At 33.6% G+C, this 144,179-nt stretch overlaps 2 protein-coding genes and 1 long non-coding RNA gene across 8 annotated transcripts; 1 reads left to right on the top strand and 2 right to left on the bottom strand.

The window, feature by feature from the left end:
* Positions 1 to 37,190: 37,190 nt before the first annotated feature.
* Positions 37,191 to 47,640, bottom strand: LOC128223102 (uncharacterized). 3 transcript variants are annotated; one of them, XR_008259289.1, is made up of 6 exons: positions 47,573 to 47,640; positions 44,878 to 45,021; positions 42,667 to 42,777; positions 41,565 to 41,642; positions 40,461 to 40,563; positions 37,191 to 39,565 (listed from the first exon to the last, which is right to left on the bottom strand). It is a non-coding gene; the product is annotated as an uncharacterized LOC128223102 (long non-coding RNA). The 3 variants fall into 3 exon arrangements; XR_008259287.1 differs by lacking the exon at positions 47,573 to 47,640 and adding an exon at positions 47,338 to 47,553; XR_008259288.1 differs by lacking the exon at positions 47,573 to 47,640 and adding an exon at positions 45,749 to 45,873.
* Positions 47,641 to 74,614: 26,974 nt separating this feature from the next.
* LOC128223082 (lim and transglutaminase domain protein ltd-1-like) lies at positions 74,615 to 90,291 on the top strand. 4 transcript variants are annotated; one of them, XM_052932319.1, is made up of 10 exons: positions 74,615 to 74,670; positions 82,606 to 82,786; positions 83,605 to 83,718; positions 84,346 to 84,572; positions 85,207 to 85,415; positions 85,752 to 86,656; positions 86,831 to 87,005; positions 87,237 to 87,517; positions 88,034 to 88,219; positions 89,474 to 90,291. In XM_052932319.1, the coding sequence occupies exons 2-10, from the start codon at positions 82,622 to 82,624 to the stop codon at positions 89,546 to 89,548; spliced, it is 2,337 nt and encodes a 778-aa protein (XP_052788279.1). In that variant the 5' UTR covers positions 74,615 to 74,670; positions 82,606 to 82,621; the 3' UTR covers positions 89,549 to 90,291. The 4 variants fall into 4 exon arrangements, with proteins under 4 accessions (XP_052788279.1, XP_052788278.1, XP_052788280.1 ...); XM_052932318.1 differs by lacking the exon at positions 74,615 to 74,670 and adding an exon at positions 74,714 to 74,842; XM_052932320.1 differs by lacking the exon at positions 74,615 to 74,670 and adding an exon at positions 80,446 to 80,567.
* Positions 90,292 to 95,778: 5,487 nt separating this feature from the next.
* Positions 95,779 to 103,671, bottom strand: LOC128224399 (uncharacterized). The gene is made up of 8 exons (XM_052934223.1): positions 103,558 to 103,671; positions 100,965 to 101,044; positions 99,504 to 99,608; positions 99,130 to 99,210; positions 98,613 to 98,628; positions 97,794 to 97,979; positions 96,906 to 97,199; positions 95,779 to 96,495 (listed from the first exon to the last, which is right to left on the bottom strand). Exons 1-8 carry the CDS (start codon positions 103,586 to 103,588, stop codon positions 96,299 to 96,301), a joined length of 990 nt encoding a protein of 329 aa, XP_052790183.1. The 5' UTR covers positions 103,589 to 103,671; the 3' UTR covers positions 95,779 to 96,298.
* Between the last annotated feature and the right edge of the window lie 40,508 nt (positions 103,672 to 144,179).

The raw sequence follows: 144,179 nt of genomic DNA, 5'->3' as shown, positions 1-144,179 counted from the left end.
ATTAAGTATAACACTGATATCCTCACAATTCGTTCAGCTCAATAAAACCACTGATATCCTACAAGTTTGTTTTCATTAATAATTCCACCTTAAAAGTTTTTTTTTGACCACTAATACCACTGCTCTCCTCAAAGTTCATTTTGACTAATAATACAACCGGTCTACTGAATGTTTTTATTCGTGCAACAACTGACCATCCATCCTGCTTTTCGTTTTGATGAATTTAAGATGTTCAAAATATGACTTTAGAGTTTGGAATTGTCATTTTGTCACCCACGTTGAACATTCAACCTTAAACTTTAAAGATTGCAGACAAAATGACCTCCGATAGGAAGGCTAAGTGTAAATATTGTCTACTTCATAATCCACCATCATATTAAAAACAGACAAAATGTCATTTTTCAAATACTCAAGTGAGTTTATTGTCACTCAGACAACACGTTATAGACTGTTTTGGTCAATAAAAGTCTCAAAGGGGCAGGAGTAGCCCTTTACAAACACACTTGGTTAAGTTTTAGACATATTCAACAATAACAGTCAGCTACTCTCATGTGTATGGGTTTTGAGGTGTTGTTTATTTTCTGAAGCTGAGAACATATCTTCATGATTAATTCATTAATCACATTGCCCTTTTGTCATGTTATCGGGATGATCTCTTGTTCTGTAAAAACCCATTATGATTCATCTGTGAAAAATCTAGATTATGCAGACAAGATGTTTTATTTTTTTCTCGGAAAACTCGTTAATAATTTAATCCATCCTTTTATTTCTCGAAACAATACATTTGAAAACAAATTTGCGTCTACAATGTGCCTGAAAAAGATCTTACAAAAAAACTGAAAGATATAATAAGATGATGCAAATTCACAAGTGTAATCTGAATTGTATTCCTTTGTCTGCAGATATAGTATGGATCCCTTATAATAAAAGTACCTGGGGTTTACCTATAAGTTTATTATCATTTGTTTTACTCTTACGTTTTTCTCAAGCGAACGTTTGAAAAGATTTACCATTTACGAGTATACTGTATTTGGCATCGGCGGGATAAAAGTGAGGTTGTGCACACAAACTTTTCTAAACCCAAAGTAAATTTAAATTTTACTGACCGCTTCAAGGCAGGCGGTATCTAACTATTCTTGATAAACATACATTGTTTTATATATTATATATGTAGTGTGTTGTTTGTAGCGCTTGGTGTTGCTTTTCCATGTTTTTGGTTTGTGATTGTTTGTTTTTGTGTTCTATGTCATTGGCGTTGAACCTCTGCTATTAAACGGTGTTTATGTTTAAACTTACGACTACTGGACTGTAGTTTTTCATATAAATATTTGGTTATTTAATTGAAGCATAGTTACGTTTAAACTTATAAGCATAATGCAACCTTTACTCTCTTGTGAACCATGAACAAACATATTACAATTACAGACTAGAATCTATACAGACAAGCCCAGGTGGGTGCAAAATGAAACAATGATGTTAAATTATAATTAATTCAATTGGTAATAACTACTTCATTGACAAATTAATTATGCCAGTTTAGATACATTTAAACCAACAAAGTCGTATAACTTTTAAGGTTCGTTTAGCTGGAATTATCTTTCTTAAAATAAAAATGCTGCATTTATTCCTTGCATGTACAAAAATGTTAAGGACAATCCATATCACCTGGTCACATTTGAGCCATTTAAACCACAAAACGCACAAACATGGAAATGTTGATTTTGATTTCGCGCGTTCGCCCTTTGGCAACGAAAAGGAAAAAAAAAAACACGACCGGCAGAAATAAGCAACCATAAGTAAATCTTCCAAATATGTTTCACTTACATTTTTGCAAGTGACCGCAGCATAATGCACTTTAATGTGACACTGCGCATTTATACGCAAATTACGTATTTTGAGAGCCTATCATTTCTTGAAAAAGAATGCTTACGTCAAAGAGAAAGTGCTATGGAAAGGAAAAGTGGCCACGAATAGTTACGTGCCGACGGGTACACGCGACTTGTTCAGCATATTGGCAACGGAAGACGGCGAAATACATACTCAACTTTTATTTATTTCTGGCGGCGAATACACAAGCTTATATCATAAACGTTTTTTGGAAAATCCTCTGTCAGCTAATTAGATATTAATATCTGAACAATTAAGTACAATCTGTCCTCATCAATGATAAATAACCATTCATGAACAATTTCATTCAGAATTATCTTTGTTTCAGCTTATTACATAAACGTTAAATTCTCTTTGATCCAATGATATTTTACAGAATTAAGAAGAGGCCTTAAGGAATATTCTATGTCACTCTTCTGTAACTCTTTAAATTAGTTTTGGTGAAGATAATGTATTTTTGTTTCTGGTATTTTCACTTAAGATAACATTACCGGATTCGATGTTATATTTCTGTGAACACATTGACATACAAAACACAATTGCTAGAACATTACCATATATATAGTTATTTGTTGTGGGACTTCATTTAAGCCTTACAATTGTCGTCTGTGTGGATTAAGATAACATGCAAATAGTAACCAGTAAATGAAAGTTGCCTAGAAGATGTTGTATAATCTGCCTTTACGTGGAGATATAACAAAATTGTCATACAAATTGATGCAAAAAACACATTGTGTCAAATCCATACACTTTCGGATTATAGCGGTTTTAGTTTCTAAGAATTTAACAGTATCTAATTTGAGTTGTCAATTTATCTAATCTTTGGATATGAAAAAAAAAACTGTTTTGTATTGTTTAACTATTTATTTTACCTCGAACTCTGTCTTTATAATCAGACACTTTAAACAAATCTGTCCGCATCAATACTAGATAACTCTATATGAATGCATTTGTTAATACCCATTACAATTGCTTATATCTTCCTTGCTAGGCGTTCGGAAAACGAGGGTTGTTCTAGAACTTTTGAGTAGTCAATACTGGTGAAACTGACCTTTGTCTCCCATGTGGCTTTGCTATAAATATGGTCTCTTCCAGTTTGCTGTGTCTATTTTGCAAAAAATATAGTATTTGAAAGTACAAAAGTGTACATTCTATGGTTTATATTGTTTACATGCAGCGAAAGTGGTGTCGTACAATGGCTGACTGTGAAGCATTATATTTGTGAAGGTGGATCAGTGAAATTTGAAGGGAATTATCGAATTATCTTGGAAATATTTCATTGTACTATATTGATGTTCTTAGGTCTGAAACCAAGTTTATTACCCTGTACTTTTATTGACAAAAGTTTCTTAGGCAATTGTTTCGTTTTCAAGATAGTATGAGCATCCTGGTAAGTTTTCTGTCTTAAGATTCCCAAAAGGGTGATCTGTAAGACAGATCTGTTAAAAAAAGAGATTTAAAGATATTCAGGTCATATGTTGAAATCATCTTATTATCAAATTTGAATATCCACATATCTGTTACAAACAATGACATGTCTTCAAAATACTGTCATGGAATATAACACATCCCGCATAACAGTTACAGCTCGATAACATTTTATCAGTTTTTATGAGGGAGAACGGAATTCGGCTTAATGAAAATAATACGAATCATCCCGAGAGTCAAATGTTAAAATATCCGTCAGCCTATACATGTATAAATCCTTGTGGGCGAATTGATATAGGACTAGTTTGTATTCTTGACTATACCGGCGTGAGTTTTTTCCGATGCATAAGGAAAACTGTTTTTGGTGGCAAAACAGTAATAAGTACCGTTAAGGCATTGCAAATATCTTTATGGACGAATGTATTTGATTATACAATGCGCTATCTTAAAGGTACTCGCGCATGCTTTTGTGAAATGCAAGAAACTTCAATCTGGAACCCTTCAGCAAATGTTGATTTTTGCTCAGATATTGTTTTTGAAGACAACAATTTTCAATAGCGTAAACAACGCTTATTATCACTTTATCACAGCTGTGTTATTGCGTGGTTGGTTGACTTTAATGACGCGATGTTATCAATACATTGTTGGCTTTGTGGTATAGACGTATTTTTTTCTTGACTTGACCGGCTTGGGTTGCACCCCACTAAATACAAAATAGTTTTTAAACTATAACTGTATTTTTTCTGCAAATTCGATATCATAGAGTAAAGTAAAGGAAAAAAGCGTTTTCAGATGCATAACCGGGAAAACTATTTTGGTCCCAAAACATGAGCGAGTTCCTTTAAAGGTAATTGACACTTGATCTTCAGAAAATGTTCAGAATATCTCAGCTCGGATTTTGAAAATTGTGAAAACGATGTCTTTATTTAAATTTCCCTAAAAATTGACTGTGCATGTAGTAATATAACTGATGTTCCGCCCATAAATTTTGTTTTTCGTCCTTTTTGGATTTTTTGCAAGATCATAAAACACTCAATCCCTCTCATTTAACGATTATTTCACATTTTCATTAAGATCGGATACTCGTTAATATCCCATAAAGCATTTAAATTTAGGTCGATATTAAATCCCTTGTTCTTTGTTATAAATCAGAATTTGGGCTTAAAAAAATATCACTGATTTCATCAAAGTATGTTTTTACCTTTTTGACGCAACCACGGACCTTTAAATAATATTGATCATTTTTTTAGTTACAACTTTCGTTTCGAACTAAATCCATAATTAATTGATGCTTGTTTTCACTGGCAAGATTATAATCAAAGAAGTATTATAAGGAATTCAATATAAATGCAAAAATACTTTGTTTGATTTGTACAGAGCATTACGGAATTCCGTTATGGCCATTGTCTGTGAATGTGTTGATCTGAAACGCGTTACTCGACAGAACGATGATGATAACTCGACGGTGCGATAAAGATTATGCGATTATACGATAGTACGAGGATGGTAATGCGATATTTTTTCCTGTTTTCACAATCGCATGGTCCCATTTTCACCATTGTAATACCGCAATATCGCGTATTCGATATCGTAGTATCGTATTGTCGCGTTACCATCATCGTACTGTCGCGTTTTCATCATCGTGCTGTCGCGGTTTCATCATCGTACTATCGCTTTTAAATCACCATGCTTATCGCATCATCGTTTTCCGATGCGCATGTGCATGCTCAAAAATGACACATCTTTAAGTTCAGCAGTACCAATGAAAGAGTGTATACAAACTCATTTTGTAAGGGACCATGCGTACAAGGTAATTGTTGTTTGTTTGTTTAAATCGGATAGGGTGGGGTGGATTTAAGTTGAGTTTATTTCGCCTTTTCGTTATCGTAGTTTCGTGATTTCGCGTTTTCGTTATCGAAGTTTCGTGATTTCGGGTTTTCGTTATCGAAGTTTCGTATTTTCGCGTTTTCGTTATCGAAGTTTCGTGATTTCGCGTTTTCATTATCAAAATTTCATGATTTCGCGTTTTTTATTGTAGTTTCGTAATTTCGCGTTTTCGTTATCGTAGTTTCGTGATTTTGCGTTTTCATCATCGTGCTATCGAGTATCGTGTGTCACATCAACACATTCACAGGCAATAGCCCAAACTGCATTCCGTAGTTGATTGCTCATGTAATTTGCTAAATTTATACGAGTTTTGAATTTCCACTGTATTCACTACGTTGAACATATTACCTTAGTTGTATAAGAAAATAGCCAAAGGAAAAAATTCGCGTCTTCACCATGTTTACTTTACACCGTCATATATAGCACATTCAGAATGGCATTTTCAAATAGTCTGTCGAGTTTATTGTCATGCAAACAGCACATTAGTGTGTGCATCGGTCCATATATGTCTCGAATGAGCATAAATAGTCTTTTGTGACGTATATGGTCTTTTAGCGGTACATTTGGATCATTCTTTGATTTATTCAACACTCATAGTTGGCTACTCAAGTATATCTAGAATAGAAACAAATACAAACAGATAGTAGTACCGATTAAACACTAAACATACTTGGGTGAATCAAACAAGAAAACAAAGCAATTATCCATGTGTGCAATTGTTTCAGGAAGCATACATGATTACCTATGTTGCCACGGTAGTTGTTTCAATACAATATCGATACAAACATTATTACTTTGACTTAATTTTTGATGAAACAATGCAAATGTAACTGATCGAGACGAAGCGTATCTAGGATTTTGCAATTTGTGTATCAAGTTGGAAAATAGCTGATTCAGCTAATGTTTCTTTTTATCATATATACACGACTTTAAATAAAGATTCTTGTATTTTGTATATTGTTTCTGGTTTGCGGTCTGTCTGTACCTCTCAAGCAAAGGATATTTCTTTGAAAATTGATTGCTGTTTACGGAACATAACTCATATTATTCAAAATTGAATCGGCTGCTTATGAAGATATCATGATGAATTAAATGAATGTTTACAATCAAGTGTCAAAGCCATTTATCACAAGGCCTGTTTTTATCGAAATCAATACTACGAACGTTGGCTGATCTCTTGTATTGCAGTTCCTAATACGATTTATGTGTGGATTTTTTAAAATCAAATTATGCAGACAAAATGTTGAAACATTGTTCTCAGACAACTGGATATTATTGTTATCCATATGTTTTCTCGAAACAAGCAAATGAAGACATCTAAGTACAAATTTACGACTACAAACATCATGCATTTGCAAGGTCGGTATTTTTTTTTTTAAATAAGATGATGCAAATGAATGCAAATGAATAAGTTTGAGGGATATTTAAAATAGAAACATTTAACAATGATTAGCTAATGGCCATAGCAATATTTGGTATATTTCGCGAATGATAAGATACGTTTAAATAAATGAGTTGAATCTACAGGAACGAACCATGTAGCGAATGAATTATAAATAACCTTGTTGACTTGTCGACGGTATAAACTGATGATCTAGGATACACAACCTGGCTGCCAAGAACAAATTTTAACAAGGATATCAACTAATAAATTAAAACGGTACGACGGAATGCAAGATTATCATCAATTTTATACTAGTCAATGACCTTGACAAAACAAATCATGAAAACAGTCATATACACAAGAGTTTAAACGCCACAGTTGATAAAATAAAATACATTTGGCCATTAAGGAATGAGAAAGACGTACATTGATACGATTTAGGGGTTTATGACATTCGTATTTTGACGATGGCTGCATAACAAAACTACCTTGGCAATTTCACTAAAGGCAATTTCCAAAGAAACATAACATGTTCAATGACAGTATATAAAACATGACGCTGACAATATCGAACAATTGTTCATAGTTAAGACATCATTTGTAACACGTTCATCAAAATAGCTATACAAAGAAATAGAGAGAGAGAGAGAGAGAGAGAGAGAGAGAGAGAGAGAGAGAGAGAGAGAGAGAGAGAGAGAGTAAAATCGACAGTGCACGTCTACGGAACTGAATCGTTAAATTAAGTTGTGTTTGCAGTAATTAAATTGTGTTTGCAGTGTGCGCTAATCAAAGATCGTTTGCGGTTCGTGGCGGGGGTTGTGATGACAGCGTTGCACATACCATTGATGTCATTGACTAGTTCAAGATTTATTAAAAATGAGAGAGATATTTTAATGCTTTGAGCTAACGTAGTATTGCTTTTCAAGAGTGTACGAGAAGGGTTTAAAATTTGACAAGAATAAAATATAAGCATTACTGAACACGAATTTACATTTTATGATTAAAAAAAACAACAACAAATTATTGCATTGTGGTGTTTGCAGGCATTGTTGTTGTGTTTTAGAATTTATTTAGTACATGCACATTTGATATTATCATATTTTATTATCTTAAATGTGGGTCCATTTATAATTCACATCGTCATGTGGACGAGGTATTACGTTGCGATACTAATGACATGCATTTTTCTTAATTCCTAAGAGCGTTTGTCTGGAATGGTTGACGTTGCAATCAATTACCTTGGCAGAGCAGCATCGTTTACTATAGTTACGTCATGTTTCGGCGTAAGTGTCCGTTAACTGAAGGCATCGCAAGTTACGATGCCTGTCAGTTACGATGCCTGTCAGTTACGATGCCTATAAATCAGAATATACGCTATACTACTAAAAACTTACGTAGAATGCAAATTATAACACATATACTCATTTAAAGCATTTTAAACAATTCAAAGTATTGAGATGGATACTTCATGTAAGCGATTTCAATTAATTGAATGGTATCCCTTATACATAAATTTGGTATGAAAATTACAAGAACAAGTTGTAATAAATATAGTTTGTACTTTCTGTGTCTCTTATAGTGTCTTATAGACCTTAGAAGTGTTTCTTGAACAGGGTTTTCATTAACGTTTTCGTAATAATGATGTCATTAAGAATCGATTGCATGTTTACCATCAAATGTCAAAGACATTAAACACATTGCCTGCTCGTAATGACTTCAATAACACGAATACGGGATGATCTCTGTTAAATAGTAATTCCCAATTCGATTAATATGTGAACACAAAATGTTGAAATCTTCCTCACAGAGGAACTATTTAATGCCTCAAATAAAATAAAAAAAAATCTTGAAATAGAAATACTCAAAGCAACTGAGGACATCTAAGAAGAAATTTACGCCTTCAAAACTCATGTCAAATAATTCGAACTGACATCAAAGGATTTAATGAGATGATACAAATGAGCAAGTGTATTTATGTTAAACTATTGGGTATAAGGCACCATTTTGAAACTACAGACATACATCAACAAAATATATAATTAGACTATCATGTGGCTTGTTAAGTTAACCCTAATACATCTGAATCAATGGTTATATCTAGGAACATCAACGAGCCTGTGTACATGTTTGACACTGATATCTCGTTTGTTGAATCTAACAAACGCCTTGGTATTTTTCTCTCTGATGATGGCAATAGGCATACTTATATTAACTATAATTAAGAAAACGATTCGTCGAGAGTTCAACTTATGAAACGTCTAGGCTTTTAACTTGATAAGAGTTCTCTGGAAGGTTTCATCTTTATTTCATTAGGCCAATCTTGGAGTATGTGGACGTCATCTCGAATAACTGTACACAGTGGGGAAAAAAATGATCTTGACAATTTTCAAAACGAATGCGATAGTATTATAACTGGTTTAACACAATTGTTTCCTCTTTTACAAAATTGAAAATTAATCTCTTGATAATCTTTCAAGCTTTGTTCATCAGAGAGTAGAAATAGCCTCAACAAAATTACTAAGAATCTCATCCAACACTTTTAGTCTTCGTACACGCGCGTCACTATATATGAATTCAGGCGTTTCATCAACAATCGCAGCATGGAAAAGTCTTCTAGTTGACGCGCATATTAGTGACACTGTTTTTGATTTTAAAGCTAACTTTAAGTCGGCTTATCCTAAACCAAATAGTTTATTATGGTAACGCAGATTACAAGTCTCACACTCGCTTACGGAATGAATGCAGTTCATTGAACTATCACATTTTTCTTAAAAATAGTGTTCCCTTATCCCTTTGCTTGTGTGGAATTTTGGAAACAACGTATCATTTTCATCATCAACTGTCTTATTTTTACAGATCAAAAGAGACTTATTCTGAACTCTGTTGAAGCTTTGACTGATGTAACGATTCGAAATTTACTATACGGTGATAAAGCCCTGGCAGAAGAGCAAATAAAATAAGAGATTGTTCCTATTTATCCAATGACTTTTGTTTTCGATTGATGAACATTGTTAATAACACAAAATTGTTCCTCTTTTAACTACTGCCTTGTCAATGTACGTGGTCTCTGCATATTTTCCCTTAAAATAATTCATAATATAAAATAAAGCAAAAGCATATTTCACTGTTAACTAAAATACCACTACTTTAATAAATTTAACAATAGTAATCTCATTGTTTCATCTGCATTGTTTTTCTTTATGAAATGTGTGTATGCGCTGATGAGTAAAAAATGTTTAAAGGCAACATTCAGTATCTTAAGTGAATTATTTAAAGTGATCTTAAGACGATGGTTGAGATTCACAAAATTATGTATAAAGAACAAACTTTAAAATGGATGATGCATTTATAATGAACTATTTTTTATTTGAATTTATTTAAAACTCTCAGTTTTTAAGCTGTAAAATCATCTTTAAGGGACGAAATCAAAGTAATATTAACAATGCTTTTGGCACAACCATTCAATTTGTTATACCTGTTAAAATCTAATAGTTACTATACATTACTATTAATTAAGTAACATAAATATTCATAGTTAAGGCGCAATTTACAGCACTTTGTAAACAGCATTATCAGCAGCTGCTGAACAATGACTAACATGGCTTCTTATTGTGACAGTGTGTCCATGCATTGCGTTGTATAAAGCTTAAGCACTATGCTATAGACAATAGTTTAAAAACACTCTCTGCTAAAAATTTGAAAAGGTTTCTGACCCATCAGATTTTTCTGTAAACTGTTGTGCCAACATACTACTCCCAACATATGTTGTTCTAATTGCAAAGCGCCCTTAACATAGAGTTGACCTCCGCAAAACGATTCCATAGTTGCCATCCATAGATGAAATTAAATTACCGGATGTGATATGTTACGTCAGTGAACACATTGACATTTAAAAACACCATTCGTTACAGCATGAAAACAAATATAGTTATTTGCTGCGGTAAATTGAACACGCATGGGTAATGCCGTCTGAAATCACATGAAAACAATATACAACTGGGTTTCAGGAAATGACGAATGGCTGTTAAATTATTTTATAATCTGCCTTTAAGTCAAACTTTTTGAAAAATGTACAGAGAGCACATTTTGTCAAAATCTTGTATTATCGGATTGTAGCAATTTTAGTGTCTGAGAATTTGACAGTGTGTGATTTTAGTTCTGAGAGAAAAAACTGAAGCATTGTCATTACTCTTTTTTATTACGACACTTCAATAAAATGCAGTTACGCATGTCTTTGGTAGAGTCTTGTAATTCATGTTATTTATCAACAACTCAAAAACATTTGTGGTACTAAAAACTTGATAAACTGATGTGCTTTATACTTGGTTCTTTTGAAAAAGGAGTCTTTATTCGATACGACAAGTGTACTTTCAAGGGCTAAAATAGTTAAAATGAAATGTAAGATGTGTCGTACAATAAGTGATAGAGCAAGGACTGGTCAGTGGTACATTCACGATATGATATTATTGATAGAAATGTAAACAGAAAATGGTCAAATTATCGCGGTTTTATTTTACCAACTATCTTTATTCTTAGGTGTGATATAATGACTTCTTTTCAGTATTCATCTCAAATATTTCTTTCTGGACTTTTTCCAAGATATTGCTAGCATCCTGGTTCACTGTCAACGGAATCCCAAAATGAGGATATGGTAGTCAGATATGGTTAAAAGTATATAAAAAAATATATTCTTGTTGGATCCTTCAACTAATCATATTTGAAATTCCATCGATCTGTCGAAAAAGTAGCCTGTCACTAATATCAGGAAAACAGCATCCTGCCTTTTCTGAGAGTTTTACCCAACTGTCAAGGCCACAGTTTCAGATAGATTGATATCAATTTCGCTTTTGGTGAGTAAGGAATTTGTAATTACACCAAAGAAAAGAGCTAAATGTCAGGAGTTGATGTGGTAGCTTGATTAAAAAGCTAGTGGATGAAACTTAAAATATTTTAAAAGACAACAGATGAACATACGAAAAATATAATTTATAGTAAAGATATAATATTACGAAAACAATGTTGAATGTAAACTACTAAAATAATACAAAAGTACCAATTCTCTCTGGTATACCTTTACCATGAGTGTGTTTGCCGTTATTCATTTTGCATATAAATTTATCAGTTAGAAATACCATTTCAAGTGATACAACATATTTATGGAAGCCACAGGCATATAATTTAACGTTATCCCAAATAACTCAATCAAAGGACAAGTTTGTTTTGTACATCTGATACCTGAAACACATTTGATGCGAATATGAACCTGTTTTGAAATGGTATTCTCTGATATGTTGGGAGCTCCCCGTGAACTCGTGTCCATCATTTATTAACTTAGTTCAATGACAGCGTGGTTTGTTTGTGTGTTAATGTATCTCGTTGTCGTTTCGGTCCTAACTTTGGGTCTCTAAACAGGGTTAATATTTAAAATGTTGACTGCTCTGCTTATCCCTGTAGTTTTATTATATTATCAATGGAAACAATGGTGAGCGAGCGAGCGAAAAAGGTAAAAAGAAAGTGTGTTTTTTTAGAAAAAAAAACGAAGTGAAAATTAGTTTTTCTTGTTTTTGATATTAAGAGCGAACAATCTAATTTAAAGAATAACGATTTAAGCAATTTAGCATGATCTTAAACTTAACCTCTATTGAACAGTGGAGATGGTTCTAATAAGTAATACATGTATTTACTTTATTGTTATCACTTGAATGAATAACGCAATTTCTAAGATAAAAACAACATATTTTAAATATGATGCTCATTGATTGAGGAAAAGGTGTGGAACAAAACGTTTTCTACCTGAATCTCTTCAACATCATTTACAACTGTGTTTAATCATTTATTTTGATTGCTTTTGTGTGTTAAAACATGAAAGGTTAGCAGCTTTTTACAGTCAGGCGGCATGAAAAATATTCCGTAGTCTATATTATTTTAAATTTCTGAATTTGATTCCATTCTAGTTACCACTGTAAATGCAATGGCATATGCTTATCAAATGAACAGTACCAATGTATATTCAGAGTACAATTTATGTAAAGAAGTTGTATTTTCCGTCCAGGATCATTTTGTTAAGAAAACAGGTATCAAAGAAGGCTTATCTATTTTTGGTCGGTCCAAACCAGTGTTCCTTTCTATATTCATCGCTATTTGGGACCAGACATTTGTTTAAATGTGTTGCCTGTAAAGCGGCGACATGTGTTCAAATCATCATGGCGAACCATTAACAGTAAACTGAATGCATATTTTGAGACAAAAGTTGCCTTTCAAAAACATTTCTTCTAAGTTAATACTTTCATTTTTTGTTAGCAATCAACATTTCAGCACAGACATGTTTACCTGAAGCCACACTTTCAATTAAAATGATTGGCATACATGTAAATTTTAATATATAGGTGCGCACGCGCAAACAATACAATGCTGTTCTTTAACATTTTCATACAAATATGTGCTGTAACACCATGGAACGAAACATCATTTTGTAGTCTTATCAATTATATGGCATCATTGCCAAGTCCTTGTTTCTTTGAAGCTATCAGAAAACTTTTTGTTTGCCATCATTTAATACATTTAAATAATCTTAAGTACATAAAAGCACGACGAATACACTCTTGTTAACGAGTGTATTGCGTTATTCAGCATATGGCATCTTAATTATTGATCGTGGTATGAACAATCTACTTCTATTCTGTCAAATAAATCAAATGGACTCTATATGACTCAGAGAACCTTCGTGAGATGTCACTCAAACAGCACAATATGGTGTACATCGGTCCAAATACATGTCTGGTATGGTCTGGTACATATTATTTTGCTACACATTCTATCTTTTCGCTACACCTTAAATAACTCTTTGAAATAATTAACAAAGGCGGTGAGCTCTTCACACACGTTTTAAGAAAAAAGCACCGATTATAAACAAAAAGTATTATCAAATAACTGGAACAAACATTTTTCTATATATGACGATCAGAAGACGTGTTTGCTATTATTTTCAGGAAGAAATTATGATTACATCTGTTATCACGATAGGTATAGTAATACCATATTACTATTTTCATTTAAATTCATTTGAAATAAATTGTACATCTTATCGCTCGCATGTGCGCAGTTGAATCGTTCTGATTAGTTCGCTTCAAACTTGGAATGGAAATTGCTTTCAATGCATTGAGTGATTTCACACTTGACGTTTAATTACTCAGAACTGAATCAATCTATTCAATCAATATGCAATAAACTGTGTACATGCATCCTGAAGAAAACGTTTTACGTTTCAACTACATTTAATTACAATAGTTGAATGTTATGGCTCGATGTACGCCAGAATGGTGTCATTGCTAGTGAAATATTGGATGATGCGTCAACCCAGGATGTTCGCCCTATATTAGATGTTGCATGGATGTCGTAGGCTCAAATGTATTTAACATGTTTAAATGATGGCGTGAAGAAAACGGATCAGTTGAGGACAATGTCACAATAGTGTAAAAATATTTGACAGCCACATGAACGTAAATCAGTGATTATATTTCTGATTATTTACAACAAAAGTGCGGGGCTGATGTATGAACTATTGACAGATTTGAAAAATAAATATTTCATAAGCCCAGACATTCCGCTCTATCATTTTAAACTATTTTCTTGCTACAGCTTTGTGTATTAAGTATGACAAATATTATGTTATACATATATTAAGTACACTATATAAATGTCTCAATGATATGTATTTATATATTTGCAACGTGCTGTGTTGTATAATATTTGTTAATATTGAATAAAAAGAAAAAAAAGAGAAAAAAGTATGACCTTGATTCTGTAATTTTTCAAAGGAGCAAAGTTGCATTTGAAAATATATATGGGCATGTTTTTTTTTGTGGTGTTAGTATTTGTGTATGAGGTGATAGTTTGTTATTGGTGTTTCTGATTGTGTATGCGGTGTTAATATGTTTGTGTCTCTAATTCATTGTCGTTTGAGCCCTTGCACTGTGCCCTTAAACAGATTGTTTTAATTTTCGACTACTGAGCTTGTCCCTGTATTTTTAATGAATTATTATGAAAGATATCAGGTAAACTTAAGGAGAAAAATGAGTTTTCGACATTTGTCGTTTTTTTCTAAAAGGAACTGCAGATATTTTAAGGGACAAACAATGTTGCGCTTGTCTAATGAGGGAAATAACAGCACCGTCATAACGCAAACCATTTCATGCAAATTGAACACTAATATTTCTGTGAAGGACAATGCAAATGTTTTTATATGTATGCCGTAATATTAGCCGTGTACTGCAATGCACTAGCATTCCGTAGTTGCCATTGGGCCATCCCACTTTCAAAGGAATAAAACGCATATATGTAAATCACCATTTCTGAACACTTTCTTCTGTTTTATAAGTTTGCCCTATATCATGATTGTATATGTTCATCACTTCCAGCTTGATTGATTTTGAATTCAAATTCATGTAGTCTTTGTTCTTCTAGATGTGTATTTTACTTTCCTATAGAGCCTGTAGCTCACCTCTTCTACATCGTTGTAAACTTACAAAGACAATGGTGCAATAACATAACACTTGATTACGAGGATTGTTGCATATATAAAAAGGATATGGACAGTTTTATTAGTGACACAAGGTTTTACACTTTTTGAAAGCTTGATTTATACAGCATTCACTAATGTTTTAACATAATTTATATAAATTAATATTCAAGAACAAAACGCATGACATTTGGTCGGTTCAAGATTGCAAACTATATCACTAATTTGATATAAATGTTTTTGCTTTAAAACTTCTGGAAACCAGGTAAAAGGTCGAGGAGATGTTATCACCTGTCTTTCTTCCCTAAAATTTGATTTCAGGGAAGATCGCATATATTACTTATACTATCTAGTACGTAACTAAATGGAAATGCATATTATCAAAATGCCTCATCGCGTTTGAAGAATTGTCCTAAAAATGCTTGTGGTCAAACATAACTGAATGTGTCGATTTAGATCTATGAAAATCCCACACAAAAATGCTTGAGTGCATGTGATTCACAACTACATTGTTCCCTTAGATTCGGCTATAAGGGCATCTTTTGAGTTTGACATGACTTCGATTCTATATTTTTACTCACCACTTGCACTCGTAGCTCATTTCCGGTTCCAACGTTAGGTTTCTTTGAAGTTGCAAATTCAATCAGGAATATCATAAGCCGACTTCTACAGAATAGTTTGCTGTTCGCATTGCAGATAAAATAATTAAAAACTTTGTCTATGCAAACGCCGTAGCAGATCAAGTGAATCCAGTAATATGTGTATGATACGATGAGATTAAATGAGCATTGAATAAAAAAATGATCATGAAACAATGGTCCACGTTACGGCTGCGGTGTGGTTGATTTACATTAATACGTGATGTTATCAATGTATCCTTAACAGGTCAACATATTCGCCACTATTGTTAAAGTCTCGATGGCCGTCTTGACTTTACCGGCGTGGGTCCGAACCTCACTAAAACCAAAATACTTTTTGATGCTTTATCTGTATTTTTTCTGCAATTTCGATATCATAAAGTAAAACAATTATGAAATAAGTGTTTTTAGATGCATTACCTGGGAAACCTTTTTGGTCGAAAAGCATGAGGAGTCACTTTAATTATACGGCATCATTGCTAAGGCCAAAATTATTCCAACCTGCTGGAAAACGTCATGTTCTACTTTAGTATAAGCAATAACTTTGTCGATGCGAACGCGATACTTTTATGATACGAAGAGATTAAATGAGCATTGAATCCAGGAATGATATCATGAAACAATGGTTCATGTTAAGAACAAGAGAAACTCAAACCAGAGTTACATCCTATCGGTACACTGTGGCCCACAACCTTCTTGAAGGGTTCACTGTATTTGTTATTTATGTCAGAGTCATAGTTATATAAATGTGTAGCGAAAAAACAAAATGTATCGCAGGTCTTTAAATGCCCCATTCAAAACATTTATTTAGACCGATGTACACCATATTGTGCTGTTTGAGTGACATCTAAAGAAGAGTTTCTGTGTCATATTAAATCCGTTTGTTTATTTGACAGAGTAGGAATAGAAAGTTCATATCATGATCAATAATTAAAATCTCATATTCTGAATAACGCAATACAATCGTCAACAAGAGTGTATTCGTCGTGCTTTTAAATGCTTAAAATTATTTACATAAATGAAGACAAAAACGACGTTTTCTGATAGCTTCAATTTAACAAGGACATGGCGATAATACCATACAATTGATAAGGCTACAAATTGATATTCCATGGTTGTACAGCATCTATTTGTATGACAATTTTAAAACAACACTTCATTGTTTGTGGGAGCGCATCTAATTTTTCAAATTTGCATGGATGACAATCATTTTAATAAAGAGGGCGGTTTCTGGTAAACATGTCTGTGGTAAAATGTTGTGTGCTTACTAAAAATTAAAGTATAAAGTATACTCATGACAAGAATTTGACTTGGTGTCACCGATGATGTAAAAGATTGTTTGTTCTGAAATGATGTTTGCAAGACATATTTGACTAAAAACTGACTAAAGCAACAAATTTGAACAAATATCTCGCCCCAAATAACGATGAATAAAGAGAGGAACGCTGGTTTGGACCGACCAAAATATAGGTAAGCCTACTTTGATACCTGTTTTCTTAACAACATGATCCTGGATGTAAAATACAACTTCTTTACCTTAATCGTATATATATACCTTGGTACCTTTCATTTGGTAAGCACATGCCATTGCATTTACTACGATATTTAAAATGGAATCAAATTCAGAAATTGAAATTGATATAGACTGCGGAATAATTTTCATGTTGCCTGACTGTAAAAAGTAGCTAACCTTTTATGTTTTAACACCCAAAATCAATCATAATAAATGTTTAAACAGAGTATAAATTATGTTGACGTGATTCGGTTGGAAAAAATTGTTCCACACCTTTTCCTAAACCAATGAGCATCATACTTAAAATCTGTTGTTTTTATCGTAGAAATATGCATTATTCATTCATGTGATAACGATATATAAATATTACTTTAATAAATCATCTACTATTCAACAGCAATTATGTTTAAGATGGTGTTCAATTGTTTCAAAAGGGCCCTTTTTCGTATTTCTTAACATGACATTTACTCTTTTAATATCAGCTATAAGAAAAAAACTTATTTCCACTTTCACGTTCTTTATGAAAAAACAACAACAATCTCATATGTTTTTCGCTCGCTCATTTTTGTTCCCATTGATACAATGAATTTACAGGGAGCCCAGCAGTCAAAATTACAAGCATAAACCCTTTTTAGAGACACAAAGTAAGGAGCGAAGCGACAACGAGAAACAATAACACACACACACACACAAACCACGCTCACAGTTTAAGAAATGATGGACACTGGGTGTTCCCGAAAATATCACACAAAACACAACAGTTCTAAACAGGTCTATATTTGCATAAGAGGACATTTCAGGTATCCGATGTAAAAATTAAGCTCGGCCTTGGATTAAGTTATTTGGGGTAACGCTAAATTTGAATGCCTGTGGATCCCATTAAGATCTTGTATCATTTTGAAATGGTATTTCAGACTAATAATGATTTTCAAAATTAATAACCGAAAAACACACTATTGGTAATGATATACCAGAGGGAATCGGTACTAATGAAGAACAGTTGACTTTCAACAGTTCCACACATTTTTTTCGTAATATTATATCTTAACTATAAATTATATTGTTCTTGTGTTCATATTGTTTTGAACTAGAGCTGGGTATCGTCAGACCAGATGGAATGGGTTTGATTTGGCGTGTAGTACAATTAGTGTATGTGGTAAAAAATGTAAGCTTTCTGTTGGTTTTTCAATTATGTTCAGTTTCATCCAACAGCTTTTTAACCAAGCTATAAGATCAACTCTTGTCATTTAGCTCTTTTCTTTGGTGTATAGAAAATATCCTTACTCTTACAAAAGCGATACAAATTGATCTATCTGAAACTGTGACCATGAAAGTTGGGTAAAACTCTCTGAAAAAGGAGAATGTTGTTTTCCTGAGCATGACAAGCTATTGTTTTTGACAGATTGATGGAATTTCAAATTTTTTTTTTTTTACTTTTAACCATATCTGACTACCATATCCTCATTTTGGGATTCCGTTGACAGTAAACCAGGATGCTTGCAATATCTTGGAAAAAATCCTGAAAGAAATAGGTGAGATGAATACTGAAAAGAAGTCATTATATCACACCTAAGAATAAAGATAGTTGGTAAAATAAAACCGCGATAATTTGACCATTTTCTGCTTACATTTCCATCAAAAATAGCATATCGTGAATGTACCACTGTCCAGAGCTTGTTCTGTCACTAATTGTCTGTCACAACTTACGTTCTATTTTAGAACTATTTTAAACCTTGAAAGTACGCTTATTTAATCGTGAAAAACTCCTTCATTTTGAAAGGATCATGTTTGAAGCACATCAGTTTATCCAGTATTGAGTACCACAAATGTTTTTGAACTATCCTCCCTTGCCGTCTCATTTGTCTCAATATTCAGATTACTTTTGGCAAAAAGTTTTATTGTTTTTGTTTCCTTGTTTTTTTGTTTTTTTGTCTTGCGTCTCTTGGATACTGTTTTAACATAACTAACCATAGCAGAATATTGTTAGAATCAAAGGTACACAGTTTAATCTAAGATAGAATAATTTTATTTATTTATTTTTGTGCAAATAAGTACTGCTTCTTATGTTGTTGATCAATAGCAAAAAGTACATATCTTTTATATTCGAGTTTTGAATTTCCACTTCGTTAACTAAGTTGAATATTTTCCCTTAGTTGTTTTAAAAAATACAGCCAATGGCAAGAACTCGCGTCTTCACCATGTTCACTATACATCGTTTTATTTAGCACATTCAGAATGGCATTTTCAAATACTCTGGTGCGTTTATTGTCACGCAAACAACACATTATTGCGAGCATCGGTCGAAATAAATGTCTCAAATGGGCATACATAGCCTTTTGTGACGTATTTGGTCCTTTAGTGATAGATTTGGTTCATTCTTTGACATATTCAACAATTATAGTTCGCTACTCACTTACGTCTTCAGATCAGAAACAAATATAGAAAGATACTAGTGTCGATTAAACATTAAACATACTTTGATGAATCAAGAAAACAAAGAAATTATCCATGTGTGCAATTGTTTCAGGAAGCATACATGATTACTTATGTTGCCACGGTAATTGTTTTAATAAAATATCGATAAAAACATATATTACTTTGACTTGATTAGTGATGAAACAATGCAAATGTAACTGATCGAGACGAAGCGTATCTAGAATTTTGAAACTTTCATGTCGGAAAATAGCTGATTCGGCTAATATCTTTTTTATCATACATACACGACTTAAAATAAAGATTCTTGTTTTTTGTATATTGTATCTTGTTTGCTGTGCTGTCTGTACCTCTCAAACAAGGGATATTTCTTTGAAAATTTATTGTTGTTTACGGAACATAACTCATAACTATTCAAAATAGAATCGGCTGATCATGATATTATGATGAATTAAAGGAATGTTTACAATCAAGTGTCAAAGCCATAAATCACAAAGCCTGTTTTTACCGAAATCAATACTACGAACGTTGGCTGATCGCTTGTTTTGCAGTTCTTAATACGATTTATGTGTGGATTTTTTTAAATCAAATAATGCAGACAAGATGTTGAAACATTGTTCTCAGACAACTGGTTATCATTGTTATCCATATGTTTTCTCGAAACAAGCAAATGAAGACATCTAAGTACAAATTTAAGACTACAAACATCATACATTTGCAAGGTCGGTAGTTGTTTTAATAAGATGATGCAATGAATGCAAATGAATACGTTTGAGGGGGTATTTAACAATGATTAGCTAATGGCCATATCAATATTTAGTATATTTCACGAATGATTAGATACGTTTAAATAAATGAGTTGAATCTAAAGGAACGAACCAAGTAGCGAATCAATTATCAATAACCTTGTCGACGGTATAAACTGATGATCTAGGGTACACAACCTGGCTGCCAAAAAAACGGAACGACAAAATGCAAGATTATTATCAATTTTATGCTGGTCAATGACCGTAACAAAAAATCATGAAAACAGTCATATACACAAGAGTTTAAACGCCACTGTTGATAAAATGAAATACATTTGGCCATTAAAGAATAGGAAAGACGTACAATGATACGATTCAGGGGTTTATAGCATACTTTGACGATGGCTGCATAACAAAACTACCTTAGCAATCACACAAAAGACAAAGAAACTGTAACCCGCTCTTCGTCAAAATAGCCATACAACGAGCGAGAGAGAGAGAGAGAGAGAGAGAGAAGAAAACTGACAGTGCACGTCTACGGAACTGAATCGTTAAATTAAGTTGTCTTTGCAGTGTGCGCAATTCAAAGATCGTTTGCGGTTTGTGGCGGGGGTGTGGTGACAGCGCTGCACATACCATTGATGTCACTGACTAGTTTGAGATTTATTAAAAATGAGATAGATATTATAATGCTTTGAGCTACCGTAGTATTGCTTTCCAAGAGTGTACGAGACGGGTTTAAAATTTGACAAGAATAAAACATAAGCATTACTGAGCACGGATTCACATTTTATGATTTAAAAACAACAAAATCATTGCATTGTGGTGTTTGCAGGCATTATTGTTGTGTATTGGAATTTATTAACTGCATGCACGTTCGATATTATTATAATTTATTATATTAATGTGTGTTCATTTCTGATTCACATCGTCATGTGTATGAGGTATTACGTGGCGATACTAATGACATACATTTTTATTCCTAAGAGCGTTTGCTTGGGATGGTTGACGTTGCAATCAATTTCTTTGTGATGAGCAACATTGTTTACTGTAGTTATGTCATGTTTCAACGTAAGTTTCCGTTTACTGAAGGCATCGCAAGTTACGATGCCTGTCAGTTACGATGCCTGTAAATAATGATATACTCTATACTACTAAAAACGTACGTAGCATGAAAAATATAACACATACACATTTAAGGCATTTAAAACAATTCAAAGTATTGAGATTGATACTTCGTGTAAGCGATTTAATTGAATGCAGGGTATTCCTTATACATACATTTGGTATACAAATAACAAGAACAAATTGTGAAGTATAGTTTGTGGTTCTGTGTCTCATTTAATGTCTTATAGACCTTAGAATTGTTTCTTGAACAGGGCTTTTATCATCGTTTTGGAAACTAGGCGTGTCCCTATAGTTACCACTGAATTTTAATAAACATTTTGTCTAAGTCGTTCGTAGGTAATATGTATAGGAACGCAAACTTTGCTTTATAGGCCCAGTTACAAGTTGAAGCAACGTTAGTGCCCGTTGTCTAGACAAAAGTTATTGAAATGTTTTATAAAGGTTGATTTCAGAAATTGATTATTCATATCAGATCGAGTTGTCTGTGAGTATTCGATTTGGAGGTTGCGGGATGTATAAAATGTCTGAAGACTTTCCCCTTTGTAGTTTTTTAACTTAAATAAACTTATTGTTCAATTGTTAAGTATTTGTTTTTGTTGTTGTTATGCAAAGCAAGGGAGCCAGCGTATGTATACTAGTTAGATGAAACAGTAATTATCCATTATTTATCTATTATGGTCCAAACATTCACCACTTACCGAGGGTCTCTTATGAAGGTAATTTGTGAAACAAGTACATCTTCATTTGTCTGCCTTGGAAATTGAATCAAACTTAAACTCGCAAAGACTTAAGAGGTCATTGTTCGCCCCATTGATGTATATTCCAGGATACTAATAAGATGGAGTACTGGACAATATATTTAATTCCGAGTTATAGTCTTCTTTTGGTGTCACTAGAAACAAAATTAAATATCGTCATTTTAAGTAGGCTGTACATTATGATATAATTATATAATTCACATAAGAACATCTTTTTTTTAATTTGACCTCCTGAAAAATAAATACATATGTTTAACAAAGATAAATGAACAACTCACACATACAAATAATAACTCATTTAAATAACACATATCCACAATGATAATCTCTTATCACGAACCAATCACTGAATATAAGGATATACTACGATGTCCTTTTTAATTTGTTTGAATCATTTAAATCATGTAACATATTTTGACCAAACATTTTAATCACATTCTAAGAACTCACGGACATACAAAAATATGTTTACTTCAAGTGACACGTACGGTGTCTGTTAAATATGAAAATATGCAGTGAACTTAGTGTTTAGTTATAGTTTACTTGCATATTTTATTCATTGACAAGAGTAAAAAATTATACCTTGTTTGAATGATATTTACTTATTGACAGTATCGATGCTTACATGTTTTTTTTCAAGACCGTCAACACATCTGTTTAATAATTTAATAGAAACTTCACTGACGTGTCTTTGATCATGAGCAAATTAAATGGCAAAATTCGCAAGCCGCTAAACTCTAAGCAGTAGTTACTTTTCGTTTCTTTACAGTAATTACTGTCGTCATGAATATCACGTTTTAATATTTATTCTATTATCTTTAACGCTTTGTGCCGCTTTCAAAATCTTCGATTATAATTTTAGTTTGTTTCAAAAACATTTTAACTTTTTGATATGAAACATTCATCTGTAAGATAAAAATACGGCATGGTATTAAATGAGAAGTTAAAAGCTGTAATTTGCTTCTGTTAATTTTTCGTTACGTAGGCGACATTAATACTTTCAACGCGCAATTTAAACTTCGCTTAATCGACTGTATGACTCAGGGATGGCACGATACCGTTAATTCATCTTCAAGATGCGATCTCTATAAACATGTTAAATCCTTACTAAATCCGGAAAAATATCTTTCCATAAACTTGTCACATAAATTTGTCCGTGCGCTCGCGCGATTTAGGTGTTCAAGTCACCGGTTAAATATCGAAGTTGGCCGACATCTTAACATAGACAGAAACGACAGAATATGTGCGTCCTGCTTAATCAACGAGAACAGGCTTTTATTAGAGGATGAATTTCATGTGTTTTTCATATGCCCAAGGTTCTCTACTATAAGAAATCAGTTTTTATTTAGCTGGTACACGGGTCGATCTGACCTACATGCCTTTTACAGACTCCTAAAGTCAGATAATAGTTTTGTTATTCGACAAGTGGCAATATTTATTTTTTACTTGTTAAAAATAGCAGATTGAAGTTTGTAAACAATTTGTATTAAGCAATGACACCACTGTATTGTAATTAATGATGTATATATTATAGTATGTATTTTGGGCCGGAGGCCTTTATGTACTGAATAAAGTTGAGTTGAGTTGAGTTGAGTTGAGTTTAATGAATGATTATAGCATTATGCTTTGCATTGTATAAAAGTATCGCCATTTTCCCCTAAATAAACACATGCTAAGTTCATGTTTTGTCATTGTATTTATTTGTATTTTGAACTTATTGTATGAAAGTATTTTGTTTTTCATAAGAAGTAAACGGATTGTTAGTTTTGTCAATTACGAAAGAAAAAATACAGAAATCTTGCAATATTTCGTACAATGTTCTCTGCACGTCTAGAGGGATTTCTACGTTAGGGATTGCAAAGCAGGGTGTGAGGTGTTGCTGCGCCAAACTGCCAACGCCTATTGACTGCATCATCGCTTGACATCCCGCATCCCCCATTCCAATAAAGGAATTTAGTCTCAAAGGGGATTTTCACCCTTATCATTGAGTGTGGTAGAAAGCCGGTGAGAACAAATTTGTCCCAATAAAGTGGTTGTTTAACAAACGAAGAATGGCGTCTATGTAAAAAGTCACCGAGAGATGAGAAGAAAGTGGGATCACTCCTGATAAAAATGAGTGTAGAGGCCTTTAATGCTCGGTGACTTGACATTTTTTAATTGCGGAGAATTGCTGAAAGGGAGGTTGAGGCTTAGACTAGCATTCAATCTGGCGATGAACAAATCCGGTCTGCTTAGCAGCATAACCTCGAAATGGCATAATTTATATCAGCAAGTGAGTAAACAATATTGCTGATAACGCCAATGTTTTTATTTCTACATTTAACGTTTTGTTACTGCACTTGGCACATTACAAAACGGATTATTGAGTTGGTGTCATTTTAATAGATTCAAATTACCTAAGCATATTGGATAGAGTAAATATTAACTTTTAAATGGTGATCTTTCTTCAGTATGCATTTTATTATATTTTACTTTCCTGTCTTCTTCTTCCTGACCTGTAGCCACCGTCGAGTAGAAAAAAAGTATGACTGAGCTGACGTGTGCTGTGGAAATGGACGAGGATGAACCGCAAGAAGTTAGGATGTCTTAGGTTACATCAGAATCGAGCTTCGATATGATTAGCGCGTATTTATTTCACTTGTATATCGCGTGACATATATCGACCTTTTTATTAACGCTGCACTCCCACAAATTGACAATTTGTAACATTGCTTTTAGTTTTTGTCTCAGAATTAGCTTATTTTGATATCCGTGCCATCAATTCAGTCATTTAAGATAGAACATATTTCAATTCATAAATAAGCCTTAAAGCTTTAGTAACGTTTTTAGTTATTGATCATTGCTTTACGAACGTAAATGTAAGACACTGCAATTTGATTTTTTGTCAGAAGTCTTGTAGCACTAGTTTTCAGACCTTTATTCATTCCAATACAATACTAAAATGCCCAAAACGGTCATTCTGTGAGAGTGCAGCTTTAACAAATTTATATCATAGTTATCTATATTAGATTCTTAATAAAAAACTACAGAAGATTGGTCGCTCGTAGTTTGTGTGCCCATAATTGTACGTACGTCAAGAAAGCGTTCCTTCGGTAAACTTAAGTTGGCATCTAATGTAAATAATTTATTTAACAATGCAGATCTACAAATATCTGAAACAACTTTAACAAAGTACATTTGAAACATTTTCATCAAACATGTATACACAAGTTGACAGACCAGTTCAAACAAGTATGGTTTAACTCTCTTGAGTACGCCCTATTTAATGTATGCATAAACAACTTAAGTATGTATCGTTTTATTGTTTTTGGACACAACCCTTACACATTGTAAATAGCCGGTACGACAATGATAGAATAAGACGATTAACACAGATTATGTCTTATGTGGATTTAAAAGATGAGTACCACTTTGTATGTATTTGTAAAACTTTCGAAACTGTTCGAAAACAAATATTAAAAACAAAACATTTATGTTAGACGAAGTGTTTTACAAACAACGAACCTGAAGTGTTCTTGTGCGGTTATGTACAAATATTTTGTGTGCGTTTGTGTGTTTTTTTATGCGTTTCAATATCGTTTACACTATACTTTAACTCAATGAATACAAACATCTTGTCTTTGTATTTGTTATTTTAATACATTCGGTATGTGTTAAATACAAAAATATAATGTGCATTAAAGGCGATAACCTACTCAGTTTGTCAGTTTTCTTAATTAGCTATATACTTAAACTATTTGTCTAATTTTCTTCAGAACTGATTCTCATGTCACGTGATCACTTTTGTGAATTGATATAACATTTAACATGAAGCATTTATATATTTAGATAACTTAATAAATAGATTTGGTTGGGTCTTCGAATCTATTAATGCAATCATATTGATATATGATCTAGAGAGACAATATCACTGACGCTTGGATATAACTTAACCATTCCTCTTGTGCACACTTAAGGTCACGTTACACCGATTTGGAGGTGTAACATGTTTTGTCTTTGTTTATATCGTTTGTTTTTTAAACACATAACAGTAAATGAAAGCACAGCTATACCAGATCAGGAAGTTGGCTACTTTTCAGGTTTATAGGTTTAAAATATAAACATTTTACAAACGAAATATGCTAAAACTACTTAATTTACTTTTATTTGTTCAAACATTCACCGCATTGTTTATACTCCTAGGCCGGATTGTGTTATGTCGAATGCATAGTGGTTACATTCAATCAAATTTTATTTTTCAATGAATATAACCTTGTTTAAATGATTAATGTTTAGTAAATAAGTGAGACTTAAATCCAATAGATTCGGTGGAAAAAACACTTGCGATCAGTGTTTCTTCGCATGCAACTCGGTCTATTCACTTCAGAATCTATAGAAAATGTCTTTAGAGATATGTAACCTTAAGGAACTATTGATGCAAAGATCACTCTGTATTCAACTCGGTATTATCGTGGGCGTCAAATAACACTCATATACATTGTCTTTGGTAAGGTTTGATTTACTTTTTTTCATTCTACGGCATCATTTTCAAGGCTTGGTTTGTTTGAAGCTACCGGAAAACGTCATTGTCTACTTCATTAGAAAATAACTTTTCATCAGAAGCAATTTAAAGCATTTCTAATACACCTTTATGGGCGTGTGTATTTAATTATTCAGTATATGGGATCCTAATTATGACTCACGGGATGTACAATGTCCTCCTACACTGTTTGTTTGATTAGATTAAGAAATCCAATAGATTAAATTATCATAGAAACAATTGCTTTCTCCGAATTTAGACCACAGCACGAACGAACCTTGTATAATGTCAAATCATTGTTTAAGCGTTATTTCATTTTATTAAAACTATAACAAACACCCCGATTTGCATGTATAATTGAAACCACCTCTTCGCTTAATGATCTATGTATTGTAATGTTTATGTAAATACGTACACTTTTAGTTGCGAGATCCAAATGCATACATTTTCTCTAAAATGATAGAACTAAGTAAAGATGCACATACAGTATATATATGTTTTGTAAAGTGAGCTGCTCGTATTGTTTAGTTTCTTAATACGGTCAAGATTCAATGTTTCACTAAATTGAACATTCAACCTTATTCGGTTATTTCATTAAAATAGACTCACCTTCAATGTGAAGGAATCGCGTAAAAACTTGTATTCAGCGTTTTTATAAACCATTGTCAATTTGAAAACACTGTCAGGCAAATACTTTTGTGATGTGGTGATGGTTCTAGATACATGTCTTGAAGGAGCAAACTGTTCGACATAAATTGGCCTTTTGCAACACATTTGGTGAACTCTTAGACACATTTTTAAAAACTGACTACAGTAGGCCATGCACGTATGTATAAAAGGGATCGACTCAAATGACAGTTTTGTTCTCAATAATATCAAAAGAAACATGAAACAATAACACAAAATCATTCCAAATATTGACGACCTCCGTTTCAATGTTTACCAATGTAGTTGCATTTACATATTATGTGTTTATATGTTTCATAGCACATTGTGAAAATATTTATCTTTTGACTCTGATCTTGATCTCTGTTTTTGGAAATATTCTGAAGTATTTAATGTATACGATTATTATATACGTGTTGAGGTATATTTACAATTATATTTTCTTTAAATATTTCCACTGATTTTTCTCTTATTTATATATTGTGATTTCCTGTCCACTTTTGAATGTATAAATGTTGATATAATTATACTCATGGACATAATGTCTATATTTCGTGCATGCTTTTCGATGAAATATGGAGTTTAATCAGTGCAATAACAACAGAGAAAATATCTTCTAATAATTTTCTTTATGAAGTGTTAATAAATTGTCTATGATTGCATTTAAACTGCAGTTAAATTAGTTTTGAAACAAGCGCGTTTGTTTTCGGGATAACCCCCTCCCCTCTCCCAAAAAATACAATCATTTATTTCGAATATCACGAATTAACAATTAAACAACCAGTCTTGTTGTACGTTGTTTTCAGGAACCCTTTATGTTTACCGCTGTTGAAATCTATTTTGATACACTATCGATGTTTGGTTATGACGTAGTCGATAAATTTTCTGCAATCTGAATGATTAACATAAATTAATTTTAACACAGTTGTATTCATTCGCATAAACTAATGTTAGCTATAGATAACACTTAACTTTGTTAACAAAGAGACACAACTCTTATTTATTTAGGTATATGTATTTTGTTATATTTGATTTGCATTGTAGACTGTATTATGGGTTGGAGGCCTTTTATTGATTAAAATTTCGTTCGTTCGTTCGCAAACCTTCGTTTTAAATTTGAAACCGTTTTAGACGTTTACAGAATCAACACTTATCTATAAACACAATCTGTATAAAACTATTAAATCGTTTTAACGTACTATTTTTTAATACGTGAAGTATTTCTGTTTATCAAAATATATCATAAAATGGACATATGTAAGTTTTCGTATAGATATTGTATCAAGATCAGAATATTCCTTTAAACTAAGATTTACTGGCAATTTATGTTTTCAACACTGTCGTTGAGTGTTAATCATTTAAATGGACACACCAGTTGTTTTTTAACTTTCAGTTTTACACGTATTGTATTGTTAACTTTTCAGTTCAAACCGTCTGACAGATTAGGAGATGTCGATGTAGTACGTTCAAGGACGTTGTTCAAATTGTACTTATTGCAAAAAATCCTACAAAAAGTCAAGTTCATGCGTAAGAACTGGATTAAGCGAATGCAATTTTGAAATTAACGAAGGTTTTGTTGATTGATTGTTTCTGGTCTAAAATAGTTTCAACTGTTCACGCTAATTTTAAACAGTTTAAATCTCGCGACAATTACATACCGTAGTTACCGTTATAAAATAAAAATAAAAATATATCAACACAGTTATTCCTTTATAGAGTTTAATTGAAAATATATATTGATACTGTACATACCATTTGAGTCTATGTCACATGTAAATATAATTTTGATGGGACACGTTTTAACAGGACATGAGTGGTTTTAGTCTATCAAATTAAGTTGAACACTGCTACAAAAACAAGTAATAGCTAGAACATAAGATATTTAATATGAATTGTACAGAAAGCGGAGCGAACAAAGAGGGGTTTTAACGTGCCTGCAACAGGCACTTCATTAATGTTCACAGCCATTCAACTGAAAGCAGAAGGGAAAACGTAAACCGTATAAGCACCATAAACTAAGGGATATTTGTTTTGAAACAGAAATTAAATGTTAATACAATTAAATATTTAATATATTTTTTTCGATCTGATCTCAGTCGGCCTTAAGTCAACTTGAATATAATAAGATGCAAACGTTTAAAATCTAAAACAAAATATTAATCGATTAGTACACCCACATTTTTTTTATTTATTCTTAAAACTTTCTTAACTTTAATTCTGTATCACCAAATTACATGTCTTGTCTCAGATCACAAAACTAATAGAACATACTTCTTTCACATATTGATTAGAGCTAATGAAACCATTTCTTGCTTAAAGAGTAATTTCAACATCAACATGAGGTTTGAATGCTTAGTAAACGTAATGAAACTTAACATCACTTATTGCAAGGCGCCGATTGGCAGATGGTCCTTTTTGTTGGCGAGCAAGGTCTTCTTAAGGTGACACTCGTATTTAAAATCAATACAAACACATGCGTAACAAACATAAATTTTGAGTGAAAAACCTTTAGCTACTTACTTAATAATGCATTTATGGAAAATATCAATAACTGATAACAAGATTGTAATCGTGTAAGCTGAATACGAACATATATTGACTGGCGAATGCTAAAATATTTACAGTGATCAACTATGGACTTATGAGGTCGAAATACCGTGTTTACTGCACCTTTCTTTCAAATTCAACAAGGCATCCTTCATAAGAACCATTGTGTTCGATATTTCATCATCCTTTTCGATAAATTAAAACAATTAAAAATTCAATTTTTCATCAAAGTATATTTACAACAGCTACAAAGCAAATCGCACCACAGTCATTGTTTATCTTTATAGAGTTAAACACCTTAAAAGTGGCAATACATTTATTGTTTCAAATGGACTTCAATCAGGTGTTGAAATAACATGTATTGTTTTAAATGGACTTCAATCAGGTTTCGCAGTGGTATTTATGGTTTCAAATGGAATTCAATCAGGTTTGACAGTAGTATTCATGTATGAGTTTTGTTTTGTATATTGAGCTCGAAGAATTCACCAAATACAGGTGATCATCCCATGTAATTTTGAGAAACAACTAAAAAACGTTTAGGTCGAAATTAGATTTTGTTCAATAGGTAAGACCTGCCGCACATTTATCATGGTAAATAAGCAGTCAGCCGTTTTCGATTTTAATCAGATTTTGTTAAACGAAGCCATGTGTCTGTAGGCAAAATATTATCTTAAACACAAAGCTTGTAAAATGATTTAGGGTATGCATTTACCAAAATAAATTGGGCGTGTGTCTGCGATATTCCAGGCATCTTTATTTTGGTCAATAAATACTAATAACGTTTAACCATCATATATAACAGCTGTTTATTCGTCGCAAACCTAATTTCAAAAAGACATATTGGTTTATTTTCATGTTCGTCTGAGATGGAATACTGGAATACTGGTTCGATCCCAAACTAAGTAAAGTCCACTGTTTTTGGTGTTGTGGACCCTAGAATAGTAACCTTGTCAGAACACAGATATAACAACAAGAATCCACGTTAATGGAGCAAGGCATCAAATTTGAGATATACTTGCTATTTATAACATAGGACAAGGAACGCAACGAGAGCAGAATTACTTGCGACTGAAATATGTGTCTAGTGGGCTTGTCCCTGTAGTTGTAATTGTTTAATAAAGCTATTGTATAATAGTGATACAAATAAATAAGAGAATGGATTGTAACATAAATAACCTGTATCATTTACCGTATCTGAATAATTTACCACTAAACATGAATAATAGTGCATGCCAAGCGATAGGAGGAAATTCTAGCGATATTTTTTCATCCGTGTAGCTGTACTGTATTCATTTCGATTTAAAAACGCCTAGGGGACTGTCTGTTATGAATTTTGGTAACCTTCCGACAACTACATATTTTTTGTCTCTTCTTCTCTAGTATGTCCCTTTGTATTCAATTGTACTCTAGGGGCATCATAGTTCGTACGCTCTGTCGTACAATTGTGACAAAAGAGTCTTGGATAGATTTATATTGTTTAGACAGTTGTCGAATTACCACGGGAATATTGTACACCACAATTGATGTTGTAGAGTCTGATGTAACGACTTGGTATTTTTATTCTTGTCAAAGATTTCTTAGACGATCGTTTATATTTGAAGATATTACAAACATTCTGAAATTTTCAATTTCTATGGATCCCCAAATGATTATCTGAAAGACAGAAACGTTTTAATGGAGATTTAAAGATGTTCCGATAATATATTGAAATATTCACGTAATCAAATTTGGATCCCCATAAGTGACCTGTGTTTGAAAGTATAGTTCTGAAAAACACTGTTCCCGTATTTCGGAGAATTTTATCCAACTCTTTATCCGTACCCAAGCGAGATCAATTCTAAGGCATATACAAGGTTATTTTTTTTATCTCGCTGACACGACCTAAATGTTCTGCTGGTAACCCTAATCGGCAGTAAAAACTGTTTGGTGATAAGAACTTTTTCAGTTTTGTGTGTCCGTTCTTCGCTTACACATACATATACAAATATAAAAATGACAAGTAGGTTACTGGAGCATTTTTTTATTGAAATGGGGATATACTGGTACAAATAAATGTACAGGAAAGGGAGATAAAATAATTTGCCAACTTCTTATCTACCTCCCTATCTAGCTACCCTATAGTTTGGAGACACTATCGCAACAAATTTTAAAGCCTAACCACAGGGAGCCTGAATTGATTAAATTTGCTAGAGGACACCTTCATGCTAAATAGAATTACATGGCCTGAGCAATTTGTTTTTTATCCGACTGACACTATAAAACAAAACGTTAAGACGTAACTAAGTTGTCCGAGGGGCATATGTTGAACAAACTTGGAAGAGGACTTTAAAAGGGTACACGCAAAATATCTAAGTTTTAGGGCTATCACATTTGAACAATATATTATTATGGATTTTAATGTGTTGAATTATTATTAATCATTAATTTATTTTCATCTCGATGACAATTATGAACTGAAGCAGAAATTACTGGAATAAACTTGAGCGATAACAATTTGAGAATCTTTAGACAAAGTTCAAGAATATTGACCAAGCTCTAAGGGAGAGGAGGTTATTTGACACATACACAAGTACATGTACTTCAATATTGTGGCCATCTATAAAAAAATATTAAGTTTTCAAAAGGATGCGCAAATCATATATTTGTTTTGTTTCGTAATGATCTTGAACGCCCAGCAAAGTTGAAGGTTGCAATTCATCAATGGCTGCAAAGACAGGCAGATAAATGTACGCGAAGTTAGCAGCCTAGCGGCATGACGTAAGCGGCCTAGCGGCGTGAAGTTGGCGGACTAGCGGCCTAAATTTGTTCTCTATTTCAAGGTTATTGTTCATGCGTTTAATTGGGAAATATGATAAATCAATGTTTTTTATATGTACATTAACATAGCGGCCTTAAATTGTTTTCTACTTCAAAGCATTTTTATATGAGTTTTTTCTTAAACAATGCTAAAATAATTGTTTTCCTATGCAAAATTCATCACGCTGGAGCATCTGTTTTAAAGAGTTGATCAAGCAGTCCAGCGGCCCAACGGCGTAAAGTTAGCGGCCTGGTGGCCTAGCGGCTTAAAAATCCCCAAAACTCAATACAGCAGCCCTGAAAAGGGGGGAAATGCTAATATTCGCTAAAGCATGTCGATTTATGAATAGAAACATTTAATTTATCATTATCATCAGGCCGCTAACTTTACGCCTTTATGCCTATTTAGAGCATAGTCAGGGAATTGATATGTATTTTCCAGCATACATTCAGTTGGATTATTATTATCAACATTAGTAACATTATTATTATTATTATTATTATTATTATTATTATTGTTATTATTATTATTATTATTATTATTATTATTATTATTATTATTATTATTATTATTATTATCAACATTATTATTATCATTATCATCATTATTATTATCAACATTATTATTATCAACATTATCAACATTATTATTATTATTATTATTATTATTATTATTATTATTATTATTATTATTCAAACGCCCAAGACCGCTTTATGCAGAATACAAAAGCAAGATTGTATATGATATTTAAATCAGGTGAAACAATGGAAAACGGCTATATATTTAAAACAACAACAACAACAAACCACAACATGCATTTAAACGCATTTTGCAAAAGTTATTTACAATCCAAAACGTTCATTTTTATTAACCAAATGTTTTAAAATGTAAATTTCAGTTTCAGAATAACTATGATTGTCATTTTTTGTCGCCATATCTAACAATAAGGTACTCAAATCTCCAATAAACATATGTTTACAATGTTTAACACCACCATAGTCAAACAGATAATCCGATATGATCATGTAAACATACATGTATATAAACTATAATGGTCACTTGATAAAGTGGAGTGTTAGCGAGGCGTGTGAATACATACAGATCACTTGAGTGTCACTCCCCTTATTCCACTCAAGTGATCACTTGAGTGTCTCTTACGGGAATGTGGTTGGAGTGTGAGTGAGAGTGGATGTTCTGAATTCGACCCTAAGAGTACAACAGAACAGAATCATGGGGAAATTGTTGTAGTTTTATTTTCTGTCGTTGCCGTTGCAAGAGTAAGTTTAATGAGTAATGAGGTTTACAAAAACAGATGTAGTGCTCTAAGTCCATGTGAAATTTATTATATTTTTAGAGTCATCCGTGGATCAATTTGTCTAACCTTCAAAATGAACACATTTACAAGTATTCAAATTAAGCAAAGAGTTTAAAAATTTGTAGAGCTTAATGATACAAAAACAACTGATCAGAGCAAAATATATATATATATATATATATATATATATATATCTACTTAGGGCATTAAGGAGACCGTATGTATTTTACGGCATTAAGGAGACAATTTGTATATTTTTTCTTTTATACTTTTTTTTGCTTTTTTGTTGATAATTTAGTATTAAAATGATCATTTATTATGTGTACAAAATTTAGGCTTCTTAAATTAATTAACAAAAAATATACGTAATTTGCGGTCTCCTTAATAATTTGTAAGTATGTTGCAGGTTTTAAGGGGACAGGTATATATGTCGAAGGGTTTATGGAGACCAGTGTATATATTATATTATTTTTGAGGCATTAAGGGGACCATCCATATTTTATGGCATTAGGGGGACAAATTATATATATCTTACTTTTGACAGTGAAGGCTCCCGTAACCTTAAGAGACAACTTTGTAATAGTATTTTTATATAATTGTGTGTAATAAATCCACAAACAATGACCGGTCGAAACGGGAGGACTGCAAATTTCATAGGATATTCATCGGAAATCTTTTACAGACCATCTCATTCATTAAATGAAATTCATCTTCAGTCACTTGGTATGTGTACCGTTTGATAAACAAAAAATATAATGACCAGGGGCGCATCCAGGAATTGTCGTTAGAAGGGGGCGTTACTAAGGGGCGTTTGCAGGAGGATTGAGGGTTACTCAATCAAGAAATTTTTAACAATTTGTAGTCGGAAATGATGCATTATGTGCGTATTTATTTTCTTCTCATATATTGACACAAAAAGTAAACTTGGACGATTTTAAAGACGATTGCGCCCCCTTCTCAATCCGCTAGTGAATGGTGACTTAATATTTGATATATTATGGTTAAATAGAACTTTCAGTTGAATTATATAGAAACTGTAAATGCTAAATACAAGTTCTGTGCTTGTAAAACAATAAAAGTTTCGTCTGCACAGGAATGTGTCTGTTAACGCTTGAACAGTTAGCTCATGATAAAAGAACATTGTTCATTGGGTTCATTGTGACCCATGGAAGTTTTATTTATTAAATTCCAACTTCCCCTTAAATTATACTTGCCTAAAACTTTAACCGAAGTCAATCAGGGGCCATAACTTGTATTATGGAGTTATGTAACCTCATTGGCTGATGGTCCTGAACAATTGTGTGAAGTGTTAAGTCAATTGAATGAAGGGTATAGAACGCCTTAACCAATAGGCTACGGAGACGGTTTTAATGCATGTAATCAATTGCAGATTCAGGGGGGGGGGATCGGTCCCAGCGCGCGCGCCGTCCCCCACCCCTTTGAATCGTCCGTTTATAATACGTTCTCAATCAATATCGGGAAAAAATACAATATTAAGATAAAAATGCACTATTTCGGACTATAAATTAGGGGAGTCTAACCCCCACCCCGGTCCAACATTTTAAGCCATTCAATTTCTGTTCTGAGGGAGGGGCGGATGTGGAAAGATTAAGCCCATGAGTTTCACGTACCCCTTCTTAAGTCAATTCCTGGATCTGCCACTGATATCTGTAATCAGATTTGTTGTTTCATAATGTTATAGTTCCTTTAAACAGTTTAAACCTTTTATGGCATCAAAATAAACAGACGCATGTTCAGTAAAAACATACTCTGTATACAACGTTCTCGTACTCCAGAGCGATGATGCTATGCATTACATTTATCACCATCTGACTGCCAAAACTTTTCCGTTTAAAGAGACTCTCTCATGTTTTGGCATCAAACATATTTTTGCTCGTAATGCATCTGAAAACACTTACATGTATATTTATTTTACTCCTTGGTACTGAAATTGCAGAAATAATAGTAACCAGGTTGATTTTCTTTTATACTTAAATTGCATTTTACAGTAAAGTATTAAAAATTAATCTTGTTCAAGTTGGAAGCAAGCACATGGGGGTGCAGATAACACATAGAATAAAAAACGGATCGCTTATCCACTCGCCCACAGGGACTCATACTAAGGTGTTGAATATTTTAACCTTAATGGAAGTTATTGATTTATCACGTGATTATGTCAATCAACTGATTGTGCAACAGCCTTTTGTTGAATCGGGTTAGTAACGCATTTCAAAATTTTGGACTTCAAAGACTATATTTTAGCACATATCAACATTTATTGAAGGGTTTCAGCCATCAATAGCTTGGCTTTAACACTTCGTTTGATTCGCCATACTTTATTTCGTAATAACAATCTATAAAATCCAAGTAAAAGATGCATTTTCGAAACATTCGCTTATATTCACTCAAAAACTCATGTTCGAAAGATTTAAAAAAAGTATGTCATAATCATATCCTCTTTAGCGGCTTAGTTTCTTAATATTTAAATCTCTTATAAATTTGCCAAATAAAATTCAACATAGGTAAACAATTATAACAAATAACGTATTTTATGTATTGCAACATATTTATAAAAAGATAAAGTCAATTGAATCAAATGAACATTTTCAATGTACTTTCTTTCTCGCGGAAAGTGGACATTTCATCTTACTCCAACAAGTGTGGGGTATGGTTGATTCTCTTCGTGACTGAAACCAACTTTTTAAACACTTGGTGCATTTCAAATCTAGTCCATATAAACAGCCCCTTCAGATTCTTTGACGATTGCATTTCCATGGGAGATCACTGCGTATGATAAACATATAGTGTTGTTTAGCCACACTGTGGTTTCAATTATGTCAGGGGCGTAGCTACCCCTCTATTCATGTGAATTCATAAATGTGCTGGGGGGTTCAGGGGCGTGCCCCCTCAGAAAATTTTGAAAACCATGGTGCAATCTAGTGCATTCTGGGCGTTCCGCTGTGCATTATTTAGTACTGGAAAATAACCTATTTTAGATTCATATAGTCAAGTTCGCATACTGCAACTTTGGTTGATTTTTTTGTCAGAATCATGTGGATTCAGCCGCGTATTCACGTATAGGCGGCTACACGCCTGTATGATGTGCATATGAATGTATAATTTGGTTTAAATGATGCATCCTTAATGTAACACCTCCTTGCTGCTACACCAATAGAAACTTCATGGGATGTTAATAGTAAAAGAACTAGCACTGACGTTCCCATTTTTGTCTGAGTCATTTAAATAATAGATAACAAATTACAAGATAAACAAATTTGTTTTGACTTCTTTAATGAATTATATAAAAACATTGTACAAAGATATCATGACACTTTTAAACAATAAGTATGGTTGTCAATTAAACAGTATGCTAGCTTTAAAGATTTAGGCAAACCATTGGAATTTTACAGCGGTCTTAAAAGGTGTATTTAAAGCTGCAATCTCACCGATTGATCGTTTTGACTACTGGTACTCTTTTATTGTTTGTCTATAAATGGAGTATTTTTTGCAGAAATGTCTAGACCCAATTTGAAGTGATATAAGACTGCTGAAAAAAGATCATATTGCAGTTCATCATATTTATGTTAAAAAAAATGATGTTTTATGACTAAAAGCATTACGAACAATGACTAAAAGCATTACAAACAATTTAATGTAAATGAACTTTTCGGCAGTTTTACCAAACATTTTTGATTGGTTCTATCGTGAATTATCTAATATGACTGAATCAAAGGAATGATAACCAAATCAGCCGATTTTGAGACAAGTTTGTGTCTAAACTGACAATCTGTAAGAGTGCAGCTTTAAGTGTTGATCTAAAGCTTCATATACACATTGTTATATTGTCAATAACTGTTTAAAAGGTCTCATGTACTAAATAAGATAATAATTTTCTTAATATCTAAAATTGATTAAAATAAATAAAGTACCATTATACCTATTGCTTAATAGTGCCGTTTCTCATCTGACAATACCATTCAAAGCCATCATTTCAACTATGAATTTATTTTTAACTTTCAACTTTTCTATAGCATATGCAACAAAATATACCAAAAATACAAGCCATGAACAATATGATTGTTCAACTTGCATTATCTTTGACCTTTTGATATGACCATTTTCCAGTTTTGTCTATTTGTAAGTTGTGCCCTGAAGAATAAAGTATGACTGTATGAATCAAAACCAAGCAATAAAAACACTAAAAATATGCCCCAATCCCTGTAATTTCTAATACAGTAGTAATCAAGCAATTAAACATTTAGAGCTGCACTCTCACAGATATACCGTTTCCACAACTTTTTTTGTCTTGGAATGAGCAAGTTTTGGCGTAATTATCTGCAAACCAATGATAAAAGATTGCTGACAAAAGATCAGATCGCAGATTTCATATTTCCGTTCGAAAATTAATGTTACTAACGGTTTAAGAAAAGTGCATAAAAACATCAATGTTTTAACTTAAATAGAAAAATCTGGGATTTAATTTTTCACAAAAATTGGATGGTTCCAATCCAAGACATAAAATGAAAAAGGTTGTCAAAACATCCAAAGTGTGAGAGTGCAGCTTTAACGTTTGAAAGTAACTCTGTTTGCCTCATGCCCCTAAACAGGGTTTAATTATATTATATGCCTAGTGGGCTTGTCCCTGTATATTTGATTGTATGATTGCAGTAATGGATACTGGTCTAATTATCTTCTGACAATTTTTCACCAATTTTAAAGAATGAGAAAACACATATTAAGCTCATATAACACTGTACAATTTAATCTCATTCATTAGGTTGAGAAAAATTCCCTAAAAATATTAATTGTGGAGACATATCTTATTTAAATACATACAGGAAATGGCAACATCATTTACCCTTTAGTATGAAAAAGGCAGTTTCCTGATAATTGAATAGCGGTTTTTTATTTAAGCATCTCAATTCATAGTATGTATCAAGTTTCAAAGGAAACCAAATCATTGTAACAATTGTTTTCAAAATAGATTCACACTCTTGATAAACTTCTTTTCCTAGTTTCAACTTTTGAGACTTTTTGATGAACCTGCACCTTCCCCCTCTTATGCTGTGGCTTCAAGCAATAAAGCTACCAGCTCAAGTTGCACAGCTGGTGAACAAGACTGCTGATAGTCGGCAAACTGCACACTTGATGCCATGATAAATCATGTCCATCGACTTCCAGAATGAAGAAATGACAGTAGCACAGAATTGATTTCAATTGGATCTCTCTGTACTTTCATCACCTTGTTGTAGTCAAAGACTATGTCTTAGTGTGCAGTGTGGGATCTTGAGAAGCTTTCTGCTCGTCTGATGAAGTAAGTTTGGCAGAGTGTGACACTCCTATCTACTCATATGGCTAGACACCTGTGATCTATGTCTTCTTGTGTGTGCCCAACCATCACCTGAAGAGAATTTAGAGGAAGTTAGTGCTTGATTACAAGACAATGTGACAAAACAAGGTCTTTCATTTATGCCACCAAGAACTAGTATTCCAAGTTTCATAACTCGTATGTTAACTCAAAGCAATTGAGCAGAAACTGTTTGGTAATTAATTTGAAGTCACTGCTTCCACTTATACTGCAAGTAATATCGAACGTGAACCGCCTGACCCAAATGCAATTCTAAATAATTTTTATGTGCAGAAACCTAAATCCTATTGACACAAAAGTAATCCAATTGTATGTCTTCACAAAACATTCTACAACAATATTTGTCAATTTAACTCAAAGATTGATTATTGTTTTTTAGTCAGACAAACACAGAGATGGCCCTATATCGCTCACTTGAATTGAGAAAGGATTCTAACTTAGTTATTGTTTGGACACTTACTGAATACTTTTGGTCTGACTTTATAATGCAGCTGGTGAAAATATTAAAAGTCCCTTAATAATGGGCTTACAAAAACATAAAAAAATGTATTTGTTTAAAAATTACAAAGGGCCATAACTCTTACAATATTTAAGTTTGTATTGAGCAGAATAAAAGGCTTTGCCTAAAATACAACCTTAAAACTATATTTACAAGTAAAACAAAAAAATCTACAAATATGTTTTTAGTATCTGGTTTTTGAGAGTGAATGATCAGAAGAAAACATCACACATTCACAATCATATTAAATAATAATTTAGTTTTTTAAAAATTCTATTATATTATATTTCAAAAACACTGCAAAAGACAAGACACTTACGTTTCAATTTCTTGATTTAATACAGTGATGATTATCAATTCTTATGAAGGGAGATGGGTCTTACACTCTAACCAGTGCAACTTGCATGTTCTTAGTTGCTCAGTTATTACCTTTCTTAAAATTCTCCTCTTGATCTGAGCCACGCCAAAATGATGGGAGATGCTTTTGTTTTTCCATCAGAATGTATAGCACCTCTATGTTTCTGTTTGTCTCCTGAAATAGTAAAAGTTTATTAATAATAATAACAATAATAATAATCAGTGACTTTTATTGAAATTATTTTCACCGATTGTGCCTTGCACATTGGGGAACAAAGTTGACTTCTGAGGAGAAGATTTTTCCATTTAGACATATAGCAAAAAAATAGCTCCGCACCCTGGAGCAATGTTTTTTATGAATCAATATCCAGTGAAGAAAATTCATACAGGGTATTGAAACATATTTTGCTTCAAATGAAGACTTTTAACAAAGATAATTTAACTAGCTCTTCATCATATTAAATAAAAATTAACACAGTCTATGCCGCACACGGAGCCCCGCATTTGATCTTTTACCAAAGTTTGATTGAGAGTTTAGTTTCACATCGACAAGTCTTTACAGGTCTATTAAAGCTGCACTCTCACAGATTGAACATTTTGAAAAAGGTTATATTTTTTATCTTGGAATGAACCAATGTATGCGAAAATGATGACAAAAAAATGTCTTTGAATTCCCGTCAAACATGTCCGAACCAAATTCAAACTACGGATAATCACTGTCATTCACAATGAAATTCAGCACTTCTTGCCCAGTATATATACCCTTACTTTAAGCAGAAGGCAAATTAAAACAAACACATTTGTCCGAAATTTAATCAAACTTTAAATGGTAGTAGGATTGTCATTTGTTCACGTAATTTTCAAGAATCAGGAAGTGGGGAACATTATAAAGCCATTTAACGATACAAACAAGACGATTTTCTATTGAATGTACAATAGTAGTACCGGGGTAATATGCAAATAGTTATTATCTCAAGAAAAGGACATCAAGACCTGTTCATTTACCAGTAGCATCTGACAGTCAATAATGGTTCTGAGTTTAAAGAGCATAATTTCCATTTTATTGTTTGTTTAATCATTATATATTTAACACCAGTTGTGAAGAAGGAGTTATCATTATATAAGATTATATTATCTGGCAGTGGTTGAAAATGTAAAGTGAGACCAGTTTTTTACCTGTTATTGAACAAACTGTTATGTTGGCATGACTGTCCTCCTCAGCAATGCAAAGAACAGCAATGACTGGCTGGCACTCTGTAAAATGGCGATTAAAACATTTTGTCCAATTAAAACTGTCCCTTTCTAAACAATCCATCAGCAATATATATAAATGAGCTGCGCCATGTGGAAATGTATCTTGGGAAGTTTCCATTCCATGTAATGATGTCATGAAGATGAGCAGAAGACATTACTTACTATGCAGTAAAAGTTCTTACTTTAACAGTAAAGATATCTTTTTTTGAGAAAATTTATCAAAGTGAGCTCTTTTATGTCATGTTTCTAAGTCTTGTACACATCTATGTTACATATGTAAATAATAAACAGGAATAAAATGAGGAGTTGTGTACACACTTATTCCTCCTTATGTACTGTGTAACTCAAGAAAAACAATCCATAATTCTAGTAAATCTCTAGAATTCCCTTACTTTTCTCGCTGTACAAAAATGAATGAGGAGTTGCAAACAAGCAGGGCCATAAAACTTTTGCTATTTAAACTGTACCGCAACAGCAATTTAAAGACAGTGACACTCATTGATGGAATAGACACTTAGACAGCTACATTTTCTGAGAAATGGAGATCAGACTAAATTCTCCAGAGATAATTTATAGATTTATTTGAAATAAAGAACATGTTACAGTGTTTGTGTTAAACTTGTTACTTATCCCTGATTTAACAAAATCAGTACCTTCAAAATGGTGAAAAAATAAAAACAAATATACCTTATTTAACACTGTTTACTATCACATCTGTACCCCCCCCCCCACCCCGTTCTTACATACTTAAGCGGCTGTTACCAAAGTAAAGAATGAAAGGTCCACAAGGCCAATTATAAACCATGAACCATGAGAATCCTGTTTACTAATTTGATTTTAAATCACCCAAAAGGCTTTCTACACATAATGGTTCTTTAATTTAAATCTAGTCTCCAAAGGTGTCACAGTTGTGATTTCATTGAAAGACTTGAGATACGTTATTTAAAAAAATGACGAAAGGAAAGCTTAAACGCAGAAGTCTGGCCGGGTATATGAGCCTGGAAATAACTAAGCAAAAGCTCACCATGCTGCTAAGGAGTCTTATATAATTCCCGGCCCCAGTTCAGCTGGAGATGTTGATTCCACAAGGCTGGAAAACCGGCCCGGTGCACCCAAGCTTCACCATCAGCAGTATCTGCAAGAGGAGGGTGTAAATCTGGGAAAACGCATTTATAATCAATTTGCAAAAGTTCTTATCCGTCATAAGTAGTGAACATGTATGTGGCTTATAGAACATCTGAAATTAAGTTTAATGAAGGAGACAAAGTTTGGTCTGGGATCTAAACCTGGATTTTGATGCTGAAATTGTAAGGGCCGAATTCAGAACATCCACTCTCACTCACACTCCAACCACATTCCCGTAAGGGACACTCAAATGATCACTTGAGTGGAATATGGGGAGTGACACTCAAGTGATCTGTTTGTATTCACACGCCTCGCTAACACTCCACTTCATCAAGCGAGCAATACAGTATATAATTATACACGTATGTTAACATGATCATATCGGATTATCTGTTTGACTATGGTGATGTTTACATTATACATTGTAAACATATGTTTATTTGAGATTTGAGTACCTTATTGTTAGTTATGGCAACAAACAAATGATAATAAGTGTTATTCTGAAACTGAAATTTACATTTTAAAACAATTGGTTAATAAAAATAAACGTTTTGTGTTGTAAATAACTGTTGCAAAATACGTTTAAATGCATGTTTTTTGTTGTCGTTGTTGTTGCTGTTTTAAATATATAGCCGTTTTCCATTGTATCACGTAATTCAAATATGTATTCATATATAATCTTGCTTATGTATTCTACATAAAGAGGTCTTGGGCGTTTGAAAATAATATATGGAAGTTGAAAAAATGGAAGTTGAAAAAATAGCAGATGGATAGAATTAGCGAATGAATCTACTTCTTATGGGGAAATAACACCTCGGAGTGAAAAACAACTCAAGAAATGTAGGGGAAAATGGATGAAGATGACGATAATAATAATAATAATAATAATAATAATAATAATGATGATGTTGATGATGATATGGTGGTGTTGGTGTTGGTGGTGCTGCTGCTGGTGGTGGTGCTGCTGCTGATGATGAAAATGATAATAATAATAATAATAATAATAATAGTAATAATAATCCAGCTGAAAGTAGGCTGGAAAATACATATCAATTCCCTTACCACGCTATGAAATGGCCTAGCGGCGTCAAGTTAGCGGCCTGGCAGCCTAGCCGCCTCATGTGACTAGCGGCCTAAAATTGTTTCCTATTCCAAAGCATTTTATATGCGTTCTTTTCTAAAACAATGATAAATTAAATGTCCTTTTCATAAATCGACATCCTTTAGCGAATATCAGCATTTCCCCCTTTTCATGGGCTGCTGGATTGAGTCTTGGGGATTTTTAGGGGCTAGACCACCAGGCCGCCAAGTTCACGCCCCAAGACCGCTCAAGCGTGATGTATTTTGCATAGGAAAACAATTATTTTAGCATTGTTTTAGAAGAAAACTCATATAAAAATGCTCTGAAGTAGAAAACAATTTAAGGCCGCTAATGTACGACTAAAAACATTGATTTATCTTATTTTCCATTTAAACCATTGAACCTTGAAATAGATAACAAATTTAGGCCGCTAGTCCGCCAACCTCACGCCGCTAGGCCGCTAACTTCATGCCGCTAGGATGCTAACTTCACGTACCTTTAGCTGCCTGTCTTTGCAGCCATTGATGAATTGCAAACATCAACATTGCTGGGGGTTCAAGATCATTGCGAAACAAAACAAATATATGATAGGCGCATCCTTTTGAATTTGTTTTGTTTATAGATGGCCACGTTATTGAATGAACATGTACTTCAATGGATTATCCCGGTCTCTTAAATATTGTCTGGGAACGAGCATGTCCCTTATTTGTTCCAAATATTTGATATATTTCATCTTTTCTACTTGCCATGTACTTTTTTCACATACACTCATTCAATTCCTATTCACAACCAATCCTCGAGGGCGGTTCAAGTGGCCTAGCCGAGCACTCACAAATGTCCCACTCACACCTGTGAATTCGGATATACCTTTCACTCGAAAATATTTCGACCGTTATGTGATTACAGAGGATTAACTCATTGAGTGTGAGTGAGAGTGATTGTTCTGAATTCGGCCCTATGTTTTGTTCAAATGAAGTATAAACTTACATTGAGAACAGAGATATCTTGAAGTCCAGATTTATTGCTTACCTGAAGTTCGTAGGGCTACAATTGAGAGCTTTTCTGTAAATTGCAGGAACTGTCCCCATGAGCCTATTGTCTGTTAGGGGAATGGTGGCTTAGGTGATTGGTGGTACCACTCTGCATTTCTTATCCACACAAAACACAGTGTATCTGAAAATGACAGAGAATGGCCATGCACTTGTGAAAGCTATGCTAGAAATACGCCGTTATGAGTGTATCAGATGACATTTCCACACAGAAATTGTGAGGCCTCCAATACAGCAGTACTGACATCAATGACGAAAACATATATATCTGTCATGGAGCTATGCTGGTTCTGTGGCGTCAAAACCACTGCAACAGGGCAATTCACTAGAAACATCTTTTCAGAAAAAAGAAACAACCAATACTGGGTAGCCTTTGTCACCCAGTGAACACCCAGAGCATCTATTTACTTTGAGCATCTATTTACTTAGAAGTAGCCACATTAAGATCTCAAATTAACAAAAAAGTGTATCCGTAAGCTTTCAAATATTGAATGAAGTGCAACTTTAAGGGGGGCTGCGAGCAAATATTGTCAAGGGCAGAAATCTCACAGAAGTTTGAAAAAGATTATGCAAAGCTCTAGCTTGATGATTTTGGCCCAATTTCAAATTGTTACTCAGTAACACGGCGGCGTCAATTTAATCTAACATCAATATAGTTACACAGGAAAATAAGAAATAGCTTTAAACTCTCTAACATTCATGGCAGAGTGTCTGATGATGGTCCAGTATGCCAAAAGGACGGAGAATATGTGAAGCATGCACATCCACACCTTTACAACCCAACATTTGGTTATGGTTTCACAGTTATTCATTTACACAAACTCACAATCAATCAATCAATGCACACCCACCTGGAAAGGTACGACATCCTTTGGAAGAGATGAATCTCTCGTAATTTAATGCTTGTTTAGTATGTTTGATAGTTTAATTAAAGCACCGCTCTAATTTGATTCAATCATAGAAGTCTTTAGATAAAACAACCCTTCAAAATGATCACTAAAAAAACGTTTCTAGTTCTTTATTTTCTGCAACAAACAAATAAATGTTTAAATCAATTTTCTTTTTACAAGTTTGATTATCGTTTGATTATCGCGCAACAGTCAATCCACAGCAAAATCATCATTATCGATTATCATGTTAACATAACATCACAGGTGTAATATTTAAAGACGTACCGGCTGTCAAAACAAAGTGACACGTGATTCGCGAATTCCTAATACACATAATTATTTTGACATGTTTGAACAAAACGTCCGGTTTTGTAAGGTAAAATTACGTTGACAACTAACAAATTTTCTCGATTTTTTGTCCGGTATCCGGAATTCCGGTTTTGTAGGGATTTTTTTACATTGATAATAGAAGGGGAAACCGGGACTCTGATAAAATTCCAGTATCCCGAGCATTCCGGTTTTGTGGAGATCCAGTTTAGTGAGTTTCCACTGTACCATAACTAATAATTTTAGGCTGTTTTTTGTTGGTTTCGGATATAAAGTATGCAGAATATGGATCAATTGAGAAAAGAACAGAACACAATTTTGTTCGTTTTAAACAATTCAAACAAATAAAGTCAATGAAATAGGTCATGAATGATCATTTATGTAAACGTAATTTTACTCAAAAATACATCGCTATCAGTCTTAAATTATTGTTTATAAGTAAGCAAAATGTAAGAAAATAATTAACATATTTTGGTAGTATAACAAATCATTTCTAATTTAGCATGATATATATATATCTAATAACTATTGAGTAACATAAATTATTGGCTTGTTACTAGTGAGAATTTGAGTAATGTCTCCCAATTGGTGTCTTGGTTGCTGTGCCATATACATCCAGGTTCGAACAATACACTTAACGAGGTGCTATGTGTACTATTTATCACCTTGTTAAATGGTGGTTACCATATGAGCAATTGATTTCTTGACGGTTACGAATTGACTAACAAAATGGTTACGAAATAACCAAGATTCAGCAGTTACGAAATGGTAAGGTTACGAAATGACCAGATCCCAGTCAAATGCCCCTGGGGACATCCTAGGTTAGGCCCATTCCCCGTTTTCAGCGCAAAAAAAATAACACCGCATTCACTCAGCACTGCCGGTCCACCTGGAACGTAAAAACATGGCCTATTTCCCCTGCTATCCCCGGTATAAACAAGACCTGCCTGGGGGCCATGGTTGACTGGTGCATAACTGTGGCAGAATAAGGGAAATATTTTATTGTTGCATTTATTATCAAATATGAGAATTTAAGACACATGCAAAAAGCCACAATACGAATTGGTGATAGTGTTCGTTCTGTTCTGCTATTCAACGGTGATGAGAATGACTAATGACATGACATTGACAAACAAAATGTAAGGCATTTGTATCATTTCGTCTTTTATTTATTAAAATCTGAGATGTTAAGGGAGCAAATCCCTTTTTAGATTGAAACATACCAAATAATAATAAGCGACGATGTAGTGGTAAACCAAGTTTGCTAGAAATCAATCGAGTTTCTCCAAAATACAAGCAAAAATTACACCGGATGTTGATACTAGTGATTTAGTTTCGGATGAACAAAATCCGGATAAATCATTTGCTTTCCATCCAAAGGGTAGACGATTTATACTACTGTACAAAAGTCATAAAAATAAACGAAAAAAACGTTGAATATGTATTTTAAACACTTACCAAGTTACCATTCTCTTTCCGTAAGAGATGAACGCCATACTGCATAATTGCACGGAGATGGTACCACGGAGATACCCGGAAAATTTCCGTTATATTCCGGAAAGTTAAATTTCTGTATACTTGAAAATTTGGATGCTGGTGGTACACGAAATATCGAATTTCCTTATTTCTGTTTTTTATGGATTGAAACTTCGGGATAATATACAATAGGCTTTAAATAAAGTAAAACAAATAAAAAATGCTGAGTATATAGCTATTTTTGACCAAAATTATGATTTTTTCCCTGGTCGCCTTAATAGCTATTTTTATGGATACACAAATATACACACACAAAAGTTTAAGAATATTTTTTTTGATATTAAAAGATAATAAGATTTAAAACAATGAAATGATCTCGTAAATAAACATTCAAGCTTATCAACTTACTGTCAATGGACATTTTTATTGACATTTGATACATCAAATCTGGACTGAAAATATTAAGGAGACCAATTTTTGTCGCCTTAATCCAGCGGTCCCCATAATGCCTAGATTAATATATATATGGTCACCTTAATATCTGTAGTAGATATATATATATATATATATATATATATATATATATATATATATATATATATATATATATATATATATATATATATATATATATATATATATAAAAGGAGGAGTTCCTAAAAAAACATAAATTCAGTTTATGCTTGCTCGGGTTAAGTAGGATTAAGAATGTGATATGATGAATTCAAGCAAATGTGATCTGAATACGTTATTGGTTTAGGTTTCTATGAATCTGTTTAAAGCTTCAGGGGATGAAAACACGTGTCGAGACTTAATTTCTCTTAAATTAGATTTCAGGAAATATCCCAAGCCTTGCGTAAATTTTAATATGATTATTACACTTAATATTATTCTGTATAATCAAATTGTCCCCTATCATTCAGGATATACTTCTTATAAGACAACATTGAATCTAGAGAACTGAAAATAAAGCAAAACTGTTTGAGATTGGACCTATCCATCTCAAGAAATGGGCATCCCCGCATATATTTATGTTCAGCAGGAATTAATTCGAACTCAAATTTCATGTTTGAAGCCCTTCATTTGCAATGACGCTGATTCCCTACGCTTGTTCAGCAATTGTATTCCTGTTGTACATTTTCAGAATTAACACAATCTTTCTTTGATGTAGCAATTCTACCATGGATGTCTCCATCTGACTTTAACTGAAAGGAATCCTTCTTTATTCGAGCATTTAAGAGATAAAATAACTTCTAATAGGTTGTTTATATGTCTAAAAGCTACTGAAATCTTCTGTTCAGTACTTAGACAAAGTAGTTGAACTGCCATTTAGCAAATGATTTTTTAAGAATTGTATTCATGTAAACGCTTGAACAAAAATACATTATATCGTGATATTTGTTATATGGTTATATACAAATTAAATACTTTGTGATCCCCATACGATTACAAAAGGTGTATTGCCACCACATGAACACCAGGCGTTCAATTTCTATTTCAATGAAATAGCGAAGCAAATGAAATGTTGGATCTAAAGTTGAAAATTAGGTGATAATAATTTAGCAAGAAATCGGTAAATCGATTTAAAATTTATTCGTTGAATCTAACTAATATCCTGTTGAATCCTATGGAAAGTGTCGCACTTCCAACGCATGAAGTGATTTTATTTAGATAATTTCATCATTCAGATCGCATTATTTCATAAATATCTATGTACAGTAAACCCTACACGTTTATCATAGACAAATACCTTGTTGTTTCAGCAACGTCTTATTACAATAAAAGCGGGTTATGCCTCGATGATTGAGGATAGATAGACAGTGTCATTTCTTCGATTTTTCAGAAGTTACGTCAACCTTAGAAACATTTTGTCCTGTATAAGGTTGTGCAGATATCGTACGCCCAGACTCTCTTCATGCGTTAACGATGACATATAAAATAAGGATCGGCCCAAGATCATATTTATGATTTATAATTGTGTAAAACTATTTCCCGTAATTCGGAGTATTTTATCCAACTCCACTTATCCTTTCCCAAGCGAGGTCATGTTTAAGGCATAGATAAGGTTAGGTTTTTATCTCGACCTGTACCTTCTGCTATTAGTCTTTATCGGCAGTAAACACTCTGTTTGGTGAAAAGAATTGATCTCATGACCAGTTATAGTTTTGGGTGCCCGTTCTTCGCTTACACCTATTTATGCAAACATAATAAATGATAAATAGGTTACTGGTGCAATCATTACCAATCTACAGGAAAGAGAGATAAAATGGTATGGCTATTTACTTACATACCTCCCTACCCTATGTTTTAAAGACACTAGCGGGACACATTTCAAAGCGTAACGACAAGGAGCCTGAACTGATTTAATGTGCTAGAGGACACCTTCATGTTCAATAAGATAACATTGCCTAAGCAATTGGATTTTATCCGACTGAGACTATATAACACAACGTAAAGACGTAACTAAGTTGTCCTAAGGGCATATGTTGAACAAACTTGGAAGATGACCTTAGAAGGGTACGCGCAAAATATCTAAGCTCTAGGCCTGGCATAATTGAACAATATTTTTTATGGATTTTAATGTTTTGAATTATTTATAATCATTAATTTACTTTTATCTCGATTGCAATTATGAACTGAACCAGAAATTACTGGAAAAAATTTGAGCAATAACAATTTGAGAATCTTTAGACAAAGTTCAAGAATATTGACCAAGATCTAAGGGAGAGGAAGTTATTTGGCACATAACGTCCACATGGCGGTCAAGATGTACACTTTTAATACAGTGGCTTTGTAAAGATAAACAGGCAGCCGCATAGTTATTGCAACGATCAATGCACTGATACTAAGAGTACAACAGAACAGAATCATTGGGAAATTGATTGTTGTTTTATTTTCTGTCGTTGCCGTTGCAAGAGTAAGTTTAATGAGTAATGAGGTTTACAAAAACAGATGTAGTGCTCTAAGTCCATGTGAAATGTATTACATTTTTAGAGTCATCCGTGGATCGATTTGTCTAACCTTCAAAATAAACACATTTACAAATATCCAAATAAAGCAAAGAGTTTAAGAATTTGTAGAGCTTAATGATACAAAACCAACTGATCAGAGCAAAAAAATATATATAAGGAGGAGTTCCTAAAAACATAAATTCAGTTTACGCTTGCTCGGGTTAAGTAGGATTAAGAATGTGATATGATGAATTCCAGCAAATGTGATCTGAATACGTTAGGTGTCTAGGAATCTGATTAATGCTTCAGAGGATGAAAACACGTGTCGAGACTTAATTTCTCTTATATTAGATTTCCGGAAATATCTCAAGCCTTGCGTAAATTTTAATATGATTATTACACTTAATATTATTCTGAATAATCAAATTGTCGCCTATCATTCAGGATATACTTCTTATAAGACAACATTGAATCTAGGAAACTAAAAATAAAGCAAAACTGTTTGAGATTGGACCTATCCATCTCAAGAAATGGGCATCCCCGCATATATGTATGTTCAGCAGGAATTAATTCGAACTCAAATTTCATGTTTGAAGCCCTTCATTTGCAATGACGCTGATTCCCTACGTTTATTCAGCAATTGTATTCCTGTTGTACATTTCAAGAATTAACACAATCTTTCTTTGGTGTAGCAATTCTACAATAGATGTCTCCATCTGACTTTAACTGAAAGGAATTCTTCTTTATTCGAGCATTTAAGAAATAAAATAACTTCTAATAGTTTGTTTATATGTCTAAAAGCTACTGAAATCTTCTGTTCAGTACTTAGACAAAGTAGTTGAACTGCCATTTAGCAAATGATTTTTTTAAGAATTGTATTCATGTAAACGCTTGAACAAATACATTATATCGTGATATTTGTTATATGGTTATATACAAATTAAATACTTTGTGATCCCCATACGATTACAAAAGGTGTATTGCCACCACATGAACACCAGGCGTTCCATTTCTATTTCAATGAAATAGCGAAGCAAATGAAATGTTGGATCTAAAGTTGAAAATTAGGTGATGCTACTTAGAAATGAGATACCAGAAAAGACAGTTATATATTGAATACGTGTTGTCAATTTTGAAATTACTTCTTACGCATTCCGGACGTTGATATTTTAGCAAGAAATCGGTAAATCGATTATAAATTTATTTGTTGAATCTAACTAATGTCCTATTGAATCCTATGTAAAGTGTCGCACTTCAAACGCATAAAGTGATTTTATTTAAATAATTTCATCATTCAGATCGCATTATTTCATAAATATCTATGTACAGTAAACCCTACACGTTTATCATAGACAAATACCTTATTGTTTCAGCAACGTCTAATTACAATAAAAGCGGGTTATGCCTCGATGATTGAGAATAGATAGACAGTGTCATTTCTCCGATTTATTAGAAGTTACGTCAACCTTAGAAACATTTTGTCCTTTATAAGGTTGTACAGATATCGTACGCCCAGACTCTCTTCATGCGTTAACGATGACATAAAAAATAAGGGTCGGTCCAAGATCATATTTATGATTTATAATTGTGCAAGAATTTATCCTAGACATTCAATGTATAAGAACGTCCATCTATCAGTTTATTTATAAGAAAGGCATCTCAACAAAGAACAATATATTAATATAATTTTTCTACAGTGATCCATATATGTCAGTCAGTATTACGCTTTTTCCTCCTAAACATGCGTTTTACTGTCATATGACTTATGTTATTAAATTTGTTCTGTATAAATAAATTGTTCAAAACGAGAATCTGTCAAAACTCAGTGGGATGGTTACACGTATCTAGACGTAATATCTGCAAAATTGAATCTCGGGAAAATCTCACCCGTACGTTAACAATTATTACATTAACTCAATAGATATCAACGTCAGTATATTGTCAAACTATCAGGATGCGTTGAGAATTTGACATTATAATTTAAAAACACCATTTAATTTTTTGTTCTAAATATATATCTCATAAAAAGAAACACTTTTCAATATTACGCTTTGCGAGTAAAAGTAAGGATCGCACCCCTGTATACTAGAATTATGTTCTCAAGGCATATTTCAGTTTCTGTACTATTAAATAGGACTCGAATTTCATTATTTATTGTAGACTCCATTGACTTTGTTATAACTCCGATTCGATACATGATTGACCGTATTCGGAATTCCATTTCCGGAACCAGGGAACAGTTCCTTTGAAGTAGAAATTTAATCAGTTATGTCACCAGGCGACTTCAACAGAAACAAACAATTGCCTTATACAAGTCTTGTTTTCGCTAACGTGTATTCTGAACTTAACGCTTTTCATTTCAGCTACATTTAATTATAAAATGATGATATGATTATGTGTCATGTATGGTGGAACAGTGTCATCGCTCTGGTTCAATTTGTGGTACGTCAACCAAATAGACAATTTGTCAATCTCATAGTCTCATAAGTATTTTGAGGTTTAAGTGCTATTGACGGTACACTGCATAAGGATTAGTTTATTTAAGACAATGTCCATAATTATGAAAGAATAAATGACAAGCATTTGAGCGTATTAGAACGTTTATGCAACTGTTTATTTACAGAAAAGAGCAGCTCAACAAAGAATACTAGATGTGAATTTATTTACAGGGATCAATATACGTCAGTCGGTATAACGCTTTTTCCTCATAAAAACATCAGACAGTCTTGTGACGTAAGCAAATCTGTAATTTGTTAAGAACGTCTTGGAATCGTTTTTTACTCAAAAGGATGGCCACACGTATCTAGACGTTATATCTGCATAATCAGATTTATGATAATATTTTAGCCTTACGTAAACACTGACATAATCATTTTAACAGATACAAAGGAATATCATCAAATTATCACATCGCGTTTAGAATTCATTGTTTTATTTATAAAAAAACGTCATTAAACGTTTTGATTTGATTATTACTTATATAATTCGGCCTCTTAATATCGTGTTATTTTTAAACGTTATAACGGAGTAAGTATGAATAAAAAAGATGGGTCGATTGTCTTAGATATAGCTTAACTGAGAAATATGCCAACGGCCATGCCTGTTCATGCTAAATGGGAGAAAACCTTCAAAAAGTAGATTGTGAACCACTTATGATTCGTTCCAAAATGAAAGTCGGTTATTTTATTAGTATAATCTTTTTCAGCTTAGGTTGCATTGTACTTCACTTAACTAGAATTATTGAACAACTTGCGAGATGTCAATGCAAAGAATCTTCTCACTAAGTTTTTTAGAAATCACCAAAGCTGTTCCTGTTTAAATATCATTTGAAGCAAAGTGCATTTTAGACAGACCGACCAGAATACTTTTATAATACAGATTCTCGAATAGTAATAGCAATGTAAGGGCACGCAGATCGCTTTAAGTGTATTATCCAAATAGATACACTGAATCTGAGAGTATGTAGGACATACTCCCAGGGAAATTGAAAGTATACGTCTAGACCGTGTTTGTCCATAATCTTATTTCCCTGTCGTTGACGTTGCAAGAGAAAGATTCCAATAAGATTAACCAAAACAAGAATCCCCAAATGAAAAGATAGCAGCTATGTCAGAAAGAGTCTTCGGTCAGAGAGAATACTATATAAAACAGACATACATGTAGAAGCAAGCAGACAAAGACAACAATATGTTTAAACGTTCACTAGTTGTTGCCAAATACGTACTGTAAAGCACCTTTAATTTCAATCTTCAGATACATGTACTCCTTGTTATACTTACCATAGAAAAAAGGAACAGACCACAAGTACGTTTTTTTGTTCTGTACAAATTCTGGCTAATGCACAATCATATGGATATTTAAGCAACCCGTATTAAGAAATCGGTTTTAACTTTTGGAATCTATTTCAGCTCAAGGGGATGGACTTAATTTCTGAAAGAAATGGGTTTCAGAAAATATCTTATCGTTTACGTAAGGACTAATATCACGAGTACAATAACACTTTATTTATGAAACAGAATCGCGCATTTGTAAACAGTTATAGAGTAGTCCTGAAACAGAAGAACATCGGAAGGGAAACAAAAGCTGTTCAAGTTGATTTACAAAAAGGAGTTAAAATGAGTTTGATCTATTCAGTTCAAGGGAATGCACAGCTGCCATGAAACAAATTATGTATCAGGAGTATATCCGTATGCTCACAAAGGGGATCTTAAATATAAAATGAACTGCTTCTTTGTCATGACTCTGATATGATAATTGCATTTCCGGAATCAACACAAACACACATTCAAGTAGCAATTACACCATTACCTTCACTGAAAAGAACAGTTGTATCTAACATTTAACACATTCTAACATAGCACAAGTCAACTGTGAAATAAAAGAGGACAACTGAATCCAGTATAATCACATTAACACGTATGCAATTATAAATTTAAAAATAAAGTCTTATTTATTTGAAAGGAAGACTGTGTGATTTTGTTTGAAATTAAACAGACCAACTGATAACGTCTTGCTGCGGGTCATGTTAAAAAATATTTGGTACCTAACAATTCTTGATAAACATACCTATTTTGTATATATATATATAGTATGTATGTACTGTGCTGTTTGTGGAGTTTTGTGCTGTTCTTCTATGTTTCTTGTTTGTGATTTTGTGTTCTATGTCTTTGGCGTTTGCCCAGTGCCATTAAACCGGGTCTTTGTTTAAACTTTTTGCTACTGAGCTTGTTTCTGTAGCTTTTTGCATAAATATTAAACAAACGTTTTAAGAAAACAATCACACCTTTTTGTCAACATAAGAAAACAGCAATATTACAACAAAGCATTGTACAAACAATAATTATTTTTTAATCGTTTCTAAAAATGACCGAGTAGTCAACTATTGGCTTGCATTAAACTTGTTTGAAAACTAAATTATCTTATTGAAAGAATAATATTTTATTAAAATGAGATATTTCATAACTCAAAATAATGACAAAGAATGAAAATGAAAAAAAAAAACAAAAAAAAAAAAACAAAAAAAAAAAAAACTATGGACTACATTCACTCAGTAATAATACGTATATTACGATAGTCAAAAAAAGCAAACAATGAACACCTAATCAGCTCATTGTCAGAATAGTGGTTATATATAGTAAGGCTGTCAGCTTTATACGTCTTGTAACGAAACAGATTCATAGGTTACACTTTGAAGTATAGCCATGAATATTGATAATGTCCCCAAACATTCTTTGTCCATAATCTTATTTTCCTGTCGCAGACGCTGCATTGGTCAAATAAGGTTGACCAAAAGGCATTTATGGAATCCTCATGTGAAAAGAAAACTGCAGTTTAAGTAGTAGCTGACTTCGCCTATATGCTCACGCGTACGATAGTAATATGAAGTATATAACAAAGTTTGATCTAAATTAGTAATCGGTTTAATACTATGGGACGCTTTTCAGCTCTTTAGAACTGAAACACTCGTCTGGACCTGATTTCTGCAAAATATGATTTAAGGAAATACCTCCACCTTTCGTATATACAATATACGTATACCATTATTACAATATACTTGCAATTTGCATGGCCTTTATGAAATAGTCCTTATAAAGCAATATGTATTCTTTTTACGACATTGGATATAGAACTATGAAAAGTAAAAAGCTGATTTACAAATAAATTAAAAATAATCTAAAATGAAGTATTTAAATCGAATTTTAAACTTAAGTAAAATAAGAACGGCTTTTCTGTTTTAAATTGTTGGCAACATATTTTGTGTTAATTGCAACACATCTGCATAATGTGTCAGAGTGAAATATAACAAATCATTGCAGTCGCAATAAAAAGAGACAATGTGCTATTTTTCCATTCTACAGTTAACGATATATGATACTTTTACGTGTGTCTGTGCTGGAGAACATGCGAACAAATTTTATTCTGGCACTTACTTGAAACAAATGCGAACTTGCTATTCTTCGTTCTGATAGAGACGATGCGATCAATAAATAAGAAATCATCACGATAAGAAAAGAGTATACATTTTGTATATGAGTATTTATTGTTAAAAATTTGTTTCAGATAATCGTTGATAAAGCAAATCGTTGTATAAGATTATAGTCGGGATTACCTTAAGGAGAATGACAAGGCGCTAGTCCATTTAGAGTGTTACACCGATCAAATGATATGAACTTATCTATACTTTAAACTACTGTAATGCAAATATATGATAAAAATGACAAAATATGTTACAGGGAGCATTACACCAATGCTTAATTTACGGAAAAAATAAACATCCGAGAATAAAGGTTCGGAAAGGAAATATAGAGCCCTTCCTAAGAATGAAATTAGCACTCCCGTTCTGGTTGACATTTCCATTGACATTTCCATTGACAGTGTGAGTGCAACACACTTAAAACTGCTAACACAAATATAAATTTGAATGCCAGCGGAACATTGAACTTCAATGTTTACATTGATAAACATCATTGGCTAATGACTACCTTTTATTGCACTTATGTCTGTTTATCGATGTCTGCAATTATGTAATACCGTCATCGTTTCGTATAGGTTTCAATTTATTAACGGAATCTTTATACAGTACTCCGTCGTTTCGTAGACGATCAGATGCATCTCTGATTCACTTTGATAATGCTTGCGGGATAGAAATTACATTGAACGTCATGCGCGATTTGTCTATGGACGTCTCACTGTTATGAAACCAACATCATTATTCAACCAAAATGCAATGTACTGTCGACGTTTTACGTTACTCATCCACCAAAGGCTTGATGAACGCCGGCAACGTATCATTGCCTTGATATATTGAATGCTACTATTGATCAACTTAGGAGACAATGTGCTGAAGAATACGCAGCTTATACCGCATATACTCGTTTTTTTGAATGCTTTGTTAATGTGTACGATTGCATTAAGAGTAAGGATATGTTAATAAACAATAAAAAAACAGGGCTGCTATTAAAAAAACTCTTCGGTGATTTTCTTACTAAACTCAAACTATTTCCCTTATTTTTTGTTAGTATTGTTATGAAATAACTTGAGGAATATTGACCAAACGACAAACATATGCTGCATTATACGTTGCTTATATACAATAGACTAATAGCTATTATGATTTGTATAAGGAAGCGATTGCGTAGGGACGATTAGAAGACAATGCTCATAATTATGTAAGACTATTTACAGTCGTTTGAATGTAAAAAAGTGTTCATGTAAATGTTTATTTGAAAACAAAAACACCAGCAGGACTGATAAAAATACAAAGTCTTTTTAAAAGTTCTTCCCGAACCTAAATTATCTTACGAATTTAAATTCTCATTCGAAGTGTTATAAAATTAGTTTAATTTAGAATTGAAATACTTATTTATTTCCTATTTTATTTGAAATACACCCATTTAAGTTCAATCTTAGTAAGATATAAATGAATATATCGATGTCAGTTGGGTTCTCGCTTTATTCCGGAAAAAAAAGTGTAAGAGAAGCATTTAACCAAATTAATTCTGAATAAGTAATTGGTTTAAAACTTCTGGGATCGTATTGAAACCTCTATGGAATGAAAACACGTGTCTTGATTTAATTTTTCCTTAATTGTGTTTGAGGAATAAACAATAAAGTATAAACTCGTACAATCAGAATGTCTGGCATTTCTGAAACTGTGCGTATGATATTGGTTACACGACTTAATATATTGCTCAAGACATATTACAAAATACAAATATGAAAAGCGATTTAAGATGAGTTTCAACTCATGAAATTTAAGAAATGGCGTACCCCTCATAAAAGTAAACCTGTAAATTTTTATTGTCTAGCAAATGACTAGAACCCGAAGGTCATCCTTAAATATGGCCTAATAGATGTTGGTACAAGGGAGAGAGGGGTACACCGAAACTAGCTTAACCATTAAAGATATCTGCGCTGGCAGTTCTAATGCGGTGATTTGTTAACATATGTATTTTCGTTTTGTATTAACGATGTGTGTCCCTTTGTCACAAATGCATTTAAACAGGGTGCTTGGTCAGATACTGGGGATGTCTTTCTTTCAAGTTGCTTCTTTTGATATTGTCCTGACTATATTTATATGTTGTTGAAATATTTTTTTTTAGACAATTATCATTTGGCCGTTTGTTAGAATTTTGTGAAAGTTAACAACGTTGTAAATATAATCCTTGCTAACCTTAACCCTGCTGCTCGGCGAGTTTGATGCATACAATTCTGATTTGCAGTATTTCTAACAAGATTTGAAGCAACAGTTTCAATTGTACTTTTTATTCCAATAAGTGAGCATACCATAGTATAGTTCATCTTTAAAAGATAACATCGATGGCGTTTAAACTGTTGTTAACTTTGACAATTTTCTAATTGATCCTAGCTTTGTCAACAATGATGAATGCTTCACTGCAAACTTCCCATACCGCCGGATAGCTGTTTCCCTATATTGGTTGTAGTTGAAACGTTGTAAAATGATTTCAAATATGTAACCTCATAAAAAAGTAAATACTACACCTCATTGTAAAATATAACTTTGCTTATCATTCGTTGTAATATTCTGCAAGCGATCACTTTACAATGTTTTTCTTTAATGGTTATAAACCGTGTTACAAGCTTACTTGACACTGAAAATATTTTGTTTAACAGCTTAATTGCCAATATCTGTTTCCATTTGACGTACGAAATTCACGAGTTGCAAAAGGGAACTACTGAAAAGGCTTCATAAAATTTAACATTGGTATATAATTTAGTATTTGCGCATTTGAATTACTTCTTATTTCAACTTCTTTCTGATAAATTAACTGATAATATCAATCCTTAGCACCATTGACAGTAGATCGATGTGTTCTAGTTATAATCCACTAAATCTAGATACGGTAGGTGTACTGTTTAATCATTTGGAAAGTTTCTCTTCGATATGGCTGGAGAATGGATATGTCTCTAGAGCAAGACGTCTCATTACTCCAAACTCAAGCCTATTATATAATCAATATGAACTACAATCTTGGCGTGCACCTTGGAGACAACTATTTACATTGAAGATACATTTAATTATTGTGATTGCGATTTATGGCTCGGTGTGTTTCAGGATAGTGCAATTGGTCAAATTCATTGAACGACACGTCAACTGAGAGTAGACAAGTTGCCCTGCATAAGATACCTGACGAATATCATATTCATTCTTTAGTATTAATTGTGGCTGCTTACAAAGCATTATCCAGGTCAACTGATTTTGATGTTAATCAGATTGTCGAACTATGATTTGTGACCCGGTCAACCAATTATAATGTTAAACAGATTGTTGATCTACGAGCTAGGTCGACTATGCATTGTCGATCTACGATCTACGATTCACGTGTCTACGAGTTACGATGTTCAATCTACGGTCTAGGTCGACCATGCATTGTTGATTTACGATCTATGACCTAGGTGTCTACTAGCCACGATGTTCGATCTACGAGCTAGGTCTACCATGCATTTTTGATATACGATCCACGTGTCTACTAGCTACGGTGTTCGATCTACGAGGTAGGTCGACCATGCATTGTTGATCTACGATCCACGTGTCTACGAGCTACGATGTTCGATCTACGAGGTAGGTCGACCATGCATTGTTGATTTACGATCTACGATCCAGGTGTCTACGAGCTACGATGTTCGATCTACGAGCTAGGTCGATCATGCATTGTCGACCTACGATCCAGGTGTCTACGAGCTACGATGTTTGATCTATGACTTAGGTCGACCATGTATTGTCGATCTACGATCTACGATCCAGGAGTCTACGAGCTTCGATGTTCGATATAAGAGCTAGGTCGACCAATTCATTTATTGTAAGGTCGATGTACGATCTACGAGGTACGCACCAACTTCACACAACTCATTGGTGGACAATGTCAAAATACGTTAAAACGAGTCCGTATGGTGTTATTGATTTGTTTACTTTTATAAATATTCTTTTTTATAATAAGAAAAAACATAATAATATAACACTTTTTTACATGAAATAAAACGATATTTTGATCTTTTGGTTACATTTAAGAAATAAATATATGGATTAAATATGATTTGGGGAATAAGGATAGTTCGGATTTCATAGATATTTTATGAAGGGAAAGTACTACGACAAAAGCTTGCATCAATCAGAACGGTGGCTGACCTTATAACAGCCGTATTCCTCATATTTGAGAGCTTAATGAGCATATTGTTGTGTTTTATTTCTCCATTGGTATTATTGTCCAAATGAAAATGCTATTTGTTAAGTGTATGATTTTTTTATAAGTTCTGTGAGTTTAAACCATTTATAAACTTCTGAATGCGCACCCCCAAATTAAACTATTTCAGAAGTTCATGTTTGATTCAGTTTTGAGAAACAATTTTTTATAAGTAAAACATATATTCTTCGCAACATCTTTCAATGAAACAAGGGGGCGAGAAAATTTTACGAAAACCAATTATTTAGCCGAATATAGCTCAAAGGGCATTTTAATTTGTTTCGATGTCTTTCGTTATCAAATACCGCCATCATTTTCGTGTAGGTGTTAAATATGTTGGCAAGTTCCTTCACAAGCTTGATCTGACGTTAATATGTTTGCGTTGGAGTCGGCATATCTGTCTTTATTCAATTTATAAAATGTTTCTAACTCGGTAAATCGTTTTGTAGGAGATCAGATAAATCTCTGATAGTTTCACTTTGTTATTGCTTGCGGGATATAAATTACTTCGAAACCCATGCTCGATTTGTGTTTAGACGTCTGACTGTTTAAAAATCAACCCTTTTATTCAATCAATATGCAATAGGCTGAGGAAGCTGTACTTTCCACCTACATTAAAAGCGATTTATGACTCGTATTTTTCATTGAATTATCCAAGTACGGAGGATTGTCATAACCCTGATTTATTAAATGATTATATTGATCAACCTAGGAGACAATGTAATTCATTATAAGCTACTTATACCTCATAGACTCGTACTTCTTTTGGTTTGTAAATGCTAGTGATCTTATTACGAGTTGTTTGAAGACAGTGCTCATAATAATTTGAGACTATATTTCAGACGGTTAAATGTAAAAGGGTGTTTATATCCCTTTTTATTTACAAACAAGAGCAGGGCTGATATAAATACAGTCTTAAATGATTTCCTAACCAAATTTATTTTCAAATATTTATGGTGTTTTTTGAAGAATTATATAATCAGATGAATATAGTCAGTTTCTTACTGACTCCATTTGAAATACACCTATTTATGTTAAAGTAAGGAAGCTGCTCTTTATTAATTATGTTTTCTACAAATCGTTCTCTGTCAGTAGGTTATATAAGAACGCGTAAGACAGTCATATGATGTAAGCACATTTTTACTAAATAAGTAATTGCTTTAAACGCAAGACGCGTCTAGACTTATTTACTTCCATAATTGGATATCAGGAATCAAATCGGCCGCACGAAAATGCTAACATCAGTAATTCAATGAATACAAGCTTGCATGATCTGAATGTCTCACGTTTGGCAAGCTGTCTTTATATTTGTGTTAACAGTTAATATAATTCTGTCTACGATATAGTGCTACGATTACGAAAAGCGAGTTCAGATGAGTTTCGACTCATGCAGTTTTAGAAATGGCGTACTGTTTTAAAAATATTACTGATATTAACTATAATAACTAATAGGTAATACCTGGGACACGAAACTCATCCTTAAATATGGCCCAGTAAATGTTGGTAAAAGGGGAGGTTTGGCAAATAGAAACTAGTTTAACTTCACAAGATATTTGCGCTGACAGTTACAATGCGGTGATCCAAACATTCGTTAATAATATGTCTGGTCTTACCGTGGTGAGTCTACGTGTTGTGTTTTTTCCCCAAAAGAATGTTTGGCATCAGCCGAATGCCTTTAAACAAGCTACTGGGATTGTCCTTGTAGTGTCCATTGTATTATAACAGTACTCATTGCCAGGATTCAATAGTTTGTTTTAAAACTTCGCTAAAGTAAACGTATCAAAGATTCGATTATCATATATCAATCTTGGTTATTATTTAGTTTGACTTGAAATGTACAAGTTATCACAATAATGTTTTACAATAACCGTATTAAAAATACAAAGGTAGTAACACAATTCATAAAAGTTAATTAGGAATCCTGTAGAAACTCTATAAATATACGAAGTACGGAAAAAGAAGTTGCGACTTGTTAGAGATTTCGGCTTATTATTCAGAATTTCATTAAAATTAACAACGCTGCCAAAACAATCGGCCCCTTAGTCAGCAATGATAAGTACTCCTCTGGCAACCACCATAGCATCAACTTCTGTATTCTTTTAAGGTTTAAAAGAGTATTCAACAATCTCAAATATTACACTTCAATTCGTTGTCCCCAATCTTAAAATATTCCTCGGTGAAATATATTGCAATCATACACTGAAACAAACGACCATTTTTATAATCTGTGTTATGCAGCACATTTAACGTTCCCCGTGCCACATAAACAAAATGAAACAATGTAACATGATATTGTACTTGTATATTTGTATTACGTTTTGTTTCAACTGCATTAACTGATGATATCAATATTTGGCGCCAATGACAGTAGAAGTTCAATGTTTTCTGATTTTAAATTATTTAGTATTTTTTGGTAAAGTTCTGTACTGTAAAATCATTTCTAAAGTTAACAGTAGTACTTCTGGAGAATGGATTTGATTGCAGACCTAAAGATATTATTACTGACGCCTTTTGTTTAATGAATATGCACTACAATCTTTACGTGCATCTTTGAGACAACTATTTACATTGCAGCTTTATTCGATTGTTGTGATTGCAACCCAGGAGACAGGCTGACCTGAATAAGATACTTTTTATACATACATCATATATATTATTATAATTATTTGTGGCTGCTTTCGAAGCATAAAGCATTAGGAAAATGTGTAAGCAATGTCTGTTTGTTGGAACAGTTATTGGTGTAGAAATGCTCTTGCAAGTAGTTGTTTATGAAGAGTTCTCCTGAGAGGACTTAAAAGAGGCAGGGTTATTTAGCAAAATAATAAAAATTAATATACCCTTCTTGAAATGTTCAATGTCATGAATTGTTCAATACGATGTGTGTATGTATTTTTCCTTATTCATGTATCAAAATGATAAATGTATTGATCAAATAATTATGATTTTGGGAATAAGGACAGGGGAGGGTACTACTGCCAAAGCTAACGATAACCAGACAAGTGACTTGTCCTATTGCAACAGCTGTCCTTAAATAAAATTATGTCCTATGGAAGCTATGCATCTGCCTTAAACAAGTCGTATTAACAGCCTTATAATTTTTATGATTTTACTAACGAGGTTGTAGATACCTATAATTGTATTAAAATAAGACTAAATTGCACACATTATCGTTCACAGCGGTTTTGCACAATAATATATATTTCAATTGTTTTGCAAATATTATGAAAATAGTTTGATTTAGGAGAATGGTTTGTAACTCATTAGGACATAAAGTTTAGATGAGTGAAAATAAACACATTGTTGGCAATTAAATAAGCATTTCTTTTTTTATTGTTTCCATCGGTTTTATGATCAACCAGTTTTTGACTGAGCTATTTCTTAAGTCTATGATTTTCTGAGTTCCGTGACTTTAGACCGATAATGAACTCTAATGTGCGCCCTAAAGATAAACTGTTTCAAATGTTCATGCTTTATTTAGTTTTGAGAAAGAATGTTTTTAAGTGTAAAACATACATACTTGCAACATGTTTAAAAGTGCTTAGAATTTTTTCTTCCGATTTGACTCAAAAAGCATTTTAATTGTTTTCGTAAATGTATGTTGACAACATAGTTACGTGTTTCTCAAAATGCTTCAGATTTCGAATAGCCCTGATTCAAACGCAAAGAATAAACAAACACAATACTTCTTTTCAACATATCGGCATACCGTTACGTTTACACAAGTATATTATAAAGCGAAATAGAGTACCATTCCTCAATATCAAAAGAAGTGCTTTGGTAAGAGGCAACAGTTAGCGAGTGTGGTAAAATTAAACTTTGATAATTTTTGTCGGCAAATATTAAACTTCTTGAACGGTTGTCTGCTGCTGTCGGTTTTATTTTTTTCACCTTTTGAATTGTCTGTGGCCACGGAACAAAAACCAGACATGCGTGCTTTGACATTATTTGCAATTAATTTGGTGATTTGGTTAAAAGGTAAAGCAAACTTGATTTTGTGTGAATGATTTTTCACGCTATATTCTATTTCGTTCCTTTTAACACAGCCACTGCATGTATCTATTTTCAGAGTTTTTGTAATATTACAGTCTGATGAATGTTGAAAATGTGACTTATTCAAATTGATTGCAGCTTAAGGTGACGTTTCTTGTCGAGTGCAGATAACACACAATTATTTGACGAAACGAACTTAACTGATGTCTGTCGCCTTAAGATAATTCTTAACTTGAATATCAACTCATTTCAGCACCAAACCGCAAAGCACGATTATCTGCTCGTATGTTTTACTTTTGAGCGCGTTTTCTCTTGGATTATGTTGATATATAAATAGCAGATGCCATAGAGGGTGATGGCATATAATGTGAACCCGAGAACGTTAATGTCATCCGATGCGTTAATGTGTCGTGGGTTTATTACATCAACTATTGTTTACACTGGTTCATCTGCAATTGTGTAATATAATTATATACTTAACAATTATATTAATAATGGTGATTGCGATATATGGCTCGATATATTTCAGTGCAATTTGTCAGATTTTTTTGGTGATTCGTCACCTGACAAGTTAACATGAATAAGATATTTTACTTATATCATATACATATTTAAGGAAGGCATAATGACGCCATGTCAACAATTTCCGTTTCTTAGAAACAGTATTCCTATCCGACTAAATACGACTTGGCTATCGGTGTCTCAATGTACGAACTCAGTAGTATACCCTATTATGGCCCTTTAACTTTCTTCCAAACACAAAGAGTATAAACATACATTACTCAACATCAACATATTTGGCATTCCGTTACCTTTACACATCTATTTAATAGGTGTAATCGAGTACTAGGCCCAAATATGACAAGAAAGAGTAAGGTTGCAGCATGATAATAATGACATATTCGCTCAGAAATCATCTAACCAATGTCTTCAAATCAAAAAACTATACATTCCAGAATGAATGTCTGTCATAAACACAAAGTCCATCCAAAGTTTGAAAATAGCCCTTCCGTTCTTTTTGAGATTATTGATTGTTTACGTCAGTACTTCTTTTGTACATAATCTAAGTCAACCAGATATTTATGGAGGATTCTAATAGAAAGCAAACAACACTGCATTGTCAGAATACATATTCCATAACTAAACTTAATACGACAGATACATGTAGAAACGTTTGTGAAATATGAACACCTTAGGCTATCTTGATTAGTGACTAGGTCTTCATAACATGATGCATATTTTCGAAACATATGTTAAATAAAGTATATTTTGCAATGAATATTTAATTAAATCTGCACATATGTACCTTTTGCAAAAACTTAACCAAACCAAACAACATTGGACACTTTATTAGAAAAGCAAAGAAAAATTGACATTATGATTTTGTTTTTCATACAATAATGGGTGTTAACCGATTTCGCGATGCTCGAGATTAGCTAGTGAGAGACAATCACATGATGTTTGTAACCAAATTTGGTCTTAGTATGTAATTGGTTTATACTACTCGGACCCCGTTCACAGCACTAGAGGGTGAAAATACGTGTCAAGACTAAATTTCTGAAAAAAATAGATTTCTGCAAATATCTCCGCCGTACGTATATACTAATATAATTATTACAGTAAATAATAAATGTGTATCACAAAAATGTCGCATACCCTTTGTGGACAAATCCTTTTACAGCAAAAAAATTAAATCGCTTTTGGGTATAGAATCAGGAAACAGCAGCTGATAGAGCTTATCAACGAACTTAGGTATAAAGATAGTTTTGATCTATACATTTTAAGAAAATGCTCTCAACTATATAAAAGTACATATGCTTCTTTTGAAGTAGCAAATGTACCATAAATTTCACCAACAACGTTTAACTGGCTTTGCTTGTCAAATCATTTAACAGATTATAAAGCTGTACTCAGGAGAATATAACTGTGCAACTACGGATGACGTCGCAATGAGACGAGACAAAAATAATAATATTAAAGGTAACAGGGGATTACACTTTTGCAGGTGTTTGTGCTAAATCCAGAAGAACGCACGAGCAAAATCATTTTTCTATTGTTTGTTATAACTGCAAACATACAGCATTAATGCATGAAATGATGAATTCAATTAATGATTATTTATCACGATTGAAATTAAGTAAAAAGCAGGTGAGAATTAATGGTTAAGGAATTTATACTGAAAAAATCATACTGTTGAAAAAATTACGATACATGAAAAAACTTTCACCATGACCTAAACGACGACGAGCTTATCAAATCAGAGCGCAATACCGATCAAATAGTATGAAAGTTCTCAACAGAAGATATTGGCAACATATCTGCACAGGAATTATATCATCAATGTCTAAGTTTTTAAAACATTCATTCAAGAATAAAGGCTATTTCGAAGCACAGTGGTCGTCCTAAGGAAAACGTTAGCACTCCCGTTCCAATTGACATTCTTATTCATAGCAATGGTGAGTGAAGTTCACACTTAAATTCCCTTACACAAATACGAATATGAATGCAAGCGGAAGATTGGACTTGAATGTTTAAATTGTTTTTGAAAGTTATTGATCATATGACAATGATTTTCTTTTATTTCGCTTATGTCAGTATATTGATGATTTCAATTATCATTTCATTTAGGTGTTAATATGAATATCATTCTTTTCAATTTGAACTTTTAAACGGTATTGCGCTTCGTAGGCGGTCAGTTTAATCTCTGAGTTTCACTTGGATAATGCTTGCTGGATAGAAATTACATTTAACGCCATGCGCGACTTGTCTAAGGACGTCACACTGTTATTTAATCAACCCTTTTATTCAATCAATACGCAATAAAATGTAGACGTTTTACCTCCACCTACACCAAAGGCGGTTTACGGCCCGATGTTCGACGGAAAAGTGTTATTCTACTGATTTATTGAATGCTACTATTGATCAACTGAGAGACAATGTGCTGCATTATACGCTGCTTGTACCGCATAGACTCGTTTTTGAATGCTTAGTTAATGTGTACGATTTCATTAAGAGTAGAGATATGTTAATAAGCAAGACAAAAGCAGGACTGCTTTTCAAAACCTCTTAAGTGATTTTCTTACCAAACTAAAACTATTTTCCAAGTTTGTTTTTCGATAAGTATTGTTATGACATCACTTGAAGAAGGGTTTTAAAATACCTTTTTACTGACTTTATCTTAAATGCGTCATATGTTGAAAGTAAGGGGAAAAAAGGCGCTGCTCTTTACATATTTTTTTCTTCAGAGCCATCGATGTCTGTCGATTTAACGCTTTGTGCGGATGAGCAAGTGTAAGATAGCTATATGATGAATGTAAGCAAATTTGTTCTAAATAAGTTATTGGTTTAAACCTTCCGGGAATTTATTGAAACCTCAATTGGATGACAACAGGTGTCTACACCTAGTTTCTCCGAAATTGGTTTTCAGGACATCTGCCTTACGAAAATAGCAATAACATTAGATCAATAAATATAAACTGGTATGATCTGAATTTCTCGAGTTTTGGGCGCTGTCCTTATAATAACGATACAAACATAAAATATTTTGTAGTATAGAACTACGATTACGAAAAGCGAGTTCATGCATTCCAGAAAATTGCAAGCCCCGCATAATGATAATCGTTTTCGTCATAATGATTTACATTTCCTTGCTAATAACGAAGACTCATCCTAAATTAGAGCTTTAAAACAGTGGTGCAAGGGTGAGGTTTTGTTTACAGAAACTATTCTTTAAAACAGCGATAGCATGTTTCGTTGACAAATTCAAGACGGTGACCCCAACATTTTGATACATGTCCGGTATTTCCGTAATGTGTGTCCATTGCTTTTAAACAATGTCCTAATGTCAATCTACTGGATGTGTCTGTATCCTTGTAATTTACGTTGTGCTATAACCAAGAGCTTCTTTTGAGTTTATCGTGGCGTGCTTAAATTATTTGCCCAACCGAACGTTAGAAAATATCGAATATCATTTACAATTCTTGCTTTCCATTTAGTTCGTTTGAATGTACGAGTACTCATTTTCTGTTTTGCGTTAGATACTCTTTTTGATACCAAATATGGGAATTTGTCAGGTTGTTGTTTTAGTTAACAAGTTATTAATTAACGTCATCGTCGTTAACTTTAGCATATATGCTGCTCTGTAAGTTTTATTGATGAACTTGTGGTACGCAGAATTTCTAATAAGACTAACGGTTTCATTCATACATTTTATATTGAAATATATGAGCACATCACAAACGAGTTCATCCTTAAATGTTTACAATGACACCGTAAAAAAACTTGTTAACTGACACAATAACAATCAGCACTTTGTCTGCAATGATGAGTACTAAACTGCCAACTCCCAGGTATATAACGATTTAAATATTTAACCTCGTAAAAAGCAAAAATAAACACTTCACTCTACGTATGGTTAAATATAACACCGGTAATTACTCGTTCAAATATTGTACAATCGTAATAAACATCTATTCCCATATCGGTAAACCGTGATTCAAGCCTACTTGACAATGGGTCTTTGCAAGAAATAAATAAATGTTTAAAATATTAATTGCCAAATAACTGATTTCATGTTAAAGATAATCGCGATTGCAAAGAGGGACTGCTGAAAAGGCTGGCGTTTACAAAGTTGACACCTTCAAATTTTACAATTGAACATCGTTTTGAAGTTGCATAGTTGAACTACTTCTTATTTCAACTTCTTGCTTCTAAATGAACTGAGAATATCAATCCTTTGCAATCCTTTGTGCCATTTTCAGATCGATATTTTCTGTCACTTAATCTTAAGGCGGTAGGTGTACTGTTAAACTATTTGGAACGTTTTACTTTGATATGCTTGTAAGTGTGGATATGAATCTGAATCTAGACATCTTAACACTCGACATTTAAGCCTTTTATTTGATCAATATGCACTACAATCTTGACGTGCATCCTGGAGACAACTATTTACATTGGAGCTACACTTAATTATTGTGATTGCGATTTATGGTTTAATGTGTTTCAGGATAGTGCAATTGGTTAGATTTATTGGGTTACACGTGAACCGAGTAGACAAGTTGTCCTGGATTAGATACAACACGTATATCATATTCATACTTTAGTATTGTTTGTGGGTTACGAGGCAGAAGGCTTCATGACGCAATGTAAACGAAGTCCCTTCCTTAGAACATAGGCCGGTTATGTGTATAGGAATGCATGTGCAATGAAGTTTCTTGTGACAGAGAGGATTTAACGGGATAAAAGGCAACAATAATCAATAAATAAATAACGCTTCTTGAAATTATTTTATAGATATTATAGAGATATAGAAAGTACATTTCTATCCGCCTTTAAATTTCGATGTCTATGTTATAACGTCCATGTGCCCGTGGTCGTTTTAAATGCTCCCGATAGGATCGATTACCATTTGTCCCAGATATATACTGTTTTGGTTATTGTGACAATGTCATATCGTCTACGATATTTAAACTTATTTACAACATTCGTACTGGTACGAATGACGTTAGTGGACACAATGTCTCAATACCTTTATACGAGAATCTATAGTGTTATAGATGTCTTTGCTTTTACAAATATACTGCTTTAAAAAATAAATAACACCATAATACAAAACTTTTTCACATGATATATTACGATATTTGTATCTGTTTGGCAGTATGTATGTATCGAATGAATGAATGTAGGATCAAATATGATTTTGAGAATAAGGATATTATGGTTTTCATAACTATTTTCATAAGGGGAAAGTACTACTGCGAAAGCTAAAATCAACCAGAACGGTGACTGGCCCTGTTAAAGAAGGATTCCTTATATGTCAAACTGTTCTGTATCTGCTTTTAAAAATCGTATTTAACAGCCCTATAAAATTCATTTTTTACATACGAGAATATAGATACCTATAAATGGATTTGAATTAGACTGCAATGCACCTATTATCATTGAATGCGGTTTTTGGCAATAAAATAATATTCTTCAAATGTTATGCAAACAGTAGAATGAATAATGTCTGCGTAAGTGTTTACATAACTTATGACATAAAGTTTAGAAGTTCTTTTCAAATAAACAAGTTTTTTTGGCAAACGAATAAGCAATATTGTGTTTTATGTTTATGTTTAGGTCACTCCTATCGATCTAATTACCGTACTAAGTTTGACTGAACTATTTGTTAATTTATGCCTTTTTAACTTTAATGACTTTAAATGGGACTGTATATTGTCCATTATTATAATTGTATATTTAAATAAATATTCTTCTTCATAATAATTTATAACATACAGATATAACACCGTTGCATATGATATGATACGATATTTTGATCTTCTATGCCGTATGTATGTATCAGATGAATAAAGGTATAGATCAAAAATGATTTCCCGAATAAGGATATTTTGAATTGCACAACTATTTTCATAAAGGGTACTGCGAGAGCGAACTTCAACCAGACCGGTGACTGGCCCTATTAAAGCAAAAAAGCTTAAATGTCAAACTGTTCTGTGGAAGCTAGTTATCTGCTTTAAAAATCGTATTAACAGTCTTATTATAATCATAACTTACGAAGTTACAGATACCCATAAGTGTATTTGAATTAGACTGCAATGCATCAATTACCATACAACGCAGTTTTAGAGCATTTAAAGATAATGTTTAAAATGTTTCGCAAATCGGATGAATAATTTCTGTCTGATCTACGAGTCTGTACATCTATAATGACATTAAGTCGACATGCTCTTCATGAATAAACAAGTTGGCAGCTGAATGAACAATGGTTTACTGCATAATCGTGTTGGCGTCACTTCCATCGCTCTAATGGCCAAACACAATTTTACTGAACTATTTGATTAGTCTGCGCATTCTTAAGTGTTATGACTTAAAAGTTAAAACCAAGAATGAACCAGCAGATAATTGATTGTCGACTGGTGTGAAAATTTAACTGCTCTCCAAGTGCTGTCTGGTGATCCTGAATGTTCAGGTAAATCTTGTAAATAACTCCTTTGTTTGTTTAAGGGCCTTACACAGTGCAAAAATCGGATGTACACAAAAACAAATGTTCATAAATTCATGTTTCATTTAAATTTGTGGAAATGATTGTCAATGTAAAACATACATTATTTTACAATATGTTTTGAAGTTAAGCAGATCTTACTTAATTCGAGATGTTTTTAGATTTAACCTAATCAATGATTTCATTTTGATTTCGTTTTTGCCTGGCAATATAGAAAACTATTGTCAAAATGCTCCAGACTTTAGACTTCATATTTCAGACGTTTATGTTATAATTTAGGATGGCCAATGAAAGCCCAGGATGTCATTCGCAAGCAGGAAGAGTAGAGGCCAATAAATACACTAATGTTTAATAACATCAACGCCATTCCGTAAACATCACACAAGTATATCATAAACTAAAAGAGTACCAGGCCCCAATATAACTAAGGTACTTAGGTAGCAGGCAATAGTTACAGTGTAGTAGATTCGAAGTAGGATGAAAATATAATAAATATAATACATGAAGATTATATTGACCAAATGAAGACATTTCTCTCATAAACAAACCATTGAGAACACAACCGGATTGTTTTAATACTAAAACTCACGCAAAAAAGTAGCCATAAAAGTTATATAATGCTAGCAGACAATAGGTAGATTCGAAGCGGGATCTCATGTTTTCATGTTTTTATCTAAAAGACACTGGAGATTCATTGGGTATTTGTTGGGTCTCTAAAAATGTCATTATGCTTATCCTTCAATTGAAATCACCACCTTTCTATAACATTTTGAATAGTTTTGACTGGTTTTATTAAAAAAAATATATGATAGATACAGCAGATACAATTATTTTTGTTTCTTATCTCATAAAAGCCAAATAAGAAAGCACCATTACAAATAAGCGTGCTTCAGGGTCACGTCAGGTTATAATAACAAATCCTGCAGGCGATGGGACACTTGCGGTCGGTAATCATTTCTGAAACATAATGGGCTAATCTTAGAGTGAATATCAATATGTTATTTTCCTACCAGAGCCTCCATTATCTTGACCCTCATTAATCGGATAAATATAACGATCTAAAAATAGTTATATTCTGCTAAAAATAAAACGCCGGGATACATAATTACAGCGCGGAAAAAGCCGAACAAGCATAAACTCATACTCGGACTGCAACACAACCAATCTATTTTTATGGTTTCGACGTCATTCCGCTAAAATTAGAGCGCATTGAGACAAAAAAAATGGGTTAAAACGACATGAATAGAAGTAGTTCTTTGGAGTTCGTGGTCTTAAGACTATCTGCGCGCAGATAGTCTAAAAATGCAAGAATTATACTCGAGATTTATATTTAAGTTCAAAAACTGATGTTTTATGCGTTTTTCTTAAACGGTTAGTAACGGTTTAAACCATATAACATTATTTTTCGAACAGAATTATGAAAATCTACGAATCTACGAATCTGTATTTTTGTCAGCAATCCTATATCATTGGTTTTCAGATATTACGAAAAAGTTTGCTATTTCCAGGACAAAAAAATAAAAAGTTGTTAAAATGGCCAGTCTGTGAGAGTGCAGCTTTAAGAGCATGGTATGATTCAAATACTGTCTGTTTTTACTCTTTTCAAAGGCTTATGTTTCTGATAAAATGGGTTGATAAAGGCATTTTGTCAATATTTCAAAAAAACATATTGTAGAGCAATAAATGTACATGAGTAATTGCTAGAAATCAATCATCGTCGGAAACTCCCCGATACACACTGCGCTATGCTTCGTTGTGTATGAAGTGTAACGAAAAAAAGTACCGTGGTTGCCGACGATGCCCAAAACCTATCCGTCCGCGGACTTTAAACATAGAAACGATTTGGTATGGCCTTATATCAAAACGGTCAGACTGTTCCACGGTATGTATGAAGTGTAACGGAAGAAAGTACCGTGGTTGCCGACGATGGAAATCAATGAGTCGTTCTCAATTACTTTTGTCTTTAATTTTATTTTTATTTTGTATCTTGGAAGTCGTTATAAATCTACATTTTCAAAAAAGGTTTTCATTTACAATTGATGTGAAGATTTAAAATGACTTGAGATTGATGCGTTTTTGAAACATTGTAACCATGGGTATCCGGCGTTGAATTGTCAATCATGTTAATAAGGGACCAATTCAATAATGCTTATAGAAATTGATATTGATTTCACTTTGTTTGCTTTCTTAAAGATATAGAAAATATGATGATTAAACAGAGCAATTTTATGAACTGCGATAATAACGTGATTATTTCTCCTTTTGCTTTCATAGAATAATTATGTTTGACAAATATGTAATCAATCGATACATGATTTAAAGGCACATACTCTATTTTGACCTGCGTATTTGGTTTAACAAACGAATTCAGAAATAAATTACAAGATGCATGATTCCTTTTAAACACTTTTTGTTATCCTCTTGTCTTACGGCCAAACATGTCGACAAAGTGTAGAACTTTGCTAAAAAGCATGTTTAAGCGGCCTTCAAACAAACTTAAACCTAATATACCAATAGATGAACATTTTATTTTGGCTCGAATGTTTTTGAATGCATCAAAGCATACACATTGTGTGCATGTGTTTTGATATAAAAAAACATACCACCATGGTTTAGTGGATACGGTCTCGTCTGCTGATCGAGAGGTTTCCGGTTCTATCCCTGCTGCGGGTACATCTATTTTCGATTTGGTGAATATTTTTATAAAACTAATTTTATGATACAACTGATATTGTTCATATCGCTTAAAATTCAGATATATTTGATATTTGATTACATCAACGTTACAGCTAATGTGCCTTTAATGAAACGAGTAGACATCCGATAACGCACTATTGTGGCAGACGCTTCGTTAAAAGATATTTTACGACAAAACTATCGGGTAGGCCTTCCATGAATAGGATGGTTATTGTCAAATGAGTCAATATCCTTTGTGTGAGTATTCTGTCTGTCTGAATGCAGAGAATTTGAGATATCAAAGATAATATTTTAAACTTTAGATAAATTTGAATCGGTATACTTTTATGTGCTTCATGTGAATGGGATATACCATCGTTTTTAATGCAAAATTTTGAATTTCATTTAAGTGTGGCTTGCTTTAATTCACGTAAGTATAAAAATGCAACTTCTATACTTTTACATTTAAAATTTTGAAATACATAAGCGCTGTAAACTCGGCTCAACATTGTTTGATAATTAGTTGATTAATAATTTTATTGAGATAGAATACTACTTCTGTAAAATAGTGCGCATATCATGTGGTTGGTAATCTCCTGATATAAACCTGATTTCGTGTTAATAAAATAACAGTTTTTTTCCAGAAAAGCATTTACAATTTAGGTTAAAAATGATTTGTTTGAACGCAATGGCGACTACAGTTTTCTCTTAGAATCAAGTTTTATCAACTTATTTCATGATAGAATGCGCCTTTTTAAAGGTGAACAACATATACAGTCGAACTCCGTTCGCTTGAACTCCAAGAGACCGCTGAAAATACCTCGAGCCTCGGAAAATTTGGTCCTTTCATCTACTTCGAGCCAACGATGAATTCGAGCCAAGCGAGTTCGAGCGAACGGGTTTCGGCTGTATGGTTTAAATAACTTTTGATGCTATGTGGTAAAATGAGTTGAGACTGAGCTTGAGATTTGTTTGAAGTATTTTCGTGATATTGGGACCAGGGCATATATTTAATAATAATCAATTGCAACCACGCCCCCCCCCAGGTCCGGGGGTATACAGGGGATAGCCGGGAAAATGGGCCGTGTTTTTACCTTCCAGGTGGCCCCGCCGTGCCGGTTGCATGCGTAGGTTTTGTCTCCGCGTTCAGAATAGCGGGGAATTGGGCTTATCTAGGTCCGGGAGCATTTGGCGGGGATTTTACTAGTAGTTCGTCTACGCAGGGCGGGGATTTTACCCGGGCTAATCTGGATCGAAAGTCAAAGTCCCCGCTATTCCCCGGACCTGGGGGCGTGGTTACAATTGACTGGTGCATAACATCTTGAGATTGAGACTCAGACTCAGGAAAGCAAATTCTTAATTTTGCTGAAATATGCTACTTCAACAGCAAGTTTAGTAAAAATTACTGTATCTGTGACAAATTATATGTTTTACAATCAGGCTTACAACAATAGCTACATTAAAGATATGTTGAGGCATTCAAGAATTCAGTTTCTGAGCCTGAGTCTGCAATTCGGACCTCGTAGCCAGAACAATTTACAAAGATCTTGGATTAGTGCATAATGATCAAGACCTTGCAGGCATCAAACAAGACACACTGAACGTCTAACTTACAGAGAAGTTCCAAAACATAAAATAACAAATTGCAGGGAATTAATTTTTCAAATTTATCAATTTATCTTGACATGCGCTTATTTGTAATCAACACAAAGCCTAAATAAGCAACTCCACTGCTCAATTGCAAATGTATTTCACGTTACAATGTTGATACAGCAAATCTTGTGTTTATCACATGGATTTAGTAATAAATCCAGAATATTTGATAGGGAATATCATTCACATTACAATGTCTGTAAAGTGTTTCATAGCTCTCTGTCTAATCTTATTTTATGAACGAGTGGATATCTTTTAGAGTAGATATAAACTAGTTCGTTTCGTATTTAGTTCGTGTTTAGTTGTGTTTAATTTTGCGTGTTATCACCATATGTGCTTCATTAGACTATACATCACAAGCTGAGAGCCAAACGAAATACAGAACAATCTTAAATAACACATTTTCAGCTTAAACAAGAAACCGATTTAAGTTTGACCTTGATAAACCATTTGTTCCATTTAGAATAAGTTTCTTAATGTTCACTGAAAGATTACAATGAACTTTCATGCTAATTTTAATAATTATTTAAAAATCATGTGTCATTCTCTAAAAACGTGATGTATATTATCTCAATTGAATTTAAAACGTAAAATATTTGATAGTTCGATATCAAAGGCAGGTACTTGTAAACATTTACTTTAAAAGATCAATATCAACTTAATAAACATGATAAAATGCATGTACTAAACTCATTACAATCAATCTATACATGACAATGTTAAAGAGATGCCGACATCGATGCATTATCTTTTCACATTTCGTGTGATCAATACGGCCGGTTTCCGGAAACCGTGCTAGATTATCCGCCTGTCAATAGCTACGGTTTGTGTTGTTAGCAACCGACAATATTTTCCTGTGAAGTTTATTATACCGGCGTGATTATTTGACGCATCGTTGTGAACATTCCACTTTTCTACTTTGTTACAATAGAAATGTATTTGATAAGATACGGTTTTGATCAAGTTGATATTGAAATGTTTAAATTGGAGTTCGTGGGTGGTCGATATTACATATTTGCTATATCGAGATGAATTCAATGTTTTTTATCAAAACATGCGTGTATTTGTGTGTTTTATGTTGTTACATCGTCCCAAGATTTTGGTGGTAGATTTCTGAAATTTCTTCGTGAAACAGTATTGAAATGCGAAAACCCGCCATACGCCGCATATTAGAACTGTCGCCAAATTCCATTTGGAATTCCTCGGTGATTTTCCATCCTTTAATGTGTATGGACGGTTTACAGTGTCAGATATCTTACTACGCTGCAAGTAGATCGCGAAGTAATTTCAGTTTAACAGTAAAATGGCGTTACTCTTGGAAGTTCTTAATTATTTATGCAATAATACACTTCAATGGAAATCATTTAAAACTCAAATAAATTAAAATAAAATAAAACATCTTAAACACTTAAAATTATAAGTAATGTTATTCATTTTTTACAAACTACTTCTACTAATGTGCCGGCATACATCCGAGGCTGTTTTCGATGGAAAATGGTCGAGGAATTCCGCATAAGTGAAAACACACAAACAGCAGATTCACTATCTAGATACGTATTTTCATATCGAACTAAAATCAAAAGTTAATTTTCAGTACGGTAAAGTTAAGTTTTAAATCAACAGTATCAAAATAGCCATTCAAAACATTGCCATTTAATAGAATATATGTTTATGGTTACGGCACTAGCGTATCCTCATATATTTGTTAAGTGAAATTTAATCTTAAAGATGCTTGAGGAAATCTGTTTAGAATTCCAGAATCTGTCACTTAAGACCAAAAGAGTAATTTCTTTAAGGGAGGTCTCAAACTTTAGCCCTACCCCTACGGCACTGTTGGGTTAGAGCTCATATGTTTTGGTTTCTGACTACGAAGCCACACGTCAAATGTCACGTATATTCTGGATATACCCGAGAGAGCCATCACCAAGGGTAAAAGGTTACTCAACAAACACCGGTGGCTTTTATTGAAGTTACCCCTTGCTCTTTAAACTGTGCTTTTCAGCAGAAATCCACTTTAAAGTATTCAGTAGAATTTATACTTAAATTAAACTTTTATCAAGTTATTCAACATCGCATGAAATTCACACAGAATTTAGTATTTAAAGATGCATTCTCACAGATTGGCCGTATAGACTTTTTTTTATTGGCTCATTAAATGAGCCAATTTGTGCGTAAATGTCTGAGTACTAGTTATATAAGACTGCTGACAAAGGATCAGATCGCAGTTTTTCATATTTACGTTCGAAAATTCATGTTTTATGCCGGAACGCACATTTTCATTAATGCTTTTTGCCACAAAACTTCAATTTTTGAACGTTTATGTTAAAAACTGCGATCTGATTTTTTTGTCACCAGTCTTTTTTTCAGTCTTTCCAGATATTTACGTAAAGTTTGGTTCATTCCAAGACAAAAAAATGTTGTCGAACCGGACAATCTGTGAGAGTGCAGCTTTAATATTTAGATAGAATACTGAAACAAAAATAATGACCAAGCTGTTGCAAACATGGAAAATGTTTAACGAACACAGTTTTTGGCATGAATTACGTATTGAAATTTATTAAACCTCTTTCACAATCTTTAGCTGACAATATTAATGTATTTGAAGTTTTCATTTGTTTGCCGTGCCGTTTAAAACTGTTAAATTGCATATTTAAAGGCATACACTGTTACCGCCTTAGAGATAGTCTAATATTTTGACATTGATAGGGTTAAATGATATACAACCATCGAGTAGTAAACAGTCAACAAATGGTTTATCATTTCATAAGTGCTCGATTTACAGCCAAGTTTTTATGAACATTTGGGCAAGCAGTGGCTTAGCTACATATAGGCCATGTAGGCTGGGCCTACAACTTTTTAAAAACAAATGGCAAAATTTAAATTTAAATAACCATAAAAAATGCAATAAAAACTAATAACTACTCAAGAAATCTAGAGGGGGTTCCCATAACTCAACTGGAAACATCGGGCCTACAAGTTGTTTTATGTCTAGCTACGCCTCTGGCATCGTTTAGGTTGATGCATTTTTCTAATTTAATAAATTATTAACTCATTTGACGTTAATGATAAACACACTAACAAACGATGTGTGTACAGATAAAAGGGTGTAATTTATAGCTACGTGGCCACAAAATTCTGAAAAAAGGCACCAAAATATAGTTTACATTATTTTATCTATTCACGTATCATTTGCTTTCTTGTTTTAATCATTTAAGTCAGATGAGTTAAAGTGACTATATTATTTAAAATCAATACAAACACATGTATAATGCACCAGTCAATTGTAACCACGCCCCCCCCCCTCCCAGGTCCGGGGGCATACCGGGGATAGCCGGGGAAAAGGGCCGTGTTTTTACTTTCCAGGTGGCCCCGCAGGGCCGGGTGACCGCGGTGGTTTTGTCATAGCGCCAAATTTAGCGGAGATTGGGCCTTGATTTTACCCGGGGTTGGCTGGACCGAAAGTCAAAGTCCCGGCTAATCCCCGGACCTGGGGGGCCGTGGTTACAATTGACTGGTGCATAACAAACATAAATTTTCAGAGATAAACCTTTAACTACTTACTAAATAATGCCTTAATGAAAAATATCAATAAGTGATAACAAGTTTATAACCATTTATTTAGTTGTTAAAAACGCACATGTATTAAATGATTGGTGAGTGCTAAAAGATTTACAGTGATCAACTATGTCTCATTAGATAGAAATAGCCATGTTTACTGCACCATTCCTTCAAATTAAACACGATATCCTTCATAAGAACCACTTTTTGTGATATGTTTTAACCCATTTCGGTAAATTAAAACACTTTGTATTAATTGTGGTACATCTTATTTGGGAGTAAGGGTGCATCTTTAAAATTATTACTGCATTTAAATAAAAACAAATGTGTTTTCATCAACATGCATTTATCGTGTCCCTTTTAGAGAAAAACAATAGTAGTTGAAACTTTAAGTCAATGTTGCGCTTTCACTTGATCGATTTACAGAATAGGAAGACAAGTTATTTAAGCACGATTGCAGGTACAGTTCATTTTCTAAAAGTTGTTTATTCTAAATTTTCCATAGATGTTATGCACCAATCAATTGTAACCACGCCCCCCCCCCCCCCCCCCCCCAGGTCCGGGTGTATGCCAGGGATAGCCGGGAAAATGGGCCGTGTCTTTACCTTTCAGGTGGCCCCACAGTGCCGGGTGAATGCGGTGGTTTTGTCTTTGCGCCAAAAATAGCGGGGTATGGGCCTTACCTAGGCTCCCGGAGGTGCGGGGGGATTTGGCGGGGATTTTATCAGCGGTTCGTTCCCGCAGGGCGGGAATTTTACCCAGGCTTTGCTGGACCGAAAGTCAAAGTCCCCGCTATTCCCCGGACCTGGGAGGGCCGCGGTTACAATTGACTGGTGCATTAAGGCTTAAGAAAACACTTGGTTCGGGTAACCCGACCCTAATTACGAAATAGGTGCAGTCAGTTTTGCGGGGGCGAGGCGAGGAGAGTAACACCCTCTTTAATGGTAGTTTTATCTATTGTCTATATTTGTAAAGTTGGATCGGAAAAACTGCATAGTTTACATGTAATAAATTCTGTTTTGTTCTGTTCTGTTCTGTAAAGTGGGATCGGATCATCGTGCTACGATACAGTATTATATAAGGTTCTGTGAGCTTGGCTCTGTAAGATATTTTGCCTTATGTTTATAGTTTTCCGAATGATAAATGACGTATCGTATTGGTTTGAAGTGGTCCTTTACCGTAACAAAGCTAATACAGATAAAGGCCAACTGTCAAACACACCCTACAGGTAACTCGCTGTCAAGTTGTTTTGAAATAAAAGAAGATAAACTTACTTTAAAATAGATGAATCAACTTTGATATATTTCTTTTTGAGATAAGGAATATTGTGAGAAAAATTTGTAGGCAGTCATTGTGTTAAGTATTAATGTTAAAGGTTTATTTCTTTTTCCGGTAAAGTACGTTTGTTTATTTCGTAGTACAATATGCTCGTCCCTCATCGATTTTTGAAATATTTGTATTTTTTATACATGGTTGGTGTGCAATATTTGTACGAGTAAGCTTGTGGATATTCTTTAGACATTAGTGGGTTTGTTACTGAAAATTATAAAACGACATTAAGTTTTTCTTAAATGTTTTCATATTCAAAATGAAGATGCAATTCATAATGTTCTTAAATAGATTAAATGGATTTTTCGAGACTATCCACAATGTAAGCAGGTGCGTAGCAAATACGCAGTTGTGTAATGAAACTTTGAAAAGTCGAAGGTTTTTACATACATAAAGCCCCGAACTAATAAAAACCGAAGGGGGTATGGGGTGAAGGGGTTGATATGTTGTCCGTCATTCATCTGCGTAGTCCAAAAATTGGCCCTTGCTACGCGCCTGATAAGACTCCTTATTCAGACTTAAAATCAGAATATTGGAACATAGGCCTCCTTTTTTCTTCTGTTTAAATTTTGATATATGTTTTAATTGTAAAATAAACAAAATAAAAAAGACATTTGTTAACTTTACATTCTTTTACTGATCGATTGGTTAACGTTAGAAATCTGAGTAAACAGAATAACATTTTGTCATTATGAATGATTGCTTCTTGTGAGCACTGAACAATTTCATCGATCGAGGTTGACAAATGTATTACCAATATTTTAAGTGAATTTCGCCTCCGTTTGAAAGGAATGCAAGATGATATTTTAAACAGGGCTGTTATTAGGAAAATTAACAGAAAGACGCAATTTGTATCCTAAAGAACTCAACAATAGTTGAATTTTTATGAATGATAAAGAAATAGTATGACATTTTGACGGTTTACACATAGAGAAAGTAGCGTGGACTTTTACTTACGATAAAAAAAAATGAAATTGGACTTACATTCGGTCTTCTTGAATAAAATTATAAGCAAGAATTAAGGTAAATAGGTATATGCCATTATTTGTAAAACGTATTTCATTTACAATATATACACGGAGTAAATTTAAATGTTCGTATTTACATGTGAAAATATGTGAAATAGCATTAAGGTTAACATTGCATGTTAGATAATTAATGTTGATTCACGCTAACTCAAATTCACTGGGGTTTTTGTAATTTTGTTCCCGATACTCCCGAATTTCACCACTAACTCATATGAATATGTTTTGTTTAAACAAATGTTGTTTTTAACCGCAGTCATATTTATCGTTAGTGATGAATTAAGGTTTTTTTTGTCCTGCATGCGTGTTATTAGTTTATTTGTTTTTCTCTTGACTTTTGATTTTTAAACAGTATCCTTGTCGGATATTGGCTTATCACCGTAGAACAATGTCTTTATTTATTCCTATACCGCTCAACACATTGCCGAATTGATCCAGATAACAACAAATCATCGTATTATGTGTCTCTAGTTGATTATTAACATTTCATCATTGACATTTAATCCTTAAGGTCATTAGATAGGATTGTAGTAGTAATTTTGTTACTTAAATCACGGCGTTGGCCCTATGGATCAATTGAATTTTCTTTAATAACTCTACCTGATATTCACCTCACTATCAATTTCAGGTACAAATAGGTAACAATGGGTTGTAGCTCCTCCTCTCCTGACACCAATAACAATCAACCAGTTGCAAAGAAATCTCCAAAAGCCAAATCTTCGGGAAGTAATGTAGGGGCTGAAAACGAGACTAACCGGAAACGAGAAAACAACCATCCGGAACTGAAACAGGAACCGGAAATAGAAGATGTAAGCGTCTTTATTGAATTTGCTTAAAGTGTAATATGATATTATGTTTAAAAACTATTATCCATACAATTATTAACAAATAATGCAATCTATCATATTAGCGTCGTATTCTACGTTTGTATTATTGGTAATGGTCGTAATATGTCAAGAAATTAATACCTCCGGATTGAGAAATTGAATGTAGGAATGCATTATAAATGAAGACTTTCTCTTTATGAAATGTATCTCGGAGTCGATCCCCATTTCTTTGTCCGTATATTTGGAATGTGGTTTAATTAAATTGTTATTGATTGATCGTAGTAATACTTCATTGACGCATTGGAAAAACATGAAAACTGTAATAAGGATTACAAATGTATAAATTGCGAACAACCTCTTTCAGTGGTTTTTCTTTTTATTTCAAATCATGTTTTAATTTCAAAAAAACTATGCGCACCTACCGTGCTGCTAATCCTGCTGTGAAGCCGACATAATTAACCCCAAAATAATCTGTTAGTATTGCAATTTGATATTGGCGATGCCTATAAAAAGAGGCAGAAATATTGACATACTTAATATCAATAATTATTGATATTGCAAATCAAAACTGATGATTCAAACGTATTGCCTAGCCACCTTCTTTAAAATGTGCTTATCATATTTGATGTTCAAAAATCGTTGCCTTGAAACATTTTTGCAACATTTATGGCAGATTGTTATACATATTGAGTCACCTAATTTATTAAAATAAACTAAAAATACACTCCAAGTCAAGGTTTATGTTACTACGCGATTCCTGGTTACGATGTTAATGTGAACAAAATATATTTTAAATCCAGGTGGATGTTCCGAAAACTGAGCATGGCTATCCTGTTGCCAAGGAACCGCCTGACAGGAAAGCTGACATATTTAATCCACAGAAGTTAAAGGGAGTTGAAGCGAGGGCGAGAGCGGTAAGATTATTCGTATAAGAAGGTCCTTAATCCATGCGTCTTTTTACGGTATTTAAACTGACTCATAGATAATGAGCCGATATTTTTGAGCTTAGGAGTAAATAATTGTATGCGTTATATATTTGGGTAGTGGTATTGTATGTATAAATAATTTGATTATGGGGGAGCACTCCTTTTGAATTAACATGCGTTTATCATGCAGGCAGTAAACTGAATACATTTCTGCCTATAAAATATCTGTAGTTAATTGTTATCAGTCCAATAGCAATCCACTGGTCATCACAGTTCGGCAACTACAATCAAACGTTTTTTTTTATAATTGGCATATTATTTTCTGCGTCTATGCGAAAATTAACTGCTTGATAATATCATGTATTCAAATGTTTAGTAATAGTAGCTTTACCTTTTTTCTGATTTTATTTTTCGATATAATTTGGGTGGTAAATACTTTATCGTGCTTAAAACATATTAGTCTATGTTAATCAGGTAAGCTTAAGAAAAGACAGTGTGTGATCATTTAAAATCTAAGCAAATAATGATAAAACCTAAATCAAATTTGCTCAGTGAGGATAGGAAAGTGGAAGAAATAATTTGTCAATATATTTCTTTTTAATTATATTTGAATAGGCGCCCGACAACTTGGCAGACAGCTATGAAGAACTCATTGCGTACCTAACATCAGAATGTAAAAATGACGTAGAGAAAGTACGCGCACTGTTTATTTGGATGGCCAATCAGGAAATAGATGATGGTAACTATAGCAACGTGACCGGAAGTGACACACCACGTGGAATTATGAAGCTGATGAAAGACAACAGAGCTTCCTATTCTTCATTCTTTGCTCTTTTATGCAGGTCAGCAAGCTTGTTGGAATTATACAAATGCACTTAACATTAAACCAATCATGAGCACAGCACTTTACCTATGTTCTTATTATAATCAGGCCCCAGTTTCACACGAAGGTAACTTATTTACTACTTAAAAGACAAACATAGTCTAAATATTATCTTTCTGTGTTTTTACAATAAAGAATAATCATACTATCTCACAAATAATGTCAATATAATTGTGTTTGTTAATATTGATACTATTTGGTTGTCATAGATCAAGACAAGAAATGCTCTTGAGTTACTACTCAACATCTATTTTTTTAGGAATATTCAAATACCATATTTGGTTAAAAAATTAACAATTAAATATATACACCAACATTTGAAATTTGAAATGATTCCGTTCCGTTAACATTCAATACAAAATTGAACTAATGTACGCAGGAAGTGTTCTTGAGAACAGTTGCGTAGTTTAAGCAATGTTCTTAAAATATTCATAACTGGGAACAGAGCTTCACAAATCATAAAACTATAGGATAAAATAAGTTTAGTTATAAAATGCATATATGCAATTTTATTTCGATAATCATACGTTTTTAAGATATGTTTGACTATGTAAATGCATGAACAATGTAGCTCAGGTTCGTGTAAATTTTAGGAAGGCGGGTATACAATGCGTTATCATCGACGGGTATGCAAAGAGTGCCGGATATAAGGTTGGCGATTCTGACGATGATGTGAAAAAACTAAACAATAGTTGGAATGCCGTATATGTAGCCGGGGGATGGCGTATCGTTTTCCCTTTGTGGGCATGTTCTGCAGTGGTTGGACATTCAACTGGAGTGTACACAAAAGTTGAAGTCAAAGGTAAACTACATTTAGTTTGCGTTCGTGATGAGGTGGGGTGTAAGCGAAATCCATGAACTCGTTTCTTTATTAAATATCATTTAAACTATTTGTGCTTTCACACCTCTGTTTTCATTGTTACACCGTGTATTTCATTTTTATGACTTTCATAAATGCTGCAACCATTAGGAAGTAGGTCGTGTGGTAAATTTGTACATACTTTGACACGGCATTCATTGATCGGAAGCAAGTGTTTGCAACAGGAAGCAGTTTATATTATTATGTTTATGGACATATTTAGACGGTAAGCAACAGATGAGTGTGTACTTACAGTGATTCTACGTTTTTGTAATTCAGGAAAGGCTGTAAGGGAAAAGGAAGTTGAGTCATCTGGAAAAACCATAAAACACTTCAACGACTATTACTTCTTTACCGACCCTGAAATGTTCATTTTTGATGCGTTTGCAAAAGATAAACGTTGGCAACTTTTAAACCGGCCCTGGGACTTTGCCAAATATTGTGATATTCCTTACGTCCGCCGTTATTACTTCGATGAAAAAGTAGACATACGCAGTAAGTTCAGTGGCCGCTTAGTTGCAAAAGATGGAGAGTGCCATATTGAAATATCTTGTGGAGACCCAAGAGGCATTACCCTTGACTATGAACTGTACTATAATCATGTTGAATCAGGAAGAGAGATTTCGTCTTCATTGCAACTAAACAATTTTGTGTTCTTGAACAGAACTGGTTCAAGATGGGACTTTGGCATTCGCTTTCCCGAAACTGGAGTATATAAGCTACAGATAGTAGGAGGGAAAGGTTATGAAGGTGACATGTGCGCATTTAAAATCAGAGCTGATGAGGTAAAAGATGATGTCAAACCACTTCCATTCAATCCAGGGAAGGTTGGTTACGGGCCTACTATGGACACCGAACTTGCCGGGATAAAGGCCATCTCACACAAAAGTGGTTTGGTGAAGATGAACATCAAGAAACATATGGAATTTAACTTCAAGTTGACGAAGGACATTGTTGTGAGGACCGAACTACTTCATTCTACGATTTCGAAAGAAGAGTTACAGCAATATTGCGTGACTACACAACGTAACAGGAATGTACATGTGGCTGTGAACGTTCCCGAAGAAGGAGAGTATGCATTGGCGCTCCACGCGCAACAAAAGAACCACAGTGACTATGACAATGTTTGTAACTACTTATTGACGTCGGAAACAGGGAAAAAGAAACGTCAGCGGAAATGGGAGGTTAAATACTTTCAATTGAATTGCTTTTGGTTCAGCACGTTTAAATTAACTCATTGAATTTATGTGATAAAAGAAATTTTTAATGCAGATGTTTATTTTACCCAGTTTAACTGTGATTTCCATTACTTATGGTATGAATCAGACAACCATACTGTCAATTTAACACCATTTCAGACACCGCAGGAAAAGAAAACAAGACGAAATGTTACGGACCTGTCTAAGACCCGTGGCACAAAGAACCTATCGGAACTAGAGAGCGAAATTGAACGTTTCCACAAGCTTGATATGGAAGATAAGGGCGAACTTGCTAAAGCAGAAGATGCGCTAGAATACAAGAAAGACCGAAAAGGTATTACAGTTTTGAGTTTAATATAGATCATTACTTATCGTTTGCTAGTTTGATATTTTAACTTTTTCTTCAATCTTTATCTTTAAAACAGAAAATCTTTGTTTTCTTTGTAGAGCCAAGTATCTTAGATAATTATTTGAATTAATGAAATATTCATTGATTGTAGTTAATATAAATTAATGATATTGATGGAGAGAAAAACATATGATTTTTCTGAAATATCTTATTTAGAACTCGAAGACGCCATGAACAGGCGCCATCTTGAAACTCTTGAAAAGGCAATCGCCAGGGGAGAGAAAAGTCGTTTCAGGGACAAACTTACAAAACAGCTGGATGAGGCTAAAGATATCAGAGAACATCTGTTGCATCTCAACAAAATTGCACATGATATCCTTGAGATGAAACAGCCGACAATATCTGAGTTGCGAAGTTATAAAATACCACAGCCAATCATTCAAGACATCATGCGAGCGACCTTCCTAATGTTGGGAGAAAGGCGTGCAGATCTTGAAGTAGGTTATACTCTGTTTACATATATTTCATAAACTACTTCATCATCCAATTTTTCTTGTTATGTCCTTCCATGTCAAGCTCCTCTAAATACTATCACGATAAAACTGCAATTTGCTAGATATATATTTGCTAACAAAGCTAAAGGTAAACTAACAGACTGATCATTCAATTGACAATGTAAAGGAATGTACAGGGACAAGTGTTATAGCCAAAATATAAACTAATACCTTATTAAGAAGCACAGGGTAAAGGCCTAAATTTAACGAGAAACCCTCGTTTAAAGGACCAAAAAAAACATCGACAGATAAATCATGTAACCGAAAAATGTTCGTGTTCGTTTTATATCATATGTATATATATCGACGCCAATAGAGACACGCGTTCAAAAAAGTAACACACACAATTATTTTCAGCGATTTGCACAAATCTATTATTCAACAAATGTTTGCTTTACCTACTTGTACCGACGACAATTAGCAATATAAGCGAGTGTTTTCTGAATATTTTCATTTAAGGACTGGGAGGATCTTCAAGTATTGATGGGCAGACTTGGTAAAGACAGCATGATAAGACGTGTAAAGCAATTTGATACTGTAAGCGTACAATCATCAGTCCAGAAAGAAGTGGAAAAGATGCTTGATGAACATTCTGAAATAGATGCTAGAAAAGCCAGTGCCGGAGCAGGGACATTTTATGTCTGGGTAACTTGTTTGTTATTATTTAAAAGAAATGTATGTTTTATACTACTTTTATCGCGCTAGATTGTGAAGACAACTATAAGCTGATATAAATTAGTTTAGGATACGTTTCTTGAGTAGAAGCCAGTACTGTTATCATTACGGAGTTGGAAATAGACCTAACAACTGGTGGGGTTCGAACCGACGACCTCTTTGGTGAGAGATCGACACTTTAACCACTATTACACCAAATGTACCTCCGTAGTATTTTTATTATATATTATAAAAGACAAAAAACAAACAAACTCGTTTGAAAAACACCTTAAACCAGTGCTAATGAAACTATTGAATAATTGATATAGCCCGGTTTCACATAATAATACGATGAAGAATATCGGGGCACGATAAAACCAAGGTTACAATTAAGTGTCAATTTAAGCTATTCTGATGTTACCTGTGTTCAACGTGAAAGTAGACACAAAAATATTAAATACTAGTATTTTTCAGAGTTTGGTTAGACAATCTAGAAGAATATGGCTAAAAGTTAAGTCTAAACATTTACATTATATTTGGAAACAAGTCAATGAGAGAAACAAAGAAACTCCAAAATCAAAATGTCAACAAACGTTTGATCATCAGAACATTATCATTAAAAAAAAATCAGAAAATCGTACTAGTTATGTTTATAGAATCATATACCGTTTCACAGAATAGGAAGCAAAAAATCATTGTAGTGTTTCTGGATATGTTTCACTAATACAACTCTATAAAACACCGGAAAGCATATAATAAATACACGTATTTTTTTCTTTTGTCGTAGAGTATTCAAACAGGTAAAGCAAAAGGCTCTGCATGGGCATTGAGTCAAGAAAACATGTTAAAATACTTATTTTTTATCATTTTTGAATACACGTACATGTTAAGAAAATTCAAGTAGCCAACATTGTAACAAGAAGCTTTTTCAAAGCAAACGCAAAATGGCCAACACACACTCAACGATAGACGCCAGACGACGACCTACACAACTATCATTAATATTTAAATATCGCTAGATATCAACACGTTTAGTATACGCCTTTTTACGTTCAGTAAAGAAGGGTCCAGTGTAGATAAAATAAGTTGAACCAATGGAGGGACATTCTTTAAAACATTGGCAAAGATGTCGATTTAAAATGGTAATCTGACCTTAGTTAAACCGACTGGTTTCAGTTATAAACGGATCGTAAGCTAAATCTTCTTACTAACTGTACATGCATATACAAACATGTTGCATTTCAGTTGCGTGATGTTTGCATAGCACTTGGCCAGCAAGATCAACACAATGGAACGCAAGTTACAGAAGAGGGCGCCTAGATGAACATGTGTACTTACTTAACATTATTGTGATAATAGGATAGTTATTTGGTATTTTGAATCATTGGTATTGAACTGGGTCTTAAATATGCGACGAGTTACCACATCACCATGTTTGCATCGCGCTTGACGACCAACAAGCACAGCGAAATGAAACTGAAGTATGTGTTCATACGTCCAATTCACGATGTTGTTCTTGCTGACAAAACGCCTACATACAACACACAAGTTACCTTCTTACCAAACCTAACACTTAACGAGAAGTTCCAGTGCCACAGTATCATAATTTGAAGATATACTATCTCGTTATTAGGATATATCTTATTCTTATAAGCATCTCCAAATAACGAATCTAATAACCTCGTAATTAGGAGATCTTCTGATAAGGACATTACTTCTTCTAATTAGGACTTCTTAGTTTATTAAGATTAGGACTTATTTTATCCTAATAATGTGATTGTATCTCCTTATTAGGCGGTAACAAATCAAAAAAAATATTAAAGACTGCAGCACTTTCGCCAAATTAGGATCTAATTTGTTAAAATTAGGACTTATAATCTCGTTACAAGGTCATAATATCTCTTTCTTATATTCTTGACTGTGACACTAGGAACTTTGCAGCACATGCACTCGTGTATTTTGAGTTTCCTTCCTGTGATAAAAAACATTCATGTGATATATATGTATTTATAATTTATAGCGTTATGAAATAAAGTAAACAGAATAAATATATTAAAAATAGATTTATTATCTCTACTCAGAAAAAAATATATGTATATACAGTACCTCGTTCATAATTGTTTAGTTCATTTTGTACACAACGAATTTCTAATATGGCACCTGTAAAATATAATTTATTTTTATTTTTATATTTAATCAAAAATGTTAAGTTTGGTTATTTTTGTATTGAACCAGCCAATGTATCGAAGTACAGAAAGAAAAGTATTCATTTTCGAAATCATTAATGAGGAAAGGGTTAGTGCAACATTAGCTTAAGCACTCGCGTTCCTCGTGCACAACATGGTAGTTGTTGTATAAGGTAAGAATGTATTTTTGCAAAACGCGCTCAAGCTGTTGAAATGATTCGTGCCGGCACCGGCAACCCCTCCCCCCCCCCCCCCCCCCTTACCATCATAAGACAGATATGTTACGTGTCGTTTTAACAGTTGCAAAAAAATTAGCAGAAACATATTTTCCTATCAACCTAAAGGTGAGTCTTACTAAGGCAAAAACGGTTGTGAACAATATCATGGTTGGTCACACATACGATACCTATGAACTATCCGACTGACCTGGCATATAATGAAATGCATCCATTTTTAAGCAATCATTAGTGATTTTTTTTTAAGTTAGTCTGCTTTTCAATGGGCGATATTTCAGTTTTTGGACTCTATGATCGAAATTCGTACAAAGCGGAATTGTTGCAAATCTCCGATGATGCCATAAAAGGAAAGTGAAGACTCCCCTACAGGACTTTCCAATTGTCAATGACCACCTTCAGGATCTTTATATCACGGCAGTGACGATAGAACGTAATACATGTGTCGGACGAAACCGCGCAATCCACCCACAAATCTTCTGAGGGCCATCGGCTTGCGGTGTTTTGATTCTGTAAAGGCACAGGCAGGCAATGTCAATGTGGACCAGGCGACATTTTTGATTTACAAGCGCGGACTGGGCCAATGTTATTTGATGACGAGACATGCATAACACTACGCGGGAATGTTAGACGTGATCGCGTACATCGTAGTCGGGGTAAGCGGAACAATGAGAACTGTCTGGTATAATGGGGATGGCTCAATAATTATGTGGGCCGGAATTTCCATGGACACGAAAACCCCAACTGTACCTATTCAAGAAAACATGAACGCGATGAGGTATTAAAATGACGGTTCTTCTACCTCATGCCCGTGCTAATCGCGGTATTATGTTGGCACAGGATAACGTACCATGTCACGCGGCTGGAAGCACACATGTGATTTAAGTCTTTCAGCAAACAACATGCGAACACTCCAATGCCCTGCAAAAAGTCTGGATTTAAGTCCGATCGTGCACGTGTGGGACCTTTTGAAGCGCAAGATGCGTGTCCAACTGCTGCAACCGAATCTCGTGGGTTTCACGCGTGCTTTTCATCAGATGTGGGCGGGCATTTCATAATATTATCTTCACAGATACATTATACGACATGATTTGACCTTGCAGTTTTTGTGTTAAGGGTGTCACTGTTAACCCTCTCTGTTAAATTATTTCCCGTGATCAAATTTCATGAACTATAATTTTACATATTAGTAATAATTTGTTTAAAACTTTTATTTGGTTATTTGTCTTTTCCCCCGAATCCTTTTTCTAAAATGTGATAAAAAGTAGGTGGCGTGGTCAATCAGAAATTCGTTTTAAATTGTTTAAAATGAAATCCTTATCATACATTTAGTGAAGCCATACGGAAAAGACAATTTTACACATTGGATAAGACCCATACGACCAAGTGCGGGTAGACCGGGAAGAACAGGAGAAATATTGAGGTGACAACAAAATAACACAATTTAGTTAAAAAGTTTTATTTGAGCTCGACCTTACGCTGATATTGAGCTTTTTTCGCAGATAAAAATTATTCTCACTAGAAATGGTATTAGTATAAGTTACCATCGGTAGAGCTCGAACTAACGACATAACAGATACAAACAAAGACAGACACATATTTATGCAGTCGAAATATTTATGCACAAAGCTACAGAAACAAGCTCAGTAGCAAAAAGTTTAAACATAAACCCGGTTTAGTGGCACTGGGCAAACGCCTAAGACATAGAACACAAAATCACAGACAAGAAACATAGAGGAACAGCACAAAACTCCACAAACAGCACAGTCCATACATACTATATATAAAAAAATAGGTATGTTTATCAAGAATTGTTAGGTACCGCCTTGGAACGGTCAGTAAAATGTAAATTTACTGGGGGTTTAAACCAGTTTATGTGCACAAACCTCACTCTTATCCCAACAATCCTTAATAAAGATAAAACGCAAAAGGTAAATCTTATAAAAGTATGCATTAACTCATTAGGTCCAAGTCGTTGGGACCTCGGGAAATACTGAAAATTCTTCTTATTATTATTTTGACGTAAATTGTTGTCAAAATCAAAGGATTTTTTGAGTAAATGCATTTCTTTGATTCTTCTAACATACGAAAAAGCATTTGTTGTCATATTTTTGGTGTTACATTTGTTTGCAATATGGGTTTGTATTCTTAACTTAGGTATGGCTATACAAAATATGAACGTCGTTTTTTATGAAACTTGCAACACCATTTTCTTTTAATGATAAGACATACACCAACCTGCATCATTGTTGCTTAGTTAAATACGATTACTATTTTCTGTTACGCTTTATCTGAAACACGGTCTTTATAAGTCAAAACTAGGAATGAGAATTACAACTTTCATAACTTCTTCAAACCACTTCTAGTTACTTCCCTTGCATCAACACTATGTAACTCACTTTTGAAAACAGAAAGGTTTGTCGAAAATAAAAGTTTGATATGAAAAATATATAACATGTTTTTTAAATAAAGAAGTATTTTAGAAATAAACTTATCGTTTATTGCGGAATGGTAATTCTCTTTTTCAAACATATTTTTGAAGCTTAATGCCCGCAGTTTGCTTTTGTATCAACTCATTACAAACGGAAAAGTGCTCGAACATAAATTCGATGGTATATCATCAGTTTTATATCTTTTAAAAAATTCTGACTTTATACATCGAACTTTCCGGGATATTCAAACAACAATTTCTTGATAATAAACTAAAATACTTACTATTAGTACTCCCAGACCCGTCAAACTTCAACAACGAAGCATGGTATTCACATTTCATTTGGAAAACGACCCGTCTACATGCGAATCAGACTGATATATTGATCTCAGAATTTGTTTAAATATTCATGTATCATTAACGAATTTAAAAACCATTTATTTGTTTCACGTTTGAACTTTCAAATATTTATTCAGTAAATGGCGACCAGTGCAATTTGATTTTTATTCATGCGCTGTTCAAATTAATTTGGTTTATGCGTTGACTGTTATAATTTGGAACATAAATGCATAAGTTAATTGATGAATGTTTCTAAATTGTTTGCACTGACACACGATTAAAAATAAACTTTAAAAAAGACTTGGAGAACTATTTATCAACAAGCCGTCGGAGGAATGACATTCTTCGACATCGGCGATCGAAACAATGACTTAGGGAGTCCCACGGTACCAAAGGGGTATGCAAAGGATGGTATTTAGAGAAGAATAAACTAAAATACAAATCAATATCCAAAAATAAGGCATTACAGTTAAAGATCTTATCTTTAGATTTCGATGACACTCGTAAAATAAATTCGATCTTACACTGATATTAGCAAATATCCTGGGCTCACAGGTGAAACCTCATGGTATTTGCATTGATTTTATTTTAACTGCCGACAAATAAGTAGAGTAGCGTTAATTATGTCGGGTTGAAATAAATACAAATGAAGTCACTTATTTGACGTTACAATCAAAATTATGTTTGTAACGTGATTTTCCATTAAATGCCGATTAAATTGACATTTTCCTCAAACTAAAGCATAAACAATGCTGTTAATTCTCGGTGTGAGATCACAATTAATTACACTCGTAATCACAGAAGAATGCATTTCCTCTCGTGACTGCCAAATGAAAACATATCGTTTTCTGTCATCACTCGATGATTTTAATGTTGATCTTACACCGAAATTCAACAAATATCATCTATTCGTTGTCTCATATTGCTTCCAATAGACAGTCACAATAAAATGTGACGGAGAGAGCGATTACAGTTTTGCATATACATCATTACTGTAAATCGACCGTCACAGTCAAACCGAGACTGAGAGAGGATTACCGGTATTGCATCTACGTGTACCATTTCTGTCAATCGAGTCATAATGAAACCGAGACTGAGAGAGAGCGTTAAAAGTGTTGCATCTACATGTTTCATGGCTGTCAATCCACAATCGCAATTACACCGAGAAAGAGCGCTGATGGTGTTGCATCTACATGTACCATTTCTGTCAAACGACAGTCGTGATCAAACCGAGTCCAAAAAAGAGAGCTTTGAAGGTGTAGCGCTTACATGCACATTGCTGTGAATAAACCGTCATAATATAACCGAGACTTTTAGAGCGTTGAACGTGTTGCATCTACATGTACCGTACACCATCACAGTTAAACCGAGACTAAGATAGAACATTGACATTGTTGGATATATATATGTACCATGGCTGTTTATAGACGAACTCAATAAAACCGAGACTGAGAGAGAACGTTTACGGTGTTGCATCTTCATGTACAATTGCTGTCTAAAACAGTCTCAGTCAACCCGAGTCTGATAAATAGTGTTAAGAGTGTTGCGTCTACATGTACCATTGGTGCCAATCGACAGTCATAATAAGCCGAGAGAGAGTGTTGACGGTGTTACATCTACATGTACCATTGCTGTCAACCTATATTCGCATTCAAATCAAGTTTTATAGAGAGCGATGTTCCATTTCGTTCAATCGAAAGTCTCAAACAAACCGAGACTGACAGAGAGAGAGAGAGAGAGTTCATTGTGTTGCATCTTAATGTTCCATATATGTCAAAGTACAGTCTTAATTAAACCAAAACATGGATGATTGTACTTTAAATATAATTGTGTTTTTTTTTTTGCAAAAACCTGTCATTCAATAATCGATATATAAAAACATCGAACGGGATTAGTCTATGAGACCTCTGCTTCTAAATGAATCGTCTTTCAGCTCGTTTATGGAAACTAAGCGTTTCAACATTTGGAAAATGTTACAGTTGCCATGTTACCTACGCCCCATTCACTAAAACTAAGGTCAAATCAAGTGCAGAAGATTATTGGATTGTCTAATATGTTCGTTGCATCACATCAACCACATTTTATACATACTGCCATAATTATTGTATTCAAAACTGAGAATGAGTATGCAGAATGAGTAGTCTCCCTTGTTGGTCACTAATAAGAAAATTGCAGGTCATTACAATTGAAGTAGAGTAATATTAAGGTAATAGTTTCTTAGATGCAGTTTCAAAGTAGCATTAGGATCTAATGTTTATAAAGTTGAAAGCATATTTAGCAAACACAACTATTCAATAATATTTGTAGACCATGGAACAAAGCATAAACCGAACGTATGCCGGGAATATTTAAAACACATGATTAGAAATAATATTTATTTTGGCAGAAGAAAGGTTGTATACATATGATACACAATAATAACACCCAAATCACCAATACATAAAATAAACACAATACGATCATATAGCCTACGATATTAATACAGTGAAACAAGTGCTTGATATATATAATAATAATAATAATTAAGATATTTATAGTAAACATTGCACACTACGAATATGATATGAGCATCACTACAATGAAATTTTCAAAAGAATAATGATTTTTTGTTTGTTTGTTTTTTTTTATCATTTTATGATACATATTATATGAAAAAATTATATTTACATATTAAGTCTTATAAAAGTGTCTACAGTTTCCAATATATACGTTAACGCATACAATCTAATATATTTGTAAGTGTTGACACGACATTTATTTAGAATTGTCATATATTAATTTAAACTTATAGTCCATTCGTCGACAATGATGTTTAGAATTGATATGTCGAATATTACGTCTTGTAGAAACGTTTGCTTTGCTGTTCAAGTGCATTCATGATTTATTCGTGTTTTATCTTTTTAACCTCAGTCGGTGCGTCCCCATCTTCGGAGCATCTCTTTAGAGCTCCACTGTCGCGTTCAAGTGAGGCTAACTTTTCCTTCAGTTCCTGGTTTTCAGTCTTCAGTTCCTCGTTTTCTGCTTGCAAGGCCAATATTTTGTTCTCTTGTTCTGTCAGTTGATTTTGACGAATTGCTCCTGCAGGTTAAAAAAGAGAGCATTTAACAAGTATTTAGACTGATGTTTGATTATGATAAATCGGATAACCCGGGGATGAGCAACTTTTCCGGCGAATTGACCACCAGCCCGACTCACATGCGCCCAGGCCGGAACGCCTCAGTGAAAAGCGAGTGCGTTAGCCACTGCGCTTATCGGACAACCTTGTTGTAACGTTTATAGATCAAAGCCTGGAAATCCACATCTATCTTTAGGTAACAAGCATAAGTAAAGTAGTATTAATAATAATTACAAATAACAACACATATACTCGTATGATCATTTTGAAAATTGTATAAAGTGAATTATGTTTTATTCATTCAATCTTATATAGTACATTTACTGTTTTCACGTTTTTTATGATACACAAAAACACTAAACAAAATATGTACTGAATCGAAGTGAAAGCTCGCTCCATTCAACCGTGATACTGAATTCAGCTTCAATGACATCGAGCGTTTCCAGAATGTCTTTCAGGCTTGCTTCCAACGGCGGAGCTTTCACCTTCAACAGCATGTGGAAAATTTGGTCCCTCATGCCTTCCCGCTGGAAGTCGTGCTCAATGTGATCCAATCTTGCAGGACCTAGTCCAAGCTTTCTTCCAAGATGTCGCCATCCTTTTCCAATATAGTTGGACAAGTAAGCAAGATCATCGTCTGTTGCGGGCATTTCAGGCGGTATTTCGGCTAGAAAAAACAACAGTCATTGTGTTTTGCACGAATATGTACGTATTTCCTAAAGAATGTCTCTCTCAATATTTATACGAAAACGACAGAAACATGCTCAGTAGCAAAATGTTTAAACATAAACCCCGTGTAATGACACAAGCTAAAAGCCGAAGACATATAACACAAAAACAAAAAAATCACAAACAAGAAACATGGAAAAACAGCACAAAACTCCACAAACAACACAGTAAATATGATATATATATATATATATATATCATATCTTTAAAGTGTTGAACACTTGATAAACACACCTAGTTTATATATATAGTATCTCATGCCTCCCTGCTGGAAGTCGTGCTCACTGTGATCCAATCTTGCAGGACCTAGTCCAATCTTTCTTGGGCATTAAATATAATGCAGGCACATTCATACTGTATTATTCCTTAGGTAAAGATTTTGACCAATGTGGAGTTTACAATTATATGTCTGGGTTTAGCACTTCACTAGGGACCAAGCATTATTGGTTGAGCTTAGAGATTGTGCAAGTAAGAAAGTGGTTGGCCTTTCGGTATCTAACATAATTGTATTTACATGTATGCAATGACTCACCGATCCAATCCCTAGGGCCAGGGTTTGACTCTAAGCCTGAACGAATTAATTGAATCTCGAAAATCAGATCTTCTCCACTACGTCGTCTTAGTAGTTGTGCAGAAACAATGCTCAAAATCATTGAAAGCAGCCTGGTCATGATTATCAACAGTTTATAAAGCATCCATGACATATTTTGGTCATAAGCTGAAATAGAATGAATGTGTAAAATAACAAATGTTTTCCATTTGTTGCAATTTAACTACGTTAGTTAACATTAGTCATACAGGATGAATTTGAACATTTTTAAACAACAAATCATCATGTATAGTCTAACAATAGCAGCATTATGACGGAGGCATTATGTGCTGTCTTCTGGACATGTTGATTTTAAAGTAAGAAAGGGGCGAAAGTTTTTGTCTGCAAAATATTTAAAAATATACATTACTATTCATTTGTGTTCTACAAGATATAGCACTAAGGTTTTTGTTGATTTAAAAATACAACATATTAAATGAAATATGCTTACCTTGTCCCGACCCAAGACCTGCCATTTTCGACTTTTATTTTATCTTTTTACCTATATCTAGGTGATTGACTTTCTACATTCAGGATATTTATTTGTATGTTTGGCACCCAGTTTATCCATTGATGTTCATTTTATTTTTTGATATATATATTTTTTTAATCACAAAACATTATTTTTTTAAATGAATCAGTTCTGTGTTTCAAATGTGAATTCAATTGTAATTAAATTTGTTTGACTTTATGATGCACACACAACATAATACGACAAAGGTACAAATCTGCAAAATTTTGAAAGTATTAATACAATCTTACCGGCTACTCTCGCAATCTGAAATAGATATAATTCCATTACAGATAATGAGAAATGATAAAGTAACCATTTAAAGTTTGTATGTTCTCTATGTGTAATGCTTCTATATTTGAACCGCTTTGGGAGTACGGTCCTGGCGAGTTTTAAGGAATCATAAACTCAAAAATCGAAGGGATTAAGATTGCATTTTAGAGTTTGAGGACAGATGTCAATTGAACAATTGAACAATATTAATTTAACTGCCCAAGAAAGACTGTTTGCTGAGAAGTATGGACCATTTTTTATGATAATTTAAAAATAGTTTTGTTATCAACATATTTCTATTGATTTATTGCTCCAGTCCACCTTCCAAATTACTAGAGAAACCAGATATTTAAACCGAATATTCAATCTCAAAATAAAGCGTCAAGTTCATTCTATGATAAGTTTATTTCCATGAGTATTGGCGTCCAATTCTATATTTTGATATATAATTATTATAAAACTGATTTTACCAGGGTTAAATCAATGGGTACTTACAACTGTAAAAAGAATTTCATTAAAACTGCTGCCCCATGAAAGCCGACCGCATTTGTCGTCCGTACAATTGTGCCTCTCAACCTAAACAAAACTAATTAATGTTGGAAAATAATGCACGTAGTATCATGCCTATATATTTTTGCGTTTTCGGAAATTATAAAAGGTATTAAGATATTAATGTAATAATCTGCAGTAACCTTACTCTGATTTTATGGTAACCATGCGGGAAACTAGATATTTAAACCTATTTAGCCTATAACAATATATTGCGCAAACTTGATTCTATTTTTGCCCACGGGTACTTGCGTCAAATGTTATAAGTTATAATTTCAATTAAATGGTTTATATCAGGGTCAAACCAGTGGCTAACTTACGTCACAATGCAAGAACGGGTCTGGCACAAACACGTTTTCCGACATCGGTGTTGAATTTGAGACGTCTTGACTGCATTCTTCTTTTTTGAAATACGGCCATATTTCCTGAAACAATTAACTATTTGAAAACGAAGCACTTGAAAAATGTGCTGTGTCTGCTTTTGATATCGGAGAAAATCCACGGTATAACAATAGTGAGTTACATGACGTCAGTATCATTACCACATTATTATGATACACATAAGTGAAACAAAATAGTTAAACCGATTTCATCTTACATACTATCCATGAGTTTTGGTGTGGCGTCCAATGATACACTTTAAGATAAAATTGAATAAAAATAAATAAATATCAATGACAATGTTACATCGCTCTGCGTGGACAGTACTGACATTATAATGTTTCCCGACATCGGCCAATATCATAATACATCACAAAATACTTCCATGAAAAGCTTTCGGGTGCTCTGAGCTTTATCCGATTGCACGGGTATTCTTTTAGCGTAAAATAATTTTGACGGTTTCGATGATAATCCCCTTCTGATTAATTTGCCTATTAGCATTCCACCATATTGAAATAAACATCTTTAATGCTGCTGTTGAACTCAAATTCAAAATGTTATAGCACTTGCCAATTGTTTGCTGTGCAATAAGAACACAACAAGAACGTCACCGAAAATATATTATAATGTTATGAACGTACATCCATTCAATCACGAAATATAGTTAAACCAAAAATCCCTTCAAAATGACTATTTTTAGTTAGCCAATCGATGTATACGTAAACATGTGATTGATTGCGTATACTTCACCAACCGGTCTTTATTTTTTTATATGAGCACATAATCAAATAGTTAACATTAAAAGCTAACAACGATCTGCTTAATCAGTGTGTGTATACCACGTGATAAATTGCGCCATAAATGCTACGTCGGAAGGCAATAAAACAAAGATAACTTCACTATTTCTTCACCATTTAAAATGAAATATAGCGCAGTCTACGCCGCTTGCAGAGCTCCGCCTTCGGTCTTTTACCAGAGTTTGATTGAGAGTTTAGTTTTTTAAAACACTTCGACAAACCTTTTCACAATACGGCCGTCTGGCGGAGCACTGTCAAAACATTTTTTCTGGAAACAGGTTTGTCGAAGTGTTTCATGAAACTAATCACCTTATCAAACTTCTGTAATAACACGAAGGCGGGGCTCTGTAAACGGCATAAACTGCCCTTTGTTTTATTTAAAATGGTGTAGTAAAAGAAAAGTTATCTTTGAGTTTAGTCTCTATTTTAGGAAATATGTTGCCTTTCGACGTAGCATTTATGACGTAATTTATCACGTGGTATACACACACTGTAAATATGGGATTGAAATTGGCACACAAACAATGCCAACGCCAATCGTTGACAAGCGTAAGATGTCAAACGTTTTGAGTTTTATTATAATTTAAGTAACTATTATCTTACCAGAGGTTTAACGGGCTCAAAGGCATTAGGCAATAGTTTCATATCATTGCTGCCTTCTTCAGTATTCTGCATACACTGACCTGTGAATGCAAATCAAACGTTGAATAGACCAGGCCCCAATATCACAAAAATACTTACCCCAAATCTCAATCTCAACTCATTTTTCCACATTACAGTAAACATCTCGTACTCATGCATAATTAATAAGGTAAAATCCAACCGCTTTATTCGTCGCATGAGACACACCATATACGATGCAGAAATGGCCGAGAATTACGGATGTAATCTCGGTTCAAAACAATCCAATGAGATTACGGCTTACAAATCGTTTTAGGCAGGATATTATTAAATATGCTGATAGCTCTTCACAAAGGACATTAAATCATTTTTGTTATCAGCTATTTCATTGGTCGGAAAATGCTTATGATTTACGAAGTATCCCTAGCCAATTTGCCCAGGGTGTGATATAGGTTATGGTACGCTGGGGTGCCGAGGATTGCTACGCCCCTGATAACATATAATTTATTCATTCGGAACTCCTCGGCCATTTTATCGAAAGTAACCTCGGATGTATTTAAACGGTAACAAACTCAGAACATTGCCAACTTTGGAGAAATCCAATGTAGCGAAAGTGCCTATAGATTTATATAGGGAAAATATGGTTAAACAGTTCTCATGAACTAGTCTTTCAACAGATCAACCTACTTCCTACATTATATGTTAGGATAATTCTTGCCCTTTTAGATAATATTTCTATTATCCAGAATGAATACTCATTTTTTTGCAAGTTATCACTAGTAACAGTTCCCCCATAATGATAAATTGGCCTAGGATTATTTTTTTAAAAAAACTGGGGGGAGGGGCGTGGTCAAAAGTCTGTGTCAATACAACGCACCCTGCCCCTGTGCTCAAGAACTGTGTATTCAACTGTACGATAAAGCTTTTATGACCCTTCCTTTGGCGTGAGCATTGTTGATCTCAGCGGGGTAGGAATAATCCATCGGCAAGGTTATGACACTTCGGGTATGGTAACGAAGTTTTTCATTTAAAATAATAAATTATATATTTTATAACTGTTCCGCTACTTTGTTCGATCTGAAAATAATTTGTGATTTATGGTTGCTGTTGCAGTCGCATTTTCCCCTGATATCAAATAATGATACTCGATGTGAGACAGTTAAAATGATTTTTTTGGTTAATCAGGTGTCAATTTATTGTGTTAGATGTTCATAAGTTTAAAAGTACCGAAATAGATAGTTTATGTAAAGTTTTGAAAAAGAAAATCTTTTAAAATGTTAATGTTTCAATTTTAATTGACAATACATATGGGCTGGGAGAAGGATTTTCCTTTTTCACCCAACCCAACATTGGTTAATGTCGGCTGGATAGATATTCTCCTTTGTGTATGCTTTGTGGTTAACGTTTCAACAATACAACATTAATGACATTAAACTGTTGTCCTAAAAGACCGGTACTAAATGATAGCAACAGCAGATTAAATTCCCTTTTATCTGTCTCTTTTCCGAAATATCACACCCTACTTTGTTTTACACTGCTTAAAAAGTATCAAACTCTCATAAAAATAGTGTGAAAAATGACTTTAATTAAATGTCTTTGTAAATGATCATTTATAGACTTCAACGAGACACGGTTTATAAGATGTAAAACGTGTAAGTTAATTAGAGGTGATAAGAGATTGCTCTACTGTTTAGCAAGTCAAAATCAAGTCATTCAACATACGTTTCCTCTGCATAACAGGTCTCTCAATAATGGCTTATTCTAAAATCGCCCAAAAATATAGTTACCATCGAAACGTATGTATTATAAAGACTGGTCAACTTCATGACCCCCATAAATTCTGTTTTCTAATACCATGCGTCAAACAGATGAATAATTTATGGCTAAACTAGCTTTTGTCTACCCTACTATTGCACTGAGAGGAGAAATCGATAGAGATCGCCGATAGCCGGATAAGCTCCTAAGTTGGCAAAGATTGTTATGTTTAAGTCCACTGCAAGTAGATCGTGTACTATTTTCAATTTATCACTTAAACTTAATGACTTAACTCTTCGGAATCTTAATTATGTTTGCAATAATACACTTCACTTGCAGTCAATCTAAACTTAGATCAATAAATACAAGCTAAAACACCATTTAAATAATGATATAATTCAAAAAATTACGAACTACTACAACTGATGTACCGGCATACACCCGAGGTTGTTTTTGATAACAATGGCTGAGGAGTTTCGTATGATAATTTTTGAATTAATCAATACATGATAAATTAAAGAGCTATACATCAAACGGTTACGGTCATATCAATAACTAAGCAAATTTAAACAGCTACTTTATAGTCTTTTGACAACCATTTGGTTGACAATAATGAACATCCAAACAGTATGAAAACAATCCTTACCCCGCATTAATATTGCGGCTTATGAATAACATTATGTTAATATTATCCATTCTCGTTCACCAGAGTGATGATCCCATGCGTACCACATATTTATCATGATCGAAAATCTGATGAATGAGAATGAGATTATCATGATCCCCATTTTGAAATTCGTTTTTAAAATCTTAAACTTACTTTCTTCCATCGACATATCCATGATTACCATGAGCTAGTAACTATCAATGGTAGCTATATTCGTACAATGTCAATATGTCAAAATACAGAACATCAATGGGTCATCGATTTGCGCAAACAATATCATGGGATCCCATGTTTCTTTATTTAGACAGAAGTAATAGGCTAATAGCTATAATAGGAGTTTGTTCTAAATTTGTAACGATGAAAGACCACGGTTCGCTTATTTGCACATCATTGATTTTAAGCTTTTCTCTGTTTTATTTTCCATGGTATTATTATTCACACCTCTTGCGTAAATGTTGTGTGGAGGCTGTAACAAGACATACGTCTCGATGTGACTTTGAACAGAGTCGTAGTTCAAGGAATGTTGTTAAGTTTAATATGCAAGTATGCTTGTCTTTGTAGTTCGCTTTGTCGTTGTTTTTAAAATATTTAGACACCCGTTGTCTATGATTTAGACGAAATAAAAGTTTATTAATCTAATCTATTCAGCATATAACCTTAGACTAATAACCATACCCAACTTATAAGAAACGGCTTCCGAAATAGGGCAAATCAATACCTGTGGTAAAAGTAAGATCAATAAACAATGGGATCCCATACTCTACAAAAACCCACAGCTCTAAAATAGCATGAGACGGAAATCCTAAATTTCAGGTTGTTTTTTTTTGTTAGCAAACAGGTGCAATATTATTATTTTATGCGACTATTCTAGTTGTACAGTCGCGTAGTTTGTATCAAGTTTTGTTACCTGAGCATGAACGCACTTAAAGCAAAATAGAGGCAATGAGTATGTTTAAGCTGACACTATTTGCTGATATATGTATTAAGAGTAATTGAACGGAATGATGCTCACTTTAATTGGCCCTAAGAAAAGTTCATGACAACTTTTTTTCTAATTTTATTATAAGTACGTGCATGTTTGGTAGTGGTGTTTAAAATTAGTAGCTGAAGATAGTTAGAATTAATAACAATAAATTGAATTGACCATAGATCAATGGATGCATATTTATCATATATTGCTAAACTTATCATTATAACTCTTTTGAAACTCTCTTTTAATTCTTAAACTTAAATTTTAAGTTGATCAAGGAAAACTGACTTGCTTCCATCATCGTATCCATGATCAACTATAAAACATGGGATCCCATTTGTTTAAAGTGACACTCTTATTCAAAATCAATACATACACATGTATCGGGAACTTGGTTTAATTTAAGGCTTATGAACTCCTCGGAGTTATTAGCTCTGGAGATAATACCTACATTGTACTAATTGTAAGCTGGTGGTATTTAAGGTCAAGTATACTTATACGTTACAGACAGGTGAACATCCCAGCCCAAAGACTCTTGATATATTTTACTATTGTTTAAAAAAATACGATAGTAGTGTAATTGTAAACATGATACAGACAGAAACCTCAGGGTAATTGATTTTTTTGTCAGAGTAATTGGATGAATGGGCCGCGCATGCTGTGATTTTGCAAAACCAACTATAACGATAAATGGGCCACGCATGCTCTGATTTTGCAAAACCAACTATAGCTTCAACGTGTTTGGACAATGGTGAGGTTGATAGCTTGCAAACTGGTTTACAGCCCCAGTGAGTTTTATTTTCTCCACCAATGACGATATTTTCATAGCTGTGTAGTGCGTGTAATATTCAAGCGTTCTCTCTCTTTGTTTGACCATATACTTTGTCATATGATTGGAACTTTGTTAAAGCTGCATTCTCACAGATTGACAGTTTTGTTTAAGTCAACAGCTTATTTTAGTATGAATACCTTCAATTCAGTCATATAAATTAGCTTACTAAAGAACATATCTCAATTATTCGGACATCTGTCGAAAAACCTTTTTCTTGAAACGTTAGTAACGCATGATATGTAGAACAAACAAGAGAATATTCACTCAATTTTATTTATATTATTTCTTATGTCACAACATATTAGATGACGTCTTTATTAAGTAACATACACAAGACTTAATGCACCAGTCATTTGTAACCACGCCCCCCCCTCCCCCAGGTACGGGGGGTATACCGGGGATAGTCGGGGAAATGGGCCGTGTTTTTACCTTCCAGATGGCCCCGCAGGGCAGGGTAAATGCGGTGGTTTTGTGTTCACTTAAATATATCGGGGACTGGGCCTAACCTATGGTCCCTAGGTTGTGGGGGCATTTGGCGGGCATTTTACCAACTGTTCGTTCCCGCAGGGCGAGGATTTTACTCGGGGTTGGCTGGACTATTCCAAAGTCTCCGCTATTCCCCTGACCTGGGGGGGGCGTGGTTAGAAATGACTGGTGCATAAGTTCATAAACAAACTGAACGTCGTTAACATGTTTTTTTCATGAAGTCAAGAGGAAAATTAGCGTTTTTCTCTTATGATTTAAGTATAAGATAAACTATTATATTCCAATAAGTCTTTGTAATAACAGTTTTTAGAAATGAACGTATAACTTGATGGAATATTAGTAAGCAATATTTTTTTCTCAGTTGATATTTCAAGTGTTTACAGAAATGTGGATAAACATGATTCCCGATTTATATATTTGTGTAGATGTATAGTAGTGTGTGTATACCACGTGATAAATTGCGTCATAAATGCTACGTAGGAAGGCACTATTTTGCTTCGAATGAAGACTTTAATCAAAGATTACTTTCTTATTCCTTCACCATTTTAAATGAAAAAAAGCGCAGTCTATGCCGATTACGGAGCCCCACCTTTGGTCTTTACCAGAGTTTTATTGAGAGTTAAGTTTCCTAAAACACTTCGACAAACCTTTTCACAATACGGCCGTCTAATGGAGCAATGTCAAAGCATTATTATGGAAACAGGTGTGTCGAAGTGTTTAATAAAACTAATCAACTTATCAAACTGCGGTTATAAAACGAAGCCGTGGCTCTTTAAGCGGCATAGACTGCCCTTTGTTTCATTTAAAATGGTTAAGTCAAAGAAAAGTTATATTTGATTTAAGACCTCGTTAAAGCAAAATGTTGCCTTCTGACGTATTACATGAGACGTAATTTGTAACGTGGTATACACACACTGTATATGCAATGTCACATTACACATGATATGCAAAAACACATGACTATTCTATAAAAGACGAACAATATAGGCTGATTCAAAACAATGTTTTTATTTAAATGCATCAAAATGTTAAATTCATTTTACTTAAATGATTAAAAATGATATGATTCAGGTAGCTATAAAAAAGTAGCGCTAATTTGGCACGTTTGTTTAATTGGGGAATTTGTGGCCACGTAGCTATTTATAAAACTAAACAAACACACATAAAGGTTTAGATGTTTTATCTGTAGCTTAATCATTTGCTTTTTGTTAGTTTTAAGCTCAAATGAGTTCAAAATCAGTATGGATTAAACAAATGTCATCGACCTATATGGAGCGCCTTCGAACAAAAAACGAAATATAGTATGTGATAAAATAAATAGAGTAATGTATGGCCGCAAATAAAACATCCTCCTTTTACAGTATATGAGTGAATTTACTATTCTTAGTATTAATACGATAACTGTTATGGAAATTACCGGTAATTTAACACAAAAAACAACAACAAATTTTATTTAAAATGCATGAACATCGGTACAAATGCAGTTAAATGTACTCGATATTGATGCTAGAAATATAATATTTTCATAAAACACTATAAAAGACTGTCTACATCATTGGAGCACAAGTGTTGCTTGGGTAGTTGTACATAACCTGCGTTTGTAAACAGCACGTATTGATCACAAGGTGCTTTCCAAATGTCTCTCAAAGTATATTTTCATATCGATCTATTTGTTTTTATTTATTTATTTTTTTGGACATTTCGTTTATTCAAACAGTAGGATCAACATACACAAACATGCAAAGTAACATTCATAGCTACGTATTCTTCTCGTTTTAGAAACATTGTACTAAAATCTACGATTTCAAAGTCAGGAAAAAAGGAAAGAAAAAAATAAAGAAAATGACATACAAGTACATCACATATTGTCAACGTATGCTTTATATTAAACTGTCATTCTAGTATAATTTTATTGAAAATGTAGTTAAAATAGAAAACGTTTTACAACTGACTAATCTCTTTTTTCTAATCTGATAATTTTGTGCTATTATAAACATCCAGAGCCAGTCTTAGTCTATTCTAAACTCTGGCCCTGTTGGAACGATATGTTTTCTTTTACATAAAAATGTGATTTTTTTTAAATTCTAGGAAGAATAAGTCAAACCTGAAATTATTATTTCCAGACCCTAACAAAACAAACATACTATCTACGACAATATTTGGATCAATGAAATACACTTTTTGTAAAATATGTTGTAGCAAAGGCTTTAATATAAAATATGGATTTATTTATTCTATAAGTAATTTCCATAAGTAGCGTCAACATGTTGAATAAAAAGTTCATTCTGTAAATATTTTATATTTCTTTAATCATTTTGATTGAAAACCCTTTGTTCCAGAGTTTATGATACAAACAATAAATGGGTGTCTTTAAAGTGAACAAAGAAAGAACTTTGTTTTGGGGGCTTGTGCTGCTCCCCAGGTGAAGTTGGTGGTACTGTCCATGATTTGCATGTAGTTGAAATTTGAAGATGGCTCCCCTGTGTTCCAGTTGGTCCAAGAGAAGATCTCCTGCGTCCCATCTGGTAAAAGATTAATGAGCATTTAAAAACATGAATAGTTCATGATTTCAATGTGAGATATAATACCACAAATTATAATAGTTTGTGTTTGACAGCTATACATTTTAAGCGATTACAGGACGCGCACTAATTGTATCAGATGCCGAAAACGCAGCACATATAACGTTATGTCTCACACATAAATGACCGATTCGACTGTTAAAAAGCGGTCACATGCTTTATGTGGGTTATCCGTACACTCCGAGTAAATTTCAATGCCATAATCAATTTTGGATACCACAACTTGAGCATATCTAGTAAAACAAATACCGTCGAACAGTAAATCAAGTAAGTTCAGAAAATCCGAAACAAAAGATCCGAAATTCCATGCATGGATACAAAGCTAGGAGATAAATGAGCTTCGTTGCAATGTTGTTGATTTATCAAACTTTAAGAATGATGTTTTTGCCAAAATGCTGATATTAAAAATTATATACTTAACGACACAGGTAACCTCTTGAAAACACACATATTCAAAGTATATTCCCTGATTTTTTTCCCGGCATTCTTGAACTGAAAATTACATGTTTAGGTTACGTTCAACCATTAACTTACTGATAATGATTAATAGTCAAAAACTGACCAAGTGAGCGGTTTTTTTTTTGTAAAACAAAGGATACTCGATGAAAATAAGCCTTTAGGCTATTAGTAGCGAAGTGTATATTGGATATACACCCTCAGTGGTTTCAGATATGCTTTCACAAACGAAAACGTTCGAATTTCGCTCTGACCTGGTCATTGAGGGTGCCTTTTCTATATTTTCTCATATATTAACAGTGAAACAAATATTTTTATTCAATGGAAATCATTAACTTGAATATGACAGGGTACATGTTTGTGAGAAATGTTATATTTATACAAACCTCAGTAGAACACAATTATCTGAAAATAATCAAACTAGTCCGGTTTATAATATACTAAAACAACTTAATGTGGAACTCCATTTGTAATTTATTGACTGTTTATTAAGAATTTCAATCAAGGAAATTGAATAATAACAATATACGTGCGTCGATTTACCTTTGAAATTCCAATACCAAGACTCCCCGTTCCCCACCCTCGACCCTGCGGTCCAGAACGGTCCTGAGAGACCGGACGATTCTATGGTCTGTGTAAGTACTTCTTGTACAGTCGCGTTAACGATTGCAGCAAGACCGTTGAAGTTCATGTTGCAATGAGTCTCGGCATTGGACCAGGACAGCGACTCATTCACAACGACAAAGGATGTCTGTAACAATATTATAAAGTTTGTCATTGGTGGAGCTACGTATTCGCTCGTATTCGTTTTGAGACTTTAAGGACTTTATACGTGCTTAGATGGTGTTGATAATCAAGGATGGTAATAAAACATGTATATGATGTGAAATAGTCTATGGTCTGCCAACAATCCACTGTTATTACCAACCATCGATTTAAGCTATATATAATAATTGTACAATAAAGTGCGTAAGCATAGTGCAAAATACATCCGTATTACATATAAGAAAATTATAAATTTACAGCCTTGAATATTTATTTACATTCCTATTTTTATTTTCATTGATGCATTAAGAGGTGAATAACTCCACCAATTGTATCTGTTTAATCGTATATGAAAACAATAATAACATATGAGCTCATATATCCTTAAAACATCAGTATACATGTAAAGTTTACAATTAGACAGAAATGAGTGGTTATTATCAATGACAATAAAATGTACACGAAATTAATTAATGATTAACAGGACGTTCAAAATGAGAAATATCCGTTTTTGAATTAATGTTCTAACCTGTATTCATAAAACGTCTTATTATTTTAAGTATTTCACTGGTCATATAAGACATTTACTCATTTTATAATTTTGAACAATTTTCTTTCCATTGATTTGATTTAAAATCCACACTTAATGTTTCAAAAAACTTAAGCAATTATATTTTCATGATAATAATAAAGATTGACTTAAATCAGGAAATCAAGAAATTGACTTAATATATTTGATGAATACCGGCCAAGTTGTTCTTAGATAAGAAGCGATCATATTGCAATGTTCTGATGGGAAAATCAAATTTGCTCCTAAACATTGAATCGGAAATGCCAACAGTAAGCTGTTTACCTGATAAGTCGATAACTCTGCTGCATATGCTGATGTTGTTGCTGTTGCTTCTGTTGTCGTCGACGAATTCGGATATGCGGATTCTGGTGACTCGGATAGTGTCGCTGTCGTATTCTGGCTACTCCCACTGTTCAGACTAAATATCAGTGTGCCGTTACCAGCAAACACCATATTATTCGAGGACAATTCCGTCCCGAGATCACAATTCCTTGTACGAGAATTGTATGCAAAAACGTTACAGTTTAAAGTAGTTGCGCACCGAGTCGAGCATGACAATAAACTTGGCGAGTTGATTCTTTCAAATAGATTTGTATTTACTGATTCAATTAGAAAAAATCTTTCGCCGAAACATATTCCTAAAAGCGCAGTGCAAACGCACGCAATGTGACAGCAGACGTACATTTTCGTAAATGATGGTATGTGAAACTTTGCAGCGTCATATAGACATTAGACTATCGACCGTTTGCATACGGTTCGGCAAAACGTTTCCTGTTAAGAAAATAAGATAAAGACACTGAACAAGTTTCGTTGTAAGGGAACAAATGCTACACTGCATCTCTTCCGGTTGTTCTACAATAACAAGTGCTGATACCATCATCGACTACCAACAAAGCACATTCATGTGATGAACAAACAGATACAGGACTTTGAAACAGTTTTATTTATCTTTTCTTTCAAATGCCATATCAATATTTGTAAAAAAAAATCCAATCGTGTATGGATTGACATATTTCTAATAATGCCGCAGCGTAAAATAATAAATTCAGATTCAGTTTTCCGCCAAATCCATAACAATATGTTACATCATTGTCTATTGAGCGTCATATTTCAATTTCCTGAAAGTTATTTTTTACTACGTACACATAAAACATATGCTCCGTTGAGATCATTGAATATAACTTAAACCGCTGTTTAAACCAGTAGTGTCAATATATAGTATCAATAAAACGCTGCCTGGTATTTTCGATAGAGTGGTCGTTTATGTTTGTGACTAACATTGCTACCAGACTTTCCTGTAAGAGTTAAGGCCTCAAGCATTGATCTGAAACACGAAAGCAATTTCGTATTTCGATTGTGGTGTTAATGCTATTTTATTGATACCGTCAGAAAATTAAAACATTCCAAGCAAAGATATAACAGACATTGAGTGTATACATAACATTGAACATTTTCAAAAAGTCTTCTGATGTTGTTTGAAAACGAAAACTATTTTGAACATCCTCGTTTAAAGTTATATTGATATTTCATTTGACGTATTTACAGCTGTTATGGGTATTTGGTATGACTAATAAGCGGAAAGGGCAATATTCGTTTAAACTAATATTATACAAAAGCATAGATGATGATAATGAATCACAAAAAAAACATAGGAATGACACTTTATCTCATAAATGTTAAATGGTTTAGATTTTGACAGAATTGCGAAGGAAATTAGAAGCTTTTGCGATGATTTTATTCTGTCACTCATCTGAGTTGCTTATGAACTTTTGAAACTTAGTAGAAATGAGGACTTGAATATGTTATAATACTGCAATGTTTGAGTTATGTTTGCTTTTGTACATGTGAATGTTAAGAGAAAGAAAGTGCAAATATACGTTAGAAGACGGAAGAAAGGGGATGGGGGACGAATTATTGTGAAATAGTACTGTCGAGAAGTCAGTTTTAATCAAAATCATTTAACTCATTGGTTACGTTAAGTTAGCCAAAATGTTTATTGATTGGTTAATTTTTAGTCAATAATGATTGTGGACCAATTAAATTGTTTGCCTGTGCAAACTTACCAAAATAAATCCTATGAATATGTTATCCAGTTTAATACAATTGTCCCCTGTTGTTAAGCTTAATTGGATGTCTTGAAACCTGTCAGGGGAGTTATATTGTGAGTGGTTTGTTATATATTGAGTATGGTAGAGTTAAATGGTAGAGTTTAACCGGTCAGTGGAGTTTTCTATCACAGGAGATGAAGATTTGCTTTTCATGGCTTTGCGAAAGTGTGCATGTGAATTGTTGATATAGATACATATCGTTCTGGTTTTCACTATCTTAGATTTGATGAAATCTGACTAAGCTGTATAGCTAACAAATTTCACATAAATGTATATTGTAGGTTGACGCCATTTATTTATTTTGGTTTTCTTTTTCCATGGGACATATACATGTCAGTCATGGTGACTGAAGACCTGCTTTCACTTGCTCCTCTCAGGAGCAGGGCATCAGTTGCTCAGATAAATTGCTGACACAATCCGTTCTATTACTGGTAGTTTTGGTTGGTATTGTCAAGCTAAGCTGCTGAGCATTCGGTAGTTTTGACGTTTCAGAGGTTGTGCTTTCTGGGTAGCCCATTTCAGCTTTAATGATGGATTTGTTTTAAGGAGAGTCAGCACGTAATGCTATATAGGTTGCATCTGATCAAAGGGCTGACTCGCAGGTTGATTGTTCAAATGTACTAGGGTATACATAAATATTGGTACAAGCAGTTAAGGGATGAACACTTCATGTTGGTTTGAATACCCTTTTGTAATAACTGAACTGACAACCTCATGAATGGCTCTTGTCAATGAGGCTTTGTATAGTTGGTAAAGTTAATATACGTGCCCTTGAGAAGATCTCAGTCAAATCAATGGTGTATCAGATGTTGCCTGTGTTACATGCCAGCCTTTGAGTGCCCGTATCACACTTTATTCGCCCTGAGCTATACGAGTGTGTTTCATTTTTGCTATTTGGGAACAAGTTGGGATTGTTTTAATGATTTGTTGCGTATGGTGTGTTGGCGTGAGACCACAGTTATTTTTACTATATGTTTCAAATAGACACTAACCTGGCTTTTGACTTTATACACATCCCAATTGAAAACAAGGACATGGCATCTCTAGAACAATTCAAGACACAAAATATAATCACAAGAAAACACCATGTTGACCATTGACCCGACTGTCAAAATTGAGTTCAAATACATAACCCTTCCGCCAAGGAGTCAATCGGCTACAAACAACTAATTTTCAGGCTTCCACAAGCTATGATTTTTCCAATATTTACAATGAAAACTATCAATTTCTGCAATGGAGTATCAAATTCAGTCAAGTTCTCTGCGAAAAGAACATTTTTTGCTTCTTTTTCATTCAATTTTAATAAAATATTGATACTTGAACACAAGCACTCTTTTTTCTGTATTCACATCCGGATCTTGGTCAACGGGGGGGGGGGGGGGCAAATAATTGTGGTCTTGAGCCTATTTGCATCGGGAGTTTCTTACGTAAAACTGAGGACAAGGTTTTATTGTTTGCACAAGTTTTCCCTTTGAAAGGGTGGTTATGTCACAGGACACATCAATATTCTGACACTAAATAGGAATATCCCTTATCAATATTTCCAATGTCATTCTACGCAATTTAAAAACTTTGAAATGGTTCTAAAAGAGGCTTGCAGCTAAAATGACAAACACAACATCTGAATTGACTGATACAGTTGATTGGTTACTGTAATAATGTTAGGTGTGAACAAAAGAAAACAATAACATTTAAACTTTGCGGCATATAAGACTTTATTATTGAGACTATTCAAATGGTATATTATAAATGTTCTGACTTATTCAAAACAAAGCTTTCAACATCACGTTCTGGTGAAATTGTGGATTGATATGTTGAATTAGGAACACACATCACATTTATATTCATGCTGCTAATAATGAAAAATGAACTTCTTAGGTATTGGCCCTGTTCAATACACTTCCGTCAAAAATCGTCCACAATGCTGCCTCAAATGCGAGTAAATTTACAAATTAAATTCAAGTTTGTAAGTTAAACATTCTAACTGCAGAACTGTTTTAATTCATGGCCAGTCACGATTTCCACTTTGTTGTTATACAAGAGTATATATGACTAGTTTGTTTAAAACCAATTAATCTAGTTTTTGTAACTATATAGTTGAAAACATAAATCTGAGGATTTTTGCATATTTAGAGGTAATTGATACCGAGATTTAAAAAAAGAAGAAGGGGGAGGAAAATACCGGACAACAACAAAAACAACAACAACAACAACAGTAAACGGTACGGGAAAGCTTCACACTTAATAAATTGTTAAGAAATGAAACATTCAACAATGCATATAATTCTAAACAAAATACTTTAGAAGTAATACATATCAATATCTTTTAGATTTAGTATTTGGTTTCAGAAGCAGCACCACGAAACATGAATACGCTTATAACTTGCCACGTTACTATGTTTTCATTTCCATCTTGCAATATATAATCTTTGTAACTGAAAATCACTTTATTATTGTCATTGTTCTTTCTTGTATTTTTTCGAACAGTTTAACACATTGCTATCGGTCCGATCTGGGTTATTCTTTGTTTGCTATATTTCATTTGGGAAATGATTGATACACTGACTAAAGCCAGTTTAAAACGTGTAGTTTTGCCTTTATAATTCAATCGCTTGTTAAAAATAACGAGCAATTATTAAGGCGGAACAAATTCGATCAATTACGAGATATAAATAGCACTTGTTAAGAACGTTGTGGCAAGGTACCCTTATGGTCGTCTCATAAACGATTACGACCTAGGGGTTGCGATGTAACATCGTCTCCTTTCCCCCGGTTCTGGCACGAACGTAATACCATAAGGTTCATAAAAAATAGTGCATATAGAAGATTGGTAAAAATAAATGATAAAGTGTCATTTTCGTTTGAAGTATGAAACTAAATGCATCTGCATCTTTGAACCAGTGATAAGAGTTTCAATGTACATTGATGTTCATGTGGTGTCCCAACGTAAGTGCTGTTTTGTTGTTATATTTTTAACCGTAATAAATAAAATGGGAAAAAAAATTTGATCGAATCTGTGCCTACTCTCACCAAATTCACTCCGAAATCTCTAAGCCAGAGACATAAAAATGGTATCACAGGCATTGAAGGGTTAATATTTTACGCCCAGTTAGTTTCGACATGAACCGTTTGTAGAAATTTCCCCTCTCCCGATGACCAAATTCGAGCTTTATTCTATTCCATAATTGAACACACATTCTGGCTTGCTGGAGAAGCCAGGAAGTTTTTTTTTGTATCCATATGTAAGTCAATGAAACTTGTTATAAGTTGAATGTCATCACAGTAGTGGCTTTATCGTCATAAATGCTCCGATATAAGCAAACGTTACTTCAAGTTTAATAAATGCTTAAAGGACCGGACATAGAGTTGAATGCGTACAGTTTAAGTAAACTGTATCATATTGCGCTCGGCACACAAGAAAAGTATAGTTTGTAAAGCTGTTGTTAGCAACTGTCCGGTAGCATTCAAACTGTCAGCTGAAACATTAAATGCAAGTATTGAACAAATACTGAGAGATAATGAAACCTTGCGTTTCATATTTTATTCACAATGTTCTATTACGAAGTTTTTGTTAGTAAAATGTCCATTGTTAAAATAATATAATAATGCCGTCATCCAATTATTCGGTAATAATGGGATATCCAAGCAAATTATTTTGATTGCATTGTCTTCAATGACCGGTTTTATTGTCACCGGTAATTTTCTATATTATTAAAAACATGTTAATCACCCTTGGGCCTACACTTGACAAAAGTAATTTAAAGCATAATAAGCAATTATTTATTTTGTATTGGAACAAACCAGTTGAGATCCATTGTTCAGTTAAAAAATATTGTATACAGTCGAAACTCGTTATGTTAAACTCTGTTATTTCGATGTTTACCTTATGTGAAACGTTTTTTTTTTCGAATGTGGTGTGTTTAATTAAACATGCTTTGTATTTCTGTTATATCGAATGTTCGTTTTCTCGAAGTGTTCCCCGAGGTCTAAACGACTTTTACATAGCGAGGCTCAAGTTAACTTATAACGAAAATTGAATTTTAGATCTTTATCAAAGCAATGCCTAATTAACCTGCCATTGCACGCGTGCGCGAACGAACATTTGTATTTCAAGTAACAGCCTGTCAATTCATCGAGCCATTGCTTATAATGCGAAACGTTGATGCCTTGTTGGGATAAAAGTGAGGTTGTGCACACAAACTGATTTAAACCCCCAGTAAATTTACATTCTACTGACCGTTCCAAGGCGGTACATAAAATGCTTGATAAACATGCCTACTTTTTTATATATTTATAGTATGTATGCACTGTGCTGTTTGTGGAGTCTTGTGCTCTTTTCCGTGTTTCTTATTTGTGAATTTTTGTTTTTATGTTCTATGTCTTTGGCGTTTACCCAGTGCCATTCAACCGGGTTATTGTTTTACTTTTTGCTACTGAGCTTGTTTCTGTAGCTCTTCACATTAATAGTGTGACCTGATATAAGTCTGAGGCTTGATGAAAGGGATGGAAAATAAGGAATGGAAAACATTCCTATCTTTCCGGATCGATAACATGTATACTTTAAGGGAACATAATATGACGAATTTCTCAAGAAATTAAAAACAAATATATATATACATATAAGTTTCTCTAATAACAAGAACGAGCTTCTTGTCATAGCTCGGTGTTGATCCGCAGGTTAAGTTGTACGAAATAGCAATATTTTTTCGCATACCTGTGTTTTTAATTAAAGTCATGCATATGATAAACATTTATTATGTGTGTCAGGATTGAATAACACTGTACATGCATTGACTTCTTTAAATAGACGGATGTTGAGAAACATGCCAAAGGTACACTTGTTCGACATAAGTGTGTATACGCGCACAATTACTTTTTTAAGTGAGCGACGATATACTATCATTACCGAGCAATGTGTTTTTCTCAATGTGTAATTATTCGTTTCCATCATATTTTGCAAACGTTCAGTTTTCATATACGGGTTTCAATGAACGCCGTAACAAGAATACAAAGCAACTTATGTTTATCGACAATTAGATGTATTATATACCCGTTTGGTTAAAATATTATGAAAAACACAGGTTGATATTTCTTTAAAGCGAACAAAGAAAAGATCTCGTTGTGGAACACCGCGATGTTCCCCAGGCAAAATTGTTTGCACTGTCCATTAACTGCATACACCAAAACATGAATTCTGTTGACGGCTCCCCCGTGTTCCAGTTGGTCCATGAGAAGGTCTCATCTGTCCGGTCTTGAACAGATTAATGCAAATTATATAAATTAGCGAACAACGTTTTTGTTGAGCAAATATAAGTTTGTTAACGCAAGAGAGCAAATCAAATCCAAAAGAGCATACTAATTGTTCTGGCAACACAATTCTTGACTTGAAACATAATTTACTGCAGTAAAACAGGTTATACATCTTGAGACACTTTGCTTAAACACAACTATCAAAAATGATATGTTTATGAAAAATACATTCTCAGGCTAATCCTTAGTACATTATCAGAACAGATTGTGTTATTTAAATGTAATTTCTTGATTTTAATTTGGTGACAAGGTTTCGATCCAAAACGTTTAATAAAGGTATTATTTGAAACTGTTTTACCCTTGAAATTCCAATACCACCTTCCAAAGGCTCCCACCTTCCCAGCACTCCAGAAGGGCCCTTCGAGACCGGACGCTTCAATTGTCTGTCGCAGAACTTCTTGAACAGTCGCGTTAACGATGGTCGCAAGACCGCTGAAGTTTGTGTTGCAGTAGGTCTCTGCATCGTTCCAGGACAGGAATTGGTTCACAATGACAAAGGATGCCTACAACAATGTTTAATTCTTTTTTTATTATTCAGTCAAGACAGTCATTCAAGTGTTGCAATATGCCTTTGCATCGTTTTAAGTCAGAAGTTTGATTAACAACAGCAAAGGATAACTGCAACATTAGTATAGCGTTTGTCATTGTTTGTTCAACAACTTATTCCTGCAACAAAAGTATAACTTTTGTCACAATTGGTGCCAAAATGGATACCTGCTGTAGAGTACCTTCAACAATAGTATAACGTGTGTCATTGGTAATGCAGTAAGTGTACCTGCAACAACAGTATAACGCTCGACATCGGAGGTGCAGCAAAGGATTCCATCAATAATAGTATAACGTTTTTCATCAGTAAGGTAGTAAAGGGTATCTCAAATAACACTATTTATGTTTCTCATCGGTGGTTCAAGCCTTCCCTTTTACATGAAAGAAGAAACTTTCACGACTATGAAATTGTTTATCAATGGTGGACATCTTGTAATTGCCGCTTACTATAACATGCATGTACGTAATTATGTGAATAATATAATTTAACATTATCTGATTCAAAAGCCACTACAGTCATGAACAATGATTAGTTTGATTACAATTTGTTTTAAGAAATGTTATAGGTATTTTGTAGACAAGTTTTACCTAGAACGCTTTGCGCATTTACCCTTTAATTGTAAAATCGTTAAAACCAATCGCATTGTAATATGCATTGGCATTTGCACAGTATACTTTAAAACTATAATTTTTCATAATAATTTTGAGTATCATCTTAGTAGAACAATTTGCCACATAATAAGACGCAGAACGTTTCAAAATCATATATTGTGACATAGTGTAACTGAATGTTGCTTCTTTGATGACAGCCAACACTAAACCGTGCCTTTTTGTTATGTTGTAAAGCGTCCGCGTGCACTTAGGATTTCAGCTCCGTTACAAAAATAAAAACAAACATAAGTGGTAAGCTAAAATTCACTTAGTGATAATCTTTTTCGTTTCATCTAAAAGGATAACAACGACCTTATTTTGATCTGACAGCGACTCCCATTTGTTTTATCAATAAGACAGTCAAATTGACGTTTGATACGAACGGAATGAATGAAAAATCAAGCGTCATTTATTTCAGTCATCCTGAGCAATCATTTGTCATTCGACTTATTCTTGGCTCATCTTTTCTCCCTATAAACACAAATAAAAGATAACATTTAAGACAAGCAAACGTATCGTAGTTAGCATCAAAGAAGGTAATAAACATGTTTATGGAAAGCTTTGCAGTTTGACTCGATAGAAACTCTCTTTTCTCTTTGCAAAAGATGTTCAAGGCTGCATCCTGTTGTTCCTGTTGATTTGAAAATTGCCACATACTCAAAATGTGAGATAAATTCTAGTTCATGCGATTTGGACTTTGTGTGAAAGAATCTTTAGATTATGATTTATTCTTATGTTGTGTGTGATTTATAATGTGTTATTTAGCCATGATACATTTATTTCGTTTCCTTCATTAATTATTGTCTATTACCTTCTCCGAAAACTTTGTTTCAAAATAAAACACAACCGTTCAATATTGCCTAAATATATATGTATGAAAACCAATTGTTCAGGAAATTATCTAATTATGCAAATTCATGTTGTTTTCTGGTAAATATTCGTTTATGTAACAGTTTTATGTAACGGGCCTGCTTTAATAAAACATCATTAGTGTATTTTTAAACATAATTCATTTTTGTAATTGAAGTCTTACTTAAGTATCTTACTTGTCATATGACATAAATACTTCAAACTCTAGAATAACTTCTTTCCATTGACATTAATTTAATTGCACAGTTAAAAGTTGAAAAAAAAATATCTCTACAGTTACATGAATGGTATTATAAAAATAATAACAACGGGCTCTTGGTTAATTCTAACCAAAAAAACGACCGCCGTTGTTAAAACCACAACAATCTAAGTTAATCATGCGATGACTTAAATGGGAAGGTAATGTTTAACGACTCAATGAAAACAGTTATCACGTTTCAAATCATTTTTCAAGCATACCTGACTGGTCGACATCTCTACTGTTGTTACTGAATTTGTTGTTGTTGCTGTTGTTGTTGAAGTTGATGTTGTTGTTGTCGCCGTCCACGTCGTTGTATTCAAATGTGCGGGTTCTGGTACAAGTAAAGTGGTTGTTGCAGCGGTAACACCTTCCTCATACGAAACTGTCGACTCGCTCACAGTTGCCGCGGTAATTGGTAAGCTTGCTAGACTAAATACCACTGTGCCGTTACTAGAAAACAGCGTATCATGCCCGTTAAATTGTGACCCGAGATCACAAGCCCCTCTTTGAGTATGATATGCAAAGACATGACAGCCGGCATTAATTTCGCATCGACTCGAGCATGACAATAAACTTGGGGAGGTGAGTTTTTCAAACAGAGTCCTATTAACTGATTCAATTAACAAGTAACTTCCACCGAAACATGTTCCTAAAAGTGCAATGGAAACGCTGAAAACGTAGCTGTAGAAGCACATGTTCGCAAATGAAATAAACAACATGAAACTAAGACCTAAGACAGGTATATCGAGCTTTTAAGTACGCCCCCCCCTCTCCTCCGATTTCAAGATCATACGCTTTCGAAAATCAAAAACGAAGTGTGTTTTAACGGAACAAATATTAAACACAATCTTTTCCCGTTGGCCTGCAATAAGTGTGGAAATATGATCGATTATAAACAAAGCACATTCATGTGATGAACAAAAGGCTTAATGACCTTTAACTGTTCGTTAACGTTTGTTTGAAGTTTTATAAATATAACCATTATTGTGCCTATGAGAAACCACATTTGTAAAAGATACTTTAATCGTGTATGGATTGATACTTTTAATAATAGACGCCATTAAAACTAATGTATCCGGATTTTGTTTTTGATACAAATGCACTCCAGTCAAATCGTCAATAAAATCACCAAACACTTCAAAAAATAGAAAAAGCATCACAATTGGCATACATGTGAAACAGACTTTGAAACATTCTAAGACCGAGTCCCGTTTTGTAACCTTCATTACGGTTGAATATCAATTATTTAATTTAAACATTTATTGAACATATATTGACCAAATATGTTTAATACAGTTACCGAACGGTATTTAACATACTGATGCAGAAAAAGAGAACAATAAACGAATTGTAAAAATATTGTTTCCATTGAAACGATAAACAGATCAAATCGGATCTAATTGATGATAACATGGCATAATTCTATCATGTCTAACAGCAAACTGATGAAAAGAAAATAATTGATAAAAGTTTCAAAGAATTATTTAGAGAATAACAGAATGTAATGTTTTAACTTATACATCGACATTAAATTCTGTAAAAAAGATTATGTTGAAGGTATGCACTTTTGTTAAGATACTATCTACAGTGATGTCGTTCAAGATGTGAATAGGGAATGACTTAAAGTATGGCCGAACCCACAATATATGTCGCAGGTGCCACCGCACCGACAATGAACAGTGCATAGAATTTCAGCCTGTAAAAATGAGGATCAGAACGTTTCTCATTTGAATACTTTCGAACTCAGTCCCATTCTACTGGTGAAGTACATCTTGGCACAACTTCAAAATTGAACAACTGCTTGTTGGTATGCTCCTACAATGCTTCGGAAGAGGTTGGAATAGATTCAATTGATTAACCCTTTTGTGTGCAGAGTTACCATCGAGCATCATATACCCCTGATGCTGCTGCTATGTTGTTTGCATTGTTTTGTAGAACTGAGTCTAAAGATTAGGATGCAGGGTTGAAGTTGCGGGGTGGCATCATCAAATATTCTAAATTTCCAAAGTATTTATTCTTACCTCAGCTGCAATATGCAGATATCTGACGCACCTAAAGATTTGACAATACAATGAATATCTATATATCTAAGGTGTTCATCAGCACGAAAGGCTACCCACAGTTCATCAACTGCAAAATGTACATTGCCTATTTGATCAGTCAAGCTATTGAATAGTTCTGTTTTATCTACTCTTAAACATGAATCCCATTTACTTTGGATGTTCGTGTCAGGAAGGACCCTTCGTCTGACGCCTTACACTCTACGCATCCATGTTGCAGATTTCAGATTATCAGGACCATTAACATTCCAAACAACATCCGTACCCTAGAGTTTATAGCTGACGATTCATATATATTTGTTGAAACATTTTTGTAGTATTTTTGGAATGTTTGACAACCTGTCGGTTTCAACATGTCAACACTAGACAAATAAAACTGTTCAAGGTCGCGACGACCTTAATATGTAACGTTCAGTTTTAAAAAGATGAGAATGCCTGAAGTAGCCAATCTGCTGTCTTCCATTCGATATCAGTTATGGAGTCTGTTTACTCAAAGACGAGGCTTGTTTTGCTGAATGGTACCTCTAAGAGGTTTCTGTTTCCTTTCTAAACACTTCGCTAACGCAAACGTTGTATATTGATCCGCCTGGTCGATGATCTTCAAATTTCCAATATTACTTGAATCTACGACAGTTCTACTATCTAAGTCTAGAAGATCTCCCAGGGGGTTACTAAATGGGTTCCCAATGACATCAATGACCTCAATCGTTCAATGCAGGAACATGAATCTTAATCCTTGTGTGCAAAGCTTTGTCGTTCACAGTGGCGAATATCAGGACACTTTCTTTGCTCATGTTTCAACAAATTCGAGTAAGCATGAAATACATGCAAAGCTCTGGCTACTCCAGGACCAGACACCATCCAGCGGAGTAACTTACTTGAATTTCATTGAGTCTTACTGCTCCACCATCACCTTTGATCAGATTATCAATTTGCTTGGTCATGTGGCGTTGTTGACTTTTGTCTACAACAAACTGATCTTGTAAGTTCGGACGAACACCGTCTTGGATTCTATGTTCACGAATATCTACAGGAATTCAACGAGCATACTTTGGATTGCCAAGAACAAAAATAACCAATGAACAACAGACACAAAAGCTCCCTTGTTCAAAGCAAAACCATTTTTACGCTTTCACAAGCAACATGACAGTATTTTCAAGTATGTGCGTGATCGATCGAAACAGAAAAACACAGAACAAATTTTATTTTGAGATTGCCTGTTTTCAAATGTTCTATTACATATATCTGGTTCATCTCTTGCAAGAAATGCCCTATATATCAGAGAGCAATGGCACTTGATGTTTCCTGATGTGCATGAACGATTTGCCAACATGTGATGCCTTAAGAAAGGAATATGTATTACCAGATGTGGGTACATTGGACTGTTTTAAACCATATGTCCAACCACTGTGTTGCAACCAATAAACAAGAGCTTTCATCCCTGCAATATGCAACCCACCAAACATTACAACAAAGCAGTGTTCTCTTTACATATAAGTCCTAGTCGAATGAATTTGTTATGCAATTGAATATTACAAATTATAGTATCACTTTATGTAGGGAAAAATTTGCAAGGAAAACAATTGATTTGGTCATAAAAATAGCAGACAAGGGGATTCTTATCAAGTTATGTCATTTGCAAACGTGATTGGTGGTCATTTCGAATTTTTCCTAATCAGTATAGTTTGACTGAATGTCTTTTAACTATAACTTAAGTATTATTTTCGTTGTGGGGACGGGTTGAAGCTATATATGTTTTGGAAGGATATTATATTAGTGTTTTTGCTTTTTATATTATTATTGTCGTTGATACATTATTACACATTGTTCAAACACAAACTGTAATGACTTTCGACACGAAAACCCAAGATTTACGATTATTGTACACTTTAACCAAGCGGTAGCCATCACATCAATTATCTTATAAGAGTGCCTAGACTTCCAAAATTTTCTATTCAGCGTCATGCAGGGTATCGACTATGGCTGCCGGACTTTAATGATTTCAAAAGAACATGAAATATTCTATTCAAAGGAATGCAGATCAGTTACAAATTAAAAGTATTTTTCTCCATTCAAATGGCTAATTTATAAAAATATAACGTCGTTAGATCTATATCACCCGCCAAATGTACAGTAATTTAAGTGTTCTTCAAGGAAGTTGTATTCCATAAGTGTCGAAATATGAAGTTGTATTTTAAACAATATTCTACAAAATCAATATTATTGTATATATAACCATAGTTACTGGCATTGCGATTTTGCTCATATCTCTAAGAAAGGATTTTTTTTATATTGTTGGTCAAAGGCAAATAAAAAAATCTAAATCGATGTATTTGTTTTATAAACTAGCATATGTTAAACACATACCAGAAACATTTAAAATCCTATATTTGAGTATATATGAAACACACAATAATTGTTGTTGATGTTTTTTTTTTTAAATCGAACAAAGAAAGGATAATTCAGTGCAAGACGGCGTACTTCCTCAGGCGTTTTTAGTCGTACTGTCCAAAATTTGCATACACCCCGCCCTTAAACTGGGAGGCACACCCATGTTCCAATTGAACCATGAAAAGATCTCATTTGTCCCGTCTTGAAAAGCTAAAAAAATATTTTAAACAGAAATATGTTTAAAAATTTGAATAAACTTCTTCATCACAATGAACTTTTGAAAGATTTGCTACAACCCTACTTAAACTGTTCTAGAATTAGAAGAGAAATCAAGTTTGAAACGTTTTAGCCAAATGTAATAACAAATCGGAAATATTTTATAATGAACGATATTCGTATTTTAAACGATAATATATAAATATCAGGTTCAATGGAGGGTGATAGCAGATAATGTTTACCCGAGAACGTTAATCTAATCCCAGGTGTTAGCCCAATATACCAAACAACTACATTTGTCTGCAAACATTCATTGAGTCACAAGAACATAATTTTTAGCTATGATAATGAAAAGATAAAAAAAAATCCGGCGTTATTATTACGTCATATTATAAATTGTTTCCGATTTATTGAAATTTCTATTTTTAGTTTCTTAGCATGTATATGAGAATTTAGCATGGGCAGGTCACGTGAGGTATAATAATAGCAGTTAGTTTCTAATAAAAACAATATTCAAATAACATGTTATATTGTAATTGTAGACCTTTAACAGTACCAGACATAAATGCAGCGTCAGCAAATAATCATATTTTTTAATCATATCCGGTGGAAACTGTGATCCGTGACTTGGTTTTTAAGAGAACAACCGTTTTCGGAATTTGATGGCAATATTTCAATTCTTCAAATATTTCGGCTGATTTTGATGTTTATTTTAATATATGAGCACAATAGTAGCAGTATAAAGGGATCTGGACTTGAATGACCCTTGCCATTTCGCTGGATTATTTACATTTCTCAGCAGAAAAAAAACTTTTAAACAAAACAAGTCTTTGTCTCACTGCTTCTTGACCTTTGTTTAACTCGTTAACAAAATTGATAAAAACACTTTAATGTTCGTTGCTTTTTCACAGACCACGCATGTGGTATCATATGAACGGGATAGAAACACGGTTTTTGTGTGTACCTTATGTATTTTTTATCCATTATTCAATACAATATTAAAGAACGACAAAGCTGATTGCAGAGTTGATAATTTTTATTCTAACATAAGACAAAAATAAAGCAATCTTTGTATTTGTATACGCATATGTTTTGTTTAGGACATGCTTAGTTTAAGAAAATGCTGGTTATATCAATAATGCAAGAAGATACGTCATATACAGACAGATACGGTTAATTTACAGGTTTACAAAATAGACTTTGCGACATTGTTTTTAAACATTCACCAATTATCCAAACCTGTGCTATAATATAAAGCGAGATCAGGCTATTTTTGTGACAGACACAATGAAATATTTAAGCATACGATATTAATAATTGTACGATAATGATGTGTATCATATAATTGATAATGTAGCGCTGTGAGTATGTCAGCATTCATTTCGAGTGTTCTTTCTCCCACTTCATATAAGTACATCCAAAAATTTGACCATGCTAGAAAATCTTTTATCCCACCTCAAATAAGTAGATCCAGAAATTTGGCCATGCTGTAAATCCTTATCTTGTCCACGGGCAAAGATAAAACAAGTACTCGTATGGAACTCTTTATTATTTTCATCACACAATTACCTCCTTTGTTGAAGACCGTCGTCCGTGGCAATATTTATAATCTTAATTAATTCAAATGGCACCTTAAAAGCGTTTTCACGCTCCATTCAAGAAATAATGCTGCACTCTACTCAGAACTATTTTAATAACGATTTGACTATTAGCATAATCTGAGTCACTGTGTGCATTATCCATGACAACAACGAATAATCACTTATCTATACGCATTTATTTCACTACGCACAAAAGAGTTTCACGACAAAATACAATTTTGCTTAATTTATTTAACTGAGGTGGGAGAAAAAGCATCCCATAGCCGTTCGTGTAAGATCATCGTTAAACCTCGTTTCCGCAAAACACCCTACACTCGTGTTGGGATGAACCTATCTTATACTCTCGGCCATGGAAGATACGTATTCTCTCCCATTTTTATCAATTTGAGTTGACTGCTGATATTAACTAATATTTGATTTTTTAGTAGAAAAGTCATCTGCAATGATTGCAGAATTTGGGCGCATATATGATTGCATTTTTTTAACTAAGTCCAGGTGGTATGTCCGTGCATGTAAGTATTAATACATTCTAAGGTGCAATTGTTTTAGTTGCAATACGTTGTATTTATTATGCATTCTGCATTCTTGGATGGTTCGTATATATTCTGTTCTGATATTTGTAGTAACTAGTAACTCATTTTATAGACACCATGCATTTGATAGAGATTACAAGAACACACTGTTCCTTAAATTTGTAAGTGTATATGTAGCAGGTTTGCTATGTACATTTTCTTATTGCTGTGGTTGTTATTGTTGTAGTTATTGTTGTTGTTGTTGATAATGTATGTATGGGACCTTTCCATCGAATATCCATTATCTCATCAGTCTTTTGTTAAATAGATCTATGTGTCTTACAACCCCGTGTGCCCAAGGGTCAGAAATACTGTCCAGAAAGAACAACTAAAGAATGAAGCTGGACGGTTCTGTGAAGGTAACAATGCCGCATTACTGTTAATGATAAAGAGACATGGAGAAGATTTGAAATTTTTGGTACTGTCATTTGACATGAACTACAATCAGTAGGGCTTATATAAAAACAAATTAAGTTCAGAAGGTTGCTTTGATTCTAATCGCGTCATGTCTTCGTATTATGGAGGTCACTTCAGCCAAAATGATTTTAAACGTCGACCATTAAAGAGAAAGATATGGACCGAACACGAACTTTTATCAGTAAACCTTTTGTGGCAAAGCATACTACATTCAGAAAATTGCTGTGACCTTGACCTTAAAGGTAGGGACACGGTAATTGTGCGCATCTCATCCTCATTCTTTGGTGATCAATAATGCAAAAAATCCGCCCATAAAAAGGAACAGAAGGACGAACCAAAACAAGCTGATATTGTTGCTTTGACATTGAACTTGAAGGAAGGGATAAGGGAATTGTGAGCGACACATCCTCATGCATGTGCAACAAGTATTCCTGCCACAATAGTATGACGTTTGTCATTGGTGATGCAGTAAAGATCTTTGCTTTTGCATGAATGGAGAAAGTTTGAACATTTTAAGATATAAAATGATGATTTAAATCAAGAATTGATATTCAACTCTGTGCAATCAGTCAGCAATCACGTTTTTTTCTGCATTTTACATGAGTAATATGACAAGATCACTCTGCACATATGTTAACAATTACAATGGAAACAATAATTCGTTAATTGGTAATATTTTAGCAAGACATACGTTTATTACTCATTTTTAAGATAAAGATTTATTTGAATAAAATCGTTAATTGTTTATTTAAATCATAACAGCATAAAACATTCCTATAACATATTTCTGTTTCTGTACTTAAACAGGAAATGACGTCATCTATCCTGGTATGATATCATCATTTAAAAAAAGCAAATTGCTTTAAAACAAGAATGACAATATTGTGAAAACATTGGGTCAAAGGTCAAGTTCACAGTGACCTTGAATGCGAAACATGTTTCGAGTGGTAACTCGACAATGCCTGGACCCATGGCCCTCAAACCTGACTTAAAGTTGTGTTTTACCTGTAGATCACCCCTTATGATTTTAGGGGTCATCGGGTCAAAGGCCAAGGTCACTGTGACCTTGAACGAAAAAGCTTGTCTGTGTGATAACTTGTCAATGCCTGCACCCATGGCCCTCAAACTTGACATTTAGATTTTTGTTAAAACAGCAATATTGTTTACATTTTCCGGATACTACACATTGGCAATGCTTGTAGCACGAAAATAGCCATGCTTTGTCAGTTTGGGTTATTCGGCCAATCATCACAGTAGATGAAACAGCCTGCTATTTTCACTATTGGAAAATGTCATCTTATAAAAATCATCAGGCATCTCGCAAAGGTAATATTTAAGAAGCTCAGTCAAGGCTCGAATATTTACACATTTCCTTACCTCGTCGAATAAAACTGTGTATTAAATGACTACCCGAGAATGATCCCATATATGTATATATGCAATACTTTTCATGACATACCATTAAGTGCAAAATGACAGTTTATAGTTGTTCAGACGCGCTTTCTTTACATTAACCTTTGTAGAACACAATTAAAAAGAACTGGATGTTTATGAGAAAAAAAATCAAAGTCAACCGAACGACCCATTCGAATCCTGATTTCTTACACCAATTTTGTTGTGGCAATCAAGCAATCAAAGTCTGGAATCACTCAACCCGAGACAGATCCCATATATGTATGCAATATTATTTTTTGACATATCATTTAGTGCAAAATGACAGTTTCATGTCGCGCTTTTTTAACATTGATCTTCGTAAAACACGATTACCAAGAACTGGATGTTTATGAGAAATAAATAATCATACTATTCTAAATTATCATAAAATCAAAGTCAACAGAACGATCCATTCGAATCAAGAATTCTGAAACTAATTTTCAGTGTTGACGGCATTCATGATTTCCGGTTTTCTATAACCTTGCATGTTTTGCATCATACATATTTAGTATTATATTGCTCTGTTTTCATTGGTCTCAAAATATATTGTTCTGTATATTTCTAAGCGGTATAATTGTCAAACACGCAACTGTCCGTTTAAATCTGTTTTAGAAAACTCGTTAACTCGCATTTGCTTTATAAATGACCAATCATGTTATATCTTATGAACGGTATAGAAACACTTATTCTGTGTGTTTAACTATCCTTGGTGCAATAAAGCTTGAATTACAAAACGAATAAGCCTTAGGAACGGTGAGGACAAGTTTTTATTTTTACTGAAACAAAAACATACTCTATTTCTAATATAAGCATGTGTTTATATAGAACATGGATGGTTTAAGAAAATTAAAACAAATTCAAGAAAAGACGTCATATACACATAGTTACAGCTTATTTAGATAAAAAATAAATGATTTCTTGTTGGGACTGCTTTACTTCAAGGATGCCACAACTTAACATTATTCTACAAAATTATGTATTTTACATGTTACCCCAGTAACTGGCATTGCGCAGTTGCTAATTTCTCTTAGGAGATATTTCATTATGGTGTTCCATGGCAAATTAAAAAATAATTCTAAATCGATATCTAAATTCTTAAAACTTACATATGAATGGAGATCAATTTTAACAAAGTCAAGCAAATTTGATAACATTTGAACGAAAAGCCGTTGACTAAGAAATATATGAAACACAAAATGAAAACTTTTTTTTTAAATCAAACAAAGAAAAAATCTTGCAGTGCTACACTGCGAACATTCCCATGCGTAGTTAATTGTACTGTCCAAAATTTGCATACAACATTCAAATCCAAGAGCGGGCGGCTCCCCACTGTTCCAGTTGGTCCATGAGAATGTATCATCAGTCCCGTCTTGAAAAGGTAAAATAGATTGTTAGAGTGAAATATCTTAAGATGAAAATTGAGAAAAAGTTAAGTTGTTGTGTGTTTAGTATTTTGTAGAATAATTAATGACTAATGTTCCAGTTTATCATTCACAATTGTCAACTTCTCTATGTTTATCTTTAAGCCTATATATGATTTTTAGAGCTTATTCTTAGCAAAGTTAAACTTAATTGTTGTCGTTGTTGTTTTAGTGTTGTTGTTTGTTGTTTTTTTAATTTAATTTTAAAACACAACAACACTAGTATAATTTGAATTGTTCTAACTAAGATATTTTGAAAATCCAATGCATTTGGCGCCTGTTTTAAATCAAATTTCCATTTTTGATATTTTCCATTCATAAATTTCTACGAATTTCTCTATCTAAATAAACGTTCAAGCACTTTTTTTATTTATTCGCTGATATATCCTACTGAACTTGTTCTACCTTATGAAGAGAGATCAAGTTTGAAATATTTTAGGCAATTGTGATAGTATTTTGTTATCAACACAACCTCGGTTCTGAAGTCCGTAAAACCCAACAGTCTTGAAATAGAAGCTACACAGAATAATAACTATTTGATAGTGCACGATATTTTGTATGTAGAGCGATATCAAATTAACTCTGAACAATTACACAAATAAATCGTGTCAAATCAAAACTGAGAACGTAACACAAACATTATTATTATTACAACATGAAAGTCCTAGCGTATTGTTTTGCATTATACATGTGTAATATGACAAAATCTCTCCGCACATACGTTAAAAATTTAAATGGAAAGAACAATTTGTTAATGGGTATTATCAAGCATATGTTTATTACTTTGTTATGTTTTTTGCTGGCATTAAATCGTTAACTGTTCATTTTAATCATAAGTGAAAAAAATCTTAAAACATTCGCCTTTTTCTGTAAACAGGAAATGACGTAATAATCATAACTGACGTCATCTTACCTGGTGTTATTTCATCATTTTAAAGTTAGATAATTGCGTTAAAAGTTAAATGATTATGATGCGATTCTAACTGAATGTTGTTTAAATTCTTCCGGGAACTACATATCGGCAATGCATGTAGCGTGGGACCAATACTTTGTCAGGTTGTGATATGCAATCAATCATAACAGCAGGTGAAACAGGTAGGTATGTGTGAACAAAATTAACGGGAAATGACATGTGAGCAAAAGCATCTGATGCTCATCATCAAATAGTCAACAGTTTTATTTAATACGCCAAGAAATTATCTTAGTAATCTCGACCAAGGCTCGCTCTCTTATTTCCTGAACTCGTTGAAAAATATTGTGTGTTATATGACGACCCGTAAGCGATCCTATAATAACGCAATATTTTTCCTGCCTTATCATTTCATGCAATAAGACAGTTAATTATTGTTCAGACGCGCACTATTAAAATAAATGTTCGTAAAACACAATTATCAAGAAATGCATGTTTCTGAGAAATAAATAATCGTATTATTCTAAAATGTCATACAATCGAAGTCAACAAAACGATCGATTATAATCCTGATTTCTTGAACCAAAACTATTGTGGCAATCAAACAATCAAAGTTTGTGAATCACTTTACCTTTAAATTTCCAATACCACCATCCGTACATCCCAACCTTCCCAGCGCTCCAAAACGGTCCTGAGTGACCGGACTCTTCAATTGTCTGTTTCAGTACGTCTTGGTCATTCGTGTTAAGAATCACTGCGAGTCCGTTGAAATTGGTATTACAATATGCCTCTGCTCCGACCCAGTCCAAAAGTTGATTCACAGCGATGAAAGATACCTGCATAAAAAGATCTGTTCTTATCAACTTAGCGGCTAGGGATACCAAAAAAAAAATAAAGTTTGTCATTAGTGCTTCAACGAAAGGATTCCTGCAACAAAAGTAAAACACTTGACGGCGGTGATGCAGCAAAGGATTCCTGCAACAATAGTATACTATTTGACATCGGTTGTGCAACAAAGGATTCCCGCAACAATAGTATAACGCTGGACGGCGTAGATGTAGCAAAGGATACCTGCAACAATAGTATAATGTTTAACACCGCTGGTGCAGCAATACTTCCTGCAACAATAGTATAAAGTTTGACATCAGTGATGCAGCATATGATTTCTGCAACAATAGTATAACATTTGACAACGGTGGTGCAGCAAAGGATTCCTGCAACAATAGTATAACGTTTGACATCGGTAATGCAGCAAAGGATGCCTGCAACAATAGTATAACGCTTGACGGCGATGATGCAGCAAAGGATTCCTGCAACAATAGTATAATGTTTGACATCGGTGATGCAACAAAGGATTCCTGCAATAATAGTATAACGCTTGACAGCGTTGATGCAGCAAGAAATCCTGCAATAATAGTATTACGTTTGACAGCGATTGTGCAGCAATGAATTCCTGCAATACTAGTATAACGCTTGGCGGCAGTGTTGCAGCAAATAATTCCTGCAGTAATAGTTTAACGCTTGACAGCGGTGGTGCAGCAAAGAATTTCTTCAAATATAGTATAGCGTTTGGTATCGGTGATGCAACAAAGAATTACTGCAACAATAGTAAAACGCTTGACAGCGGTGGTGCAGCAAAGAATTCCTGCAATAATAGAATAACGCTTGACATCGGGGGTGCAGCAAAGAATTCCTGCAAATATTGTATAACGCTTGACAGCGGTGGTGCAGCAAAGAATTCCTGCAATAATAGTATAACGCTTGATAGCGGTGGTGCAGTAAATACATCCGGCGACAAAAGTATAATGTTTGACATCGATGGTGTAGCAAATAATTCCTGCAGTAATAGTATAACGCATGATAGCGGTGGTGCAGTAAATAAATCCGGCAACAAAAGTATAACGCTTGACGTCGGTGGTGTAGCAAAGTTATTAATTTTTGGAGGAGTGGAGAAAGTTTTGAGAATTGTTTAGATCAACAATGATGTTGTTTATCAATAATGGATATTCAACTCTATGTCGTTTGTCACATGATTTTTTCGTATTTCCTTTATAAACACTGATAAAGAATATCATTTCAGGCAAGTAAACATATCAGTTAGAGTCAGAGAATTTGGCCACAATGTATGTGGTACGATTTGCAGGTTGACTAGAGTAGACTCATCACTTTTTGAAAAGGTTGTTCAAATCAGAATCCCTTTGTTTCGAAAGATGCTTCAAACATAATGTAAGATATATTCTATATATATATGTGATGGGTAATGTGTGTTAAAGAAACTTAAGCATATTTGTATTCCAGTGGTGTGTTTAATTTATAATGCGCTTTTTAGAAATTATACATTTGTTTTTTTCCCTTCATGTCAGGCAAACACCATCCAATTAAAGCTGTTATAGATTTTCGGCTATGAGAAGGAAGCATTTCGCCGAGAGTGTTGTTTCATAATAAAAGACAAAGGTGAATAAGGCTTAAATATGTTTGTATGTAAATACAATATTCAGGAAATCATTTAATTATGCAAATTGATTTTTGTTTTTAAGGAAGTATCAGTTCATGTTACAGTTCAGGCCGGTGTTCATAAACACATTTAGTGATTTATCAAACATAGCATTTTTGTAATTGAAGTATCTTTCTGGTCATGAGACATAAAGACTGATGGAGTTTATGTTACCCGTGCCCCGTCTCTTAGTATTTGTAAGGAAGGTTATGGGTTCAGATTCGTACTTTATTTAGACTCCAAAGGTTTGAATAAATCCTAAAATGTACAAGTCCTTAATACAAGTAAAGGTAATCAATAGCACAGTTCAAATAATTAAATATAAATAATTATCTAATACATCAAACACAAGATAATTTCATAATGCAAGTACAATACATTTCCAATAATACAAAGTAATGTAAAACAAAAACTTACCGGGCAGTGGAATAAAATATGAACAAAATATCTTTGAGATGTTGTCACCTCAAAACCTGACTCGAAAGTGATTTGTGAAAATTAGAGCGGGGAATATGCTAAACTGTTAGTATCTATGGATAAAAATGAATTAGTTGAAAACCCAGTTTTTGTACACACATACTAATCACCAACTAGGACAGTGGACAGCACAATACAACACAACTGACCACTCAGTCACACTTGAGTTCACATGTTGTTAAATTAACATTCTCTCTTCCTTAAGGGATTAACTTACAAAAATATGGACATTTGAAACCTGGGTAACAATGTAAGTTTGAATGCAATGAATTAGTAGAAAATTGATTTCCCTTTGTATCGATGAATATCTCCGTCAGGTGTCGCAAGTTAAATAGATGCACGAGGTTTTTGTGCAAATCTCAGTTTAGGCTCATTCAGCTTTGGGCAGCCGATGAGCACGAACGTAAATTTTTCGTCTGCTTGTTTTAAAAATGACCGAGGAACAACCACGTGGCGGTAAAGAAATAGAGAATCAATTACAGCAGGTTTTAATTGAACTGCGACACCAGAGAAAGGAAGTTTCATCTTTACGAGAAGAAGTTCAGGGAAACAATTATACTGTAAATTCCGAGTTAAAAAGGCTAAAAATTGCTAAAGACTTAGTTTGGAAATTTCATGAAAATAGAGTTCAATTTGACTTCAACGCAGAGTTGGAAGATATCACTAAACAAGCCAGCTTGGCTTTGGAGCACAGTAAAGTTGACTACTGTATGGAACTGTTGAAAAACTTTACAGAGAAACTCCGTAAGCGCAATAAGCTCATACGGTTAGACTCTTCTCCAGGGGGTTGGGAGACGGTGAGACTGTACGAAGCTAATCCGATAGCGAGCGACAGTGAGGATCAGGCCAAGATCTACATAGCAGAAAACCGGGCTCTCAAGCGTAAGCGTCCTTCGACGAAGTGTGAGCCCGCACCTGCAACTGTAAGTCGTGTCAGTGACGCTAATAGTGTGCCTCCATTTCCGGTTTCTAACAGACCAATGCTGCAGCAGCCATTTCCTGCCAAATCTTTTCGAGGTTACCAGGGAGGCACAGTCGTTCCGTTCTTCGGAGCAAGTCCCATTAACAGAAGGTCGTGTTTCGCCTGTGGAGACTTCCGTCATTTCCGGAGAGAATGTCCCCATGTCATTAAGTCCGAAAATGGAGACCAGTCTATTGCAAAGAAATGATTTGGACATGACAGATGATTATAATTTTGACTATGAACGTTTCGCTCACGATTATTATGAATATGAACAGGGCCAAAATAATATTCTTGTTAAAGGTGGACTTAAACAAAATTTACAATTTTGGAAAGATATCCATGCTAGCAGTTTTATAAAGGACTTGATAGAGTTTGATTACAAAATTCCATTTTTCAGTATGCCTCCAAAATGTTTTGTTAAAAATAATAAGTCTGCATTGCAGGAATCTGAATATGTATCTGGAGCAATTCAAGATTAGTTAGATCGATCGTTGATACAGAAATGTAATACAGCTCATCTTTTTGTGAAACCACTGACCGTTTCTATTCAAAGTTCTTGGAAGAAAAGATTGATTCTTGATCTCAGGGTTGTAAATAAGCACTTATGGAAACAGACCGTTAAATTTGACGACATTAAAGTTCCACTCGCTTTTTTACAAAAAGGGTATTTCATAATAAAGTTTGATCTAACCAGTGCTTATCATTTTGTTGAAATGTTCTTGCCACATACGGAGTTTTTAGGATCTGCATGGCAAGATGAAAGAAGTTCTGTATCGTACTATAATTTTTTTGTATTGCCGTTTGACCTTTCTTCAGCTTGTTATGTTTTCACTAAATTAACCAGACCGCTTATTTCTAAATGGAGAGCTGAGAAAGTTAGTATCTATGTTTATTATGATGATTTTGGATGCAGTGTGATCCGTACGAGGGTACTTTACAAATTGGGTTTGAAATGAAAAAGGATTTGCTGGCCTCTGGGTTTATTCCTAATGCAGAAAAGTCTGTATGGCTCCCGGTTCAAAGTTTAATATATTTAGGGACATTGCTTAATTCAAAAGAAGGCAGTATCTTTATACCTGAGTGTAGATTGATGAAGGTCAAAAATACTATAATCGATGTTTTGACAGCGCTCAAAGTACGTAGGCGTGTAGGCGTGAGGAAACTAGCCAGCTTAGTAGGTCAGATAATTACAATGTCGATTGTTATTGGTCATGTGACTCAGATTATGACACGGTCTTTGAGTATTGATATAGTACAGACAAAGGGTTGGGATTCGTATATAAATTTGTCTGATGAAAGTGTATGCCAAATTAAATTCTGGCAGCGAAACTAAAGAAGTCTATTCTGATGCAAGCGGTACTGGTTATGCTGGTTATGTAGTAACTGCAGAAAACGAGGTTTCCCATGGAATGCAGGGTGAGGAGGAGTCTGTGCAGTCTTCTACATGGCGTGAACTTACTGCAGTTTATAGGGTTCTTCAATTATTGGTGCATTTGTTAGCAAAGCAGCGCGTCAAGTAGTTTACGGATCACCAAGGTGTTTCTTCCATTGTCTGTAAAGGCTCTATGAAATCAGACCTTCAGTCTGTAGCAATATTGATTTATAGATTTTGTATGATAAAATATATTACTCTAGATATTGAATGGGTCCCTCGGTATGAAAATGAAAACGCTGATTATTTGTCAATGTCAAAAATTGTAGATTGCGATGATTGGGGAATATCATTTGCACTTTTTCACAGTCTACAAAAAAGTCGACTGGTTTGCTTCTGAGCACAATGCCAAAGTTAAAAAAAGTTTTATTCACGTTTTTGGAATCCTTCATCGTATTATATTGAATGATTTAACGACATTTTGGGTGCACATTTTTGATTATTTGTGCCACTAGTATCAATAATTCACAGAGTTTTGAGAAAAATGTCAGTTGATATGGCAAGGGGTGTTTTGGTCGTAACTTTATGGACATCGGCGGCTTTTTGGCCACTACTTTGTCCGCATGGACAAGTTATTCATTCAGTTGTTGATTGGTTTGATTTGCCCATCGATAAAGAGCATTACACAAGATGTAAAAATGACAAAGGCATATTTGGAAACGAGAAGCTGAAATTTAGAATGTAAGCTTTATATGTTAATTTTACATAATTTGATTTTGTGGGCGAAATAGCCAAAAATGCAGTATTGCTAGTCGCACTGGTATCAGGCAGCTGATTGACAGCGGTATCGCCTGTCAAGTGATTTTGTGTAAATATCAAAAACATGTTTTGTAAAAGTGCTACAATTCAGTTAACATTATGTATAATTTATGTTTTCTTTATACATGTCTTTATGCAGTGTCACAGAGATGAGATAGAAAAGCTTCCGGAAGTTCTGGCGGGCAAGATGGACCTACTCCCGGACATTCTATTGAAGTCACGTGCACATGGTACGAGTCGGAAGTACGAATATGGGTTCAATCGCTGGAGAAAGTGGGCGTTGGGAAATAGTTTGGGGAGTGGGGATATTTTGCCGGCCAGTAATTTTCCGGCTGCACTTTACTTGATATCTTTAATTCAAAGTGCTTATTATTCTATAAAGTGGTTTCATGATATATACGGTATGCGTTCACCAACCAGCTCTCCTCTAGTTATCAATATCATGGAAGCTGCAAAAAATACTAGCTACACAAACAGTTAAAAAGAGCCTATGACTGTTGATATTCTTTCAGATATGTATGACAGATTGTTCAAATATGAAAACATAAATAATCAACGTATAATATGCGCCTCTCTTTTATTCAGGTTTTATGCGCTGAAATGTTGAATATCATTGTTTCAGGTTGTGTTTTTATCCATCTTTTTTGGCACTTTTATTAAAAGTAGTAAAACAGATAAATATAGAGACGGGTCTTGGATATTGATAGCGAGAACTGGTACAAAACTATGTCCTGTGGTAAATCTTGAAAAATACATTACTTGGACACAGTTAGAACCGAGTGATTATATGTTTTGTAATTGGAGCAAGACCAGACATGGTTATAAGAAAAGAACAGTTAACAAATCTATGCCATACACAAGTTTGAGAGATGAATTTAGATCAGCTTGTAAGCCGCATATGAGGAACATATCCAGGTATTGTCTACATTCGTTAAGGGCCGGTGGGGCTCCAGCGGCGGCAAATAATGGAGTCTCAGGCCGAATGTTTAAGCGCCAGATGGACTAGTGAAAGCGCAAAGGACGGTTACGTGAAAGACAATTTGGAAGAACGTTTGTCAGTGTCTTTGTGATGTAACGGAGTGTAAACACAGGTTCGAAGACATGATAACATTTTGTAAAATGTTTGAATTTATTGTCTTCAATTAGAATAGTATGATATGTTTTCATGCAGTAATTGATAGATATATAGTTGTTGTTCCCGTTCTTTGAATTCAGTCGGTTGCCCGAGTGCTAAATACAAATTACAAATGAGTAATTGAATTTGGTTTTTTGTTATTATTTCGGAGATAGTAAATGGAAAGGGAATTTATAATTTCTTCTTTCCATTGACCTTGATTCAAATACATAGTTAATGTTTAAAGAAAACATCTTCAGTTTAATGAATGATCTTATTAAAACCTTAAGGTGGATTCTGCCGCAGAATTCGATCGTCGTTGTTAAAACCACAACAATATATATATTAAACATGCGATGGCTTAAATGGCAATATAGTGTATAAGTTAAGTACTTTTGGCCTCGACGGACTTACTGCGGAATTTTATAAACATTTCTGGTATACAATTGGTATTTTTTTAACGGATACTTTTAATGAATGTTTTGAGAAAGAAGAACTTACATACTCCCAAAAACAATCTATATTTTCACTTCTGTACAAAAAGGGAGACCCGGGGAGTATGGAAAATTGGAGACCAATATCATTATTAAATATCGACTATAAAATTCTTGCAAAAACATTAGCAGCCCGACTTCAAAAAGTCTTACAAAAAATTATCAGCCAAGACCAACAAGGGTACATTAAAAATAGATTTATTGGAAACAACATCAGACAAATACAGGATATTATAGAGTATGCTGAACAGACAGATTTGGAAGGGGCAATAATATTTCTAGATTTTAAAAAAAGCATTTGATACGGTTGAATGGCCTTTCATGATGATTTGTTTGGATAAATTTGGGTTTAAAGAAAATTTTAAACAATGGGTAAAACTTATCTATAAAAACATTAATTCACGCGTTACTAATAACGGATGGCAATCTAAATCTTTTAAGCTAAGTAGAGGCATTAAACAGGGATGTCCAATCTCTGCTTTGTTATTCATAATTGTTGTCGAAATTCTCTCGTTAAAAATCAAGACTAGCGAAAATATAAAAGGCATTAAAGTGTCAAAGAATGCATACATTAAGATAACACAACTTGCAGATGACACTACAGTATTTGCAAAAAATGAAAATGAAATCTCTGTTATTTTAAACATAATTAATGATTTTAGTCGCGTTTCCGGTTTGTATTTGAATAAATCCAAAACCGAGGCAATATGGATAGGTAAACTTAGAGGATGTAAAACTGAAAACGTTTCTGGTATCCAATTTAAAACATATATCAAAGCACTAGGTGTTTACTTCGGTACGAATCTAAGCCAGATGCAAGAACTGAATTGGAATGACAAGATAGAAAAAATCAAAGTAAAAATTAATCATTGGAGTAAAAGAACACTGATATTTTATGGTAAATTAACGGTAATAAAATCAATTCTTATATCTAAAATATCATATATAATGCAATCCCTTTTCACACCAAAGAAGGTACTTGAAGAATTAAACACATTATTTTTTAAATTTCTCTGGTCCAATAAAAGTGAGAAAATCAAAAGAACAACACTAATCGGTAATAAATTAGATGGGGGACTAGAAATGGTTGATATTTTTACATTCTACAAAACTCTTCAAATTAAATGGGTTAAAACACTTAAGAAACCAGAAATAGCAACCTGGAAAATAATACCGCAATTATATCTAAATCAATACGGCAAGAACTTAATCATATTTAATATGAATATAGACAGCCTAAAATCTCTGCCAAAAGTAAAATTAGAACTACCACTTTTTTATAAACGTGTTTTGGACGCTTTTATTGAACTAAAAAATCCTGCTTTTGTTAATCTTCCAACATCCTTTACAGAAATAAGAAAGCAAATCGTATGGGGTAATCGCTTTGTTAAAGAGAAAGGGAAATCCCTGGTATTTAATAACTGGATCGAATCTGATTTTATATATGTTGACGATATATTCAAAGATGGAAAGATCAATGAAGCATTTATATTAAATAGATTAAAATCAAAATCTAATTGGATATCTGAAATACACCGCTTAAAAAAAGCTATTCCAACAACTTGGAAACAAACATTAAACACGCATCATTCAATAAGAGCAAACGTTAGAACAGACTGTACTATAGTATTACCGAACAAAATTAAGTTCATGAATAGCACTAACAAATGCATAAAACAACTCTTAATTGGCAAGAAATTCACAAAACCATACACACACAGGTCATGGGAAACAGAATTTGATGATACTCATATTGCATGGAATTCGGTTTATATTGTGTTGAATAAAAAAATATTTGATAATCGAATCAAACAATTTAAGTTCAAATTGATTCATAGAATAACAGCTACTAATAAAAACCTATACACCTGGAAAATAAGATCTAATCCAATGTGTTCCGTGTGTAATGAAATGGAAGATTTCGACCACTTTTTTATTCAATGTAGATATGTAGAACATTTCTGGAATGTTATAATTGGTATATTCAAGAGTTGTAATTTTGAACATTCATTTAAATCACTTAAATATATTGTTATAGGATACAAAGTATACAGTAAAGAATACAATGATATCAATATACTGCTAGCCTACATTGGATTTGCAATATATAAATCATATATGATGAGTAATAGACGCAGTACAAATATAAGCATAATTAACATTCTTAAGGCGAGTTTAGAGACGCTTGTTTTATACTTGCACAAAAATAATAAAAATCATAATATGATATTTATTTTTTTCGAAAAGCTTAAACGTTTGTAGTAAAATAGTGTTGTCGTTTTTATTGTTTTTTTTTTCTTAATTATCTTCTGTTTTTTTTGTTTTTTTCTTTTCGATTGTTTCTACTATTTCGCTTTTGTAAGTAGACATCGTGAGAACTCCCATAATTTCAGTAGATATCATACTCATTTAGGACTTCTATGTTGATATAGATTTCCTTCTAAAATGAGTATTTGTTTTGTTGGTATTGTGTTTTTTTGTTCGTTTTTTTTTTTTTTTTTTTGTTTTTTTTGTTTCTTTGGTTTTGCCTTATTTTGATACCTTAAAAATTTCCTTAATCAATCGATTTAAATAGAAATATATTGCTAAATAATATAAACGACAGTATGTTTTATTTCAAGACACAAACACAAACAGTTTTGATACTTACTGTCTTAAATGTACTCCGATTTGATATCCATAACCTTTGTGTTTCAATGTATATATATATATATATATATATATATATATATATATTATTATTATTATTATTTTAACCAATAAACGGGCCATCGGAAATGGTTCCAAAAAGAAAAAAAAAAAAAAAAAAAAAAAAAAAAAAAGTACTTTTGGAAAGGGTTTCCAAGTCGACGATTTTTTTTAATACTGATATCATGAAAATACGAACACCTTTAATTTCTTCTACAAACTATCTGAGGTTGGAGATACCTTAATTAGGAAATTACTATGTTTTACGAATACCAGTCCAGTTGTTCATGAATAAGAAGCGACTTATTTGTCTTACAAAAAGAAAAAAGAACTAATTGCTCCTTTACCTTCAATTGAAAATGAAAACAGGTTTTTCTTTTAAAATCGTTGTCAAAGCATACCTGACTGGGAGACACAAATGTTGTGGTTGCTGCATTTGTTGATGTTGCTGTTGTTGTGGCTGCTGTTGTTGCTGCTACTGTTGTTTCTGTTGTTGTTGTTGCTGCTACTGTTGTTGCTGTTGTTGTTATTGCTGCTGCTGTTGTTGCTGTTTTTGTTGTTGTTGATATCGCCGTAATCGCATTCAAATATGAGGATTCTGGTACAAGTAAAGTGGTTGTTGCTGCTGTAACGCCTTCCTCATACGAAGCTGTCGCCTCGCTCACAGTTGCAGTGGTAATTGGTAAGCTCTCAAGACTAAATACGACAGTCCCGTTACCAGAAAACAGCGTATCATGTCCGTTAAATTGTGACCCGAGATCACAAACCCCTGTATGAGTATGGTATGCAAAGACATGACAGTCGGTATTAATTTCGCATCGACTCGAGCATGACAATAAACTGGGAGAGGTGGTTATTTCAAACAGATTCGTATTTACGGATTCTATTAAAAAGTAACTGTCCCCGAAGCAAGTTCCTAAAAGAGCAATGAAAACGCTGAAAACGTTACTGTAGAAGCACATGTTTGCAAATAAAAAAATGACGGGCTGATCGAGCTTTTAAGTACGGCTTAGCCTTCTCCACTTTTACCAGTACAGGAATTAAGCTCAGACGCTTTCAAAAAACAGTGTGTTTAAATCTAACAAATATTAAACTCTTTTCCGCTTGGCCTACAATTAGTGTCGTTATATGATCGATTATAAACAAAGCGCACTCATGTGATGAACAAAAGGATAAAGGATCTTTTAACTGTTTTTAGCGTTTGTTTGAAGTGTAATAACTATGTTTTATTATTGCGCCTATGAGAAACAACATTTGCAGAAATTAGATCAATCGTGTATGGATTGATGATTTAAAAATGACACCCTTAAAACTAATGTATCCGGATTCTGTTTTTGATACAAAAGTAGTCCAGTCCAGGGGTGGTATTCAATAAAAATCTTAAGATTTAACTTAAAATTGGCCTTATCCTTAAATGGCGAATTTAAGATCAAATCATAAGGTTGAAGTAAACTTAAGATGTTCCTTATCCTTACCTTTCGTAAGAATAACTTATCCTTAAAACTTATTATAAGGTTAACCTTAAATCGGTTATCAAGCACGGCTGGCTGAATATTTCTATTTATGGAACGTTCGGTTGTTTCCAAGTTCTTAATATAGTAACGGAAGTCGAGTGCACGAACGTTATAGACAGCATACATCATGGCGGAAAATAAAACACGCAGTCCTAATTTTACGCAGCAAGATTGCATTTTATTAGCAAGAGTTATGGGGGAAGTGTCAGCTTTTGACCCATGCAAAACAAACCACGATTTGCAGAAACACAAGTAAACTTCAAGTAAGAAAACCTTTATATTTAGCTATATTAAGAATGCACGTGTTCATATATAAAACGTACACGTGCTTTGTGTGTACACTTGTACATGCAGCATTGGCTTAAAATTAGATAACATGGTGTTTTAAATTTCAGACAAACACTTATGAAACATGTGTGGACATGTAGCGCTGCTGACATAAACGTCATATACATGCAAGTTCATGTAGTTTTGAACTTTTTCAGGAATTGCCTCAGAAACAAAGGATTTGTGGATCAAGATCAATGATGCCTACAATGAGGATTCACACCACCCCAGAACAGCGGCTGAACTAACAAAGAAGTGGGACAACCTTGTTCAAACCCACCGGGCAAAGTATTCCCAATATAAGAGAGAATTGGGTAGAACTGGTATATATTCTTTAAATTAAAATATAACCGTTTACTGATTCTAATTGGTATAAAATATATCTTTAGCCAAATGCTTTTGCTTTAAAAAACGTGAAGCAACAATTATTTTTTAAAGTTTATAACCGCAATAATCACACACATATGTAGGTGCAGTTTTAACAAACAATTGTTTTTAACAACTCAAACACTTCTGTGAATATTCAAAATTAGATTAATCTTTTGGTACAAGCGATTATTAGGTAAATATAGTTACAAGCTAAATAATTGCATATAATCAATTTAATGGAGTTGTTACACCATTATTATTCAGGTTCTGGAACAAATCCTGTGAAACTGTCTGAGGTGACAGAACGAGTTATGGCAGTTGTTGGGGAAAATTCACCCAACATTGTAGGATTAGGCAGTGGGCTGGACAGCACCATACTTCAAATGCAAAGGTATTTCATTTACTAAATGTAAACCATTCTTTTATCTACAGACTGTTTAAAATTAAATTGAATGAATTGTATTTAAAACACTTGTATCACTTTTAAATTGCTTTTAATTGCTTTCAGTTCGAATTGCAGTGCAGTGGAGACACCTTCACAGCCTTCGCATACCATTGAGTAAGAAACAAAATTGTATTCATAATTATGACATATGAATTTCATTAAATACATTATTTAATAACAAACATAAGTCAAACATTATTACACCAAAGGCTTTCTCTGAGTGTAAATATTTTCTTATTTCTTAATGTCAGACTGTACGAGGAGCCACTACAGCCGGTACAGGATATT

This window comes from Mya arenaria, chromosome 17 (genome assembly GCF_026914265.1).
Source record: "Mya arenaria isolate MELC-2E11 chromosome 17, ASM2691426v1".
NCBI classification, from domain to species: domain Eukaryota; kingdom Metazoa; phylum Mollusca; class Bivalvia; order Myida; family Myidae; genus Mya; species Mya arenaria.
The sequence above is the reverse complement of the archived record's forward strand: the minus strand, read 5'-3'. Positions and strand labels throughout refer to the sequence as shown.

Bases quoted from the DNA above. Each gene is read 5' to 3' on its own strand.
- LOC128223082 (XM_052932319.1), top strand. From the start codon at position 82,622: ATGGGTTGTAGCTCCTCCTCTCCTGACACCAATAACAATCAACCAGTT. The intron at 82,787-83,604 runs GTAAGCGTCTTT...TTTTAAATCCAG, and splicing joins AGGAACCGGAAATAGAAGAT to GTGGATGTTCCGAAAACTGA. The intron at 87,518-88,033 runs GTAGGTTATACT...TTTTCATTTAAG, and splicing joins AAAGGCGTGCAGATCTTGAA to GACTGGGAGGATCTTCAAGT.
- LOC128224399 (XM_052934223.1), bottom strand. From the start codon at position 103,588: ATGGTAATCATGGATATGTCGATGGAAGAAA. The intron at 99,211-99,503 runs GTAAGTTAGCCA...AGTTTTGTTTAG, and splicing joins ACCCGTTCTTGCATTGTGAC to GTTGAGAGGCACAATTGTAC. The intron at 97,200-97,793 runs GTGAGTCATTGC...TGTTTTTTCTAG, and splicing joins TGGCCCTAGGGATTGGATCG to CCGAAATACCGCCTGAAATG.